The sequence below is a fragment of the Equus caballus genome, chromosome 3, assembly GCF_041296265.1.
Source record: "Equus caballus isolate H_3958 breed thoroughbred chromosome 3, TB-T2T, whole genome shotgun sequence".
NCBI classification, from domain to species: Eukaryota; Metazoa; Chordata; class Mammalia; order Perissodactyla; family Equidae; genus Equus; species Equus caballus.
In genome coordinates this window covers 66,983,016-67,127,194 of record NC_091686.1, presented here as the reverse complement: position 1 = coordinate 67,127,194, position 144,179 = coordinate 66,983,016, and the positions used below count along the sequence as shown (strand labels likewise).

General features: G+C 39.9%; 1 protein-coding gene across 2 annotated transcripts; it reads right to left on the bottom strand.

Annotated features, from left to right (window-relative positions):
• Nucleotides 1-94,309: 94,309 nt before the first annotated feature.
• BTC (betacellulin) lies at nt 94,310-138,528 on the bottom strand. Of its 2 annotated transcripts, none has more exons than XM_005608710.4 (6): nt 138,028-138,528; nt 113,717-113,815; nt 104,837-104,954; nt 99,818-99,964; nt 97,922-98,032; nt 94,310-96,254 (listed from the first exon to the last, which is right to left on the bottom strand). In XM_005608710.4, the coding sequence occupies exons 1-5, from the start codon at nt 138,089-138,091 to the stop codon at nt 97,924-97,926; spliced, it is 537 nt and encodes a 178-aa protein (XP_005608767.2). In that variant the 5' UTR covers nt 138,092-138,528; the 3' UTR covers nt 94,310-96,254; nt 97,922-97,923. The 2 variants fall into 2 exon arrangements, with proteins under 2 accessions (XP_005608767.2, XP_023493733.2); XM_023637965.2 differs by lacking the exon at nt 138,028-138,528 and adding an exon at nt 137,282-137,604.
• Between the last annotated feature and the right edge of the window lie 5,651 nt (nt 138,529-144,179).

Genomic DNA, 144,179 nt, shown 5'->3' with positions numbered 1-144,179 from the left:
TATTGACCCCTTGGTCATTATAAAATGTCCCTCTTTATCTCTGATAATAACTTTGTATTGAAATTTGTTTATCTGTTAACAGTATAGCCATTTCAGGAATCTTATTCTTGCTGTTTTCACAGTGTATCTTTTCCAACCAACTGTTTTGAACCCATTTGTATTATTACATTTAAAATGAGTGTCTTATAGACAGCATGTTGTTGGATGTTGGTATTTTTAAGTCTAATTTAATGTTTTCTACCTTCAAATTGGAGTGGTTAGTCTATTTATGCTTAATATGATTATTGATGTAGTTGAATTTAAACTCACCATTACCCTCTTACTATTTGTGAGTGCGTGTGTGTGTTTGTATTTGTCACTTCTACTTTCTGTTCTTCTATTTCTTATTTCCTACCTTTTTTTGGAGAGAAAATTAACTGAAATGTTTCAAAATTTCATTTTAATTCATACTGTCACCTTCGCTATATCTTCTTGTATTATTTTTCTACCGGGTGCTCTAGGAAGTACCATCTACAGCTTCAAATTTTCAGTCTTCCTATACTTAATATTGTACTATATCACCTAAAATGTAGGACAATTTGCCACCATATAGATTTATTTATCCTCTCCCCATCCTTTATCCTACAGTTGTCATACATATGTTATAAAGTCCACAATACAGCAATACGATTTTTGCTTCAAATCATCACATGTAGTTTCAAGAAATTTAGGGAAAAAAATAGCATTTTATATTTATCCATATGTTTTCATTTTCATTCTTCTTCCTTCTTGAAGTTTCAAGTTTCTATCTATCATTTCCCTTCAGCCTGAAGAGCATGTTCTTAGCATTTCTTTATCACAGGTCTGCTAGTGATAACTTCTCTTAGTTTTCTTTTATCTAAAAATATCCTTATTTTGCCTTCATTCTTGAAAGATTTTTTGGGGGGAGGGGAAGAAGATATACAATTCTGACTTGACAGTTTTATTTTCTTTTTGCACTTTAAAGATATCATTCTGCTCTCTTCTGCCTTCTATTATTGCAATCAGTGGTAATTAAAATCATTGTTCCACTGTATAAAACATGTCATTTTTTCCTATGGCTGCATTCAAGATTTTTCTCTTTATCTTTGGTTTTCACAAGTTTGATGGTGCTGTGCCCACATGTGAGTTTATTTGGATGTTTTCCTGCTGGAGTCTAATGAATTTCTTGAATTTATAAATTTATATATTTTACCAAAAAAGTTAAAAATTTGGATATCACATACTTAAATATTTTCTCTGCCACATTCTCACTCTCTTCTCTTTCTGGAACTCCAATTACATGCACATTAGACTTTTTATATTTATATATTTGTGGGTTCCTGAGCCTCTGTGCATTTCTTAACAATCTTTTTTCTCTCTGACTTTCAGTTTAGATCATTTCTAGCCGATCTTTCTTCAAGGTCTTTAGGACTTCTTCTGTCATTTCCAATTTGCTGATAAGCCCATTTAATGATTTCTATTCTTTTAATATTTTGTTTCTCAGTTCCAGAATTTCCTTTATGTTCTTTTTAAACAGTTTCTATTTCTGTACTAAGATGGCTTATATTTTCATTTCTTATGAGCGTATTTTCCTTTACATTTTAAATATATTTATAACAAGCAAGTTAAATTCTTGCCTGACAGTTCTAACAATCCTAGTCATCTTGGGCTTGGTTTCCACTAATTGCTTTTTCTCTTAAATTTGGGTACATTTTCTTGTTTCTTTGTAAAGCTCATAATTTTGGATTGTAACCAGGACTCTAAAAAATGATTTGCTATAGAGATTCTGGATTCCCTTATTTTCCCTTGAAGAATATCAATGTTTTGTTTAGCAAACACTCAGCTTGACTGAACTCAAGCTCCAGATTCTAGTATCAAGTTTAGCTCTTCCAGTCTTGGGTGGACTGCTCTGTGCATGCACGGTTCAGGGGTAAGCCACAGATTTGGGCAGAGTTTGTGCGTAGAATTTGAGGCTCCCTCTTTGTAGCTATCCACTTTCTGGGATTACCTCTCTCACTTTACAACTGCTGAGGTCTCCCAAAATCTGTCCTCTGGCTCTTTAAGTTAGTGAGACCACATAGCTATTATCCAGGTTTTAGCTGCTCTTCCTTAGTGCAACCTGGGATCTGCTCTCAGATTAAAAGCCACCAAAGACAGGAAACTCAATTTCTTTCTTTTCTTTCAAGTGTCAGCACCCTGCCTCTAGTATCTGCCTGCTTTTATTTATTTCCCAGTACCTTCAGGTAATTGCTTTTTTATATTATGTGTACTTGTTATTTACCTGAAGGTCAGTAGTGGAGAAGCTGTTTGGCTATTGCCAGAAGCAGCACTGTCTGGGACTAGCTTGCTAGAATTTTCTGTACTCTTCTCCAGAATCTTACTGCTTTTCACCACTTTCACACTGGTCCAAGACACTATCGTCTCTCACTTGAATTATTGCAATACTTGAAAGTGGCGCCCAGCTTCTATCATTGCTCTCTTATAGTCTATTCTCATCACTGAAGCCAGAGGGTATCCTTTGAAACTTTGTCAGGTCATGTCATTCATCAGTTCATAGTCTTCTAATGGTTTCCCATCTCCCTAAGGGTGACAGCCAACATGCTTAACCTGGCCTACAAAACCCCACACACTCTGGTTCCCAGTGGGAGCTGTGATCCCTTCTCCTACTGCACTCTCCATGCTCATTTCACTCCAGCCACATTGACCACATCATTCTTCCTCAAACACCCCTGGCACATTGCTCCCTCAGAGTTTTTGCACTTGCTCTTCCCTCTGCATGAAATATTCATTCCCAAGATACTTTCTTGACTCACTCCCACATCTCCTTCAATATTTGATTGACATCACTCCCCCAGTGAGAGCTTCTCTAACCATCCTATTTTAATTCTATCACTTTAGTTTCCTAATCCCCACTCCCTTAGCCTAATTTTATGTTTTCCCTATAGAACTTATCATCATGTGTCCTATTTACGGTTGTGTTTTATCTCTGCCAGCAGAATATAAGCTCCACATAAGCATATATTTTTGTCTTTTTTATTCATTGAATTATTCCCACTGCCTAAAACAGTGTTTGGTGTAGAGAAGGTGCTCATAGACAATTTTGAATACATTACATAAATGGAGAAACTGTATCTTAATTGTCTTGGCAAGGTCTTCAGCATCTAGAACAGTGCCTGGCACACATTACTCAGTTTAAAAATATTCTTGAATTTGTAATAAATGAATGGGTATTCCAACGATTCTTTCTGGGCCATGAAGTCTACAATTTTTCTAATTACTTAATATTCATGAACAACATAAAAACTTTCTTTCTAAACAACCTTAATTCCCTCTTATTTAAACAATCATACCCTTACCACTACACCTGTTATTCTCTGAAGAAAGTGTATGAGTCAGTCAGTAACTGGGCAGCTGCCCCACCATAGTAATAGACTGGACTTCACATATTTTACAATGAACCAACATTGTTTGAGTTTCCATGTTTCTCTGATGATCTTAGTTGTGCCTGATTCGAAATGAAATTACACACACATCAAAATGACTGAAACTCCAGCAGACTCTGCTTGAGTAATGTGCTAACAACCATTGTTCAATAAATCAATGGTCTCTCCTTGTGTGTGTGGTGAAATGATCATGAATTTTGAGTTGTATGGATTTGAGTTGGAATCCTGGCTTTGCCCAACCCAAGGTTAGTTCTTGAGCCGCCCACTGAGCATATTTCTCATCTGTAAAATGTGGGTAATATACTACTTAATTAGTACACTTGTAACAATTGCATAAAATAATGTATATAACATGCCTAATATATAATTAATTTCCATAAATGTTCTTACATTTCTATTTTTCTGCATTTCACTTTTTGTTACCTTTATTCGTTTGTTCATTTCTGCTCTTGGGAATATAAGCTCTTTTAATATTTAGAATTCAAGACTAAATCAAAAGCCTATATAGGTAAAAAAAAAAAAAAAATCATCCTCAGAGAGCTTAAAGAGAGCTTGAGTTGGGGACTTGTTACTGGTGACTTCAGCAGAGTCTCCACTCTCAGAGGTGTTCAACTTTCAGGAGTCTCAGCGGTGCTGAAGGAAACGTTGTCGAGCCATTTGTGTTGCCCCAACAGCCTGCTGAATGGAAAGGGCAGCCTCTACCTTCATATTCCTAAAAGTTCGTCAGCTTTTTTTTTTGAAGAAGCATTACTATTTTTAGATAGCCTTTCCAGGGAAAAAACAGATCCAGCAGCACATCAAGCTTTCTCTAAGAACTGACTTTGCCCCCAGGGAAGGGGTTTCTAAGTAGCTGAATAAATGAATGAATAAATAAATGTATGAATGAATTAATTAATTAATAACGTCTCTGCTGCTGCTGAGTGTCTCTGTGGTTTTGCTCTTTCAACAGCCGCTTAGCTGGGAAAGGAGGAATGGAGAGGCAGCCCTTTGAGCTGCGCAGGGTGTGACTAGTTTCCTAAACTTGGCACTCACGTTGAGAGACTGTCGTTGTTTGCCGCCTGTCGCCATAGTAATCATAGTTATGGCCACAATAGCCAAAGATTAATGTCAACATTTTCTCCCATTTTTGTGGTTTAATATTTTTCCCCTTAAACTCAAAACTATGGAAAAGCCACTCTTCTCTTTTATTCTTTTCATTCTGACATGTCCTTGTTTGTTCAGTTTTGCTGAAAACAGATCTGCTGCAATTAATGAGAGATCCTATTATGAAAAGGAAAAGTCTTTTTTAAAATTCATAACCTTTATGAAAATTGTGTGTTTCATCTCTTTCCTTGAGCTTAGCACAATCCTTCTTGGTTTAAGACTATCGCTTTCAAAAATTAAAACAAGTTGCATGAGAATTCTTCCAGTGAGCTCCAGCTAGTGACAACTTGAATTGAAACTTCATTCCTTTAAGACTTGATGTCTTCCTGCTAAGTGTATTATAATTCATGTGATTTCATAGACTGCCCTTAATAGGACCAATACTAAAGCAAATACAAGAAATCCGCAATACTAGTAAGTATAATTCAACTTCCCCTTTATTTCTTCTGAAGGATTTAGTTACTAAAGATCCAAAAAAGACCCATTAACTTATATGTCTACTGTCAAGACATTTTTCAACACTGACTCCAAGAAAAGAACAATAATGAAACTCTGACTTTTTTTTTCAGTCCCTGGTGCTAATTTCCAGCCTTTATCAAATAGGCCTGTTTCGTCATTTACATATTATGGGCAACAATAGCACCCACCTCATGGGTTGTTACTAGGAAGAGATAAATTAATATCTGTAAAATAATTGAAAATGTTAATTATTATTATTAAGCCAAATGATCTTATTTTAATTTTTAATATATTTCCCTACTCCATGGAGAAAAAAATAGTTCATCATCATTTATACTCATAACCCCCAATCCCAAAGCATGACCACACTACTTTTCCCTGAACCTTGTATTGTTTCATTGAGTTGGAATTAGTGGCTTTTGAAAGGTCCAAACAAACAAGGATAGAGAGGAGGAGAATAACGTAAGTGAAAGGACTGAACCTAGAGCAAGGACCTAAATTACCGATATTATATCATAAGCTCACAGAGGACAGAGACGATATCATCCATATACTTTATTATTCACAGAATCTAGAGCATTGCCTTGTGAAAAAAATCAATAAATGAATGAAAAATATACTAAATAAATAAATGAGAGCTGCCAAATGACCTTGAAGCTTTCTAAAATGTTTGTTCATGGAAGAGTTAGAAATTAGAGTAAATAAGACGATGGTTATCTATAAATTGAATTTATTTAGGTTTTCCTTGTCTTCCAGCAGTTACAATGTCTATGAGAAACTGCTACAGTCATATCTCAGACTCATCAAAATGAAGCCATAGAAGAAGGGAGGCCAGAACACATGAGAATCAAAGACTTCTCTGGTAAATTCTAGGACAGATTATAATTGGAGTCTTAAAAGTAGTCTTATACTTTTAAATTTTAAACTTCAGAACACTTGAAATAAAACAATTTTTCTGCTGAAAAATAAAGTCAGTATTGACCTAGTATATTTTAGTTAGCTTAGAGTAAATCTTTCACAAGAATATGTTTATTTTCCATTTTCTGTCCATTGATGTTTTCATCTTCCAGACTTGTACAATCAGAAGGAAATAGAGGGGCTGGCTCCGTGGCCAAGTGGTTAAGTTCCCGCGCTCCGCTCCAGCGGCCCAGGGTTCGGATCCTGGGCACGGACATGGCACCACTCATCGGTCCGCATTGAGGCGGCGTCTCACATCCCACAACTGGAAGGACCTGCAACTAAGATATACAACTATGTACGGGGGGTTTGGGAAGATAAAGCAGAACAACAACAAAAAAGATTGGCAACAGTTGTTAACTCAGGTGCCAGTCTTTAAAAAAAAACAACAAAAAAAAGAAGGAAATAGATATTTGGAATTACTCAACTTGGAGTGCACATGTTACAGGATTAAACAGCCCACCCAATGGAATCATCTGTTTTAATCAGTGGTATATAATTAGAAACAAACCTGTGGGTTTTGGGCGGATTTTTTTGTGAGGAAGTTTGTTGCTGAGCTAACATTTGTCCTAATCTTCCTCCATTTTACGTGGGATGCCTCCACAGTATGGCTTGACATGCCATGCTAGGTCCTCGTCTGAGATCTGAACCTGCGCACCCTGGGCCACCAAAGCATAGCACACGAAGTTAACCACTATGCCACTCAGCCGGCCCCAAACTCATATTTTTTAAACATCAAATTTGAGAGTATCATAGATGTTTGGTTGGTTTTAGAATAGAATGCAAATTTTGCATGAGTAAAATTAAACTCAGAAAACCAAGATTTTTTTCCCTCTTTCCACTTAGATCTAGGCCCCCAGAACCTCTCAGTGCCAGCCCCCTGCACACACGTTTACTCTTCTCTCTAAGCACTGCTCAAGAGCAGCGTTCCTCAAAGTTTTTTGACCAGGACCTACCTAGCTAAGAGGGAAAAAAAAGAAAATATGACCCACCTACTTCACTGATTCTACCATGGGAAAAAGCTTTGTTATACAAAGAACTGGAGAGGAACAAAAGAAAAACAAAAATAGCAGCATTTCAGCAATTACACAGCAACAAAGCCATCGTGAAAAGCATAATCCAGGCATAATTCTACAAACAAATTAAATAATAAAATAACAGGAGCAATAGAAAACCAAAACTACCTTAAAACAACCGTAATATTATCATGAGATCAGGGAATCTTCCTGAAAATTTGGGAAATTCCAATGACCTGAATGTGCATTCAAAGATCTTGCCAAGCGTTGCTTGACAGTGAGGCTCCTTAGTAGATATTAAATGCAGATCTTTAAATTTTAGGAGCATAACAATTTTAATTTATGAATATCAAATTTTCATAATCCTTAATAACTCACTTAGAAGATCACTCACTACTAGGTAAGATTTCTTTGAACATATTCATCAAAGTCTGTGGAATTCCCAAGCTTTTTTTAATTCCTAAAATAACGAGAAACAGTTATTCTAAACTGTCCTTAGACTTCAGAGTATGCTGTGAGAGCTCCAGCGTGCAGTGGCTTAGTCACTGATAATATGCATTTTGGTGTCACCTGCTGGCATGATGTGACATAGCATGACAGAAGTTGATAGGCCAAAGCACTTTTTAATTCAAGCAACAAGTAGTTATCCAGGGCTGTTCTGTGTCAAATACTGTGCTAGGCACAGGAGCTATGACGGTTAGCAAAACAGACTACTACCTCCCCTATCAGGGGGAGCAAACATTGATCGAACAATCACAAGAGAAGGGCCGAGAGGGAAAGGTCCTTGTCTCAGGGATCAGAGAGTGCTGATGCTCAAGGCAGGGTCAGAGTTCACTATACAAAGGGAGAGAATAGGGAGAGGAAGGGGAGCATGCTGGGAGGGGCAGAACAGGAAGGAGCCTGGCGCGTTTGAGGAAATGAGGGAAAGCCATGGTGGCTGGAACCTAGAAAGCTGGAAGGAAGAGAGGGTGTTAGTGGCAAGATGAAGCTGAAAAGATAATAATAATAATAGCTAATACTTACATAGCACTTATTATGTTTCTAGGAGGCTTTTAAAGTGTTTACAAATACTAACTCTCTCAAATTTCCTAAAAACCTTACGAGGGAGGGACCAATATTAGCCTCATTTTATAGATGAGAAAACTGAGGCATAGAGAAGTTAAGCAATTTCTTCAATTGGCCCAGGTAGTGAGTGTTAGAGGCTGGCATTGAACTTTGGCAGTCTTGGCTCAAGAGTCTATGCTCTTAACTTCTACACTATTTACCTCTCAGGTCAGATTCCGGGGGCTTTTTGGGACATGCCACCTTAACAACAATGGGCATTCATTGAAATTTTCTAAGGAAGACACGACACGATGAGACTTCTGTTTTGAAGAGATCATCCTGGCCACAACGTGGAGACTAGATGGGAGAAGTAGGGGCTGGGTGGGAAATATTAAACTCCAAGTGAGGACAGTACAACAGCTGGTTTGGACAAGATGGTGGCTGTGGGGAAGGAGAGAAGTAGACAGATTCTGAATACATTTAGAAACTATGATGAATGTGACCTGGCGGTGGATTGGTTATTTCGAGGAGGTGGTAAAAGAGAAGAAGCAGTCAAAGATGACTGTTGAGTTTCTAGATGGTCCTTCACAGAAAAAGGAACTAAAAACCAGACCCTATCCTCATTTCCTTCATTGCAAGCCCCAAAATTTAAGAATGTTTAGAAACTGAAAACAATATACTTTTTTCTTGGAAGATAAGATAATACAGTTAATTAACACTCTAAATTTTAATGAAAGGAGAGTGTGCCCATCAAATGTCCTTTGAAAATCAATCTCTTCTCCTATCTGCTAGAGCCACTTGGCACTTCCCACTCATTCTTCCTGCTAAAGTTCCCCATCTTGAATATGCTATCAGTGGCAGTAGAACAGAAAGAAGTTATTCAGGACAAACATGCAGAGTAGGGCCAAACCAGCACCACCATAAAGATTCTTTGGAAGGCACCATATTGCCTTTCTTGTCAGAGCCACTTGAAAGAAGGAGAGGCTCTCAGTCTAGTCAGAGAGCAAATGGTTAATGGGAAGAAGTAGTGGCTATATAATATATTGGATATAATTATTTCCAACAAGATAATGATAAAATGAAATAATCATATATTCACACAGGAGAATACTATGGAGCAATTAAGGATGATGTTTTAGGAAAATATGTAATGAATAGACAAGGTACATCATTAAGCAAAGAAGTAGGTGACAAAACAGTGCATACAATTATAATTCCATTTAAAAGACAGATATATCTGCATGAAAAGAGCCTATAAGACAAGTTCCAGAATGTTAGCATTGGTTATGTCTGGACAGAGGAATTGCTGGTGACTTTTATTTTCTTATTTTTGCTTATACACATTGCGTATAATACCAGGCATTGATTTTAATAAGGGGAAATGTAGAGTTTTTTTAGAAACTGTAAGAAAAAGATGCTCTTTAGTGCATATAACTTTCTAACATGGCTTCACATGGCTCTACTCCATTAATATTTGATTTAATTGTAATGAACAGCTATAATGGACCACATTCTAGAGCTGTAAGGTTCTCATCCTCAAGGTCATTGAAAATACTGTTATCAAAATTAAAAGTAAAGCTAAATAAATTGACAAACTGAAGATTCAAAATTGTTTCCGACAACCAGGAACTGGGGACTGAAACCAACAAGTTGAAAGTTAACAGAAACAAAAATAAAATCCCACATTTAAGACAAAAACAAAATTATACACAAGAGCATAGGAGAAACCCGGCTTATACAAAAGATATGCAGATTTCAGCTGACCTCAGTTTAGTTGACCTCAGTTAGATATATGCCGAAAGTTTGAAAAAACGCAGAATGTTAACTTGCAATTTTTTAAGTATCCTTTCAGGATGAACAAAATAACAGTCAAAAAGAGTCTTTGCAGTCCTCTGCGCTATATTTTAAGGAGTTTGATAACTAGAAAAAGTAACCTCGGTAGTGAAGAGTTTAAATGTCTGACAAATGAGATCCTTAGGCTGGGGAGCAAGAGGCTATGGGAGACATGATAAGTTTTTCAAATATTGGAAAACTTGCGATGTAAAAAGAGTGGATTTCTTTAGTGTGAAAGACAGAATAAAGGCAAATGGATAAATGAGACCGGGGTGGAAACTACAGTGAAAGCTTCCTGAAAACAGCAGGCTTACACAAACAGAAGCTGTTTTGGTGGTGGTGGCGGTGGCGATTTCTGAGGCCGGCGTCCTGCAAGTTGTAAAAGACCAATCCCAGCAGTGGAGAAGCGCAACTCCTACTTCTCTGCTCTACATGATGGCGTTTTGGTATCAACAATGCCGTTACCCGTCAATATGCCCCGGCTTCAAAAGGAGTGTGTATAGAGAATAATGCAGAGAGGAGGAAGAAAACCTGATTGTATAAACCAAAGATAATTAAAGAAAAGGCAAACTTTAACAGAAGACAAAGAAGAGACAAGGGAAGAAGCAAAGAAATCCTTTCTTTTTGCTTTCCCTTATTCAATCTCTCCTGTGTCTTTTTAAACTCACATTCTTGTTTTCATTTTTGAACTATCGCCTTCTCCTACTTCTTAAAGAATGGAGAATTCCAGAGCACTTGGGAATTTAAGGAAGGAAATTTAACCTCGATAACCACAAAGTTCGGGTAGCAATAAATACCCCAAGATATTGCACGAAGTGAGAACAAAGTAGAGTTTAGATATACTGATGGAATATGAATTTATAATGAGTCATTAAAGAGACACATCCTGTTGAGATGACATCACCGAGGCTACAATTCTCTGTCCTATAAAAAGTCCCTTGATTCTTTTCCAACCTTAAAAAACCTAGTTGAATGCCTGGTGGGACAGACTTAATGTTGAGCTTCCAATGTTTCTATTCTCTCCCCTTTCTGAGCAACTACCTTAGAAAAAAGTATTTCTGAGTAGATAAAGCCTGGACTTGTTCATGTGAGCAAGAATTACCTATCCTGGTGAACAGAGATTGTAGCCTTGGTTTGTTAAATTAAATGTAATTAAATATAATGAGTAGATAACCAAGGAGCTGCAATGGAAAATAAAAAGGAATGGGATTGCTGTGTCATAGGTATAGAAGTATCTTAGCCAGTTTTAAAAGATAGAAATAATTGTTGATTCCTGAGAAGAAGTAAATGGTCAGTTGTTGACGACATTGTTACTTTTTGATGGACGTTAGATGGCTTGTCAAATCCCTGGTTAAGTCACAGAGATGGTTTTACCTTGGATCAATCTGATGGTTTTGGAGGAAACTGGGAGAGTCATATCTTACAATTCTCATTTGGAAACATAATTTCTTAAATTATCTTATATTTGGAAAATAGAAGCCTGCAAAGTATTGTCTTCCAAATTATATTTCCCTTGGCCACAAGAATAAACAGGTATCGTTCCTCATGGTCTTGGCCCATATCAGCTGTGACTTGTGTAAAATTGTTAAGCTACTCTATGCTGCTAACCTGTTGAAGTTGTTCTTCTGCCAAAGAGAAAAAAAGCGATTGTCTCATAGGGAAAAAAATGCTTAAAGTAAGTAAGAGATGATTCTGGTCTGATGTACTTTAACGTGGAGAGTGAGAAGAAGTATAAATCTTAACAACTATAAAATGGCTTGCGATGGTGTCATTGTGTGACATACTCTCACATTTGGTGATGTTCTCCATTACTTACTTGTGATTGCTAAATCTGTTACACATGGTGAAACATCTCCCCTGGGCATTATTTATTCTTTCCTGTAGATAGTAAAGGAGGCAGAAATGAGCTGCCCCCCAAAACTTGGAAATAACATTGCTCTCCAAGGGCCAAAAGACAGAATCAACACATCACAGTGTAGAGAAGAGAGGTACACAATTACCCTAAAGAGACAAATGGCTCCCAGGTTTTCGAAACTGACTGTTAGACCACTAGCTACGTTAACATAACAAAAGAAAGACTGTGACTATCAGAGGGAAATGACTGTATCAGCAGGGTTCAGTGCAGGAACCTGAAAGCACAATCATGGAACCCTCTCCCCAGCCATGGGACCCTCTACCCCAAGAACACTACCGAACTGACTCTGCCTCCATGGAGAGGATCAAAAATCGAGAATCTGCCACTGAAACTCTCTAATTCAAGAACAGACCACGATAACTATGATGCAGCGGGTCACAAAGCTGCCACCACCCACGGCAACTAGTTCTCAAAGCAGACGACTGGCTGCTGGAACACTGCTGCTTATTAGCAGAAAACAGCCAAAGCCTCAGGAAATAAAAATGGCCTCAGCCTCTTGTCTTTCCCAAGTATTGCATGGATGTATTTCACTGGGGGAACCTACTTCCCCTCCAGAACTCAAGTTATACGGGAGAAAGGGAATGCTAAGTTCCACCTTTCTAACCTCTGCAGTGCAGGAATGCCCACTAGAAGGAGGTGGGAATAGATATTCAGAGCCAATCCACCACATCTGCCACGGCTGCCCCATTCCCTCTAAGGAATTAGGGCACTTATGTTCTAGTCATAGAGATGGATGCATAAAATTAGCTAAGTCTGATTTCTTTCAACATTTGTATCAAAGAACTCTCTCTGATTGGATTCTGAGTACCCAGGCAACCATCTGATTATAATTTTACTTCTTGTGTACCATGCAGACTGGGAGAAAATGCACTGGCCAGAGGATCCTAGCCTTCTTGGGACTTATATCTCACATTTTAATTGCCATAGTTTCTCAGTGCTAAGATGCTGATTATAGCATATGCCACTTATTTAAAAAGAAAGTTAAAGAAAACTAGAAAGAAAGAAAGAAAACATATTAAACTAGTTTTTCCATCATAAGAAAAATAATTTCAAACATGTTGAAGTGTTAAAAAAAAAGTTGTAATTTAGCATCTAGGAAATACAGTAATAAATTTGCATCTTGATTTTACAACTTATTCTCTAAGATTAAGTAAATCTATTCTGATCCATTTCTGTCGTATTTATATATTCCGGTTTCCAAATGGACATAGCTGAAGACCAGACTCTGAACTGTGGCACTTTGACCAGGACAATGGTATCCTGTGCGGACCCCTCTTGGTGGCCAGCCCATCTTCAGAGGATGACATTTGCGTCTGGCATTTTGCCCACATCATCTGGTCCATTCAAAGCCATAACGCTGGGGCCAGCTGGTGGTGCTGCGGTGCTGTTTGCACCTTCTGCTTCTCGGTGGCCAGGGGTTCACCGGTTCGGATCCCGGGTGCGGACATGGCACTGCTTGACAAAAGCCATGCTGTGGTAGGCATCCCACGTATAAAATAGAGGAAGATGGGTGTGGATGCTAGCTCAGGGCCAGTCTTCCTCAGCAAAAAGAGGAGGATTGGCAGCAGTTAGCTCAGGGCTAATCTTCCTCAAAAAAAAAAAAGCCATATCACTTTTAAGGTGATGCCCATTTATTCAGTGAAGTTAAGTGAGGGCAAAGAGAAGTCAAATTCAAATCCTCCCTACTTTACACAAACAGAAATGCTGCAACCTCAGAGGCAGAAGTTTCTGTGCCCATGATGCAGACTATTTTTATCTTTGTTACTTTACTATTTCACAGGTATGTCAAGTAATGATTACTAGTGGTACATGAGGTGCCATTAAAAAAACAAACAGCTGAGACAAATAAGGTAGATGATCAGAACTTATGACCTAATTACATAGGACAGCTACCACCACCACCACCATCTTTAGCAACTAAGCCAAGAAGCCAGTAATTGCAAGTTGGAGAGGTCATATAAAAACAATATATCAAGTCAATTTACAGGCTTAACAATATATGAAATATAATAGAAGTGATTCCACAACTATTTTATGTGCATATTTACATATCCTGTTATTTAAATAAATGAGGAGCTGTGAGTTCAAATCCCAGGTTTTTTTTTTTTTCTTTCTGCTTTACCGCCCCCCACACATAGTTGTGTATCTTAGTTGCAGGTCCTTCTAGTTGTGGCATGTGGGACGCCACCTCAACGTGGCCTGACAAGTGGCGCCATGTCTGCACACAGGATCCGAACCCTGGGCCACTGCAGTGGAGCACGCACGAACTTAACCACTTGGCCACGGAGCCAGACCCCGAATCCCAGTTTTGCCACTTCCGATTCACATGGCTTTCAGCAAGTTACTAATGTCAGTGAACCTGTTTCTTTACTTTAAAATGGAGATAGTATCTGCCTCAGAGAGTTATTATAAAGAGGAAAATGAATTAATATAGGTAGAATGCTTAGCACAGATCTTGGCAATAAGATACACTTAATATAAAGTAGTTATTGTTATAATTATTAGTAAGCACATAATTGTTTGGGAAGGAAGCTGACACACAGCACAAACAGGAGTAAATGATGAAATATTATTCAGTGGAGGATGACATGTAGTCATGGTGGAAGAACTCTTGAGTGGAGCCTGCTCTGGCCGTGTTTGTGAATTGAATAGAGAATTCCTTTGAGTGGCCTGATACGGCTTTGCACGTGGGCAGGAGAAAGTTTTTCAGGAAAGATGTAGCACTGCAAACGAGCTTTGTGAGGGACCTTGAAGTGAACTATCTCCTACGCCACGAATGATGATAACATCTGCCGTGAATCAGCTATCAGCAGAGCCCGTGTGGCCCTGGTCCTCTCTAAATCTGTCTAGTAGAAGCTTGGGGATTTCCACTGACATCTGCATTTAGTTTCTAGTCTCAAACAGGGATTAGGTGCAAATACCACTTACGATGAAGAATTTATCCCAGTTTTATTTGCATATCTTATGTGTTTTTCCCCCAATTCTGACACTAATTGGAAAACCAGCATTCTCATAGATATCATTTTTTCAAAGACAAATTCATAACAGTTTACAAATCCCTGCAAATGAGGCCGTAAAAAGAAGATAGAGAAAAACACAGACCAGCTGAATAAAACTTGCAGCACAATCAGGGTCAGGAGTTAATAGAGACTTTTATGAGAGAGAGGATCAACTTCTTAAGTTCGTCCCTTCTCCGTCAGTCCTGTGTTGCACGCTGATTGCTTCCGATGCCTTGGCTAGCTCCAGATGGGGGAGAGCACTGGGCTGGCCCTGAGCAGAAGAGAAGTCATCCCTTCTCTGATGAGTCAGATTAGGAAGTCAGCTCTGGCCGGCCAGCCTGTGAGGACATTCCGTATCACCTCTTTCTTGTTTCACGCTTGGCCATAGCTATTGGTGCCATTGGAATGATTCCTAATTCTACGCTCTTAGCTCTGAGTCTCAGCTGAGTTGCAGTTTTATGTGCCCAGCACCTAAAAAGGTTTCTAACTGGCATTTCTGTCAGTATTTCTACCTAACAAGAGTGAAACCAAACCAAGCATCTAACATCATTAGTCTTCCTCTGCCAAGAATAGATTTTCATTCTTTTATTCTCCTGATTTTACCATTTTTGTCCTAAGCCCCACTATTCCTTCAGCCACACAGACTGACACTCTCCCCATTATCTTTGACTTTCCTAGCCCTTGCCACCCACAATGAATCAGTATTCACCAAATCTTCCCCTTTAATGTCAAGAGTCGACTAAATCCACCTTTGTCTATTTCCATTGATGCTACTCTAGCTTAGGCTCTCAAACTTCTTACCTGGACTTCTATTATTGGCTCATAACTGCTTCCCTTTTCTCCTATCTCTCCGTGATCCAACCTATTTCTACTCCATTGTCAGCATGACCTTCAAATTATATAAAACTCTGATTATGCTTAAAAATGTTCACACGCCTCTCACTACTGCCTATCAGTAAACTACACACTTAGCCCAGCAGTCAAAATCCTCTATTATCTGGCCCCTTAGCTTTCTAGACGTTTATCTTCCATGATTCCTGTCTTCTGATCTAAATTCCATCCAAACTGAACTAAATACTCATCATCTCCCTTGCCCCTTGGATGGGATGTCTCTGCAATGGGTGTTTTACACAGGCTCCTGGAATTTTGCTAACGAATTAAGTCTGGCCTCCCACAATGGTAGCTACTTTGGTGGGGCACTCTTTATCAGTTGGTTCCTTTCCTTGTCTCACTACGCTCCCTCCTCTGCTGGCATTTCCTTTACCTCCTATGGTTGACTGATTGTATTAATGGTCCCAAATCTTAACCCTTTCTTAGATCCACACTCTGCTATGTCACCTTGCCATTCCTCTCACCAAACAGGAAGAATATATTTCCCCACCTTCTGAATCTAGGCTGGACTTACGTGGCAGCCATGAGAATGTGCCTCACAGGCCTCCAACTACATGAAACATAATTGACCATGGGCCCCAGCCCACGGCTGCTATGCTCTAAAATTTATTGCTACATTTGTACTGAGCAAATGCTTCCTAGAGACTGCTCCTAGCCAAAGACTGGCCATTCTTGGGAGACATAGGATTCCTTTGAAGGCCAGCCTTGGCTTAAGGACTCTCCTGTGGCCTTGGCAAAGCATTTTTAGATTTCAGGACAGTCTAGGATACTTCCACCCAACTTTTCTTCCCTCTCTCATTCAGCCAGGTCAGACTTGCATCGTGGTCCCACGGCTATCCCAGTGTTTCCAGGCTTCTCCCCACTCCCTTCTCTCTCACAGCTGTTTTACATAACAAAATTCTTATATGTTTAACCTTATCTTGGCAGTGGTGGAATCTGCTTCCAAGACCTGCTTTGTGACTTTGCTGTAGTGATTAGCAAACATGACGAAAGCAGAGGCTCTAAAATATACTCGTGTGTTTCTCCTTGCTCTTTCCCTCTGTCATCTTCATGAGAAGAACACATCCTGTCCCAGGTCTGGGTCCCAGGAAGAGGATGAGAGACTCAGGGAGCCAAGTGAAGTCACTTGTCTTCCCATCTGAGGCCTTCCCAGATCAACTGGCAGCCAATTAACTCCCTAACAGGTGAGCAAGTCCAGCCAAGATCAGCTGAGCCTGGCTCAAATCAGCTCAATGATGTAGATTCCTGAGCTAAATATCTGCTTGTTGTGGGATGCCAACATACAGCAAAAGCTGCTAACACCAAACTTCATGTTGGCTTACCTGGGTCCTCTTAGGTTTAGAAGGGAGGCATAGAATATTCCTGATTAGAAAGTCATCTTGTCAGTCAATCCCTGTGCCCTCTCCCAGGATGCTACTTTCCATTGATGCTACTCTACCTTAGGCTGTCAAACTTCTTACCTGGACTTTCATTTTCGCTCATAACTCCTTCCCTTTCCTCCTGTCTCTCCATGATCCAACCCATCTCTACTCCATTGTCCTCTAGCACCTCTAGCACTCCTTTAACTCTAGCACCATCATGCTAGAGGAAAAGAGCAGATGTTCTCTTCTTCCTTACAAGGTGCACAAGGAAGCTCTGGATCTACTAACACATCCTTAAAAGAACTGTTCTTCTGGGTCAAACTATCATCCATGTCCAACTGGACAGATGTCTGCTGATTGGCGTGAAAGAACATCTGGCCAAAATGGTTCTGTTAACAGAAAACAAGGAAGCGGAATCTTTCCGCAGAGACTTTCTGCTTTCCTACAAGTGTAGGAACAAGCAAAGCAGCCCAGGGGGGACTGTCAGTAGAGCAACAGAAAAGGACGGGAGGATATTGCCGTTCAAGCCTTTCTCCAGAGTCACCACAGAGTAACAGCTGTTTTAAGGATGTGCAAATAGAGTTAGAGTATTCATCACTGCACAGCTTTAAATGAAGACAGATACCTCTGCCAACTTGATAGCTCTAGTCCCCAGCGCAGTGCCTGGCACAAAGAGGACACCTTACACCTATTTGAATATGTGAATAAATGTTGTATGACTACTTCCAAGATCCAGAAGAGTTATCCAAAAAAATATTCCTCTTTTTAAAAAAAACTGCTAATTTTGCTATCATTGGAAGTCCATGTTATTGTAATAATCCTGGCTCCGCCACTTACAAAAAAAATTGCTTAATCTCTCTGTGATTCAATTTCTTCTTCTAAAAATTGGAGATAATGACACTAACTCAGAGAGTTGCTTTTGGACAAATTGCAGTTAATATACGTCAAATGCTTAGAACAGTGTCTGGCATCTGTTAAATGTTTTATTCATGTTATGTAGTTGAAGCAGTAATAATAGTGGTCATGGTAGTAGTGGTGACGGTAAGTAGTATGAAAATCAGTCTACACCATCCAAAGATATAGCATCAAACGCAATCAAAATGTGAAGATTCAAGGACAACAGTAATAGCTTAACTGAAATTTTCCCACATCTAAGTAAAAGACAGGTTTTAATTATCAATCTATAACCCGCACTATAAAGTATTTTACTGGAACTTGTTTATGACAATATAGCCAGTAAATACATACAACTATTAAGAGATTTGGGTCCCTTGACAAATAGTAAAATATTAAAATTATTTTAAATGTCTAACTTGCAATATAGTTTACGTCTCCACTTTTTTCTAAAGTGTTTTTGGATACACTGACTCTTTCCCCCACTCCTAAGTTCAGAGGCACTAGGCAGACTCACGCCCTGAGGAGCACTGATTGTCAGTCATTGGGCATGTTGGCCTTCTGCTCAGGAGCACCTAACCTCTCTAGGCTTGGGTGGGTGGTTTCCTGTCTGTGTTTGGTTTGAACCTGTTCCAGGCCTTGTGGTTTCTGGCTAGGCTCATACTTCGTGTTATCACCCTACCGCATATTTAGCGATAGTGTTGATTTTGCAATTGGGCCTATGACTCCTGCATTTCTCAGAGACTTCTGGGAATCTGTCATGTTCTGGTTTGCACATGCACATGGTTTTCACTCTTATACCCTGCAAGCTTCATCAAGCCTAATCTTCAAGCTTAAAATTTTCTTTCATTTCAAGATGAGAAACACATTTTGAATACTGGAATCATAGAATATAAGGGAAGAAATTCAATTAAGTTAAAGCAACTAGGAAAAGATTTCTCTATTAGAATATAAAAATTATTTGGCCTTATCAAGAGAGAGAGCAAGGTAATAATCAGAGAATGTGAATTTGTCATGTGACTTGAGCAGAGCAGAACAGGAAGTCATGAATGCAAAATTATTAGAGAGGCGCAGAGGAAACCCCTTTTGTCCTGCTGCCTCCTTTCCTATTAAAAAGGATGTCATGCTCACCAATTTCTTTCTTTTGCCAGAAATTCTATATGGACATATTTCTCAAGTTTCTTATTCTATTCTCTATTAAAACACCTCTGGAAAGAGATAACCTGTTAGGCTATTGTACATCATTTACACCTTACCATCAATGTTTCTCTTGTAAATGGATCTCTCTGTCTCTCTGTCTCTTCATCTTGATAGCTAGATCAAAGTACCATTTGATGAGGAAATGGGTGGAAATCTGAAATCTCCAAAAGCCATTTCATTGACTCAACAAGAATATGTTGCAAACTCATTTCCTATAAGATACTGTACTAGACACTAGAAGTGCAGATTCTACTGAGACAGACATGCCGGGAACCTCTGACAAGTTGTTTAAGAAGAGGGCCAGACGGGTAATGAAATCATTTTAACCTTTAGCCCTCAAAATTCCTATGAGCTAAATTTTTCTACCACTGAAAATGTCAGCTGGGTTTTCCTTCAAAGCCCTGAGACCACTGGGTGAAGCGACATTATTCTACCTTCACTCATAGTCTCCACCATGGTAGCATCACCGTGTATGGACTCGGACTGACTTCATGCACCTTTTTCAAGAACGTCACACAATGGCCAACTTCTATTCTCCTCACCTTCTTGCATTTGTCAGAGGAAACCCCAGGTTCTTAGGACCACCTCAACCTACATAGCAAGGAATCAGGCACTGATGCTATTGACAGGGCTGTGTAGGTGAGAGAGGAGGTGGGTGATCCAGAGTGAGGCATTCTAAGCAGGAACACCACAGCTCTCACTAGAAGTTTTCCAGTTCAATGTCTTATCTATTTAGTGACTTCTCTATGCCTTATCTATTTGGTATTCACTTCTCTATTATATGCAAAATCATGACTATTACCACCAAGATTTTAAACTCTCTTAAGAAGTAGTAAAAGAGTGTCATGAGATTCTAGTTGAGCATCTATAGTTGGTCCAGCTGGTTACCTATAGATATTATTTATCTGACCACCCTACATGGGAAGCTTCCTCACTGAGCCAAACATAGATAGTATTGCCTACAAAAGGACTTGGCCACTTAAATGCCTTAAATTGCCACGGTTATTATAGGCTCAGAGAATGCCTACTGAGTTGATTTTACAAAGATAATCTCTGTGATAGTAAAGGTTTAGAATCATCACCTTACCTCCAGTTTGACAGGGCTTAGGTAAGTAGGGTTGACAAGTACACACACACACACAAACACGAAATGACAGTTTGGGTAAGAATCCCATGTCTCGTATAGCACATCACTGTTTACATAGCCCTTGAACTTTCACTAGCCGTTTCATATAACCGTTACCACAAACTTTTGATTTTGGGAATATTACTTCCATTTTTCTCATAAGAAGACTGAAGCTCAGGGTAATAATATAATGTAGAGATTTGTTTTAGGTTAAAGTGATTATGGACTATGAATAGCTGAGCAACAAAAGTCTCAAGTGAAAAAATGGCATAAATTCTTTATATCAGGGTAAATACAGAGATTCATGTTTAGGAAAATCTAAAATATAAAAACCTGAACTCAAGGTAAATAAATTAGTGGGACGATTGTTCACCTTGTATTAAAAAAAGAATTTTTGTTTTGCATAAAGAATTGTACAGAATTTCTTTAAATAAGAACTACCTGGCATGTTAAGTATGGTTTTACTACTCCAAACTTGATTTACCCCCAATAACATTGAACAAATGCCTATTGGGTGACGTGGGTCATGACTGTTCTCAAAAGAGGCAGCTCATGAATGAGATTCACTACTTGAAGGGTCACTTAGTGACATACAGTTCATAGGTTTAAAATCGTCAGTCCTAACATTTAAAAAATAAAACCTGGAGACGAAAAGCTATCATGAGATAGCTGAGATAAACAAAATACTCCACAGGGATAGAAATATTAAAGACAAGATATTATCATTGCTTCTTGGCCTTTTAGCTAAGATCAAGTGTAAAGACAAGATATTATTAATCTAGAACTTGATATTTTAAAAAAGTTGATTTTAAAGGGACAAGATAAATTAAAGTAGCATAATTTACAAGGTAAGTGACTGTTCTTAATATGGTAAGGGAGGGTTGAGGTGGCAGTGACCTCCCAACCTTGCATGCTAAAGCCTCTGACTCATGTATGGCCAATGTACTCAGCTGTGGGCTTTGGGCACCGTGGCGGAACCTCAAGGAGAGGGTGAAGCCAGAGTGTGGATTTGTTAGCTCACCCTCCCATTTTTCTGAGAAGGCCTCAGCTCATGTCAGGTCACTAATTCTTGCGAGCTTTGGCAAATGACCAAGACTAAATATGTGGTTTGGTCAGGCAGACCTCTTACCTCAGCACCAAACCACTGTCTGGGTGATAAGGACTGCCACTGATGTTGACACAGGGCCTTCATCTGTGTATTCTGCCCTCCTCTCCATCAACACATTCCAGGGGCAACTGTAAGATGAGCCAGATGCCCTCCCCCGCTTTAATGCTACTAGCTCCATGAGAGACCTTTCTTCCGATTTCACAGTCTCAAGTAACTATACTCTCCCTTTTATAATCAGGTTCCGTGAAAAAGTAGTGGTGCTAAATTGTATAATTTCTACCTCTTCAGAATAAGGCTATGAGAAATCCAAGCCCACCTCCAAAAAGGCATGTATCCTCACAGGTGACAGTAATACAGGTAGGCCTCCAGATCTACCATCTTAAAGCAGAAGAAGACTAGAGTTAGAAAAAATTTAAACTAGAGGTGGCAAGTTTGTTTTAACTCAATATCAATTCTGCCCATGGGGAAGTGATGCTTAGAATGTTGTATTAAGGATTCTGAGGTTGCATCTAGACTTCCAGAAAAAGTAGCTCTCTATACCTACAATAAACAAGGGGGAAGAAATGGCGGCATCTTGCCTCCATTTCTCTTCTCAGAGCCAAGCATTTAGCTGTTGTTTCTGCAATCACCTGGAAAACTAAACAGCTTTTTCTCCAGATTGTGTCTTACAAGATAAATGAAAGGTAAGAAAAACAAGTAATCTATACATTTCACTCTCCTTATCACTTAGAAATAACTTGAAGTGAACCACATCTTAGATCACAATTTCCCCCAAAATAAGCCCTGGTATTCTCCTTCCATAAAGTGTGGTAGAAGTAAAAAAAAAAAAACTTAGCAGTTATTAAATTCTGCATTTCAGACAGGACAATGAGAAGTTTATAATTATACTCTAGAAGAGTCATATGAAAGCCCAAGGGAAAGCAAAAATTCTTTCCACCTCCACTGCTACACCAGGAATCTGGGAGTTTCTTTTTGATTATGATTTTCCTAAATATAAACCTCCATAGTAAAGACAGCTAACAGTTGTTGACTACTTACTATGTGCCAGGCGCTATTCTAATTATTTTTGCAGGTATTTAACTAATTTAATCCCCAAAAGAATCCCCATTTTACAGATGAGAAAACTGAGGTACAGAGGCTTCAAGCAACTTGTGCTTGACCACAAAGTGGCAAAGCTGGAGTTTGGATGCAGGCAGTCTGGGTTCCAGTCCTACTAAGCTACAGCATTTCTCAGGATGACCCCACTTCTGAGGAGTGACAGCGCAACAGCGGTCTCAAATTGGAAGGCAGGATACATTTACGCCTTCTGAAGGATTCAGCTGTTTTGTTTGGTTTTAAATAAAGAAGGATAATTCAGTATCATTTTTCTTGCTGGATTTCTTTTGTTTTCCATTTCTTTATTGTCAGATACATTTTTGAATATCTACCATGTACAAGCCATGGTTCGGGCATTGAAGGACCTGAGAAAAAAGAGATGTGTAAGTACAAACTTTACATTTACTGGTGATTGATAAATATGCTCTTCCCCCTTCTGCATGGACCTTAAATACCAAGGAAAAGAGTTGGCAGAAAAATATATTTGTTGTCATAAATGCTTGGAAAGAATGGCAATATTACTATCTATCTTGACGTGGAACTGAGCACAGAGAGGTCAAAAGTAAAAATATGTGGAGATGGAAGTTGACTCCTATATTTTTGAAGAGAGGTTTCATGTGACAACAGTATTTGTTAATTGTTTGGATAATTTTTAGCCTTTTTCTTAACCTTAGCATTTTTTTCTAACAATGTATATGCTATATCAATGTAATATTGTAGATGGAATTTAATTTTAACAGATTATTTCTTCTTTAAACCATATCTTTAATATATTCCATTCATAAGGTTTTGCCTTTTTTTCAATGAAAGAAAATAATGAAAAGATGCTTGACTTTGTCAGCTTCGACATTTTGTGTCTCCAAAAATAAAAGTTAAAAGTATATAAAAGTAAATTCGATAAGCAAATTAATTATCTGATAAGCTGCACCTTTAAATTTATTACGGTAAACCCCTTAACACAATAAAAGGTAAGTCATCTATATTTGGCAGCAATGGAAAATTTTTCTCATAGGAAGGAAAAATTGAATATTATGGCTCTGACTCTTAAACCAATGTGCAGCTGCTCTAGAATTCCTGCCTTAATTATTACCTCCACCATCATCCTGGCTGCAGGAGGTATTCATCTGATAATATCATCTGGCATAGGCATGGGTATCTGCTTTCACTTAATTCGTCTGCTTATATTATCTGGAATAAGCTGGACATCTACCTTTCACTTTCACAAATTGAATAGATAATTAATAGCTGAGAATGTTCAAGTAGTAGCAAAAACATAAATCCATAGATTCAAGAAGCTTCATGTCATGTATTACCAAATAGGACAAACAAAAATCTACACTTAGGCATATTGTGGTAAAACTAATGAGCACTGAAGACAGAGATGATCTTAAAAATAGAGGGAAAACTATATATTCCTCTTAAAATTGATTCCGAAGAAATAGATTGAAAAATCCTAAAATTATAAAAATCCTTGCACAGAGAATAGCAATCCCGGGTAGTTTTATAGGTGTGTTTTTTCAAATTTTATATGACAGGACATTTCAGTCCTTTTACTTTTCTAACAAACAGAAAAAGAGGGACCACTCTCCACCTCATTTAAAAAAGCAGCATAACCATGATACTAAGACAAAAAAGGGACAAAGGAACAACAACAAAAAAAACTACCAGCTAATTTGACCCATGAACAAAATGCAAAACTCGTTAACAAAATAGCATAAAACCAAATCCAACAGTTCACAAAAAGAATAGTACACCATCAACTGATATAGTTCATCCCTGGAAAGCAAGGATGGTTTAACATAAGAAATCAATAAATGTAACTTATGCCATTAATAGATTAAAGAAGGAAAACTCTATGATCGTTTCAGTAGAAGCAGGAAGAATGTTCGATAACAATAAATACAAACTTATGATAAAAATATTTTAAGGCCTTTCTACCAAAATAAGAATAGAAAGAAACTGTCTTCACCTGTTAAAGTGTATCTACTACAAACTTTCAGCAAATATCATTGTTAAGGTATAACATAAAAAAATCTTATTAAAATCTTTATTAAGACAGAAATGTTCACTGTCACCACGTCTATTTAACATTGTAATGGAGGTCCTAGCTAATTGAGTAAGCCCACAAAAAACTTATAAAATTTGTAAATAAAAAGACAAAACTATAATTATTTGCAGATGATATCATTGTCTATATAGAAAACTAAAAGAATTTACAAGCAGATTTTAAAATTATTGAGTTTACAAGGATGCTGGAAGCAATACCAATGTGTAAAAATTACAGGAGTTCTATACACTAGTGATTATTAATTGGAAATATTTAATTTAAAAATCCCATTCAAAAACAAGCAAGGAAGGGGCCACCCCTGTGGCCTGGTGTTTAAGTTCAGTGTGCTCCGCTTCAGAGGCACAGGTTCATGGGTTTGGATCCCAGGTGTGGACCTACACCATTCGTCAGCCATGCTGTGGTGGCGACCAACATATAAAGTGGAGGAGGATTGGCACAGATGACTCAGGGTGAATCTTCCTCAAGCAAAAAGGAAGATCAGCAACAGATGTTAGCTCAGGGCTAAACTTCCTCAGCAAAATAAAAGCAAGGAAAATATAAGACATAATAATTTATCTAATAACATACATATATTGCAAAAGATTTAAAACTTTTATTGAAGGATGTGAAAAAAGGAAGAGCTATGATATGTCCACAAATGAAACATCTCAATGTAGCAAAGATGCCATTTATCCTTAATTTAATCTATAAACTCAACGAATTCCAATCAAAATACCAACAAGATTATTTTGGGGGATTAGATAAACTCATATTAAATATTTGTATATAAAAAAATCCATGAGGCTGAAGAGAGCCAACAAAATTTCAAAGAAGAACAAGTTGAGAGACTTGCTCTACTAGAAGTTAGAGGACTAGTAATTAAGATAGTATAGTGTTGGCTCAGAGATAAATCAGTTAAGCAATGGAAAAGAAGAGAGAACCTAGAAATAGCCCTGGTATATACATGGAAATTTGGTATATGATAAAGGTGACATTTCAGTCATGGGGTGAGGGACAGGTGTTTCAACCATCAGTAGGACAATTTGTTATCCAGATGGAAAAAAATAATATCAAATTCCTACAATGCATCACTATCAGAAGTTAGATTTATAGAGATTAAAGACTTCCATGTGAAAGGCAAAATTTTTAAATATTTTTATGACCTCATAGTAGAAACAGATTTCTCTTCTATCCCCCCACCTTTGTTTTTTGAGGAAGATTAGCCCTGAGCTAACATCTACTGCCAATCCTCCTCTTTTTTGCTGAGGAAGACTGGCCCTGAGCTCACATCCATGTGCATCTTCCTCTACTTTATATGTGGGACACCTGCCACAGCATGGCTTGCCAAGCTCTGCCATGTCTGCACCTGGGATCTGAACCGGTGAACGCTGGGCCACTGAAGAGGAACATGCGAATTTAACTGCTGCACCACCAGCCCAGCCCCCAGGAAAGGATTTCTTATACAAAGAAATATTAAGAATTAGGTTGATAAGTTAACTACATGGAAAGTATTTTTAAAAATCTGTTCATCAAAAGACACCATTAAGAAAGTGAAGAGATACATTACAAACTGGTAGAAAAATATTTACAATATACTTAACTAATAAAATCTTTTAATCAAGAATAAATGTTTTTGAAAAACTACAAACAAAAGAGAAAAATAAACAGCGAATAGAAAAATAAGCAAGAGACATTAGCGTGCATTTAAAGAAGAGGAGAAACTGTGGGCGGCCCCGTGGCCGAGTAGTTAAGTTCACTCGCTCTGCTTTGGTGGCCCAGGGTTTCGCCAGTTCATAATCCTGGGTGCGGACGTGGCATGTGCTCATCAAGCCATGCTGAGGCGGCATCTCACATGTCACAACTGGAGGGACCCACAACTATAAATACACAGCTATGTACCGGGGGAGCTTTGGGAGAAAAAAGAAAAATAAAATCTTTTAAAAAAGAAGAGGAAACAAATGATCAATAAATAGATGGAAAGACAACCTCAAAATGATCTAATTTTGAATTTTCCTCATTATAAATTGCCAAAAGTCAAGAAATATAACATTGCCAGGTGTCAGTGAAAACACGAAGCCACAGAAACCCTTACAAGTTACTAGGGGGAGTGTAACCCTTTGAAAAATAACTTGACATTATATGTTAAAGTTTAATACAATGCATACTTTTGAACCAGCAACCATCTTAAAAGAAAAAGCCAAAAAAAAAGTTAATTATCAAGAAGCTAACTCAGGAGACCTATGACTGCAGCCTCTCTTTTTTTTTTTAGGAAGATTGGCCCTGACTTAACGTCTGCCTCTAATCGTCCTCTTTTTGCTGAGGACAATTGGCCCTGAGCTAACATCTGTGCCCATCATCCCCTATCTTATATGTGGGATGCTGCCACAGCACGGCTTGATGAAGCGTGTGTAGGTCCGTGCCTGGGATCTGGGCCTGCAAACCAGGGGCCACTGAAGTGGAGTGTGAGAACTTAACCACTATGCCACCAGGTCAGCCCCATAACTTCAGCCTCTTTTGTAGGGAATTGTATTACCTGTAGTTAACAGTACCCTAACAGGCACAGTCTCTCACCTAAATACAGAGGAAAAAGCAAAAGTTTTCTGTATTTTCATTATTTAAAATGGCTTTGAAAGCTCTGTCAAAATAAGATCCTAAATGGCATGTTAAAATACTAGAAGGAGAAGGCATATTGTCACTTTTAAGCATGATCATTTACAGGGAAAGATTTTTAAAATTGGTGGAAAATTTATTTGAAATTATAAACCCATTCAACATGGTGGCACTTTTCCAAACAAGCACACAAAAGCAGATAGCTTTGCTATAGATCTTTGATAGCCAGTAAGACAATTCAATGGATATTTAAAAATAAATATAATAAAAGTCCTCCAGAAATGTGTAAATCATAGGAAAATAAAACAGGAACTAGATAGAGACACACATGGTATGTTTTTGAGAGGAAAGAATTAGTACTGTAGTACATGCTACCACATGTAAAGTAATTCAAATCAGGATCTCCATGTCTTAAGCTTATTAAATATCTCCTGGAGGAAAACAATGACTGAGAATCACCAAGCAAAAATTTGAAAAATATAGTAATAGAGAAGGACTTGCACTCCATATTGTGAAATATACCACAAATCCATCAGATAATAACAATCTGGAACTGGCACAGCAACAGATCAATAGTACAGAAATAAAGGATCCAGACATAGACCCTACTTACACATGGGAACTTTCCTCCAGTGCTCTGTAAATATTAATCATGAGCTCATCTTCACTGGAGGCTGTTTTCCCATAGGGTCCTGAGAGTTTCTGAACTGTAAATGGTGGAGCTAAGATTTACACTAAGGTCATCTAACTCTTAAAGCCCAAGTAAAAAAACACCACACAACACAGCTCCCCAACAAATATGTGAGACTAGCTAGGAATACTTTAGAAAAGAAAAGTAATTAAGAAAGATCGACGTACCAGATATTAAAATACACTACATAGCTACAAAAGTAAAATAATGTGATTCATGTGTCAGAATTCCTAGAAGAGAACCTGGCACGTTTTAAGTACCCAATAAATATTTGTTGAATGAATGAATTTACCAGCCTCCCCATCTAGAATTCATTTAGCCTCAAGGACCTAGACCAGTATTTGTCAAACATTTTAGCATGCTCGGAATTCACTTGGGGTGCTTGTTAAAAATGCAGATCTCTATAACTTCCCTCTCTTTCCCACTCCTAGAAGGCTCATTCTAAAGGACTAAGGTGAGAAGTTTAATTTTCAACAAGCTCCTGGTGATTTCTGATATTGATGGTCCCAGAAACACACCCTAAAAAATATCACTGTAAAGGTAGAGAGTGGGAAGTCCAGAGACAGTGACTATCTGGCGGCCTGAGGAGTTTCATTTCCCATTGTAAATATATGTGTTGGCATTCTGGTTTATGGGAAAATCTCTTACGTGTTTGGTTAGTGTGAGTATCCTCAAGCAATTGATTAACTTTAGGGGCCCAAGAAAATTAAATTTGCAGGTGTAGAACTACACCTGAGCCTTCTCTGTGAATGGCCAGCTTGGCTCCTTCCAGTGACTCCTCACCTTGCTACAGACTCCTTCCAATCTTCCATAGCTAGCAGTGCCCCATCCGTTTTACTTCCCTTTCCCCTTCTCACTTATAGTCTTGGTAACAAAATCCGTTAATCACTTTCTCCCACTGTCTTCATTGGTTTAAATTTTGCGGTGTATTTCCACTCCGTCAGCTGCTGCTTTTCATTTGTAAATAACTAGTTTCAGAGAAAGCAATAAACCATCTTTTTCCTCCACTCTCTGCTCTTCGAACTTTCCTCTTGTAGATTAGAAACTGTAAAGATAGAGAAATGATTACATCATTCTTCTTACCCATCTACGTACCAAAGACCCATATGTCTCATCTTACAAAAAATGACAAGATTATCTGAAAGACATAGTGTAACTCTTACTCAATACCATTTTTGCTAATTCATTCTCACACTCCTTATTTCCAAGTGAAAAATTTATTTCCCTCTATTTATAACTGGATTTTGACCCTTTAATGGATCATGACTAATTTAGTGGATCTTGATCAACACTTTTTTTTAAATGAAATAAAATAGGTTAGGATAGAAAACATATTGCACTGCAAGTAGCTAGGATGAATTTTTGTTTCAATTATATATGTATGAACGTATACAAGGTTGGAATAGGAAATGTATTTCTTATTTTGAGTCTCTGTTAGAAAATGTGTGAAAACTTCTGATTTGATAATGTTAGATGAATTTTATGAGCTGCAACAGTCTTAATTTTCCTCTAGCAGAATTCGTGTTAAATTACTAGGCCTATTTCTATTGGTGGCTGACAACTTTCTTTCTAGTTTGGGTAACTTGATCATCTCCATTTAAAGCCCAGGTCTTCTTTATGTAGCTCCCCAGTCACACTCTAGGATCTCTTATTCCCCTTGAGGTTTCCCTCCTTTCCTCTTTTCCAAAGGGATTTAAGCTTAAGGGGCCTTAGATATTGTCCTGGCGTTCTGAGAAGGATGCCTTTTCTGCCTGACTTTCTCTGTCCTTGCTGACAACTTCTGGGGTTCTGTTGATCTTGACTAGCCCCACTCCTTGTGGGCTGACATCTTCTCTTGAAAGTTGTGACACCCACCATGACCCATCTCATAGTCTGCACACTCTGACCTATCCAGGACTCTAAGCTCCTGGCTCACTCTTAGATACTTTAACAGTCTCTGTAGGGGTAGGGGAAGGGAATACACTTTCTCTTTCAACAAAGCTTGACTGTTTAAAAAAAATTGAGTTCGTAATAGTTTACATCATTGTGAAATTTCAGTTGTACATTACTTCTTGTCTGTCACCACATAAGTGCTCCCCTTCACCCCCTGCGCCCACCCCCTACCCCCTTCCCCTGGTAGCCACTGAACTATTTTCTTTGTCCATGTGTTTGTTTGTGTTCCACATGTGAGTGAAATCACATGGTGTTTGTCTTTCTCAGTCTGGCTTATTTTGCTTAGCATGATTCCCTGCAGGTCCTTCCATGTTGTTGCAAATGGGATGAGTTTGTCTTTTTTATGGCTGAGAAGTATTCCATTGTGTGTGTGTGTGTGTGTGTGTGTGTGTGTGTGTGTGTGTGTGTGTATATACCACATCTTCTTTATCCAATCATCCATCAACGGGCACTTGGATTGTTTCCATGTCTTGGCTATTGTGAATAGTGCTACAATGAACATAGGGGTACATATGTTACTTTGGATTGTTGATTTCAAGCTGTTTGGGTAGATACCCAGTAGTGGGATAGCTGGGAACAAAGCTTCACTTTTGTAAATCAAAAGGATTTCAGATTCCTGCATTTGGTGTTTGCTTATAAAATTTATTCAGAAATGTGTTCTTCTAGGCCAGCACTGTCCAGTTTCTGTGACAACGGAAATGAGCTATGTATAACTGTACTGTCCCATATAGTAGCCACTGGTCGCATGTGGCTATTCAGCTCTTGAAATGTAGCTGGTGTGACTGAGGAACTGAATTTTAAATTTTATTTGCTTTTCATTAATTGAAATTCAAATAGCCACATGTGGTTCCCATATTAGCACAATCTGGGCTGAGTCTGTGCCTTCCCTGATGGCAGCTTATAAAAAAGCTATTACTGGGGCTGGCCCCGTGGCCGAGTGGTTAAGTTCGCGCGCTCCGCTGCAGGTGGCCCAGTGTTTCGTTGGTTCGAATCCTGGGCGCAGACATGGCACTGCTCATCAGACCACACTGAGGCAGCGTCCCACATGCCATAACTAGAAGAACCCACAATGAAGAATATACAACTATGTACTGGGGGGCTTCAGGGAGAAAAAGGAAAAAAATAAAATCTTTAAAAAAAAAAAAGCTATTACTACTGCCAAAATCATGCAATGCACACAAGAAAAGGGGAAGGGAAGCAACTTTTTAACATCTCTTCATATAATCCTGCCATATTAACTTAGATTTTTTTCATCAGTTTTATTGAGGCATAATTTATATATAATAAAAATGTACCCCTTGTAAGTGTAGATTCAAAGAGTTTTGACAAATGTACCTAGTCATGTGACCATCATCACAATTAAGATAGAGAAGATTTCATTACCCCAAATTCTCCTCCACCTACTCCCAGCCTTTGCCAAATACTGAAGTGCTTTCTGTCACTACTGTTTTGCCTTTTCCAGAATCTCCTATCAATACAATCATACACAGTCTTCTGTGCCTAGTTTCTTTCAACCAGCATAATGATTTGAGATTTGTTCATGTTGTTGCTTGTGTAGGAGTCTGTTCCTTTTTTTCTGTAAGTTAAATTGCATTGTATGGATAAAATACAATTTATTTATCCATTCACGAGTTAATTTTGGTTTTTGTGGTTTGGGGCTATTATTTAAAAAGCTGCTATTATGAATAAAGTATATGTCTTTTTGTGGATATATATTTTCATCTCCCTTTGGAAAATACGTTAGCTTGGCAATGCTGGGTCATATGTTCAGTGTATATATATATATATATATGTGTGTATATATATATATATACTGAAATATATAACAAGAAATTATATATATATATATATAAGAAATTGCCAAGCTGTTTTCTAAAATGGTTATATCATTTTGCATTCCCACACCAATCGATGAGAGTTATAATTGCTCCACACTCTTACCATCGTTTGGCATTGTCACCCTTTTGGGTTTTAGCCATTCTTGTGGGTGTGTAGTGGTATCCTGTTACAGTTTTAACTTGTATTTCCTGATGACTAATTATGTTAAGCATCTTTTTTGTACTTTTATGCTGTTCATACATCTTCTTTAGGGAGGTGTCTGTTCAAATAATTTTTAAATCACTTTTTTACTCAGTTCTTAGAGTTATTTATCAGATAACTTTGCAAAAATTTTCCCCCAATCTGTAGTTTACTTTTTTGGTTTCTTGACATATTTCAAAAACATTGACTTTTCTTTTTTTTTTTTTTTTTGATCTATCTAAGGAATATTTGCTAACCCAAGGTTTCAAAGATTTTCTTTTGTGATTTCTTCTAGGTTTATAGTTTTAGTTCTTAGCTTAATGTTGAATTTTGAGTTAATGTTTTTTGAGTAAAGCATAACTCTAAGTTACTTTTATATTTATTCCAAATCTCTAGATATATAAATCTATAAATTATTGAGACCAATATAGAACTCGTGTCAAGGAGTTATTGTGAGCCTGGCACATAGTAACTATTGATAAGTATTGACCATGGACATTTATGTGTATCCCTCTAACAAATCCTCTCACTGTATGGAAAGGAATCCCGAATATTGTCAACTAAAGTAAGATGCCAAGAGTTAGAAGATGTTAGCAGGAGAAATATTTAAAGACCACAAAAAAATAAAACCTAGAAGTAAAGCTCATTCACTAGTAGGGGATATTTTAAATTTTTGGATGAAACCAACCATTCTCAATTTCTTCTCTTCCATGACACTGAACTGTCTATTTTAGGACTAAATACTCCTGGCAGACTAAAGAGGCTCTGATGCCTGTTTGGTTGCTGGAATCATATTCTGTGTATGCATCTAGAAATCAATACAGAACAATGAGAGGAAAGTCACAGACGAAGATAAGAATATTTTTCCTACTGCCTTGCAGATGAACCTACATGATCTCTTATATCTTTAAAAGCTATTAGATTTCAGGGATGGAGAAGGTTAGCTACTTCTTAATAACTCAGTGGGAGAGTAGAGCATCAAGTCCAGCCAAGTGTCCAGAAAGACGGTTGTAGTGCTTTTTCTAGGATTACCTGTTGGCTTATCGGTTTGTATTTTTGCAAAGACTTGGAACTACAAGTGGAAGAGGGGCTAATCTCTGTAGGAAATTAATGTTTAAGTTTAATGTTGATGTGATTTTTCCCTCTGCTCTCCTCAGGTGAGAGTGGGGTTTTCCAGAGTCTAGTCAAAGGTGATCTGACCAAAGGATCCTCTGATAGGAACACAGTGGAATGCTGCCCAGGGAGAATTGACCCCAGCTCCCCCGCCACTAACTTATGATATCCCTGCAATACTTGAAATGCAGCAAAATTCCTGGAGTGTGTCCCCTTGTTCTCTGCACTCACCTACCCATTGCGTGCAAGGAAAAGCTGGACTCCTTCTCTGCTTAGTAAATGATTTTCTTAAATGATCCAACAGGTAGAAGGCTTATCTAGTGAGTTATCTGTTCATCTGGTCTATTGGACCTGTCGACCAGCTCACAAGTCTTTGCAGGGATAGATGGTCACGCTCTCTGTTGCTCAAAGTGCTATGCATTTGTAAGTGAAAAATGATGCGTATCACGTGGATTTGAGCTCATAAGAATGGGTTTTTCTCTCTTGATCTGCTCTGAGACCTGATGCAGGAGAATTTCTTGATCAGGGCCAAATTAACTCTCAGACTCTGACAAACATGACAGAATGTAAGGTCTTCACCAATGCATTGATTCAATTTTTGAATAATATTCATTGATCTTTTACCAGGTACTTTTCTATATGACAGTGAATAAGCCAAAACCCCTGTCCTTATTGAGTGGGCTTGTAACAACCGTATATACTAAGGATAATAACGAAATTTTTGTGCTTTTGTTCGTGCTATGAGATATAACACAGAGGTCAATAGCTTTATCTTAATTTTTTTCCATGAACTCTACTTTTTTACCCTCCAATCCTTGGCAGAGAGGGTAGAATCTCAAGTTGAGGCAGGTTTATAGGACATAGATCCTCAGCCATGAGCCTCTGTACAGAGGAATTTAGTAAGGGATTGATCCTGAGATGAGCAAAGAGATCAGGTCCTAAGGCAGCCTCCTCTCCAATGGAAATTGAACTTATTGGATCATATTCGCTGCCTTCAACTCAAGGGGAGGCACTATTCAGGCACCTTCCTTGAGTAATCCTTTGAGTTTAAAGTTTGTTTTAGCTTGTCCCCTTTTGACCCAGACATACCAAATTTGCTTCGCTATTCCATACTGGCACCCACAGCTGGAGGTATTTGGGCTGGGGCCAAAATGAACCTTTGGTATACCTCACATTTGACACTTTTTTGTCCATCTTCCTGGAACAGAGTGATCATGGGAAAATGAGAGGTAAGAGTAAACAAGGGCCGCATTGTGAAAGCCTTCTGGGTCTCATGGGCATCATAAAGAGCTTGCATTATAGTCTAAGGGCAGTGGGAAGCCACGGAATCGATTTAAACAAGGAGGGACATTATGAGATTCACTATGTAACCACTTATGGAAAACCAATCATTTGGAAGGGAAAGAAATAGCTTCTTGCCCCGAAATCCCAACCTCCTATAACAAAACAAATAAACTAGCCCTTCTATTATTATCATTCCTTTTAAAGCATCTCCAACATAAAGCATCCTCCAGCTTTGTGCACACATTTAGACATATGATGTGCCCATGAATAACCAGTCATTATATTCATCAAGGGAGAACAGTTCTTTCCAAAGAAGAGTTGTTTCCAAAGGAACAGTATTTCCTTCCTATGAAAGGAGTTCAAATGATATAACTATGACTCTCTCAACATCTTTACTTACACCATATTTAGGAAGATGGTTGACATATCTGATTGGTAAATGTGGAGGAATAACTGGGTATGCCTGGCTCAGCTCCCGGATAGTCCTCACGAGAATGAATCTTCCCAGAAATTCTGCTTTGCACCTCCACAGAGAAAGTATTACTTAGACAGGCTCCATCCTTGTGGCCCACCTCTACCATCATTACTGTGACTGGGTCAGTGAATCTTCCTAGATCTGAGTTCAACATTAGCAAGTCCACTTCGCTAACAAACATAAAGCCCAATTCTCCAATCTAGTCTCTATTAGGAATAAAACTGATATTTTGGCCTCCATGTCTATTATTTCCCAGTTAGTTTAGAAGCAAGATGGGAAAAATGAAATATCATTTTAAGGGCAGGGAGGGGTGTTTGGAGACCCCAACTTCAGATACTTACTGTACATAACATTGTCTTAGGTTCTATCGAAGAAATAAAGGAAAAAGTAAATGCACCATCTGTGTTGAGGAAATTTACGATCCTCTGGTTAAGATGTTGTCTTGCTGACAAGAGAAGCAGCTTCTCAGACAGAATATAAAACCCCAGATTTAAAAAGAAAAATTGATCAGTTTAGACTCCCCCGAGACTTTGCCACATGTTCTGTTTACACAGAACTGGACAACCACACGACATAGAAATAGAGGAAAGGACTAATGGAAAGAATGTTCATCTTTTGTACTCAGCAGTGAACTCTCATCTGTTCATTGACTTTCACTGTCTTCCAAGTATTGAGCTGTAAACTTTGGCTCTGAATACTGCTTTCATCTCAGTTATTTTCAACTCTGTGTTCTTCAATCTCTTTCTCTCCCACATTAGACAGTGGGAGAAGGATGCTATTCTTGGCTCTTTTTCTCAAATTTCTCACATTGTCCATTTGAACATAACACACTGCTGGAGGCTTATTGCTTAACATACGAAGGATGGTCAATGCAAGGAGTAGAAGCGTCTTAAGTAACCTCCTGCCTAACTCTCATGTGGTAAAGGTGAGAGATAAATAGATAAATTTAAACTCATGTCTGAGAAAAGGACCCTGGACATAATGGAGACTTATGTGGTAGCGAGAGACTATTTTATCAGCCTTACAAGGAAACCAAATGCAGATCTATTCATCTTCACTTCAGGAAATAAAGCTCTGAATCACTTACTGGGTGTGATACCTAAATGAACCAAAGAGCAAACTATGCTTGATCTGCCTTCACATATTTTCTACTTTTTTCAAATGAAATAAAGAACCACCTTATTGAATTTTAAAAGTAGAATAAGGCAAATATGTGCATTAAAGTAGTATACAGGAGCTCTGTGTAACAGCTTTTATGTATTTGTTTGTTTTGTTTTTCATTTCTTAGGTACTTCAAGTTTCATAATGGAGCCCAAATTATGAGGCAATTATAATATTTAATAATACACACCTGGGGGCACTTGACCCACATTATTTTGGGCCTACTCTAGAATCTTTACCCAAGGAATTTGGTTATCCTATTTGGCTATTCCAAGAAAAATGAAATCGAAGTTATCCTAAGTGTAAGTTGCTGACCATTTTTTTCTATTCTAAAACTTGTCCAAAAAGTCTTAGAAAGGATGGTCATAGCCTTTTTACCTGATATGCACCCATACCCAACAGGTTAAGACAGGAGTAGTGTAGGTGTATGAAGAGAAAAATGAGGTGAATTTCCTGTGGTGTCACAGGTAGTAAGTGAGTTTGCATAAACCACCGTATAAGCCATTATCCCCACAACTGAAGTTGCAACCTTTAATTCTCTAATTATCCTCTTCCAATTTCTGGGGAGTGATTCAGCTGTTTGGTATCCTGCCTCACTTCTGACCCACTCAGAAGTACTCACATAGCAGCTGCTGCACACTTTTTTTTTTTTTTTTGAAAAGAAAGGGTGAAATTGCAGCTGTGAGTCATGAGAGAATGAGAAGGACAGAGGTAAGGTGAAAGGTGAGGTGGATATCCCAAATGCATTTCACAAGAAATAGTCAAAGGAGAAAAAAGATCGAGTCAAATTTTCCCTAGAAACTTTTGAAAAAATTAGTAATTAAATAAATTTTTCATGACTACTCTTTAGTTCTGAACGTCATCCTTTCTCAGCCTTCCCACAAACAGGCACCCACAATCGCTCACACACAGCTGAGAGAGAGAGAAACTTAGTTCTCATTTCAAATCCCGCTATTGGAAATATACTTTTCCTATGATTTTCTTCACAATTATTCTATCATACAGCTAAACTGAACATTCTGAATCATTGATTATAGATTAATTGAGTGAAATCAAGCTTTTCAACCCTATGCTTGGCCATCAAACAATGCATGGTCTTAAGAATTAATTTAAACACCAAGAGGACAGTTTGGTTACTAATAAGAAAAAGATTTTTTTGATTGTTTGCTTTATTGAGGTAACATTGGTTTACAGCATTACATAAATTTCAGGTGTACATGATTATATTTCGACGTCTGTATAGACTACATCGTGCGCACTATCAAAAGTCTAGTTGCCATCTAGAGAAAAACATTTTTTAACCAGAACTCAATTTTCAGCAGAGTGAATGCAAATTGATTCTTTTAAATTAATTTACAATTGGTAATTTAAGAGTCCCAAAATAACATAATAGCATAGTGGTTTAACCCAGCAGATCTGATGAGAATACAGAAATCACTGATTGGAGTCATTAAGGCTCCAAGAACACTAACACGGGCCAAAGCAACAGGCTTAGAATTTAGCCAGTAAGTCTCCTCAATATTTTGGAAGATTTTTATGAGCCTGTTGGGGACCCATCTCAAATTAAAATTTTGTTTATAAGTGAGTAATCTTTTTAAAAATTTTAGCTCCCAAGAAAAGCCTTAGAAAGGACATTCTTACACTTAGTTATTTTTGTAGTAGATATATCTAAGTTTCTACTGATTCAGGGCCTGATTAGACACTAAGCCTAAGGGAAAGAAGTGAATGGGCTCTTGACAAGGGAGTTCTTCCATTGTGTTTATGGAAAGGGGAGTGGTGGGCACAGTAGCATTGCACAGCGGTCAGGAGCAACGACTATCATGCCACCTTGGGTCGGAGTCGTGCTTCTGCCTCCCCCTTGCTCAACCCCCTTAGGTAACTTTCTACCTCTTCCTTGAAATGAAGATAGAGACATTACTTACCTGACAGCATTGTAGAAATGAAGTATAAAGCGCTTAGAACAGTGCCGGGCACATAAAAAGCTCTTCAAACATGTACACTAAAGAAACATGGGGGTCTAGATGGCTTAGTGACCTTTTCCAGGTTACACAGCAGCAGAGCTAAGATTTGAACCCAGGTCTCTGAACCCTCAATCATAAGCTCAGACTTGGTTTGCTCATTGCCGTTCCCCCAGAACTCTGTGAATAATTGTCGTGCTGAGGAACTGGTGAAAAATTAATTTAGCACCTCTGCCAAATGCCAAATCAAAAGGTTTTACTTAAACTTTGTGAGCTTTTTTTAAAAAAAATACGGGGATTGATAGGGTAAGTGAACTCTTCTGAGATGTTTAAACTTGTTAAAATAGGAAAAGCTGCAAATGAGTAGAAGCTAGAGTACTGACTTTAATACTGTGACTGCTGAATTGTCCTCTCAGGGACCCGTTTTACCTCCAGGCCTCTAAGCCTTGGAAGGGCTCTCGGGAAGGCACAGTACTACTCACAACATAAGTGTACTTTCTGTCTCAGCAATTGAAGGGGCCAGAAGGCAATAAAACAATGTCATTATCTCTAGTTTCCTGTCAAAATCCTTTGGGTCTCAACAAAACACTCGCTGACATGTGACTCTGGAAGACCCCATTTGTCTCTTCATGGAGTCATCACAACCATTGCAAATTCCTACAATCTTTTTCCTCAAAGAAATGCATTTTTGACCCAAAAGGAAGAAGTTGGCTGCAACACAAACTCCTAGCCAAATAAGGCTACCTTTTCACCTGCTACAGGATAAGACAAGTAAGCAATGGATCTGATGAAACACAAGCCCTGGAGGTAACAGCACGGTGGAAAGTGTCAGACACTGAAGATTCCCTCTTCACGTGACTCACTCAGGCGAGATCAAGCCATTAGTTTTCACATACTGGTGGTCTAGGGGCACAACCCTTCCTAAAACCTTGCTGGAAATTCTCTGAACAGTTCCATAAATTATCCACTGACCCTGGAGAATGTCCAGGAGTGCCACTTTGGGGTCTAGTCTGAATGTGACTCATTCTCCCACCTGTAGTTTCTGCATAAAAAGAATAAAGTTATCTATAACAAATGAGTTTGATTTCCACTCACCCCACCCCATCCTAATGTCCCAGAAATTCCAGCCCAAACTTGAGTTCTCGTGATGTGGTTCTCCAGGTGTGATGACTGTTATGACAAAATCTGAGTAAGAGTTTGTATCACTGTCCCTCCACCCTGAAGGGAATATACTTGATGTGGAAAACTGAAATACCTGATTACTCCATTTGTTCCGGAACACAACTTCACTCTAGACAAATGATGAGTTGAGCTGGAAAGCAATTTTAAAAAGAAGTCTTCCCTTCAGTAAGGGTAATCCAATTTAACAGTAATTATCCTTATCAAAGACCCCATGACCAGATTCTACATATTTGCCCTGTCTCTCGAGTCACCTGTGTAATTGTTTACTAAGGGTTCTGCCAGGCACAATCACAAGATGTGAAGTTCATAATTGCTGCTGTTTACAGAATCCAAATACAAAGAAATAAACCTATCTCTTTGGAAATATAAGTACAGGAGAAAATACAAGTAGCCTTAAAAGACTGTAAATATTGAGTGCTTAAGTTATTTAAAAACGAATCAAAGATTTTTTTAACGAGATTGTGTTAATATAAAGACAAATGTATGTAGTCAGATTAAATAAAACAACACAAAATAGTATTGATACAATCATGTAGAATGCATGAATAATGACAAGAGATGGGAATGCATTGAGCATTACAGAGAAACATAATAAAAATCCATAGTTTATGGAATTTCCTATAATATAAATGATTGAAAAATAACATATATGATTGAATATATATCATTGAAAAATCATATATTATAGGAAACTTCTATAAAGTGTGGAATTTAATTATGGAAAACAACTGATGTGAGAGATCATTTAACGAGCCAATTCTCTTAAGTTACAAAAGATTTATTGCTAAATAGTTCACATTCATTCCATACCCTAGAGATGGAGATATAATGCTCAAAAAGACAGGCTTACGCCCTCCCCTCCTAGAGTTTACAGTCTAATGGAGATTTAGTGAAGTTGACAGGCAATAACATCATCCCCCAGTAAGTTCTATGATGCAGGGCACGTACAGAGGACTCAAGGAACAGAGAGGATGCACGCTTTGTGGGTTCCAGGTGGCTCACTGGAAGAAGAGAAGGGAACTTTGATGATGGTGTAGCAGTAATCTAGAAAAGAGACAGCAGTTAAGAAAAGGAAAGGAGATATTCAGGGCAGATGAAAAAATAAACACCTAGAAGGAGGAAAGCATTAGCTTTGAAAACAGTCAAGGATGCCTATAACAAGAGTCTCAATTCAAGCTCCAGAATATTCTGACATGACTTACAAGATCGCAGTCACAGGAGGTGCAGTTGGCAGTTAACTTTATCTACAGGTGGCACTCTTGATCCAAAAGATTCTCAGCAAACACACCAAGAGTACAAGCAGAAGCATACAAAATTAACAGTTAAACATCTCATTTGAATACCCTTTAAAATGACACTCAAAAATGGTCGAGCCCAAAATCATCCCAATGTGTTTCAATCTCTTGATCAGATGGAAATGACAAAGTTCTTCAGAAGGGAGTTACATGTGTTCTCTTTGTTGGGCTAAATCTTCCCTCTTCCACAGTCACTCAAGCAAAAGGTATTATTCTGCACATATGGTTGACAATAGGAAATATGAGAGAATTAAATGGCATAGTTTTTGGTCCCACAAAAGGGATTACATTTTTCTCGGTAAAGAAGGTCAGTTGACACAAAAAAGTAAAAGAGAGTGACTAGTTAATCTGTAATGTAACTAATGTATTAGAAACCACAGTATTTGTTATATCAGTGTCTGATTGCTGATGACTAAGTTAGATATGTTTTCCTTGAAAAGGAAAATTTTGTAAAATGGAAGGGATTTGGGTTGGTGGGAGAAGGGAGGCAGGAAGTGGAGAGGACACTCTAGACAAAGAAAACAGTCAGAGCAAGCTTCAGAGACAGGCAGAGTCATGGTGTACACTTGGGTCAGTGAGCCTGTCTAAAGTCCAGGAAGCATCTGAGATGTTAGAAACCAATTGCTTTGAATTGATAGGTTGGGATGAGATAGTGGAGAAATATGAAAAAAGGGGACATAAAATTTTATACTTGAAGGAAAAAGGCATTGAGAAGCGTTGAGTCAGAGAACGTAGAAATAGTCTTTACTAATTATTCTAGCAATGCTATGAAGGAAAACTATAGAGGAAAAAATTCCACAGCCACTGGGGTCAACAGAGAGACATTTTTAGCCATATATGGCTGAATGATGAGATCTTGGATGTAAAATAAAAACCAGGAGTCAATATCAAAGGCATTTCAAAAGAAAAAAATTTGCACAAATGTATTTGAGACTACTCTCTGGATAAAGGTAGGAACATGAAAGGCAGGGGTGAGTGGAGAATGACTTAGCAGCTATGTAACAGTGACTTCAATTAGTGGAAGTAGAAAAAAAGATGGAGTGAGAAAATTGGTAAGTTTGGTTTTGTTGTTGTTGAGCTTAATAATGAGATATTCAAGTAGAAATGTTTACTTAGATGGTAGGAAAAACAAGGCCTTATAGGTCAAGTGAGAGAACAGGTTTGGAGTCATAAGAGATAATTTTACAAAGGTTTTCTAAGGAAAAGAATAACATAGTGATTATTTTAAGTTTTTTGTTTACAGCAGAATTCTTTCTTACTTCAGCAAAACCTAAACCAAACGCCAAGTCTTTTCTGTTTTTATAAACAAAAGAGAGAGGTACTTTGCAGGAGTGAATGTTTTGGAGCATCTTTCTTCATCAAAATTCTTCAGTCCATAGTGTCCTAGGGACTAGGAAATACAAGTAGGGGGACATTCACCGAAGAAGTTGAGCTAGTCCAGGAGAATTTCTATATTGGAAGAAAGCATGGCTGGTAATAATGGAAACAAGGTGGGAACCACTCTGAAAGAGCCAAGCCAGAGCTGAGCGAGCTGTGTAGACAATTGGCACAGGAGGATAGTGGGCTATCTTAATGGCGCTGGCAGTCAAGAGCCCAGTGAACAGTCATCTGAGTCACAATGCACAGGCAGGTCAGGCAAGGCAGTGGGTCAGAACCAAGTGGGCAGTTCAGGAACCAGAAACTCAACCCTGGCCAAAGGTCAGAGAAGCAGTGTGGAATCAGGAAACCCAGGCTGAGCCAGCTGGATATTGTGGGCTTTGAGAATGAGCCTCCAGGTCACCAGGGCACTCATTTATTCATTCACATAAAAAATATGTCCCGTATGGGCCAGGCACTCTCCTAGGCACAGGGATACCAGGGGAAGAAAGGAAAAGGGCGCAGTACCTGTCTTCATGCACTATGTGCAAGGAAATTGCCAGGGTTCCAGAAAATTCTGCTCTCTAATCTCCCCTACTTCAAAGATACTTCTCGTGACCAATGTCTATTCAACTTCACCCTGTGAATTATACACTTTAAAAGAGTGAATTTTATGATATGCGAATTATATCTCAATAAATCTTTTAAAAAAAACACAGAAAACTGTAGCCCTGCCACTTTCTAGCTGTGTGACTTGGGACAAGTTATTTAATCTCTGCGTGCCTCAGTTTCCTCACCTGTAAAGGAGGGATGGTAGTAGCACTTGCCTCACCAGGTGGTTGTAAGAATTAAATAAATGAATGCCTGTAAAGGGCTTAGAAGAGTGCCTGACACACAGCAGGTGCTAGATACATTTTGCCTTTTATTAGAAATATTTGGAGGAGAAGGAGGGCTTTTTACTTAGTTAATAGCATGAAGTAAATAAAATCACATCATTAACCTTCCCCATAACAAAAAATCTTTGTAAGTGTCATTTTAAGTGGTGCATCATATTTTCTCGATTATTCCTCTACTGCTGGATCTCTAGGTTGTTTCAAGTTAGCAGCTATTTGTTATGCTGCAGTAAGCATGTTTGTGCATAAAGGTTTGTTTAAATCATTCCCTTAAAATAGATTCTCGGAAGTGGAATTACTGTTTCCAGGGCTATGACTCTTTAGAGATTCTGTATAAGAACTGCCAAAGCTTTGTCGAAAAAGCTCATCCTAATTTGCTCTGTCTCACGGCCCCTGTGTATGAGGCCGTCCACATCTCTGTACTGCCACCCCCGAGGAGTGATCTTCCTTTTCATAATCTATGCTAATTGTATTTCACTGTCTTTTTTAATTGAACTCAGTTCATTGTTGTTGAAGTTGAATATTTTTCGAACATTCATTTTTTTTTTTTTTTTTGGTGGGGAAGTTTGGCTCTGAGCTAACATCCATTACCAATCTCTCTCTTTTTCTTGAGGAAGATTGTTGCTGAGCTAACATCTGTGCCAATCTTCCTCTATTTTGTATGTGAGATGCCACCACAGCATAGCTCGATGAGCAGCGTGTAGATTTGTGCCTGGGGTTTGAACCCATGAACCCCATGCTGCAGTCACGCATGTGAACTGAACCACTACGCCACTGGGCCGGCCCCCAGTATTATTTTTTTTGACCATTTATCCATCTATTTCTTAGACAAACTAAGAAAACTTAAGGTTTTGTCTCAAACCTCTAGAAATCTTTACACACTGAATATAAAATATATCTTGCTATTTCACAAAATACAATTTGAACAGGAAAAAAACCACTTGGCATAAAACTGAGTACAGAGCAGCTAGTTTTCATTTACGACCCATGAAGTTTGAGGTTCTTAGACAACTGTGAGTAACTTTTTTCTTCTTAAAAATCGACTTCTACTTTCTACTTTTCTGTGACTGTTTTTCATTAGAAAGTGGTTCTTGAAAGATTAGACAATTCTTTGTTGGTGAGAAATTCTAACCAATGAGAAGTAAATTTGGATGTTGTATATGATCTCTTATTTTGACGAAAAGTCTTCCTCAGGAAGGGAAAGCGTTGTTTTTAATGTACCTTTTTGACTATGGAGGCCTTTAAAACCCTTCTATCAGAGGCTTTCTGCCTTCACCCCAAGATGTCCAGGGCAGGATTCAAGAAATGCCCTTCTCGAAGCCCATGGCCCATGACTCTGGTCTCCCTCTTTTCTTTTTATAGCTATGTTCCCAGCTGTTGTCCTGGAATGTGAGGTGAATACCCTCACATTTAATCACTCTTCAGATAAACCCCATCTGGCCTGGCAGCTGTAATTTTAAAGAGCTTGCATGTTTTAATGACTGTTTTTTCACCACAAAACCGCGATGTGTGAACGGCAAACCCTCCCTCACATAGCTGCACCCTTTTTGTTGAAACCCTAGCCGTGTTTTATTAAGCAAGGAATGTTTGTTTAGCAAATCACAGACTTTTATGAGCTACGATATATGGTTCAGGATCATGTAACATTTCCTTGGACTTCTAAACATAAAACCATCTTCAAAGAAGAAGAGCTCCCTTGCTTTGTTTGGAAAGAAGAGTAATTCATTCTCAGCACAAGGCAGCATTTCACAGGGGACAGGCTTTGGGAGCAGGGTGTGCTTTTTGTAAAAGGTGGTCCCTTCTATAAAAGCAAAAACACTTTCCTGTTGGAGATGAAGTTCTGCTCATGGATTTTCCACCAAAGTTGCCTTTTGGTTTTGTTTTGCTTTGTTTTGTTTCATACTAGTCCGTCCTCATTGAGGAGATAGGGTAGAAGTGGGTGGGGATGATGGGGGGGCCTGGCTGGGGGTACATTATACTAATGACAAAAGTAGGATTGTTAGAGTAGTTGTATAGACTAAATAAAAGTTCAATATACAACTGTGTCACTGTGGGAGAGGGTGGTTGAACTGAATTTGAAATTACTTAGATGTTCTTAAAGCCCTTGAGGTGGAAGAATAGACGTCACTCCTTTTCAAAAAGCGTAGCATCTAGAAACAAAGAAGTCATCCTCCATCTATTCATGTGACCTACATATTGTGACTACTATGAGCACGGCACTGTGCTACGTAAGGAGAATTCAGAGATGACGTCCAAGTGCCTGCCTTTATACATTCACAGCTATTGTTTATCCCCTCCCTCCTTCCTTCCCATGGCTCCTTCCTCCCTCCTTTTCTTCCTTCCTTCCCTCCTTCCTTCCTTCTTCCATCCTTCCTTCCTTCCTTCGCTTCCTTCACTTTCCATACTAAAAAGCAGTTATAAGAGAATGGACAAAGAGTTCTGGGAAGATAGTGGAGGATAAAACTTTAAACTCCCTGGGCCTCAGTATCCTTTATGGTGGAATACCTAATGTATCAGGAGGATCTGAAAAATAGACCAAATGTATTCAAAGTGGTCCACTCCAACTAAGCACTCAATAAATATAGGGTAAAAACTTGGTCTTTCATTAGACAGAAAAGGGGAGAAGGGTTTCCAGGATGAAGGAATGTGCTGTGTAAAAGGTAGTAAGACAGGAGATTCTGTTCAGAAGCATTAATATTTCATGATAGTCCTTGCTCAACAGGGAGATGGTACAAGATAGAGATGAAGAAGTTGGCAACTCTTGAGGGCTTTGTTTTCCCTACTAAGGAGCTCGGATGTGAGCCTGGAGTAGAAGGAATGTAAATAGGGAAGCAGTGTGACTGTCCGTACTGGAGGGAGCGACATTGAAGCCAGGATGATCAGTTAGGAGACTGTTAGAACAGTGAGAGCCAATGAAAGGCTAAGCTGTGAGAGTATCAGAAAACACAGAGATTTATGGATATTTGGGAGAAAAAGATAAATAGGCCTTGCATAAAGTAGATGCTCAATAAGTGTTATTTCAAAAATTGCGCGGGCCACCAATATAGTATTGAGTGTCAGAGTCCCCTCTAACCCCCTCAGTTTCAGTGTCACATCATTCTCAGGAGGAGCTGAGAATTGTGAAAGGTTGTTCATATTTTGGTTGTTTCACCAGCTCAGTTGAGAAAAGATGATTTCTAAGATTCCACTTTTATTGCAAGTCTAGTGTACAATGAATCACCTATGCTTTCCATAGGAAAGTGTTCTATTCTTTATTGAGCACATCAACCCTGTAAGGTAGATGTTATTGGTGCCACTTCACAGATGAAGAATCTGAGGCTAAGAGAGGTTTGGTAACTTGGCCAAGGTCACACAGTATATGAGAGAACCAGAAATCAAAGTCAAATTTGTGTGACTCCAAGTGTTAAAACTTTTTCATCACAAGAAGCTACTTGAGTATAGTCAAAGACTGCTTCTCAACACTGGCCCAAAATCTTTAGGGGATTTTTTTAAGCAGAGATGTGTAGGTACCATCATAGACTTACCAAATCAGAAGTTCCTGGGGAAAAGTAGAGGCATCTATGAATTTTTAGACATCCTTGAGAAATTCTGATGTGTAAGCTGAGTTGAGAAGTTATTTCGTGGAAGTAAGAACAAAGTCTTGCCCACATTGGGAAGTTAAATGAAATGAAGGTATTCATGTCCTTGTTTATTGGTTGGGAGGAATATGGATTATAGCGTCTTTCCTTATGTTCCTCCTTACAAACACACCATACCATATCAGAAACAGTGAACTACAGTAGGGTGGAAAGAATTAACTCTCATAACTTCTCATCCCTGATTAACAGATAAGTAAACGTAGTGCATATTTCTCCAATAATTTTCAACTCAGATATGAATTGATAGATGGGAAAGGAAGTCAACATTTTAGAGAGAAATATGGAAAAGAATATATTTTTCTTGGTCTCTTTTGGTAGATGCTACAGAATTACAGTATTCTTGTAATTCTTTGATTAATTTCCTTTTGCGAATCTAAACTAAAAGCTCTAAGTTTGGAGTCATGATCTTTCCCTTCTCTCTCCCCAGCTTCCCATGGCTAACTCCTGCTGAACCTTGACACTTTACCTGACCTCTATGCTGTTTTAGAAGTCTCACTTCCGTGCTCTGTTCTCCCATAGTGTCCTGTGTCTACTGCTATCAAAGCCTTAAACACACTGTAGTACAGTCGTTGCTTGGATTGACTCCCTCTGTCTAAACTGTAAGGTCCCTAAGGGCAAAGGCTATTTCTTATTCCACCTTATATCTTCAGACCTTAACACAGAGCCTAGCAGAGAATAAGCCCTCAGTAAATATTTGTGGGATGAATGAATAAAACAAGGAAGGGAGGGAGAGCGAGAAGGATGGAGAGAGAGAGGCAAGGAGGGAGTGAAAAAGGGAAGGGGATGGGAAGAAGAAAGGAAGGAAAATGAAAAGGAAGGAAACTAGAAATTTCCCTGGGAGTGTATTGTCAACACAACTTCTCTCCAACCTCAATGGCTGAAAGAAAGTATGATGCAAAATAGCTATTCTAATAGTTAAAAATAAAGAAGCAATGGGACAATATATTACCTCAGGTCCTTAGGAACGTAATAAAGTCAAGACTTCTTACTAGGGTTCTTTTATTATTGCATATGAATTACCTTTTATTCCAGTTAAATAACTTACTGATAGACACGACTGGATAAGAAAGGGCAACAATGCTCCCCAGAGGCCAAAGGAAACAGCTTGGGAAGCAGTCAAGATTTCTCTCCTATTGGTAGAGTGCTGGGGAGAGTCACTGGGGAGTGACTAATGTAAATGGCAGGCGCGTGCACAGACTGGTCATTCGAAGGCTGGGGCAGAGGGCAGGGAATAAAGCAGTATACAACATGCTATTCTCTTCACATTACTTGTTCGCTTCTAGGGCGCTAACTGCAGTCTCGTAACTCATAAAATACAGCCTCAGTGATTGCAATAGAGCGGCAGCACCAAAGATAGTACAAAAACCTAAATACAATAAAACAGAAATATGCTACAAGGATTCCATGATACCATTGTAAGATTTAATTTTCATATTGCAAATTCAGTAGATGTGTTGGATAAATCTCTGGGGCCACATCCACAAAAGTATGAGGACTGGCTTTTCTATTGCTGAATCCTCATCGACTGCCAGAGTACCTGGCAGAGGGTAGTTGATAAACAAATGTTTACTGAATGAATGATGAATACACATGCCTAAATGTTTCTTTAAGATGAAACTAAGAAATACAGGTAAGTGCCCCTGCTTACCTGTTGGGTAAATGCTTCAGCTGACTAATGTGCACCCATGACCTCTCGATTGGGAGACTTTGTGCTGAGCCTCTGGTTCTCAGCATCATTGTTTATTATGCTTTCTTCTTCAGAAGTTAGAACAGCAAAATAGTATTAACAATAATTAGCCTTGGAAAGAAGAGTAAGCCCAAGCACAATTTAGTGCTTATTAACAGCCCATGATGAAGACAGGAATCATCAAAAATAAGGAACCCATTAGGTTGAGAGTATAATTGTCAACGGAAACACTATCTCCTCATCTGCCAGGCATGAGTCAGCCAATGGACTTCAGCTACACCATTCATGTCTAGAGGATATTCCAATGTGTCACTGCTTCAAACCTCCCACCAGCCTTTGCTCCCTTCAGCCCAGCACATGACCTTAACCATCTTTCTCTCTTCCCCTTTGTCCCGGAAGAAGAAGAGCCCAATCCTTTGACTAAGCTGCACTCTGGATCTCGTTCCCCTGCAACCTCCTTATGAAGAAGGCAAAGCTGTTGCCCAGCTTCATGGCCATACTCAGTTTCAGCTCCTTGGGCTCTGTTTGCTCATTCCTCAACAACGCCCAGGCTTTTCTCATCCTTGAAGGAGTCTCTTCTTGAACACATTTCCTTACCTACTTCTCTCCTCTCCTTCTCAAACTTTCGAAAACAGAAGTTAATACAACAGATCTCCTCTTCCAGCCCTTCCAATCATGCCTCCATTCACAGCATCCTGGTTTTGTCCCCATGAGTCCACCAATGGTACGATGGTAAACATGGTCAAGGACTTCCTAGTCAATAGGCCAGTGGGGTGATTGTTCCACCTTTATCTTTCTTGACCTCACCCTCCACGTCTACCACTGTTACCTTCCCTCCACTAGTGCAGCATTTAGAAAAGGTACAGCACACAATCTCCCTCTCACTCCGCTCCAAGCTCCCAGATAGTGACTCACCCTTGTGTGTTGAACAAACTTCTGCTTGTGCACTTTCAAACTATGTCCAAGTTCATTTGATTCTATTTCTGTCATCCTTTTCAGATTATAAACTTCTTGCAAGCAGAGAAAACATTTGATTTATCTTTCTCTTACAAGTGCCTGGAATAGCCCTTGCCACAAAACTTTAATAAAAGGAGAAAGAGAGGGAGATAGAGAAAGTCTGACAGATATCTAAATATATCCAGAGGTGGCATGTAAATTTATTGATTTATAATGTTTACACACATTATGCAAAGAAATAGAAAGACTATCCTATATCAGAGATAACTCTGTGTTTTAGACATCATGCAATTTCAGAGTATTAGGTTACCTTAAAGACTATCGTAAGCAAAGAAAGAGAGGGACAGAAAATTAAAGTTATTTGTCAAAACCCACACAACTAATTAGTGGAAAAACTACCTCAGGATTCCATAACTCCAAATCCAGTGCTCTGTTTGTTATACTACATATTTATTTCCTTAAAGATTAATTAATCAACTAATTATTAATATTAAAAATATATATTGGCTGAATGCTTACTAAGTGTCAGGATTGTTCCAGGTGCTCAAGGAATAAAAGAATCATGGTCCCAGTTCTCATGGGGTAGGCAGACACTATACCAACACAAGTAATAAAATGTCGGGTAATAACTGTTAAGAAGAAAAATAAAGCAATATAAAAGGTTAGCTAGTGACTGGGGAAGGTAGTGCATTTTTTTAGATGAGCTGGTAATAAAAACCTTCTCTGAGGAGATGATACTTGGACAGAAAATTGAATTATGTTTTAAATGATGTAAGAAGCACACCATGCAAAGATGTAGGGGGAAAGCAAGAATAAAGGCCCCGAGATGCAAACGATCTGGGTGTGATTACATGAGAGTCGTGAAATGTAGACGTAAAACACGATGTCAGTGACTGTGCAGGGGTCAGACCATGGGAAGACTTGGAGCCCACAGTAAAGACTGGATGTTAGGATGGTATTACAGGCTTGGGGCTAGGGACTCATGCAACCTGAGTTCTGTTTTAAGATCAGCCCAGCTGTTGAGGGAATAGATTGTAAGGGGGCAAGAGAAGAAGTACAGAGATCAGCCAGGAGGTTGTTGCAAGAGTCACTATGAGATCAGGGGACGGGTCAGGATGCAGAGCTGAACGGGCTGGAGAGTGGTCAGATGCCGATGCATTTGAAGGCAGAGCTGAATGACTATTCTTAGTTTGGTTGGATGGAGAATGTAGGAAAAAGGGGGATCAAGAAGGAGTTCTGGGTTTACTCAGAGAAAACAAATCAATGGTTGTGCCATTCGCTAAGATGAGGAAGACTAGAGGAGCAACAGATTTGACAGACATGGGAGGAGTTTAGAACATGTAAAGGTTGAGGTGCTTTTGGGACATTTAATCAATCTGTTGCTTCTGTGAGTGGTTGAGTTTTGCAGATGTTTTTAAAATTTCACTCCATATTATCAACCCACCAATGAGTGTTCAGATAATAAAAAACTGGCTTTCCAGAAGCACTCTCTCAAACAGCCAGGAAAACAAGATGCGGTCAAAGGAAAGCGCAAATCAACGTTTATGAATTAGTTTACACCTCGCATTATGTCAATGTAACGCCACAGTACAAAACACATCTTCCGTTTTGCCTCCTCCTGCCCCTTAAACTTTACTCATGGGGGTCATCTTCCCCTGGTCCTGGAGGAAGAATTGAGAGAGTCACGACATTTCTAGTTACTCTTAGATAAGATTTCAGATCAATTTGCTCACAAAAACAGTCTCTGTTCGGAATATAAAATGTCCATACAATAGTAAAAATTCTCAACTTAGCTTTAAATTTTCTCCCATTCCCCAGCTCAGACACGGTCCGGCTGCTCTTCTTCTCAGCCCTAGCGACCAAGCAGGGAAAGGAGGGGAATGTAAGGAGACAGGAGACGGATAGGCTCTCACTTGGCTGAGAGACTTCAGACTCTAGGCGGCAGGAAGCTAAAGCTGTCTCTCTCAGGGAGCCATCTTCAAAATGCTTCCTGCACTTCCCTTGACCAAGGCAAATGTTTCTTCAGGTGGCTGGTCACTTGTACATCCTTCCTCAGCCCTTGGGCACCCAGCAGCCAGCCTCTTCCTCCCTTTGGGTTTCCTGGTGGCAGGGAGAGAAGCTCCGTCCAGAGTTCCTCTCAGCTTTCCAGGAACAGGTTAGGCACTCCCAGCTGCACCTCCCAACTGGGGAGCCATCTCATGGGTCTCTGAGTGGCCCCCTGAGGTCCATTTCTAGACAAGCGTTTGGATGATAGAGACTCCAATATCCTGCTACTAAAGAGAGAGAGGATGCGGACTCACAGCAGGACCGTATATTTTAAAAAGAATTCTCTTTACCAATCTCATAGCCACAATCTCTGGCTGACGCCTCTCTCATTCCTGACCCCTTTTTATAACCCTGGCTTAATTAAGTGGCTAAAGGTTTTGGATAAGCTCTCTTTGAGACCATTTTCTTTGTAAATATGCGTACAAAGCACGGGAAGTCAGCCTCACACCCAGTTGGATTTCTGATACCTGTTTATATCAATGCTTTCAAGTACCTGTGTATGTGTGAGCTTCTGTGGGAGGAGCATCTCCACAGGAAGTAAGGGAGAGAGCTTCTGACTGATCCTTCAGAGACTGTGTCCCAATCAGAATGATCTCTTGTACACCTTTTATGACCTGCTTCTCCTTCCTTGATTTGCCCAGTAACTATCAATTTTATTAACTGATTTACAGTAGTTAAAAAATTAATCACAAATATATCTCCTAGAGTAAGCATTCAATTTAAAAGGTGATTTATATAACATCATTTATATGGCATTATTTCCATTTCTCTCTCTCTTTTTCTTTTTTTGTTTCAAGGTCCTCTCTGTACCTGTTCCCCCGGCGCATGTCATAGCTGGAATGCTTACGCCCTCTTGCGGTGAGGTTCAAGTCCTGCAGAGTAGGAGGCCTGCTGCCCAAATTCTGGACCATTTCCCATCTACGTTTTACTCCCTAGAGAGTGTTTGGGTCTACCGTATGCATAGTAGGTCTAAACTTGAGTGATATGAGCGTTATCAGTGACTTTTAAATCTTTGTGCTTCTCGTAATCACTTTCATTTGAAACAAACATTTCAACTGAAATAGATGTTAACATCCTATCTCAATTCTAAAGCCACTGGACACATTTGCAGTTTATCTCCTGCTGGCACCTTAAGACATTAAAAAGTAAGCCATTGTGTATTTTCTCTAACTGCTTTACTTTTTTAATTAAACTTTTTATTTTGAGATAATTATAAATTAATGCTTGTTTGGAAGAGAGAATACAGAGAGACCCTGTGTACCCTTTACTCGGTTTCTGCCAGTGGTAACGTCTTCCAAAACTGTGGAATAATATCACAACCGGATTACTGAGATTGCTGCAGTAAAGACACAGAAAAGGTCATCACCAAACGGAGCCCCCATTTTTCCTGTTTATAGTCACACCCATGGCCCTCTTGCCTTCACCCACTCACTGGAAGCCACTAATTTTTTCTGTATTTCTGTAATTTTGTCATTTCAAGAATGTGATTATATAAATGGACTCATCCATGTGTACCTTTTGGAACCAGCTTTTTTTCACTCAGCACAATCATCGGAAGACTCATCCAGGTTGCCGTTTAAACCAGTTTGTTCCTTTCAGGGCTGAGCAGCATCCCATGATACGGCTGTCCCGCCATTGCTTTCACCATTCACCCAATGGAGGACACCTGGGCTGTTTCCAGTTTGGGGTTATTAAAATAAAGCTGCTGTAAACATCTGTGTGCAGATTCTTGTGTGAACATGTTTTTATTTCTCTAGGATAAATACCCAAGAATGCAATTGCTGGGTTGTATGGCAGGTGCATGTTTAGCTTGTTAAGAAACGACCAAACTGTTTCCAAAGTGGCTGTACCATCTTACCTTCCCACTAGCAACCTAAGAGTGATCCAGTTTCTCTGCATCCTTGCCGGCATTTAGCACTGTCACTGTTTTTTAGTTTAGCCATTCTGATAGGAAGGTAGTAATAGCATATTGTGGTTTAAATTTGCAATTAACTGATGGCTAATCGTATTGAACATCTTTTCACATGATCATTTGCTATTATCTCCTTCAGTAAAATATCTCTTCATGTCATCAGCATTTCCTAATTGAACCGTTTGTTTGTTTTTAAATATTGAGTTTTGAGTTGTTTATATATACTAGATACTAGTCCTTTGTCAGTTATGTGGTTTGCAAATATTTTCTCTCAGTCTATAGCTTGTCCTTAATTCTCTTAACAGGGTTTTTACAGAGAAAAAGTTTTAAATTTTGATAAAGTCAAATTTATCAGTCTTACCTTTAATGGACCGTGCTTTTGGAGTCAAGTCTAAGAACGCTTCACCTAGCCTTAGACCCTGAAGATTTTATCCTGTTTTTACTAAAAACAGTTTTACAGTTTTCTGTTTCACTTTTAAGCCTGTGACCCATGTTGAGTTAATTTTCATGTAAGATCTGAGACACAGGTTGAGGTTCACTTTTCTGCCCATCAACGTTGAATGGCTCCAGCACCATTTGTTGAAAAGGCTGTCCTTCTTCCACTGAGAGCCGGTTGGGTAAAGACACAGTCAACAGAGTGAAAAGACAACCATGGAATGGGAGAACATATCTGAAAGTCATAAACCTGATAAGGCGTTAATATCCAGAATATACAAAGAAACCCTACAACCCAAAAATAGAAAAACGGTATGATTAGAAAATGCACAAAGGACTTTACAGACATTTCTCCAAAGAAAATATACAAATGATTAACAAGAAGAACACAAAAAGATGATAAACATCACTAATCAATAGGGAAATACAAAGTAAAACCACAATGAGATACCACTTCACGTCCATTAGTATGGTTATTATTAATTTTTTGTTGTTGTTTGGTGAGGAAGATTGGCCATGAGCTAACATGTGTTGCCAATCTTCCTCTTTTTTTTTTTCCTCCCCAAAGACCCAGCACATAGTTGTATAACTGAGTTGTAGGTCCTGGTTCTTCTATGTGGGATGCCGCCACAGCATGAACTGGTGAGCACTGTATAGGTCCACACCCAGGATCCAAGCTGATGAACCCCGGGCTGCCAAAGCAGAGTGTGTGAACTTAACCACTCAGCCATGGGGCTGCCCCCCCCCCCAAATTTTTTTTAAGTGTTGGCAAGGATGTAAAAAAATTGGAAGCCTTGTGCACTGTTGGCACAAGGTGAGAATGTAAAATGGTTCAGCCACTATGGAGAACAATATGAAAGTTCCTCAAAAAGAGTAAAAATACAATTACCATGTGATCTAGAAATTCCACTTCTGGATGTATACCCAAAAAGGATTGAAAGCAGGAACTGGAACAGATATTTGTGCACCTATATTCGTGGCAGCAGTATCGGCAACGGCCAAAAGGTAGAAGCAATCCGAATGCCCCTACATGGCGTACTCATCTCAGATCTTTGAGAAAGTCCTCCAATATCTCTTCTCCCAGCAATTTGTATTTCCATTTGTTATTATCCTTTGTTTTTAGCCTTCCAGGCAAATTCAGTCCCCATCACTGCTAATTAGTAACTTTAAAAACCAAAAAAACCCAATTAGCAAATAATTTCCTGAAATCTATTTGTAGTTAAGAAAAAAATAGAGAAGGACATATATCTTAATTTTCTTTTTAAATTTCTACAGTCTATATACACAGAGCTTTGGGCTGGACAGGGCAATGGCTAAGACATCAGGCTCCCAAGTCAAGCTGTCTGTGTCTAAACCCCAGCTCCACTGCAAGCTATTACGTGGTCTTAAGAGGGTTATATAACCTCTCCATCCTCCACTCCTTCCTTTTTAAAGTGGACGGCACTCCTGCAGGCAGCGTATCTACATGATTTATTTGAAATTCTTCTCCACGGACTTTTATCTCCTCTCTCCCATTTATTTATTTATCATTCTATTGTTTAGTTAGTACCTACCTCGTAAAGCTGTTGAGAGAACTAAGTGCCACATACCAATCACAGACCCTTCCCTTCCTTCACAAGCTACCACTATCCTGAATTTCGCAGTAATCTTCTGTTTTTCAAAATAGTTGTATCACCAAATGTGCATACATACACGCTGCAGTTTGCTTTTATCTATTTAAAAATTGTTTTTCATTTGTCTCTTTTTAAATAAATCTTTTACTTTGGAATAGCTCTAGATTTGCAGAAAAGTTGCAAAGACAGTAGCGAGAGTTCCTGTATACTTTGCATCCACTTTCCCCTATTGTGGACATCTTACATTTGTATGTCACGTTTATCACAGCAGGAGCCAACGCTGGTGCGTTACCATTAACCAGAGCCTATAGTTTATTTGGATTTCCTTCGTTGTTACCTAATGGCCTTTTTCTGTTCTAAGGTCCCATCTAGAAACCACCTTTTGTCATCATGTGTCCTTAGGCACGTCTTGATGGTGACAGTTTCTCAGACTTTTCCTTGCTTTTGGTGACCTGGACAGTTTTAAAGAGTCCTAGTCGGATGTTTTGTAGAACATCCTTCCACTGAGGTTTATCTTATGTTTTTCTCATGATCAGCCTGGAGTTAGGGGTTTTAGGTAGGGAGATCACAAAGATAAAATGCCATTCCCACCACATCACATGGAGGGTAGATACTCTCCACGTTGCATATCACTGATGATGCTAACCGTGGATACCTGGCGGAGGTCCTGTCTGTCAGCTCTCTCCATGGTGCAGATACTTTTGCCCACCATGCAGGCTCTACTCTTTGAAAGGAAGTCACCACCGCAGTCCATGCTTCAAGAGTGAGCTGCACCTCCTGCAGGCAGCGTATCTATGTGATTTATTTGAAATTCTTCTCCACGGAGTTTTATCTCCTCTCTCCCATTTATTTATTTATCATTCCATTGTTTATTTAGATCAGTTTGGACTAGTGGATATGTACGTCATACTTTGAATTATAATCCAATACTGCTTTATTTTCTTGATCAAATTATTCCAGATTTGACAATTGGGAGCCCTTTCAGTAGACTCTTGCTTCCCTTTGACATACCCCCATTGCTGTGGGGTTTGTATTGTTGTTTTAGCACTTTCTTACTTTCTGACACTGTAACATGCAATAGGCTCATCTTAGATATTTTCTGCCCCAGTCCTAGAATCAGCCATTCCTCCAGGACTCCCTGGATCCTGTTATTGGAGAATGCTATTAGAAATCAACATCTAGCTGCTGAGTATGTTCATTGCTAGTGTGGTGTTATTGCTTCAAGGCCCTCTCAGCTCACAGAGCAGGGAAATGTATGCATGTATATCAATCCTCGTATATCAGTTTATCTGTAAATATTTCTATAAGTGTCCATTTGCATTAATATTAACGCAAAGTGGAATTCATACTGATGGCTCCAACTCTAATTCTCTACTACATGGATCATTCTAGCTTTCTCCTTGCTTGTCTGTAATCTTCCACTTCAACAGCGAGAAACCTTACTCTTCTGGGGATTTCTTTACTTATTAATTCCATAAATAATTTCGATTGCCTGCTATTGCCTATTATTGCCTACTCTGCTCTAGGTAAAAAGCAGACAAAATGTCAGCCCTTGTGAAGTTTATGTTCTAGCAGCCAATTGAAGTGAATGTAAATCCTCTTCAGAGGAAACATCTTCAAGTGAGCCCTCAGGTTCTACGTTCTTACTTACTTGCCAACTTGGTGATAGATTTTAAAAGATTATTTTTTTATATTTATCCAGTATTGTTTTCAGCAAGAGCGTTGTTCAGAGTATCTAATCTGCCATATTGCCAGAAATTAGCAATTTTTTAAAAAATTAATTTCAGGAGCCAGCCCCATAGCCTAGTGGTTAAAGTTCCACGTGCTCCACTTTGGCAGCCTGGGTTCACGGGATTGGATCTTGGGGGCAGACCTATACCACTCATCAGCCCTGCTGTGGCAGAATCCCACACACAAAACAGAGGGAGATTGGCACAGATGTTAGTTCAGGGCTAATCTTTCTTAAGCAAAAAAAAAAAAAAAATGAGGAAAATTTGCAACTGATGTTAGCTCAGGGCTAATCTTCCTCACCAAAAAACAAACTAACAAACAAAAAGTTCATTTCGTTTGAAGCTCATTTTATGAAATAATCCCTGAATTTTAAGATCAATACTCAAACACGTATTTTAAAGTATTTACTACCTAGTATGATATGTTAATTCTTGTGCTTTTCCTTTTCTCATTTCCACGTATGTGGCCTTTCCATTGCTCTCTTAGAGGCATTCACGACACTAAAATAGAAGTAACATTATTGGAGCAAAAGTAAAAAGAAGAAGAAAGAGTCTGTGTTGTTAGGGGCAGGGAGTATATGCTTTTATTCCAAATCAGTCTTTGGTAATCAAAAGAGAAGGTCTTTAGGAAACTCAGAGATTGCATCATAAGAAAAGAACGGGAAAAAGAACAGGGGAAAAACCCAACCCCCTTGCCCTCTCTGTGTCCCTGACCCTGGAGCCCCACCCACTGGGAGAGGACAGAGGGCTACCTGGGTGGCTGGGAAAAGGACAATCACTTGGGGAAAAGCAGAGGCAGCACCAGGACTTGCTCTGCTGGCTGCTTGGGCCAATGAGTCCAGAGGAGACAAACCGCCTGTAGATCTCCGGTCCTTTGGAGGTGAGTCACATCGGCTGTTGTCTCCCTGCCCTGGGGTGTGGGCCTCCTCTGGTCAGTTGCCTGCATAATGCCTGTGAACCATCCAGTGAAACATGCACCCACACCCCCAAGACTTCACTGAAGCCTGTCCAAATCACCCTGTGTGGATATCACCACCCTCTTTTCAATGATACATGACAAAGGAAGCAAAACAAAGGGTGGGGCCCTTGATACCTAAATGAGCAGTGGGAATGCAGAATGAAAGCCCAGCATAAGTGTCTGGCTGGCACTGAAGATACACATATCTATGCTACACATATATGCTGTGTGTGTGTACATATACACACAAGAGTGCACACATTCACGGACACGTATATACCTTTCTCTTCGTTTAGACTCAGAGTAGAGATGTATACCATCTAAGCAGCCATTTTAACTTTATTTTAAGTAAGGAAACTTTAAATCCATTTTACAGCCATAATATTTGGGTCAGAGTGGGGATGGGTTTGAAAGTTGAAAACTAGCCTTCTTTCTCCACTACGCTCTGAACCTACCAGTGAACAGCCACAGCTAAGAAGTCCTCCAGGGGGCACTTCCTAAGATGGACAAAAATCCACATCCTTTAGAAACACGTTTAACTAAACTATTTATAATTATAGTCTTTAAAGCTGATGCTTATGACAGACTACACACCAAACCTTTTAAGGAGCAGGGAGGTCCTGGCAACTGCGAGGCCCAGGATTCAGGCAGCAATCCCGGCAGCAGGGACGGCCAGTTAAAAGGGATTCTCCAGCAGAAAGGGACTTTCGCAGGAGAGATGTGACGTTTCATATTCAATAAAGGCCAGCCTGCTGCTGTCTGTGCTTTTGTAACCCTGGACTAAAAATACCAAGTGAGCATCAACAAATCCGCACATCTCATCCATCTCTGTCGTCAGAAGCATGCCAGCAAACCTGCAGCCTCCAAGGAAACGTCCAACCAGGGAGCCAAGAGGATGGGAAGAATGCTTGGAAATCAGCCCAGATCCTACAGAGAAAAGATTTCAGCAACAATTGAAAACCATTCAAGATCTGCAAATGCTCGTGAAATATGAGTATTTTAAAAAGAATCTCTATAGCACCTCTTTGTCGAAAATAGAAGAAAACGTGCGAGCAATTTCAGAAGCGTTTTACCTCCAGAGCTCTCAGCTTGCCAGGTGAAACCATTGCTTTTCTAGGCTCTCCCTTACCTACAGAGGGGAACGTTACAAGGAGCTTCACAGACATGGAGGATCTAGGAGCTCCAAAGTCCCACAATGGACAAAGCTTTAGTCATCCATCCTTTCAATATCTTTCAATATCAAATGCTTGCCACATGCAATGCCCTCTTCCAGTATCTGTCTCTACTCTTCTTTCCCTCTCTACAACAGAGGACTTACATATAAATGATTTGCAATAATAGACAATTGTACCCAATATCATCAAAGGGCAGAAGGCATAAGTAATTCTTCAGGGACAGACTTGGAGAAGGGGTGTTTTGGACTCTTGATTTCCTGCCTGAATTGTCCTCATCTTTCAGATCCAGCTTATCTTCTGTTAATTCCCATCTACTGAGCTAGTTACCTCTTCAGTCTAAGAGACTAACACCGCGAATGTCCTCAATCCATTGTGGCTCAGCCGATCCAACCATATCCTTTCTCTCAGGACTCCTCCTCTGATTAAACCAAATGTGGATCCTAATCATCACTCCTACATCGTACTTGAGGCTATATCCCAAGTATCAGGCATGCAGATGGCTGCAAAGTACTCCACTCTGCAAGAGGCATCTTCTTCTTTAAGGAAGCAAGAATCCTCATATCACACACGGTGGAAAATCCAGTGTCTCCAAAGATTTAAGGGAGAAGGGGACTTCAATTTTTCCCAGCAACCTTTTGTGCCCATCTGCTGCTGAATTTTTGACCCCTCAGCATCCCATCTCCTGTTCACACTGACCCTTTCCCTCACTGTTTCTACTCACAAGTAGACATTTCCCAGCTTCTTGAACTTCCTAAAGTGCCACCAAAATTGCGAGGACAGAGGAATCTACATCTCGGGGCAGCACGGCAATCAGCCCCAAATCCACATTAACCCTCCGGTTCTTAAAATTTTCTGCTGCATTCCTGCCACTAGGAACAACAATTCCTCCTCCTCCTCCTCCTCCTCCTCCTCCTCTCTCTCTTCCTCCTTCTCCTCCTCATTTATGTCTCACTGTTTCTTGGGAAAGAACTAAGTCATAGGGGGCCTGAAGCCTATGCTATTTAGATGGCCCTTTATAGGACAAGCACTACAAAATTATAAACAAGAAATTAGATACACGGCAAATGAGGTGCAAGCTTAGGCAAACCTAAGCTTCGTTAGCTTCTTGTCCATTTCCATGTTGCTCTGACACTGTCTCCCTCTCTTAGCTGCCAGCCCCTCCACTTCAATTCCTGCTGTTTTTCTTGTGAAGAACAAAGAGAGATCAACTTTCATAACTTGAAAATGTTAAAACACTTTGCTAAATAATGTAATTTTCTCTCCAAATATTTCAAAGCCGAGAGCTTTTAAATGAACATGTTTGACTTCACTGAAATTAGCTAGCACACAAATTCTCAGTTCTGGATTCCCTCTCCCTCTACCTACTTAGAAGTCACCCTTCCCCTCCACCCGTATCCACCACTCTAACCAAGACATATCAATGTAGATTTCACCCAGAACACAGCTCCCCTAGACTGAAGGAGCTGGGATGTATTACTAGCTGTTACTACAGTTTGACAGTTCTTGCTCATGGGTGTGAGTACGCAGAGTAACAATTGATGTGTGCTCCAGTCTTTGGTCAAATAGGGAGGAACGTTTATGGAAAAAAGGCCCAACCTTTGTTTGTGAAATATGAAATAGAAAGGACGTCAGGTTGCGGCGAGATATCATGACATAATCAGTCTATTCTAAAGCTGTTTTTCAGTATCCTGTATTTCAGGTAGAAGCTGAGCTTCAAATGGTAGGGAGAGGTGGAATCTGTCTATGAGGGTATGTGCTAAGGAGACTCCGAGGGGAATCTGTGTACACAAAGGCAGGTAAATTGTCCCCTGCAAGGCCAGGCCTCATAAAATCTCATGAGGAGGGTTCTCTGATCTGTATCTTATTAATTATTATTAATAATAGTAAGAGCAATAACAAAAATAGTTATTAAGAACTTATTTCCAATGAAACTGTACCAATGCTTTGTAAAATTGTGTAATTCTCATAGCGATTCTGAAAGGGAGATATTACTATCCTCCATTTGACAGCAAGGAGATATAGAGATTTGGGAGAGTTAAATAAATCTTCCATAGTCATATATCTGTTAAGCGAAGGATGCAAAATTCAAACTCCAAGTCTATTTCACCTACAAACTATATAATATTTTGGTTAAAACATATGGAATTGCCATGTTTGCAGGTCAAAAGTAGTCAGAATTGGCAATTTCATATGGTTCAATAATACTCAACTCTCAGCTTATAACTCTGCTAAAAGTCTGAGAATCATTGCTCAAGTCAAATGAGGAATTTTTTTATTTTTTTTAATTTTTTTTAATTTTTTTATTAATGTTATGATAGATTACAACCTTGTGAGATTTCAGTTGTACATTTTTGTTAGTCATGTTATGGGTACACCACTTCCTCCTCTGTGCCCTCCCCCCACCCCCCCTTTTCCCTGGTAACCACCGATCAGATCTCCTTATCAATATACTAACTTCCATCTATGAGTGGAGTCATATAGAGTTCGTCTTTCTCTGACTGGCTTATTTCACTTAACATAATACCCTCGAGGTCCATCCACGTTGTTGTGAATGGGCCAATTTTGTCTTTTTTTATGGCTGAGTAGTATTCCATTGTGTATATATACCACATCTTCTTTATCCAATCATCAGTTTCTGGGCATGTAGGCTGGTTCCACGTCTTGGCTATTGTAAATAATGCTGCGATGAACATAGGGGTGCAACAGACTCTTGAGATTTCTGATATCAGGTTCTTAGGATAGATACCCAGTAATGGGATGGGTGGGTCATAGGGTATTTCTATTTTTAACTTTTTGAGAAATCTCCATACTGTTTTCCATAGTGGCTGTACCAGTTTGCATTCCCACCAACAGTGTATGAGGGTTCCTTTTTCTCCACAACCTCTCCAACATTTGTCACTCTTGGTTTTGGATGTTTTTGCCAATCTAACGGGTGTAAGGTGATATCTTAGTGTAGTTTTGATTTGCATTTCCCTGATGATTAGCGATGATGAACATCTTTTCATGTGTCTATTGGCCATATTCATATCTTCTTTTGAGAAATGTCTGTTCATGTCCTCAGCCCATTTTTTGATCGGGTTGTTTGTTTTTTTGTTGTTAATTAGTGTGAGTTCTTTGTATATTAGGGAGATTAACCCTTTGTCGGATAAGTGGCTTGTAAATATTTTTTCCCAATTAGTGAGCTGTTTTTTTGTTTCAATCCTGTTTTCCCTTGCCTTGAAGACGCTCTTTAGTCTGATAAAGTCCCATTTGTTTATTCTTTCTATTGTTTCCCTCAACTGAGGAGTTATAGTGTCCGAAAAGATTCTTTTGAAACTGATGTCAAAGAGTGTACTGCCTATATTCTCTTCCAAAAGACTTATTGTCTCAGGCCTAATCTTTAGGTCTTTGATCCATTTTGAGTTGATTTTGGTGTGTGGTGAAAAAGAATGGTCAATTTTCAATCTTTTGCATGTGGCTGTCCAGTTTTCCCAGCACCATTTGTTGAAGAGACTTTCTTTTCTCCATTGTAGGCCCTCTGCTCCTTTGTCGAAGATTAGCTGTCCATAGATGTGTGGTTGGAATTTTTAGGTTCACACAACTAATATCCACTGTGACCCCGGGAGTATCAAAGACTTGGGATAGCTAAGAGGCCCACCCCCTGACGTGATGCAACAGAGGGTGTAACTTGCAGAGTTAGAGTCAGCTTCCTGAATCATTGAGAGCAGGGGTCAGTAAGCTTTTCCTCTGAGAGCCAGATAGGCAACATTCTTGGCTTTGCAGGCCATATTGCCTCTGTTGCCTACCCAGCCCTGCAGCTATACTGTGAAAGCAGCCATAGTGGACGTGTCTGTGTTCCAATCAAATTTTCTTTACAAAAACAAGCTGCCAACCCCTGATCTACAAGAATGATTGCCCCAGGTTTTCTCAAAGAGATGAGAGCACCACTTGACCTCATAGGGAACCTCCAATGGATGCAGGGGGCTTAAATAGACAAGGAGATGGGATAGTATAGTGCATAGTAGCTAATGGTCTTCGCTCTGGGGTCAGAGTGCTGAGCGTTGAATTTCAGCTCCAACACTTGTTAGCCATGTGACTTTGGGTGAGAACTTCAACTAAGCTTCAATTTTCTCATGTGTACAATGGAATAGTAATAGTACCTACTTCATAAAGTTGTGAGAAATAAATGAAAGAATCCGTGTAATACCTTAGTGCAATCAACGCCTGGCTTATTGTAAGCACTCAATAAATGTTAATGAGTTGGGTATTCAAGGGCTTTCCCAGGTATCTTGGCATTTTTTAGCTAAATCCTTTCAGCTAAGGACACTAGTGATGAGTTCCTACATTCTCTGAAGAGATCTGCTCTTTATGACTTCCATGCAGGCTATTCGAAGAGAGCAAACCCAGTGCTGAACCATCACTCCACCTTAGCTCTATTAGAGCAAACACAGCCTTCAAAAGGAGGGCTGCAAAGAAGGAAATTCACTAAGGGAAAGTGGGGAGACGTGAGGGGTCCTCTTCCCTCTGCCTAAACCGTATAGGGGAAGACTTCTAGAAACACCATTAGAGGTAGAAGAGGAGATGGGCACCTCACCTCCCATTCACCAAACTATAGAAATGCAAGTCTGGGTGCTTTCATGAGACAGGAGAAAACCACGCAGAGAGTTAATAAGGGAAAAATGACATCGATCCCCTTGAATTTAGGGACTACAAGAACATAGAGACTAATGGCTGTTTTCCACCTGGAGAATGCTGAATGGCAGAAAAAATGCTGGTGTGTTAGAGAGAGGAGAGCAAAATTAGAAGGGTCAGCAGTTGGGCAAATTACATTCCCTCCATTTAGTGATGCCAGATGCATGAATTTCCCATGAGTCAAGTGATGGCACAGAAAAATAGTCAAGCATGAACTGCTGCATGTGTACCCCATTCAGAAGTGCCAGCACTAGAATGGGTGAGGTATACCAGAGGGTCAGAGGGTAAATCTAGGGAGTCACATTACGTGCATCAGAGAGTGACAATCCTATCGCTACAGCTCCAGGCCGATGCAACTCTGTGCCTCTTCCTTTAATCCCTCCTTCCTCTGTTCTAACCCTGGAGAGGACAGAAGCAGGAAAGCATATGGAACAAAGAGCAGAGAAACAGACCAAGTCCCCCTTCCCACAGAAATCTCCAAACCAAAGGTCAGTACTTAATTAGCGGGGAGGGCAAAAGTGTTGAATTGGATGTGAGATTGAAATTTTGATTTTACTGCTGTTTTTAAGGCCTGAAACTCAGAGTCACCAAAAATGGCCATTTTTAAAAAGCTGAAACCAACTGGAAATAAGTAGGAGCTGCCTAAAATATCATCTAAGGTATGGAAAGGAGATCAGAAACAGAATGTTTGAAGGAAGTCGTGGGAGAAAACTAAAAGCATTTTCTGTTTGTGAGCCCACTGATTCTTTGGTCAACTCAATAAACTGGTTGAATTTGCCATTATTAGTAAGACTGGACGTGTGCATGTACATGAAAGCAGAGAATAAACGTTGTGGGAAAAGTAAGGAGATATTTTAGTCAAGGTATGTCCAGGACGTGGGATAAAGGAGAAGAGTGTGAGCTTGAGCAAGAGAAATTTTACTCATTTAAGAATTAAGGATGGGGCTGGCCCCGTGGCCGAGTGGTTAAGTTCGCGCGCTCCGCTGCAGGCGGCCCAGTGTTTCGTTAGTTCGAATCCTGGGCGCGGACATGGCACTGCTCATCAGACCACGCTGAGGCAGCGTCCCACATGCCACAACTAGAAGAACCCACAACGAAGAATACACAACTATGTACCGGGGGGCTTTGGGGAGAAAAAGGAAAAAATAAAAAAATCTTTAAAAAAAAAAAAAAAGAATTAAGGAGACAGGGAGCAGATCTGCACGGACACATGGACAGTATAAGGTGTGCCAGTAGAGTATTTTCTCCATTGTCTAAAGGCAAAATCTGTATTATCTAAGGGAGAGGACAGTGGACAGACACAGAGGTCTACCACTAGGAGCAAGTTCTTTGGCTGTGATTTTTCACGTGTCAAGAAGCCTACTAAATGTGTAAGAACCTGTAGCAGCAGAGGACCCCAGGCCCGGCTGACAAGCCTTGTGAGTATTTAACCTATAAAGTAAGATCAGGCTCCCTAAACTTGTACCACTGGGAGAGGAGTGAAAAAGATGTGCAGACTCCAAGAAGGGCATCTTTCCTGTGTTCATGAAGAGCAGTAAATAATGAGAATCCTCGCTGGGACAGAACTAGGCACTGCCAGTTGGTTAAGCAAAAAGTGTAGTCCCTTCCAGGTCAGGCAGTCTTTGCAATTCTTCGCCAGCAGGATTTGTATTTTCTGTGGGCCAGAGATGGCTCTTTGTTTGCCGTGATCCTATTTTTCTATATGACAGTTCTTTCTCCATCACTGTATATTGTATACGTTGAAGACAGATCATTTATCTTTTGGTTTATGAGTCGCTAGAGCATGAGCTACATTCAGACTTGATGGAGAGACAGCATATCACACAAGGGTCTTGAACTTCAAGTTGGATGCGCTGATTAGATGAAACCCTGGGGTGGTCTCCAATGGGAAAGAGGAGAATGTGTTTAATGAGGAGAAAGAGGGACCTCTGTGGATGTCGGGCAGCCAAAGGATTGAGTAGAGGCGAATACTGTGGATTATCCAGCCATATGCTATTCACCATGTCCTTACCTTTGACCTTCTCTATCACGGAGGCTGAAAAGCTAAAATACTCATCTTCCCGGACATGTTTCCAGCTTGGGGTGACTGAGTGACCCAGAGCTGGCCCGTGAGGCACAAGTGGATGTTATTCATGAGACTTCTAGGAAATTTGATTGGTTTGTAAGGAAAACACTTGGCTGCCATTCTCTTTAGCCCTTCCTTCTTTTTCGCTGACTCCTTTTCTTTTCTTTTCTTGTCTAGACTAGGTGCACACTACCTGGAGGTGTGGCAGCCATTTTACAACAGTGAAGATGACATTTAAGAATGGTAGAATAGGAAGACAGAAGGAGTCCCTGTGACACCACCGAGCAGCTGCTCCAGATCCACACTTCTTGTTACATGAGAAAAATAAACTCATCTGGTGGAACCACTGTGATTGAATTTTCTGCCATTTGGATCTGAATTAATTCCCAACTGAAATAATGTGATGAAATGCTCTATCCATAAAGCACATTTGTAGAAAGAAGAGTATTTATCAAAGTAAACTAATAGATTTTAATTTTAAAAAGTCCTGTGATCAAATGGTTTGGAAAACACCAGGTTAAACCAGATTAAATAGCTTACTTTATTTAAGGAGATATACTGTTTTTAGCTAACTTAAACACAGGACTCTATTTCATTGTCCATCTCAATGCACCAGTTTTACTAGAATAAACTTTGGGAAATTCTGTTGTATAAAATATCAATAATATAGGAAATAGTTAATGACATCATTTTCTGATGTTATGTGAAACATATTGGATGTTATGTGATGTTGTGTGATGATGATAAGTGAAAAAAACTAAGTTACAAACAAAATGTATTTCTATTCATTACGGTTATGTGTAGTGAATAATTTCTTTATCTATCTATTTATCTTCCTTTTCCAAACTCTCTAGATAAATTACAACTAATATACATTATTTATATAATCAGGAAAAGTACAATCCTTTTTTCCCCGGTAGAATTCTGTTTACTAGTGTGGAATGAGTGGAAACATGTTAAGCTTTGGGGCGTAGTATCAAGTAACAGAGCTGCATTCCTGCTATTTACCCACCTGGAGAGCAGGACCAGTCTAAGTCCGCCTCACGGTTCAGTGAAATACTCTGTTTGCTTCAAAACCTGGTGGCTGAGCACATGACCCGCTGGGGAGATGGACACGTGCGGGAGTAAGGGGCAGGGCCTAGGGAGTGCTCAGGTTTCCCCTGAGAAGTAAGAAACCCCAGCTCAGACCGTTCTATGGCATCAGTGGAAGGGTTCTGAGGAGAGGAGAGAAACTCTGCAGTCTAAGGAGAATCTAAAGAAAGTCCTCACATGAGTTCCAACCGGACAAGCGCTCAGTAAGTGTGGGCTCTTTCAGTTCTGTAAAAATGGTAAAACTATGTTAAGGAATAAATTAAGGAATATTAAAACCACTAGAATGTTATTCCTTCTGCATGTGATTTAAGTGACTGTATAAAGTTGCAATGATGTCAAAACTAATTTGCCACAAAAAATAGCAATTATTTGTAATTTATTTGGACAACGATTACTTTTCCAGTTTTTTTGGCAAATGTAGAAAGAAATAAAAATGTCAATTATCAAATCATTTTGCTATGGAGGACATTAGAAACTTGAATGGGATCTGAGAATTAGATGAAAATAACGCATAAATGTCAATTTCATCATTTCAGTTGGAGTCACGTGGGGAATGTCCTCGTTTGTGAGAACTACACACTAACATATATGGGGACGACGGACATCAGTGTGGAAACTTCCTCTCAAATGGTTCAGGGAAAAAAATGTTCTCTTTTTTCTCCGCAAGTATTTTCCTTGTGACTTTTCTGTAAATTTGTGACGATTTCAAAACATAAAATACGTATTTTTTAAATGATAATAAAGGAAACAAATATATTAATTTTCACTCCTCACTCTTTCCTCTAAGCTACATTGCTGTGGAAAGTCATGCTCTCAATATAGTTCTTTCTAACGAGCCCCCTGACCTCATCTGCAATTCTACTTGGAGACTGAAAACACTTTATTTAAATAGCCATTTTCCCCAATGAAAATATTGTATACTCAAAAAAAAGAGTAAAGATTACTATCACATAATCCTTATGTTTTCCAAGGCATTTCACATACCTTAGATCACTGGGTTCTCATCAGACTGGTGGACAAATTTGGAGGAAATGGGAGAGAAGATGTCCTAGACGGGGCATGATGTGGACTGTGATTCCAGCTGCATAAATTTCAGCTCTGTGAGCTTGGGAACATTAACTAAACTCTCTGAGCCTCTGCTTCATTATCTGAACCTCCTAAATAGCAACTTGACTATTTACAAAAATTACACTTCCTCTTTGAAGACTTAATGAGGTATAAATCACCAAGTCAATGTATAAGTCCTAATCAAGGATCGTTCATTTCTTCAACTGACAGTTATGGTGTACCCGGTAAGCGCCAGGAACTGTTCTGGACACAGGGGACCTGACTGTGACCTATAGATACAACCCCTGCTGTCATGGAGCTCACAGTTTAGTGGGAGCAGAGAGACAGAAGACAATCAGGTGGGGATGTCACAGAGTCATTGGGGGTAAGGTAAAGAGTGGCTTTAGGTAAAGGGAGTCAGAGGAGGCTCCTCCAGGGAGAGCTGAAATGTCAGTAATGTGAAGCGTCTGTGCTAAGAGCTGGACAAGTAGCTCCTCCAGTTGCCCATCAGAGACCGCCCTCAGAGGGAAGGGCTGCCTGGGGGAAATACAGCAGTGCTTACCAAGCGGGCCAGCTGCCTGTGGGTGCCCTGTAATCCCGATGACAGGCTTCAGACTTTGTGAAAGCCCCACAATCCCCTTGCATTAGTCAGGGGTCTCCACAGAAACAGAACCAATGCACATAAAAGATTTGCTATGAGAAATTAGCTCGCACAATGACGGAGGTGAAGAAGTCCCACAATCGGCCATCTGTGAGCCGAAGACTCAGGAAGTCTGAAGGCCTGAGACCCAAGGAAGCCCATGATGTAAATCCCAGTCCAAGGACAGGAGGAGATGAGGTGAGATGTCCCAGCTCCAGCAATGAGGAAGCAAAAAGGAGAACATTTCTCCTTCCTCCACATTTTGTTCTACTCATGCCCTTGACAGATTGGACAATGCCCACCTACACTGGGGAGGGTGCTCCACTTTACTGAGTCCACCAATTCAAACGCTAATCTCATCTGGAAACACCCTCACACACACACCCAGGAGCAATGTTTAATCTGGGCACCATGTTGCCCACTCATGTTGACACATAACATTAACCATCACACTCCCTTAATGCCTGTGCTCGTGGAACATTCATGGAGACACCAGATCAGGGTGAACAGAAGTACTCCAGTTCATGTACCCCACCCTCTAACCCATATAGAAGCAATTCAACTAAAGCATACCCCTGGGCTTCTGAGGGGTTATTTTTTAAAGCTGGTTTAGTGCTCTGTGTGTGTGTGTGTGTGTGTGTAATATTGCTGGATTTTTTTCATATTATAACATTTTATGAGAATATTATTCTGAAACTAGTTCTTTCCTGGTTTTCCTAGCTCAAAAATTACACTCCCATTTAAAGACTATATTAGGGCAATTATTCCAATGTGTGATTAAGGACCTAAGAAAAGAGCAAATGACGTCCTTGTGGCAACACATAGGCAGTCTGTATTACACCTGACTTGCCATGACCCATGTAAGAAGGAAGAAGGAGAAGAAAAGAGAAGCTATTCCAACTCTGAAATTCCCAACTGCCTGTCCGAACAGTCATGCATTGTCCGCAGACGTGGACTCCTGGTTCCATTGCCATTTATTTTGACATTCACGTCAGGAAAAGTTTTATCACTTGATTTATGCTTCCAAATGGTTTAATTCAGATGTTTTCATGACTCAAAAATGGAAAACTCCTGACTTAGAAAGCCTCGTTTGCATTTGTGTGTCTGTCTACCGGTGCTGTAAATGATTTCTCAAGTCGACATTTACATTCCAAGCTAGGGTTGCTCTCAGAGAATTCTGAAATGCTTTCTATATTTGGGAGAACTGCATCAGAAACCAAAGCACGCACATTTAATTTTAAAAGAACATACCATGCATTACATGTAATTCGAGCTCCCTGTTCTCTTTACATTTTTCTTCCACAGAAAAAATGCCTTCAAGCTGTAGTTGACACTGGCCATTTGGCCTCAAACCAAAAATCTCCCAAAGACCTGTGGCTTCCTAGGAAACTGAGGGGTCGGTCACAGACAGAGGGCCTGGTTCAGAGGGCACACAAAGCGTCCCCATGACAGCAGAGGGCTGGAGCCAAGATTCCATCCTCTCCCTGCCACCTAGTCTCCATTCTTAGGAAGCACTCAGGAACACACAGCAGATATTGAGGAAATGTTCTAGAATTAACAAAATGTGCAAACGCTGGGAATTGTCTCCCATTTCTTCTCTTTTATTCCTGAGTACTAGCTGAGCAAATGGCTGCCCGTCTATAGACTGCGTCTCCCATCTAGGTGCAGTCACGTAACTAACAGTTGACACGTGGGGTGTGAGTGGAAGTCATTCCTCAGAGGAAGCCGCACGCCCTCCACTGCCCTGTCCTCTTCCTTTGAACTGATCAACTTTGACCACGCAGATGAAGACAAATTCCTAGGGGCCAGTAAAGCCACAGATAAGGGATCTTGGCTTCTTGAATGACATCATGGAGCAAAACCACCTACTTCAGGGGTGTTATAAGAGAAAAAAATAAACTATTTTGTTTGAGCCACTGTATTTTTGAGTTTCTTTATGACGGCAGCTCAATTTGTGCTCTTACTAGCACCCAAAGTAATTAATTCAATATATATTCAATCACATCCATTCTTTGTGCCACTGTGCTACACTCAGTAGGGAATAAAAAAAGGTGAAAAGGCATAGTTTGTGCCCTCAAGGAGCTTAGAAATCAACAGAAATAGATATATTCAGAAGGAACCAGAGCAAGGGAAGACACAAGAGTGCTCCGGGAAAGGAAGGGAACACAAGGTCCTGTCAACCTCTCACACTGCCAAGCAACAGTGCTTCCTGAGCACCCAACGTGTGGAATGACAAGCCACCCTCCTCAAAAACAGGAACACTGAAGGGGCCACACTGGTGCTGCAGCACTTCAGCAGCCTGGCATTCACCAGCTTGAATCCTGGCTGCCAACCTACACACAGCTTATCAAGCCATGCTGTGGCAGCGTCCCACATATAAAGTAGAGGGAGATGGGCACAGATGTCAGCTCAGGGCCAGTCTTCCTCAGCAAAAAAAGAGGAGAATTAGCAGCAGATGTTAGCTCAGGGTCAATCTTCCTCAAAAAAAAAAAAAGAGAGAGATGGAGCAGTGAAGCTTATTTCCACTCTTCTTTCCTGCCTTGTTTGTATTTCTTCTTCCCTCACTGGGGACCCAGAGCATCCATGCTGCTACAAGCCTCCCCTAAGACCCACATCAGCTTTGGATGGTATCCATGTCCACATTCCCATCAAAATATGTGTCTTCAGTGTCCTTGTTCCTCAGCTTCTTACTACTTGGATCAAGTTTAAAAAGTCAATACGAGTCCAGGTCTTAAAGGTGTAGTGGATTCTTCTTCTCTAATAATAGTAGCTCGCATTTACTAAACACTTACTGCGTACCAGGTACTATTCTAAATTCTTTGTATGTAAAGTTTCACCCCAGTCCCATGGAGAAGGTACTGTTAGTGAGGAAACTGAGGCTCAGGGAGGTTCAGGAACGTACCTAAACTCACACAGCAAATAAGTGGTTAGCAACCGAAGCCAGGCAGTCTGAGTCCTGAGCTTCTAGATCCTGTGCTCTTAACCACCACATTGCACAACTTTTACCATTTTAACTGAAGCCTACTATTGAGGGATAAGCAGGCCCTGTGCCTGGTCACTGTGATGAGGAGGGTTGTTTGGCCAGGGGACTTTATCCACAGAGTAGAGTGGGAGAGGGGAGCTTGTGGTCAGGCCACTCAAGGCCCTCCCTCTTTCAGATGTCAAAGCAGCACATAGCAGGACATCTCAATGCCAGGCCTTAGACCACAAGAAGGGAGGAGAGTCATGGAGGGTCGGAAGATGTGTTCAGGTGGTTCACATACACACCCAGGATCACACTGAATCAGCTGCTGAGAAACGTGCTGCCACTTGCTAATCTCCTTCCTAACAATAACAGAGCAAGCCCGAGACTGTCCCTTGGGCAGCTAACACTGTCTAGTCAGAATTTAGAAATATTCTTTCCTTTTCATTGCATTAGCATTTATTGTTTACCTTCCACTTCTAGTAGGTGATACCAATTTTCCAATTATGTGACAAAGTTGCCTTATAAAATAGACGTAAATGAAAAATGCGAACAGTGAAAGAATATTGAATAAACGATGCTACAGACAATAGAACAGACAGAAGTAGAATTATTGAACGAAGCACCAACATCGGGAAATACTTCTGCAAGAGTTCCCTGGTCCATCCACTCTGGGCACAGGCTAAGGAAGCTCCATGTTAATTGACTCTATCAAATTTTGGTATTAACACTATCTGAGGAAGTTCTTTTTAATTCAAGACACTCAGACTCAAGATCACAAAAGAGGTTTAGTTGCATGGATTAGAAGCCATACTATGAAATCAATTATATACAGTTTACCAAACAGCAATACACACACACACACACACACAGACACACACACACGCACATAGTTCAAGTAATGGTGTTAACTGTTGTTCCCATCCTCCCAGGATAGATGTGAAGACTGATTTGGAGTGACAGAGGTCAAGTCTCTGTCCCGGGTTCTAATTCTGTTGTCCTTTAGGCTACACTTTTTACTTCTTTGTCATATGTTTTATGTACTTTTTTCCTTGTTTCTGAAATGATACAGCACAGAATATAGAAGAAAAACTGGAACTTTGTGGCTAGACAGACTAGGGTTCAAATTCTGACTCTGCTACCCACTTACTGAGTGACTTTGGGCCAATGACTTAGCCTCTCTGAACCTGATTTCCTCATCTGTAAAGTGAAGATTATACCTCACTTGAAGAGATGTTGTGAATGTTAGAACGAATTCTTAAAAAGGACCAAGCACGGTGCCTAGTGGCGCTGTTAAGTCCCTGAGAGCTGGCAAATGCCGGCCTTGCTCAATGTTTGGGGTTTAATGTGTAGTGGTTCTCTGCCTGGACTTCGGTTAACATCAAGTGCTTCACTCTCTGTAATTCTCTTATTTGCTGCTGCAGAAACATGACGTCCAAGGACCCTGTAGAAAGGAATCTCCTCCTTTGCCAATGCTTTCTAGCAAAATGCCCTTTAGAAAAATGCCTGCTCCCGTTTCAGTTACAATGAGAGGAGTTCTGTCAACTAACCCGGCTATAGATAGGGAGAAAATCTCTCTCCTGGGCTTTTACCCAGTATGAGCAGGTGCCCAGAGAGCTACAGGCTTCTGAAGGCCCACAAGAAGGTTTGAAATTGGAAAAAATATATTGACACCAACACACAAAAATAAAAATCGTGCGGCTGGCCCAGTGGCATAGCGGTTAAGTTGGCACGCTCTACTTCAGCAGCCCAGGGTTCACTGGTTCGGATCCCGGGTGTGGACCTACCCACTGCTTATCCAGCCATGCTGTGGCAGGCATCCCACATATAAAATAGAGGAAGATGGGCACAGATGTTAGCTCAGGGCCAATCTTCCTCAGCAAAAAGAGGAGGATCGGCAGTAGATGTTAGTTCAGGGCTGATCTTCCTCACCAAAAACTAAAACAAACAAAAAATATGAATAAATAAATAAATAAAAGTCTTACTAAATCAAAATTCTTTAAAAAAAGTTTGGTTAAATAACTGCAAAATGCAATATCATATGTAGTGGGCTGAATGGTGTCCCCAAAGATATCAGATCCTAATCTCTATAAGTCTATACATGTTACCTCATTCAGAAAAAGGATCTTTGCAGATAAGAGTAAGCGAAAGCTTCTGTGGTATGAAGATAATCCCGGCCTATCTGGTTGGACCTTAAATGCCGTCACAAATGTCCTTGTAAGAGAGAGACAGAAGGAGATTATGCACCCAGAGAAGAAAGCAATGTGACAATGGAGGCATAGGTTGGAGTAATGTGGCCACAAGCCAAGCAATGCTGGCAGCCTCCAGAAGCTGGAAGAAGCAAAGAACAAATTCTCCTGTAGAGCCTCCAAAGGGAGCCTGACCCTGCCAACATATTGTTTTTGAACCAATGAAATAGGTCTTGGACTCTGGTCTCCACAAGTGGGAGAGGTTACATTTCTATTGTTTTAAGCACCCAGTTTCTTACAGCAGCTATAGGAAACTAACACATATGCCAACGTGTCATCTGCACTTCAACTCTCGAATAAACAATTTGAAATTTATATCGTAAGTGCACAACTTTCTAAAAGTCCTTTCATAAGTTTTACAGCCCCAAGTAATATGTAATACGCAAAGTGGGTGTGTTTTAATATATTTGATATGGTGAAGAATGGAGCCTCCAAAATAAGAGTTCCTAGAATTGTGAGCATCTAAAATGTTCCTGGGTTTGTGTGTCCTGAGACGCTCCCTGCCAGTTAGGAATGCTCCGGTGGCATCACCCAGGATAGGGATTAAAGGCTAATTTACGGTTTAACTCCCTCCCTCTCTCTCGAATACCGAAATAGGGAGATAAAGCACGTGGCTAGAGAAAAAAATAAATGTACTTTTGATGAGAATAACTTTTTTGGCCCAGCTTTACTATTAATTAGTATTTTCCTGAAGACTCTGTCCAAGTTCTAAAATGCGTTTAGGTAATCACAGTTGGAACAGTTGGGGCTTTGTCTGGAACTCGCAACGTGGGTTTGCTTTCTGCAAGCTGTTGTTCTCGGAGAAATCTTCAGGATTGGAAGATCTAATGATTTCCCTGAAATGATTGAAAGACAAAATAATTGAACACGAGAGGCAGATCATGCTGGGTAGACGGCCCGGATGAGCCGTCTGTGAACTTGGGTGCCGCTGGCTGTGTGGGCTCAGCACAGACTCACCCCGCCTGAGCACGGTTCTCGTCTGTAAACCAAGAGGCCAGCGACCTGACCTTTAAAGATAACTTTCCCTTCTGAAAGCCCGACTCTAATGCATCAGAAAAATGTCAAAATCAGTTTCACATCACCTCTGGCTGGTGATAATGGATGATTTTTCCTTGTCTTATGCTTTTCGGTACATCTTGACATTTTTGACAAGTGATAGTCCCCTTCAAAATCAGGAAACAATAGCAATAAAGGGAGCACTTTAAATTGCAGTCAATTTGTATTTATCTTCTAAAATGGAAGCGTGGGCCCCAGTTTATTTGCTTCAGTGCTCACTTACTGTCAAAGTCACCTCCTTTGCATAGACGGAGTCACAGACCTGGTCCAAGATTCTCTAGCTAAGAGCCTGGCTGCACAAAGTGAGTTTCCCTCTTTCCTCCAATGACTCCTCTAGAGAGTCATTAGGGGCACCTTATCACATGGCTTATTAAGGTCTCTTTCACAGTGAAACCGAGTGAGCCAGCACTGAAAGACAGTCTCTAATAAAACCTGCCATTTATACAGAAATATCTTTTTTTTTTGGTGAGGAAGACTGGCCCTAAGCTAACATCTGTGCCAATCTTCCTCTATTTTGTACATGGGATGCTGCCACAGCATGGCTTGATGAGCAGTATGTTACCCCGGATCCAAACCCTTTAACTACAGGCTGCCAAAGCAGAGTGCGTGAACTTAACCACTATGCCACCCGGCTAGCCCCACAGCAACATCTTTTTAACGGAGACTAATTTAATTCTTAGTCTCCCTTTGACTTGCGAGGTGGCCTAAGGAAACTTGTTTTGACTCAAGATGAATTCTAAATAACTATAAATCTTTATTATTCTTATCAAGCCCTTGCATGTGGTTTCCTATTCAAGTAGAGAGTAATCCACAAGGTTTGGCAGCTTACATATGGAGAAATGGAATTTACCTTTCTGAGGGATTTCAGCTTTATCATCACAGGCACCATTAGGTTCACCTCTGAATACAATTAAGGGAAGGCTGGCCCAGCTGATAATTCAAAATCCACGTGCTCAGCCCTGTGTCCTTTCTATTTCTTCCCTCTCACCTCCCTAGGTAGTTGTGAAACTGAAACACCCTCAAAAACTGTCACAGATCATTGTCGTAGCTTAAACTACTCCCAAAAGTTCTGTTGCCAGGGAGATAAATTCCTATCATATCTTCCTTTTCAAGTAAAGCCTGACTGGAATATTTTTAGCAGTGGACGGTATAGTCTGTTTATTAAAAGTTGTTATTAATTTGCGCAAACAAGTTTCTGTGGGCTTAAAGCAACTGTGAATCACACATATCCATGTTGGCTGGAACTTTTTTTTAAATCTGAGTTTCTAGATCATTTTCACCATGTGAGTTATTTCCTTCCAAAGCTAATTATTAAAGGAAGCAAGGCAGGGTGAGAGGAGAAACAGCTAAGTGAAGTGAGAAAAAAGAAAACAGAAAAGGTTAAGCATTTTTCTTGGGATCAGAGAACTCTCAATCACGTAACAATGTTTTTTTACCCTGCTCTGAGAAAAAACAATTTCACTGGCTTACGAGAGATGCTTCAAAAGAGAACTAGGCAGGACCAGGCCAGTTGCGCAGCAGTTAAGTTCACACCTTTGGCTTTGGTGGCCTGGGGTTTGCCAGTTCGAATCCCAGGAGCGGACATGGCACTGTTTATCAAGCCATGCTGTGGCAAGCATCCCACATATAAAATAGAGGAAGATGACACAGATCTTAGTTCAGGGCCAGTCTTCCTCAGGAAAAACAGGAGGATTAGCAGCAGATGTTAGCTCAGGGCCAATATTCCTCAAAAAATAAAGAGAACTAGGTTTCTCAGTCAGTAAATCATGGCTGCATCTGGCAGTTGGTTCTCACAGCGGTAAATTAGGTGGTGGACCAGCTCAGGCGTTTCCATGCTTCTCTGAGGAGTTTGGAGGGCTCCAAGCACAAGCCCTAGGGGCAGTCTAGGGTCCCCACTCTTTAGCTCTTATCTGTTACATACATTAACTCAATAAGATTTTGTTAGAAAGATGTAGGATTCGGGGGGGGCAGTGCATTGTTTGTTTAAGAAGAATTGAAAAATGAGAATGGTTAATGGTAGCTGTCATAATGAAATGTATTACTTTTACATTTCACAGTGCCTGGCTCTATCAATTCTTTCCATCGACATCTGCCACTTCTAGTTTTCACAACACTGCAAGAGAGACAGTATTATTTCCTTTTTACAGATGAGTTCAATGACCACCCAGCTCGCCCCCCTCAAAGTCCCTTCCTCGTCTCGTACTCTCTTCAGCATGTCACAAGCTACAGATGGGTAAATTGCAAGAAAGCCACCTCCACAACCAGCACCTCTGTTTTCCCACATAGTTTTGTAGGGGAGGAAGACATTTCCTCTCCCCAAATGGGGGTTCATCTGGCCGGAGAACGAATTAAATTCACATGAGACAGAATAGCAAGAGAAAATTAAACAAAGCTTTATGAGGAACCATGGCCCGGGGCCTTTCTTCCCGAAGGAAGAAAGGGCACCAAAGAAGTGGGGTGCACATAGTGGTTATACACCTCCAAACAGGGTGTTTCACATGTGATTGAATTGTCCCTCCCACAATAGTCACAAGATTGCCCTGTCAGCCCAGTGCTTGATGGACACAGCAGGTAGTGGTCGGCTATCTCAGAGGGCGTAGCAGGCGGCAAGTCGATTGTCTGGAGCTGGGCGTCACAGGTGAGCGCAGCAATCAGTTCCTAGCCTAAGGAAAGATGCTTAATCCTTAAAGAAATGCCAACGTTGGGAGGGGGAGGGAAGTCAGTTGCAGGAGGTTACCAGACTAGTACAATAAAATGCAGATTTAAGTCCTTGCCTTTGGTATTGACTAAGAGTTTCTAGAGAGAAGGTCATCTCCTTTCTTCTTCCTGGTACAGAGAGGGAGGCACCTTTTACAGATAGAGATTTACCTTACAAATGTAAACGTGTCCTAAGGAAGGGCAAGTTCCATTCCTCAGAGCCTCCTTCCCTGTCCCAGTTTATCAGAAGCAATCACCCTCAAATAATCCTGATGCCAAAGAGACATATCTTGGGGTGGCCAATTCCAGGTCCCCACAGTTTCAATATTTTTCTCAACTCCTTATGTACCTTACTGCTTCTCCCTCTCAAGAAATTTAGGATACATTTGGCCAGGACTGATCCAGAGAAGCATGCTCTAAAATAACCCCTCTCACTAAGTATAAATCAGTGACCTAAAACAGACCCTGCATGTACAGACTCTCCTGTTTATTCAATACTTATTCATTCCAAAGAGATGTCTACTGAGCCTTCTACACAGTAGGCACAGAAATAGGCCGGGTCCTTGTGGCGTTTCTGATCTGTGCCCCTGGAGTACGACCCCCTGTCTTTTAAACATCATATCAAGAGCCTTAATGCTGCCTTCAAGGAGCAAAATGACCCAGTCCAAAGTTCTCCTTAACACTTTCCCGGGCAGGCTCTCTGTTTCTCCTCGCAGACTGGAAACTATCGTGATACTTACTGAGCCATTAATCATGTGGTTCAGTCACCAAGCAGCGTTGCCACTCAAAACAGAGTCCAGAAACAAAAAGGGGTTTTGAAGTAACTGGATTTCTCCAACCATGGGAAGGGAATCCAGGAACCAACCGTGACGGTGTTTCTCAGTGCTCCCCTTTTCCCCCAGCCTCTTCTCTCACAGCGTGTCTGATGCGCTTCTTTTACCCAAGCTCCCTGGAAAACCCCTTCCCCGGCTCAGTGCTGTCTCGTCCTCCTTCTCCTGCTCCATGTCCTCTGGATCTCTCATCACAAAAGCCCGAACAGCCAGCCCAGCAGGGCTGGAAGCTCGTCAGAGAGCAGGAGAGGCAGGCAGGAGCAAAGGAAAAGTCAGGCATGTTTATGAGTTAATCACGTCTCTACAACACAAAGGTAGAAAAGATTCCTGCCCACCTGCCCTAGGGTGACACGTCCTGGAGAGGGGCATGTCCATCATTCTGATCTATGCTTTTCTCCTCCTGCGATATAGACAGACAGATAGACAGATGGAAGGGATGGACACATCTATCCTAAGAGGAGAAATTAATGCTTATATTTAATATATATACTAGCAAATATATTAATAATAATGGCCTATAATATATATTTATGTTTAAATATATACATTCCTATATCTATCTATATCTATATGTCTCTCCAGAGACATAGATCTGTCTACATAGATATAGATACATAGAAATATATAGGATAATAGAAATTGATATAGATATATATATAAAGCGAGAGAGAGAAATAGATATAGATCTATAGATATAGATATATAAAAGATCTGCTTCCAAATCCTATTCAAAGATTCCTCCTCACACACATGTGCACACACACAAGCACACACACGTGCACACATACACACACACACACAGCCCACTGGTACACAGTCATGACATGAGATACCATCTCTTGAGATGCCAGCTCTTTTCCAGCTTAAAGATGCCAGCTCTGTAGGCCCGAGCACTTCACTCATGAAACGGCCTCCAGTAGATCGTAAAATAACAGTTAGAATGTGAATGGCCTGAAATTCTACCCCAGTTCTAATAACTACGTATTCCAAAAGCCAAGTTGAAGTTCCAGAATGGAAACAAACCAAAAAAGAGGATAAATGAATTAGCTTTTGGTGATATTTTTTAGTGATGGTCCAGAAATGACAATCCGTAATCATGGCACCTTTAAATCTGGAAGAGTTGTTAATGATATTGAAACCAGTCTGCTCAATTTACAGATAACGAAACCATGGACAAAAGAAGTAAAGTGCCTTGCTCAAGGTCACACCAGCAGTAAGGGGCAAAGCCAAGACTCAAATCTAGTCCAGAGATCTTTAAACGACCAGAAAAATGGTACCTCCCAGCTGGAGTCTCATCCAGAATTAGTGCACCTTTAGCTCTGTGAAACATTCAACCCAAGTGCTCTGTCTTCTGCCAGCTAGTTGCATTTTAGGAAGCATCCTAAAAAGGATATGAATCGTGTCTCATTATGTATCATCACAATATTGCCTACGATTAGTTAAGCAAGGTTTTCCCCAGGAACACCCCTGTCATGAGGCCTTGCCCTCCCACTTCACTGTCTCAGTTTGCATCCTTCTACGCCTAGTTGTCTATATCATAGAAGAAGCTGACTTTACTGAATATACTCAGATTAAGCTTGGCCAAGCCGAGAGCTAAATGCCACTTTTAATCTTTTTTTTTGTGAGGACGATTCCCCCTGAGCTAACATCTGTTGCCAATCCTCCTCTCTTTTTTAGCTTGAGGAAGATTAGCCCTGAGCTAACGTCTGTGTCAATCTTTCTCTACTTTCTATGTGGGATACTGCCACACTGTGGCTGATGAGGAGAGTAGGTCCACACCCGGGATCCGAACCTGCAAACCCCTGGCCACTGAAGCAAATTGTGCAGAACTTTAACCACTCAACCACAGGGCTAGCCCCCCACTTTTAATATTTTTAATAGTCAACTTAAAAATAGCTTAAACACAGACCTTCAAATGAGAAACATTAATATTTTATACCATCTACTTTTATAACTAAAAAAAAGCTATAATCCTAAAAACCCAGGTGCAATTGTACCTTAACGTAAAAATATGAAAATAGAAAGAATAATCCAAAATTGTCTATTTCACAATAATCTACTTAAGCCAATTATGTTAAATTGTGTCTGTGTTGATGGAACAATTCCCAGTTAGAAAATTCTTTTTCAGATCTAGCTCCAGCACCGATAAGCATGTGAATTTGGACAATCCAATCCTCTATGGACCCCTAGTTTCTTTTCTGTACAGTAAGGAAAAAGAAGTCTAGAGCTGATGATCTCTCAGTTCCCTTCCAGCCCCAAAATGCTGTGTCCTAAACACTCCATACTGTGTAGGAAAACAAGTGGGATCTTGTATCTACTCAAATGCTAAAATGCAAAACCTAACTCTGAGCATAAATCTCAAATATACTAGAAAATATATTTTTTTTCTTATGGTAAAGTAGTTTTTGTGTTGGAAATTTCTGATCTCTATACCCCTTTTATCAAAAACAGTGGGTATAAATGTCCGAATAGTATAATAAGCCACTGGCGGGGGGGGGGGTGGGGGGGGGGGGGGGGGGGTGGGGGGGGTGGGGGGGGGTGGAATACCTCTATCAGAACAGCTACCTGCCCTCAGGAAACAATATGACAAATGCTCTTCCTCCTCACTTAGGGTCACTGCTTTTCAAAGGAAAGCCCTCAAAGAACTCCATTAGTATCTCTGGAGGCGTTTGTTAACATGCAGAATCCTAACACGCCCCTTCGTTTACCTAAAAAATCAAAATGTTGGCTGGGAGGAGGGGGTGGTGGTTCACAGAGAATGTCCTAGCTCAGGCTGCCATGACAACATCCCACAAACTGGGTGGCTTCAACAAGAGAAATTTATTTCCTCATAGTTCTGGAGGCTGGCAAGTCTACGATCAAGGTGCTGGCCAGCTCAGCTTCTGGTGAGAGCTCTCTTCCTGCCTGGCAGACGGCTGCCCTCTCCCCAGGTCCTCACAATACCCTTCCTAGACGCTTGCCTGTAGAGCGCGATCTCTCTCTCTTCCTTTTCTTATAAAACCATCAGTCTTATTGAATGAGGATCCCACCCTTATGATCTCATTTACCCTTAATGACTTCCTAAAAGCTCTATCTTCAAATTCAGTCCCGCTGGGGGTTCGGGCTTCAACATAAGAATTTTGTGGGACACAATTCAGTCCACAGTAGAGGAGGAATTTGTCATTTTAACAGGCTCTCTGGGTTGTTCTTTTGCACGCTAACATTTGAGAAACACTGGCTAGGCTCCAGGGAGAATTAATTTGCCTTCAAACAGCAAAATTTGACATCATATGTCCTTTCCTATCTTTAGATCATAATAAATTTAAAAAATGGAAACAGAAAGAGAGAGAAGAGAGAGAAGCGAAGACAGGGACAGGGACAGAGAGAGAGCACGTGCCAAGTTAAAATGAGGTTTATAGAAGTGATTTATACATGATAATATAAATAAATAAGAATATGAATAGTACAAATATATAGTTAAATAAATAAAATATATAAATCTATATATTTCTATATTATAATATATATGTATTATATAATATATTAGTTATATATATTTTATATTATATATTATAATATTTAATATTTATTATATTATTATTATATATTATATATATTTATATATATATATATGGCCCAATGAGCGGTGTGTAGGTCCACCCCCAGGATCCAAACCCCCGAACCCCGTGCTGCCAAAGCAAACACAACCCCTATGCCACTGGCCTGGCCCCTAAAGTTTATTTTAAAAAGTGATTTAAATGAATCAGACTCTACATGTGAAGAAATTTTAAGACTAGTGTAATTAATTTTGCCTAATGCTTAGAGTTCTTTCAATGGGAATAAAGAAAGAAATCTACATCAGAAAGAAAAAAAGTTATGAACAACTATAATGCCTCCTCAACCTCAAAAACAGAAAAGGACAATAAATTGCAAAAATCAGATAAAAGCATTTCCTTCATATTGAACACCATATTGCAAGTGCACTTAAGATTAGCAAGGCATAACATTTATTTCCCTGATGTCTGTCTTCCAAAGAGTTCACAGAGTTTGAGGGTCACCTAAAAAATTATTCATGTGAAATTTTTATTAAGACAAGTCAATTTAATTGAATTCTTTCCTAATTATTGAGCCTTTTAGTTAAAGCTTCCAAGTACGCAAATGCCTTAGAAAGCAAACTTTGAAGTTGCAATGACAACACCCTAAGGGAATCACATAGTGTTTTCCTTTGCCCAGATAAGGCATGCAGTAAACACCTAAGTAAATGTTGAATGAATGAATGAAATTGCTCCTTATTGCTTCATTCAGCACACTGTCTAACTTTGTCTCTTGACTATTTCATGGGGGTGATCATCAGTCGGTTTGGTATCTTAGCTTTTTTCTAAACGATCGTCTCACAGCATAATCCTCACTGGAAGCCCTGATTATTGCTCTTAGAAACCTCTGTACCTTCTGGACTTGTGTGGCTGTTTGTAATGTGTGTTAGTTAAATCCAGAAGGTGGAGAGAGAAGCTGCTGGAGCGCATAGATTTCCTGTATTATCTTAATATGTGCTACTCCCTTCATGCTCTATTATTGGAAGATAAAAATGGACCTCCCTTCTTTCTACCTGCTGTCTGTGCAAATCCAACCCATATCAGTGAGATTTGTTGCAACAAATCACCTCAAAACTTAATCGTTTAAGACAACAACCATTTCATTTAGCTCATGATTCTCTGGGTTATCAGAGCTTGATGGGGACTTTCTTCGCCTCAAATTTTATCCTATAGGAAGTTCGTCCAGGCTTTCTCACATGGAAGATTTCTAGACCAAGAAAGAGCAAATCCCAATGCACAAGAATTTTTTGTCTCTGCTTGTATCATGTTTTCTAGTGCCCATCGGCCAAAGCAAATCACATAGGTAAGTCTACTTTTAAGGGTGGAGAAACAGATTCCACCTCTTAATAGGAGGAACTGCTAAATATTGTGGGCATTTTGTTCCAATCTACCATGGTCCGCCCTCTGGACACAGCTATTTCTATTCCTCGCAAAGCAACATACACTGATTTCCCCAAGACTGTTTCCAAAGTCTGATCCAATATGGTATCAGTCTCAAGATTTCATATCTTGCAATTTATATCTTGTTCAAATATGGATGGAATCCTGGAGCGTGGCATCTTGGGTGTACCGCCTCTTCATCTGGAGACCTCCAAACTTATGAGAAGACATCTGCTCTTCACACACCTAACATGCAATGAAGAAACCAGGACAAAATAACCGTAACAGAGACTCTTGTTCAAAAAGGGAAGAAACAGAACAAGACAGCATTCACTTTTCTAGGAATTCTGTAATCCAACTGAGTAAATATCGTTAGATTTCCCTCCTGTGGCTAAAAGGAAAGCTCTCAGATCAGAATGCAGTTCTGCTCCCAAGGAGTGGTTACCTTGTCCATTGTTTATTACATCTTTTGGTTCCACTCCCTATACTCTTGCATCCACCATCTGAGATGTCCTTCATTTTTTGTGTGAATTTGCACCTAAGTAGCCTTCTTGGACTGCTTCCTTCCTGCTTATAAAAATTGGGTACCCAGAGAATTTTTTAATTTTGAACTATCTCAGTCCATTGTTGTCCAAATTTGCCTAGTATCGGGGAAGACTACTAGAAGAAACAACGTTTAAATTGAGACTTGAAGAATGGTGAGAATTTAGGCAGGTGTGGGAGAGGGTGAGCAGTGGAAGGAGAATAGTGTCAGCAAAAGGAACGTTTCCTGCCTGTGAATTAGAGGACCTCGGGCAAGTTCCTTGAGCCCAGATTCTGAACCCGTTTTCTTCTCTGCACAAAGGGACAGTAATAGTACCTATGCCACAGAGTTCTTATGACGGACAAAGAAGGTCTTATTTGTAAAGTGCTTAATACGGTATCTAGGACATTAGTAAGTACTTAATAAATATTTTCTAGTGATAGTAATAGCCTGGAGCCAGACTTCCCGCGTTTGGATCCTGGATTTGCCACTTAACGAGCTGTGTGATCTCAGGCAAGATGTTCACCTCGCGTCCTTCAGCTCCTCTTCAAGATAACACTAAGGACCTGTGCACAGGGCTGTTGGGAGGATTCCATGAGTTCCTACGTGAAGCGTTAGACAACTGTTGCCACATAATAAGTGCTCCGTGAATATTAGCTTCTATTGGGAAAAAAGAAATCTCACAGCAGTCCAATGAGGAATCTAGAAATTATTCTATGGCTTTTAAGGAAATTGAGACTCAAAAAGCATGAGTACCTGTCCAAGTTCACTTAGCTAACGAATTCCATAAACTGAAACTCAAACACACAATTTCTGATTCCAGCCTCGCTCCGTGGGGTCTCCCTGAGCTCCAGTAAAAACTGCCTTCTGGGAACCTCAGGGAACAATCCTTGGCTAATTGGCATAATAATATTACCACTGGTAATAATGTCCCTTGGTCATTTCCAAATCAGTGAGGATGAATTTCCTGAGAATTTTCTGAGTTGTGTAGAAATAGATGGGAATTTTTGTCACTCTGAATTACTTGTGTCAGAATATTTTAACTATAGCACCAAGCAAATCATACTTACTAACAGGAAAGAAGTCTCAGATTTGAACACGAGCAACAGATGTGCAGAGAAAACTGCACTGGTCCTTGAAGCACTCTTCATCTTGTAAAGACAAAATGAGAGCTTTTCGACTTACAAAATAAATTGTCGAGAGACCTTTATGTAATAAGAGTCTCCAGTGTCAAACACCAATGAGAAAATGTCACCAGCGAGCTGAGATGCACATCTAATTCTGTCAGGCTCCCAATCCCTTACCCACCCACCACGCCGCTCGCAGCAACGCATGCTGCCACCAGGGGTCATTTGCAATTGCTCTTTTATGAGCTCCTGGAAGAGAGAAAAAGAAACAGAAGAGGGGCTGGTGAAAAATTACTAAAATGCACAAAAACTTAAGGTTAGGGATGGCTTTAGGAGTCCCCTGGTATATCTCTGTAAGGAAACTGTGGTTCACATTTTCCTAGACCAAAGAATTTCAGATCTGAAAAAACAGTCACTAAGACCAAACAAATCCTTAATATTCAGCCTTATCTTTTTATTCTCTTTTGGTTTGGTTTCCATGGCAATCTGTATTTATTGGGCAATTCTGTGTGTATTTGCTGAAGACAAGTGATTGCTTATGCTCAGCCTAGGGGGGAAAAAGCAGTCTGGAGAGAGGTCATTTAGAAACAGGAATCTTGTTTTATTTTGTGGGAACTCTTAGGCTAAAGTCATTAAAAATAACTGAGGTAATTTCTTAAACTTTGTGGTGGACATTATCTGACAGATGAATTAAATTAAAATCAATTATAAGAAAAAGAAGAGGAGGAGAGAGAGAAAGAGAGAAGATGAGAGGGAGGGTGGGAGGGAAAGAGGAAGGGAATAAACACGTGTGGTGTGTGGATTTTCCCTGGTGACCCCAGCTAAATTCTAGCCATTCTCATTGCTTGCCTTCATCCCCGAGGGCATTTTGTCTACATCCACTTCTGTCTCCACCTCTCTCATCCCTCTGCACTCTGACTTCTGCTTCTGTCGCTGCAGTGAAGCAGAAGAAAGGTTGGCAGACTTGAAGGGAAGCCGTGTGCCAATGCCACCACCACAACCTGGATGTCAGTTCCACAGATCTAGAAACTCTACCTTCCTACCTCACACGCCTCCAATTCTCTGCTTCTCTGCTTGAGGTCTTTCTCCTTTTGCCTCACTGAGTACGTAACCCTGCCTTAGTCTTCCCTGGCCATGATAGTCAGCTACTGCCAACCAGGAAGCTTAGTTTCCCTGCATGCATCAGTTTCTTTGTGGTCTGGATGCTGAGTTGAAAGTAGACACCCTACCCATGGCCTGCCCCAGCAGAGTGAGCTAACACCATGGAGGCTATGATGGACCGTTGAGTCAGAGGCCAGATGAGGTGATTGAAGCCAATAAGATATGAGGAGAAGTCAAGTCAGCAAGGACAGGATGGTCACTGCTCCCCGGGATCATGCCTGGGCCAACAGATAGGACCATGAGGTCACTTGCCTCAGAATTCAGCATCCAAGGCCAGCAGAATACAGTAGTCAGGCCAGGCGATATGCCCCCAGATAATAGTGGATGCCAGCCAGAACAATCCAAGGACCCACGTGAGACGGAAGCCCCTTTCGTCATCCCCTGCAGACCACTTTAGTGAGAGAAATAGGAAGAGATGGAGACTCTGTGAGAACCTGAGCTTTGTATTCCAAGGAATTCAGGAGATTTCTGGAAGGGACTTTTTACGTTACTCATTTGGGCTAAGTCCAAACCAGATTGAATGTTTAATTAGTTTATTTCCCCACTTACCAGCATATGAGCATTCAGGAGAGAAAAGCTAATTAGTAATGGACTAAATTAATTTATTAGATTTTTTTCTGCACAACCAATTTGGAGTGTGAGTCGCATTTTTTTTACTGAAATACACCCACACAAGTTTGCATTTTTCAAGGAGTTCACAGCAGCTCTGAATGTTAAGGCTCCTAGCCTATATTCACACCTTCAGAAATACCATTCACTTTTGTCGTTCCACCTCTTTGCAAAATCTGTATTTTTAACCCTTGAGTACAATTTATAGATTGCAAGTATCAGCAAGACATCTTAACTTAGATGCTCGATAGGCAACCTGAAACTCAATGAAGGTGCAGTGGAAGCTTTTCTGTCCCTAAAGTCAGCTCCCAGCTCACCTTGCTCTTGCTGTCATGAACACGGCATTTCTAGTCTCCCTTCTGACAGAATCAAAGGCACCTCTGTCTCCTCCTTTTCTCATTTATTCCCAACTGTATCTAATGTCAAATCCTGCTAGATTTTTTCTTTTGAAGTGGATCCAGGTTTTACCCCTTATCTCTCCGTTTCTACTTTTCCCTTATTATTGCACATCAAGATACTGCAAATCAAGATACAGGTTTCTCCTCAGGACCTCAGCATCTGTGCCTCTTAGTCCATCTCCAGTACTCTTGGACGATTCTTCTCAAAGCTGTTGTTTCATTATTTCTTTCCCCTGCTCAACACTCATCTTTCTCTTGACCTGGACTTTTTTCGATCTCCAAGTCTACATTCCCAATTGCTTGCTAGATCCTCTACAAAAATCTTCCCAGAGGGGCCGGCCCCGTGGCTGAGTGGTTAAGTTCACGCGCTCTGCTTTGGCAGCCCAGGGTTTTGCCAGTTCATATCCTGGGCGCAGACACGGCACCACTCATCAGGCCATGCTGAGGTCGCGTCCCACATAGCACAACCAAAGGCACTCACAACTAGAATATACAACTATGTACTGGGGGACTTTGGGGAGAAAGAAGAAGAAGAAAAAAAAGAAGATTGGCAACAGATGTTAGCTCAGGTGCCATTCTTTAAAATAAAAATGTTCCCAGAGTCCTCAAATCTCATTTTTTTAAGCCAAAATCATTATCTCTACTATCTCATCCTAGCTTCCACCGCCAGCATGCTCCTCCTCCTCCAATCCATATCTCAGTTCATCACACCAAGAACTGCCTGGTCATGAGTCTGGAGCTATCAGTCTTCTCCAATCCTTCCTTCTCTCACATCCTCAAATTCAACAGATCACAAAATCATGTTGATTCTTGCACCAAAATGCCCAGAGTACATCATAGCCTTATATTTATACCTCCCAATTCCAGCTCCTGTCATTTCTCCTGCCTTTGATCTCTCAGCTTTCCAATTTACCATTCTCAATGCCTGCAGAATTATATTCCTAAAAGATGTGTCTTATCATGTCACTTGCCTGCTCAAAAAGCTTTGTCTTTCCTGTCCAGTAAAGTCCAAGAATTTGTAGCATGACATATCAGATGCCATGACCTTGTCCTGTCCCTACCTGACAGCCTCATCTTCAAGCATATTCCCCAAACACCCCATGCTGGGCTCTTCCATACTGGGGTTGTTAGATTTAGCAAATAAAAATACAGAATGTCCAGTTAAACAGCAATGTTTAGAACATATTTATACGAAAATGTTATTTTTTGTTCATCTGAAATTCAAATTTGACTGGGTGTCTTTCTCTTATCTCTCAACATTCTTCCATACAGCCTTCTCCAAATGTGTCCCATATTTACAAACCCACATAATCTTACTTGTAATGGTTGCTGTCTCCAAGTGAAATTCTTCTCCCTACTTTCTTATTGATCTCTCATCCAGCCTATAGATCTCTTACCAATAGAAAAGATCCAGCTCCTCTTCCCTCCCAGGACTTAGACCTTATCTAAAGTTCTGTAGTGGGATGAACTCACCTCCTCCCATTTCCTAAGGTGCTCTTTATTAAAGAGAGAAAGCTTTGTGATGTAATTCAGGGGTTGGGAGTGGGAGGCAGAAATGCTTGCCAAGCATAATAATGCCGAGATATTAGTTTCCAAGAAATAGTGTAAAAAATTCTCTAATAATGGGGACACAGATTACTTTGGGATGGGTATGTGGAGAATGGTTTGCTTGATTGCATACTTAACAGAAGAATCATGGAAGCCCTCTATATTTCTCCACCTTACCTAGAAAGGGGGAAGGAAAGAAGCTAGCAGACCTCAAGATAAAGCCCATCCCTTCTTGTGAAAAGACACAGGCATTCGATGACTAAAGCTGCTAAACTCGTGAGACACCAGAAGAACCTGAGGAGACTGAGACAGGATTAGGAAAGAGGAACTAGATTGCATGGAACAGGGAGGAGAGAGGGTATCTGAAGGGAGAATACTGTGAGGAGGAAGTAGAGAGATAGGCCCTGGGAGTCCCTCTGAAGGCCTGGGATGACCCTGATTGGGTCCAAATTCTTCCCTACCTGTTCTTATCTTGAACACTGAAATGGGGATGCTACAGAGGTGTCCAGTACATATTCACTTTAAGGAAAAGTAAGTGAGGCAGCATCTGGAACAGGAAGAGAATGAATATCCCTTACCTCCTGGTCATAGGCTGACCAGCCATTGCTTCAAAGTGGGCTACTGAGGTAACTCAGAGCCTCTCCACACAGACGACGACCCAGCAGGAAAGGATTAGTTTGATCTCAGCTTGAACCTCCCTAGAGGAACGCCTTCTTATCTCTACTTCCCTATCACATCCCACTCATTCTTCCAGGCCTAGATGGCTGCCACCGCTTCTGAGCAGTCTTCCCTAATCCCTTCAATACCTAGCCCATACTAGCAAGGGATTATTTGCACATGTAAAACTCTCATTTTCTCTGTTAGAGAACAAAATTCTTGGGGCCACAGACCAAGGCTAGTTCATCCTGTTATCCTGAGCCCTTGGCCCTATGCTATGCATATAGTAAATGCTGAATATTCATTGGATGAATGAATGCACTTACGTGGCTTTTTATTATAACTATTTGTGTATATGTCTTTTCTCCTACTAGAAAAACTACTCTGTCTCTTGTTCTCCTCTCCACTCTCCCTGCACTTAGAACACGTGTGTGCATGTTCACTGTCAGCTTTCAGTGACATGTAACCAAGTGAATTAGGATCTGAAGGTGATTTACAAAAATGAAAAGTTTGATTTTAAACAAGTGACTGATGTCGCATGAGGTGACGTTATTACCATGAAAAAAGATGTTAAAGTGTAATTTTCAATGTATTGGAAAGGTCTACAACATTAACATCTCCCCTATGATTTTTTAAAAATACTACTTCTTAATTATCATGAAGGTAAACATCTGCCTAGTCCAGCTTGAACGGTGACAAATTCTAGATTGGTGGGGTTTAAATTAATGAAGTTTCATTGAATTCAAGAGACTCGAGCAATGTGGAGTTAATTTTGGTTATTGGAAAAATATTTTTTAAATTACACCAATTTGTGTAAAGCTTTACTATTTGTAAAAGCTTCAGGAACAGCTAAATACTTTACAGGCTGTTTACCTCTTCGTATCCTTTGTGGTTCGAAAAATTACTTGGTCTCATCAAATTAAATACTCTCTAATAAGAGCACAATATGCATTCCTTACATTAGTGAGCATGCCATCTTGCTCAATCTATATGTTTTATTCATATACTCAATGTCCTTCTCTCCTATTTTCAGATATTTTAACTTAAGAAAAAATAGCTAAGCCTGTTAAACCTGGCTGAAAGTTTGCATTTTAAAAACAAACAAAAAACTAATCAGCTGGTTGCTACAGAATCCTCTTATTTTATTCCTGTTCACTATTTCACTTTTCAAAATGTCTCAAAGTTTTGTCAACCACATAGTCTTGGTAATCAGTTATTTAACCAACTGGCAGTCCAGAACAACACATTTCTGTTTCTTTTCATTTGGCAGGCAGATAATTTCAGTGCACGTTTATATCAAAGTCTGAGATACCAAAATTAAGAGGCAGTTGACAATGATTTACTAGTAATAAGATTTGCAAGGGTACTTAAGCTTCCTGAGCCTTAGGTTCATTATCAGGGAAATGGGTATAATAATTCTTACCGTGCAGGCACATTGTGAATAGCAAACACGAGAGGTTATTCCCGTCCCTGGCCCAAGCTATTTCTGACACCTCCAGTGATGTTGTGTGTACAAGCAGTAAAGTCCAACTCTACTTCCAAAAATAGCTAAATTATCTCAGCATAATTTAAAAATTATTAGGCCTCTAATTATTTTCAATAGCATTCTAATAATTCTTCCTTAATTTTTCTCCTTGAGTACTTTCGAGGGGGGAGTAGGGAAGGGAGAGAGGAGGAACATAGGGAGAGAAATGAGGCAATTTCATAGGACCAGTCACTGAGCTGGAATTCTTCACCTAAACATGGCTTGTCCCGACAAGAGTAGAAAGACATTCCTTCCCATAGGGATCATGAAAACTTAAAAATACAGAGTACTTTCACTGTCAATGCAGTGACTCAGCTTCCAAAAAGAATTTCTTGTTTTCCTTAAGAGTGATTAAAGAACATCATCATCATCACTGTTATTGATCTTACTAATAATAACTAACATTAATTGAACCCTTACTTAGAGAGTGCTTAAAATATCCCAAGTGCTGGGCTAAGCATTTTGCAGGCATTATCTCATCTAGTCCTCTCAACCCACCCTATTTATTATTTATTTTCCCCTTGGTGGTGAGAGCAAGAGTAGGTTGAAGTAACTTGTCCAGGGCCTCCCAGTCAGTGACAGACCTGGGGTTGTAGCCTAGATCTGTCTGTATAAAGATCCTACGCTTGTAGCCTTGGCATTGCAATAGTTCAGAAGCCAGTGTCCCCCTATCCCTTCACCTTTCATAGAATGATGGAGAACACTGGTTTGCTCAAGAGTTCAGATATTATGAAGCGCAGTGGAGTGAGGAGGCACAGTGGGACAGTACCCAAGAGCAGAGTACCTTTACTTTAGGAGTAAAACAAACGAAACCTACCAACCAAACAAAAAACATTGTGTAAATTATTATTTTTAGAATTTCTAGTTCCGGTTCATTGAGTAAACAAATGTTCCCAGGGTGTTAAAAAAGAATACGCCAGAAACAGGTTTATTAAAATTAGTATTTTAATTAGTATTTAATTATTAAAATTAATATTTAGAAGTGTTCAGAAATACTTCTAGAGAGTAAGTCAGATAAAGGTTCTCTCTGACTTTTTACTAAAACCCAACATACAGAAAATAGTTATCTAGCTTGGATCACAGAGTTTCAAAATCTTTTATTATTCTGCTTACATCTTATAAGAATAATTACACTTGCCACAGCAAGTGACATTAAGGAGTTCTGTGTTGGTGAAGAATTTTGTTTGTTCGACTTATTTTAAATAAACTGAAGGAGAATAAAAAAGAAAACCCCTCTTGAAGTACCTCTGTCACACATTTATTTTTATTTTTGTAGCTTAAACTTGAGTAAGAAGAACAAAATGTGGAGGAAAAAGTCTTTAAAAACATTTTTGGTTAAACATTTCTTTTAGAATACAAGTACTGACTGTAATTGTTGACTAAACATACCTAGAGATCCACATTTTGAAATTTGCAATAGCAGAAACATTCCTAATAATTTCTCTCCTGAAAAGAATCGCTGATATAGTTTTTGGAGGTTTATAGCTTATTTAGTTTCCTAATATAGAATTTCAGACTACTTCAAACACCAATAGCTGACAGGTCCCAGGGAAGAATGAGTCTACAGAAGTGCCAACTAGATGTTATTATAAGATACGCATTCCCAGGATCCAGTAACATTAGCAAACAGGCAAGAATAGATTATTTGCACTTTATGTTCCAGTATTAACGCTCAGCTGCCAAAGATGATCACGTGGAAACAGGTTACTTTGCAGAAAAATATTCTGAACTATAGAGAATTCTTTGAAGAAGAGCAGATGCCCAAATGCAGCACCCACATTCATCAACCATAGCAAAAAAAAAAAAAAAATGTATAAACCAAGATTTTTATACCAAAGGAACATAGTTAAACTTTTTTTGCTCTTGACAGTCATTATTAAAATATGTACATTATTTGGCAATCAAGAGAAATCTACTCATTCTACCATATACTGAGTCATTCTGTAAATGCTATCTTCAGTTTCATGCTCCAAAACAGCGGGATAGGTTAAAAGTCAGTGACAATGTCCTCTGGATAACATAACTTCTTGGCTGAGCCTTGTTTTAAATTCCATGCTATGAAAGTGTGTATCCACTATAATACAAGCTCCATGAGGTCACAGATATTTTTAACTGTTTTCTTCACTAATGAGGCCCCAGCACCTAAGGTACTTGGCACTAGGTTGGTACTTAATTAAATACTTTTGAATGAATGAATGATAGAATGCACCAATATATTTAGGCTTTCATAAAATCTCTGCAGGATATACTCAAATGAAGGTCTCATTAAGGCAATAGCTTGGTCTTAAAGCCAAGGGAACTGAAATACGTCCTGGATTTCATTCACAAAATTTTGCGCAAACCAGGACCTTATCCAAATAGAAAGCTATTTGACCCAGAACATTTTCCCCCACTCTCTATGTAACTTGCCTACACCATGAGCAAAGATATGGAGTACGAAATGCGAAAGGCCCAAATAATCCACTTCAGGAAAGAAATCAAAAACTCTCCCCTTATCTCAGCCCATCATTTAATAATATAACATCATTGGAAGCAGGAACCTCTCACCTCCCAGCTCATATGCCCATATACTCTACTCTGTCATGCCTGAGCATTCTGGAACAAAGCATGAAGCCTTGCTTCCTTCTCTTCTCTTATTCTCTTGTAGCAACACCCACCTGTCCCTCCACTGCTAGAGCTTTCCAAGAAATTCCGTAGAATTTGACAAGAATCCTAGAAATATCTGGACTTACTGAAATTCGGGGCAGAGACCTTTATTTCTCAGAGCCAGTCATCAGCTCAGATGTAATTGCCTTCAGGAGCCTTCCCTTGTTCTTTCCAAAGTGGCTGTCACCCTCCTCCTTGATCCCATGATAACCTGAGCCTCTCTCAGAGCACCAAATGGTACTGAAATGATCAGTAAGTAGCTATTTCTTCCTCTAAACTGTAAACTTCCTACAGGACCTTGTCTATTCCTCCTTAGCATTTGTTCTAGTGGGTGGCATAGCACCCAGAGTACAGAAGGTTCCCAATCGACGCTTGCTGAACTCCCTGCTCCCTCTCCATGTTCCCCTCCAACCACTGTCCTGAATGGCCATATGGTGAAAATTGAATATTGTTACTAGAAATGATCCTCTAATATAATTAAAGGCACGATTTGAACACCATAATGTGATATTCTGTTTCATAAATTTGATATCTGTTTCATAGATGACATAGAATGTCATTTCTGCTTTAAGAAACTGTTGTCCACAATCTCATGATGCACTGGAGTTGATCAGGATATTGGTTCCAAGTTACAGAAACCCAAATAGAACTAGTTTAAGCCAAATGAGGAATTTATTATAAAGATACTAACATGCATCATGGCGCCCACAGACAGGAATGGCGTAAGGCTAAACTTTGAGAACACATGTAATGGGGACTCAGACTGTCAGGGACCTTGAGTGTCATCTCTGTTCTGCTCTGACTAGCTTCTTTTGCTTTTCTGGTCCACTTGGAGCAAAACATGACTGCCAATAGCTTCAAAATGGACATTTTTATACCCCAAAATCCCGAAGAAGACTAACTTCGGTTCAAGTTCCCAATGCCCCTAGAATGACTCCAATTAAGTGCGCACCTTAAACCAACCAAATGTAGCTGAAGGTGGGGTTCAAAATATGGCCAGGCTGTTGGGCAGACAATCTCAATTGTGTCCACCACAATTCCACATTCTTTAGTTTCCAAGAAAACATGTGGTCAGAAGAGACTATTTCCAACATATTAGAGGTAGTCTCTATAAAATATAAGGTTTTTTACAGCAATAATGTTCAAATTTATTTCTATTAATAATTCATTTAACAGAAAATTCCGAAGTAAATATATGTATGCTTTGTTTTAAAAATAAATTTATTTGTTACATGATAATATTGACAGTGTACATAAACAAGGTCATTTAGTATAAGCAAAACAATTATAAAACACATTTTGAAAAGATATGAAAATCTTTGAGGTTCTTTCTTGACATTAGACCTACCAAATTTCAAGAGACATCATTAACATTTTAGGATCAAAACAAACTTTCCAAGCCTGAATCGGCTTGAGAGATTCCATTGGTCAATCAACCTCGGTTCAGGAAAGAAGAAACACCAAGAGCATTGTTTTTTGTTTTTAAATGCTCTAACAAGCATGTTTCAAATGCTCTTAGTGTCAAAGAAAATTGAGAAAGAGAAGAAATGAATGAGCCCAGAAGGGGGCTTTTGAAAATAAAGCATACATAACATGGATCAGTTGGATATAATCCTATTTCAACAAGGGCCATTAAGTTAGGAGAAAAAATAGATTTAGAAAATTAGCAGTTGTTTGACTTTGCTCTTATTGATACTTGAGCTATTTCTGTGTTATACAGAAGCACAGCCTCAGCCTCACTCAAAACACGACGAGTGATAGAGGTGAGAAACGACTTCACCTCATGTCGGAATTCTCTGCCTTCACTTTGTGTATGCAGCCTATGCTGCAAAGTAAAACTTGGAAAGATTCTGGAGAAGAAGATGCTTGGCTGACAGGCACAACAGCCAAAATGCAGCAATTTGGGGACACCTTCCATCACTTTTTGTGAATGACCCACCCAGTCAATGTAGAAAGTTCTGTATTCTATGGAATATCGGCTAAATGTAGATTTTGCTTTTTCAAGTTTAAAAGAGTCTTTATCAAATGTACCGTGGAGTTGAAGAAGCATTTGGCAAGAGAGTCCTAAGTAATAGATGATTATGGTCATGATTTCATTGCACCAAAATTCACCTGAGAGCAACCCCAGGAAGTGTTTTTTCAGAAGAACAAAAATGAGGATATGGTCACAACCAGTCTCGCTTGGGCTCTGCGGTGCTGTCACTGACCATTACCCTGGGATAACCAGCTTCTTCCAGTACGATTCTTTATACTTTAGTGAGCATAAACACTTACCTGGGGTTTAAAGACTGTCAGGTATGTATCTTCCATCCCTATTCACTACCCTAGCTATGGGGCAAATCTATTTGCTTTACTAATGTAGAATTTATTCATGTCACTGAGAATTTAGAAAGGAGCAAAGGAACGTAATAAAACACAATGCTATGGAAAGCGTGGTGATAACAGTAACATATATCCAGGATCCTGCATTCTGAGTTTCTGCAGGAAAATGACCCCAGACCTCAGAGTCATGGCAAAACGCAGTTCAGTATAAAGTCCTGGGTTCTACTAGTGAGTCAGGCTGCACTGACTTGGATGAACAAAAATGATGGTTAGGAGCACAAACTTTGAACCTGGGTAAATCTTGGTTCCAATTCCAGATCCACCAGTTCCTAACCCTGTAATTCTGCGTTAGTTTACTTACCTTCTTTGGGCCTGTTTCCACATATGGGAAATGAGGATCATAGTAGATATCTCCTAGGCTCTTCAAAGGATTAATGGAGATAATATATTTCAAACTCTTAGCACATAGTAAATGTTGGATAAGTGGTGGCTTTTTTACTAATTCAGTTCCTAAGGTCTAAACTCCTTCCTGCTTTTTTTTTGTTTGTTTGACTAGTAATCCTGGTGACTAGTAAAACTTAATTGGAAGTTTATTAAAATTTCCCTTCTTAACTGGGTGCTTTTTCCCAATTACTAAGCAATAATAAAATTACTTATTATTATTATTATAAAAACAATAGTAAACACAAACTAACATTACAAACAAAAAGTAAATACACTATTTAAAATTCATTTTTCTAGCTGTTTTCCTGAGACACATTCTGTCCATTTTCAAACGAGCAAGGCATTTTGCAGCTGGCCACCAGTCTGGAGGTACTTTCATAGCCTGTAGGAATAAGGAAAAAAACAGCAAGCCATTTAAAAGAAATGTACTATGCAATTAAAAAAAATCTAGAGCCAGCATTTTTGTTTTCAGTTCATTACTGTCCCCCTGGTAATAAGTTAGGAGAACATTATAATTTCTCAATAAGCATTTACTATTCCCTCTTATGCTGGTGGGAGTTTCTGGGAAAGGAGAGTCTTTGTACTGCTGAGAGCTATGGAAAAGTCACCGCTCTCTCTTGCTGGATGTGAACAGGGAAGCATGTGGCCCCAACTGCTACTGGCCTCTGCTAAGAGGAACGAGCCAAGCACCAAGCCAGCTCTTCCCACAGTGAACAGAAAGAAAGAACGTGGGAGCCGCGGGTTCACCCAAGTGTGAAGACCACCTTCCCTCTGGACTGCCAGTTCATGCGAGCCAATCATTTCCTTTGTTTTAAACCATTCTGATTGGGTTTGAAGCCATTACAGCTCAAACTACCCCAGCTAGTTGTGCTAGTTATGCTCCACGCTCCCTGGGACAGAGCGGTTCTCCGCCCTGCGCTGCGCTCCAGGGGGCTGACCTCCAGCTTGCATCACAAGGGCTCCCTTGCTCTCCCATTCTGATTGGGTTTGGCTAGTGGGAGGCATCTGCTGAAAATCTGAAGGCAGAAGGAAAGAGGGTGTGAGGTTTTTTTTCTCTGTTTCCTGCCTCCTTCCTTGTTTAGGCTCCTGCAGTGCCTATTTCTCTCCGCAGCTACGGCTCCTGACTGGTGGAACCTGCAGGGGCCAACCTCGGTGCCAAGGTAACACTCCCAGGTCCTTCCAGACACGGGACGGGGAAAGCCTCCTGCCATTGCTAGAAGCCAGGAGCCTCAACCTTCCTGTGGGTTCCCTCAACCCTGCTCTCCCAGTCCATTCATCAAAATCTCTTTATTAGAGGAGCCGGCCTGGTGGCGCTGCGGTTAAGTTTGCACCTTCAGCTTCAGCGGCCTGGGGTTCACGGGCGGGATCCCCGGTGTGGACATGGCACCGCTTGGCAAGCCATGCTCTGGCAGGCATCCCACATATAAACTAGAAGAAGATGGGCACGAGGTTAGCTCAGGGCCAGTCTTCCTCAGCAAAAAAAGGAGGATTGGCAGCAGATGTTAGCTTAGCGCTAATCTTCCTCAAAAAAAAAAAAAAAAAAAAAAAAAACCTCTTTGTTAGATCATCCAAGAGGATTTGTGACTCCTGCTGGGATCCTAACGGATACAACATTTAAAGTGCTCAGAACAGTGGTTGGCATATGGTATGCTGAATAAATAAAGTTATTACAAAAACATTGCTATTGTTATTTTCTTTCAACATGAGATGTCTAAACTAAAATACCTCTTCTTTTGCCCAAAAATGAGAAGGAAAAAATATAAAATAAGTACCACAACGATGCAGAATTAGAAAGATTGATCTTGGTACATTAGAAAAAGTATATAAAAGGCTTCTCCCTCCTGCCTGTCTCTGTGATAAAACGCAAAAGAAAGACAGGAGAAAGTCTTGTATTGGGCTTCAGATTTTATGAAAAAATGTTAATTTATTTTTAGATGTTTTTAACATAATCGAATTCCAATCAAGGATTTCCTGGACGGAGTCCAGCCCCTTTTCACCAGGTCAATGTCACCTGACTAGTTTCCCACCTACCAAGTTTATCGCACTCACCATTAAGCAATACTAGTCTCTTGAATATCTTCATTGATTGGAGTTATGTCTTTACCCAGAGTTTCCATTTCTTCCTCTTTCTTCCTTCTTTTACGACGTTTCCGAAGAGGACTTGGAAAATAAAGTGTTGGAAATGAGTATAGGCCTATTAGTTCATCTCAGTGAACATTTTAGTCAAAACAAAACTAATTTAGTGAACACAAAATTAATCATCAAGAGAGCCTGTGTGATCTTATTTCTAGAATGTTAAAAACGCATAGGTTTCCTTTTTTTGGTAAATATTTTAGGTTCTCTCTTAACCCATCTCTTTTTCCAGGCTCACGTGATAGCCACAATGGGCAGCAGTGTGGATGGAGTAGAGTTAACAAAATACAAAGAAGATGGTGCCTGATTGGTGATGAGCTTGGCTGGCACAAGAAAATTTTTCAGGCCAAGTCATTTTACAAAATAGACTGATAAGAATTATTTAATGTGCAAATAAATAGTACAAATTGGAAACAGACATAAGAAAACCAAGAAAGTGAAAGCAGCCTCTGGATTTGTTAATAAAGCTTCTAGACACATTCATTAAGAAATGTACTCGATATTCTGGATGGCAGTCCAGTTTTCTTAAAGTATAATTCAAAATTAATGTAACAAAATAGGCCATTTCTCAGTTCCACCCCAAATCTGGCATATCAAAATTCCTTTTTGCCATAAAGTAGGTAAAATTTTAAAAATATGTTTCAATTTTATAGCTAGAAGGAATCCTACAGATTATCTGGTTTAATTTTCTCATTTTACAGAAAACAAAATTAAAGTTTAAAGATGCTAGGAAATTTGTCCAAGATCTCAAAGATATTTAATGGTAGGACTGAGACAAAAATCAAAGACTCTAGTCTCCCGGGAACTATGCTAATGTTTTTCTACCGAGAACATTGTAAAGAAAAGGGTCATGAGGCACCCTCTTCTGGTGTGTTCCATGGCCCAAAAGTAATGTAACAGTTCAGGAAGCTAGGCTAGCTTCTCAAAACAAGAAGATAGCGCGTTAAAAAAACGCCTTTTTAGCATACTACGGGAGTCCTGATAAAAATTTGATGGGTTTCCAAAAGAAACTACTTTAAGAATTGTACCAAGCCACTCTGTCTCAGAGAAAAAGAAAGGTGTTTCTTGATTCCCAAAGTTGTGGTACAAAATGAAAATACAAGAAGAACAGTGTACTCATCTTCTGTAAATAAAATTCGTTATTTTAATGTAGCCAGGAAAAAAAATGTTTGTTTCTATCTTTCAAAGTTATTGTGTTTAAGAAACCAGAGTCTTCTTTAGCTTACTAACAAACCCACATAAAATATGACTGACTTTAGGACTAAATAATTGGCTTTTTTAATGAAGCTATAATTGACATAAAACAATGTATTAGTTTAAGGTGTATAACATGGTTTGATATTTGTATATGTTGCAAAATGATCACCACAATAAGTTTAACTAACATCCATCACCTCACATAGTTACAGAATTTTTCTTTCTCGGGATGAGAACTTTTAAGATGTGCTCTCCAGGCAACTTTCAACTCTAGTCACCATGCTCACATCCCCAGGACTTGTTGTCTTAGAACTGGAAGTATGTACCCTTTGACCACCTTCATCCATTTTGCTCCTCCCTCTTTTTTTAATTAAGAGATTTATACAAATTTTATTTTAAATTATATTAATTATGCTCAGTAAAATGACAGAAATCATATATCACTTGGTTTATTATAAATACTTCAATATAAATGATGGCAAACCTCAAAAAGTGATTTATTTAAATTAAAGCAAAAAGGAAAGAGAAAAGGTAGGAAGGAAAGAAGAAAGGAAAGAAAAGAGAGCAAGATGCAATCTCTCAGACTGACTTAAAATTAAACGTACAAATACTTACTGACAGCATGTGCAGATGCTGACCACCAAAATGATGAAAATGACCATAATTGCTATCAAACAAATCACTAAAATCTGCCCTCTGTCTCCTCTCAGGTAAAACAAGTCAACGCGCTCACATCGTGCCCCGGCGTAGCCTTCGTCACAGCTGGAAAAGCAAAACAAGAGGAGGGCCACAGGGTGAAAACGCAAGACTTGCAGGAATCTCTACTATTTTTTTCTTAAGAAACTACCACCGTTTTCATTTCTTCGAATTAATAAAGGACACAGTTCCTTTAAAAAATTTTTTTTAAACTGTACAACCACTGTGTTCATGAGTAATTTCACTTTCTTTGCTGAAAACCTGTCATCACTTGATCATTATGAACAATATGTCTAGTACAAATAAACAGAGATGAGGACAATTTATTAAAATTCATTCTGAAGTTTTCGATTCTAAGGTAAAGGGAGAGCATGATAAAATTTCCTCCAGAGCACTCCCAAGGACTTAAATACCTCCAGGACAAGGAATCCAAAAATCCTCAGGACTTCCCATTTCATTGGAGGGCAATACGAACAGCTTCAGTGTGCCCAAACTCTCTTATTATGAATCATTAAGAAACTGTGCTGTTTTATACGATCAAACATGCAATACGTAGAGAGGTCCACAAATGTTTTTCAACAAGATTCCCCCAGCCCACCCCCCGGCCTCTCTCTTGGTAACTTCCGTCCGTCAGTGGTCAGTGCTAGTTCGACTGTGAGGAGGGCTCACAGATTAGGGAATGCTCGGCTGTTCACCACCTCCCCAACTACATCCCCCCAAATGCAATGGGTCTTAGCTTCTCCAGTTCCTTTATCTGATCCTCGAAGGCCACATTTGCAGACCTGTACACCATTCCTTCCCTTCTCCTCTAAACGGCCCCCTTCTCCACGCCCGTCATAAAACAGAATGACCAAAATCAACAAGCTCTCCCAAGTGGGACTGTCACTTCCCTCATCCTCTCAACTCTCTATCAATACAGTCTTAGGATTCACCTCAACTCACCAGATGCCCCAAGTCTGAGGTGACAGTTACAGATCCGTTTGACCAAGCCAAGACTTGTTTGAGTAACGCTCAATGAGCTAAAGGCTCAGTGATTTGGGGACTGTCCATGGTATTCTCTGAATTGTGTCAGATACTTAAAAAATACAAAAGGTGTTTGTCTGAGGACATTGTAAAACCAAAATTATATGTTGTAACAGCAGGACCTTTGCATTAACAAATATTTTTCCTTTTTTCTCCTCAGACTCACTCAAAACACAAAGAGATACTGGTCATATACACAATCATTTAAATCTCAAAAAGATGAAATTCTGCTTCTTGAAAAGATTTCTGTGCAACCTTGTTTATTTTTTTGCTTTTTGTTTTTAAGAAAGGATCTATAGCCAGGCCATTCTACAGTTTATATTTTATTTATATTCTATATATATATATATATGAAAATACATTATATATATTTTATTTGTATTCATTTTAAGAGCCAAAGCAGTTACTTCCCACAAAGCCTGTATTTCTCAAGTAAGGAGATCCCTTAGTACCAATATTGTAGCTGGATAATGTTTCAAAAAACAAAAAAAACTAGCTCAGTCACAACCATCAATGGAAAGGTGAGATTCAATGCAAGCAAAGGAGAAAAGACACCTAACGCCATCTATTACAAAGGACCCAGGATGTTGAGGGAAAATTGCTTCCTGCAAGAGGGCCAGATATTTTTCTTGCAAGGTCAAAATAACAGGAAGAGAGCTTAGAAATATTAGGAAATTTCAAAAATCTCTTGCACATAGCCCTGGAACTGGGGGAAAAACATCACTTTTAATTGTATGTGTGGGAGGGAGATTTAAACAGTTTTTTTAAGAGCATAATTAAAATCTTACAAATATAGTCTCTTCCAATTAGCTTAAATGTTTCTCTAACAAATTTACTAAATATGACACTTTTAAACAATAACTTTGTCCATAAAATACACAACAATGACTTGCTGTTCTTTTAGAACGTTTTTTCTAATTGTAAGCTTTGGGTTTAGTGGCTTAACCATGTTTTAATTGAATTTCCCAGTAAGCAGTACTTCTTGTAAGTTATAACCCAATGAAGCCATGCGGAAAGGTCAAAACTTTACATAGGCAGTTATAGTGGCTCTCATGTTATTTCACTTCTTATCCAACTAATAATGTATCGGCTGATGGCCATTTCAATGGAGCAGAGGAGGCAACGAGTGCAAGATCCTAGTACGTGTTTATTAAATGATTAGTAAGTGAATACATGAGTTTTTATTAGTAAATATTTTACAAAATAAAATAAAAAATAAATTTTAAAGGGGCCAGCCGGTGGCGTAGTAGTTAAGTTTGTGCTTTCTGCTTTGGCAGCCGGGGGTTTTCAGGTTCAGATCTGAGATGCGGACCTGGCATGGCTCCTCAAGCCACACTGTGGCAGCATCCCACATAAAACAGAGAAAGATTGGCACGGATGTTAGTTCAGCCACAATCTTCCTCAAGCAAAAAGAGGAAAATTGGCACAGATGTTGTTAGCTGAGGGCCAATCTTCCTCACATACACACACAAAAAAGAGTAAAAAAAGAATAACAATAATTTTTAAAGATGGTCATAACCCTTGAGAACACCGCAAAATCAGGATTTGGAATCGCTGTTCTGAAATAATCACTAGACACTGCTCTAAGAGATTCATAAGCAATGTCTCAGTTGATCCTTATAACAACCTTTGAGGTTGGTGCTATTATTAACACCATTTTACAGATGGAGAAACTGAGGTATAGAGAAGTTAAGAGAGCATGGCTAGTATTCAAAAGCAGGAAGTTTGGTTCCCAAGTTCATGGCCCAACCACCTTGTAATACTGCTTAAATGAACTGTGCTGCATGAACAAATAAAAATTATCTATCTGGAAACAAATCATCCTCATTCCAAGAAAATACTGAAAAAACTAATAGGGAATTTGAAACACACTGTTTTTTAATGTAAAAAGAGTAGTCCACGAACTCATGTGATCCCAAGCAAAAGGAGATATTTCTGGCTTCCAAAAACAGCATAGTCATCAATGGCCAGACAGTTTTGCCTGAATCCGTGCTACAGCAAGTCATCTGAAAGGACCAGGCTAGGCTGAGTATCTCCCACGCACCCCAATGGTACGAGTTATGGAATATTTACTCCATGCTGGGTGCCATGCACAGGTTAGGGTTAGGTATTCTTGCTTACTGTAGTATTTTGTTTAATGTTTCACACTTAAGACGAAGATACTATTACTCCCTTTTATAGATGAAAAAAACTGAGGCTCAGGAAAGGTAATTGACCCATTGTTAACACAGTTTATAATCGATAGAAACAGGGCCGGCCTGGTGGCACAGCGGTTAAGTTCTCACATTTCGCTTTGGCAGCCTGGGGTTTGCTGGTTCAGATCCTGGGTGTGGACCTACACACTGCTTGTCAAGCCATGCTGTGGCAGGCATCCCACATATAAAGTAGAGGAAGACGGGCACAGATGTTAGCTCAGGGCTAATCTTCCTCAAAATAAACAAATAAATAAAAATAATTGATAGAAACAAAATCTTAACTTAGGACTATTTGACTATCTTTTGTTCTGACACCTATGCTCTTCCACTCCCATTGACTCTGTATCATTCCACCACTAAGAAGGTGTTCAGATTAAGGCCTTGTTTTGGGGGTTTGGGTTTGGGTTTTTTGGCAAGGAAAATTGGCCCTGAGCTAACATCTGTTGCCAATCCTCCTCTATTTTTTGCCCCCCAAAGCCCCAGTACATAGTTGTATATCCTAGTTGTAAGTCCTTCTAGTTCTTCTGTGTGGGATGCCGCCACAGCATGGCTTGATGAGCAGTGTGTGGGTCTGCACCCAGGATCTGAACCAGTGGGTTACACTGTGGTTTTCATTTCAGAAGGCAGCAGGGTTAAAGACAAATAAATATATAGACACAGGGGCCAGTTAGAAAAATGTGCTGGGTTAAAGGTCATTAATATTTTTAAAACTCAATATATGCTCCCCAGCCAGTGAGCAACTAAATGAAATTAAAAAACAAAACAAAACAAAACAAAACAGCTCTCTTTCCCAACACACACAGGCACATTTTCAAAAATTACTTCCTTACAGTAGCAATTCTTATTCTACTCTAAGCATTATCTATGTATGTTTATCTTTTTAAATTAAATTTAATTATAATTAAATTTTGAAGAAGTCCATGACTCTTAAACATTGCACCAAATTAGGGTTTGGAATCACGGTTCTGAGATACTTATGAAAAACAAAAAATGTATACTGGGGGAAATGACAAAGAAGAACATAAAATTTCTATGAACTTTAGGTCAAATCTATACTTTAAAAAATCACCTCATTCCTCTATGAGGAAACGTCTCATACAGCACAGCAGAAGGACATCTCTTTAGAGTAAAATGAATATTTAAAATATGCAAAAAAGTTGTTTGTCCTTGAGTAAAATTAAACTTGGACTCAATTTACTAAGTGTTGGAAAGAGTGTTTTTCTCCCAATTCTCTGCTGTACTAAACAGGCTTTGCGAATCGCTATTTATAAATAGGACTGATTTCATTGCACTTAATTGACACTTGCAAAAGTAGCTTTTAATTTGGCAGAAATTCCTTCATATTTACATTAGCTCTGAGCCACCTAACACATGCCCGAAGAATTTGTTTCCATTCGCACTACCTGGGAGTTTAGTTGAGCTGAAAAGCATTCTTAACACTGGACAGAAACAGTTTTGCTTGCACCAGGCAGCACAAAACCCAGCCCCACCTGGAGCGGATCTGGACTCTCGCACATTCATGTTTCAGGAGGAAAGTGTGCGTCAGTTTCTCCAGAAGTAGCCCCTGAATGGGCCCCTAAAGAAGCGGCCCGGGGGCGGGACCAAGCGGCACCGTGTCCCTACAGATGGCTTGGTTAGCTCAGACTTTCCAGTCCTGTCAAGACCCAGGCTGGCACCATTCTGCACCCCTTCGCTCGCTGGCTCAGGGCGCTCCACTTACACGCAGGAGGGCGTCTGCTCGGCCACCACGAAGCGACATCTCCCTTTGATGCAGTAATGTTTATATTGCTTGGGGCACCGAGAGAAGTGGCCCCTTCGCTTTGATTGCATAGTAGTAGCTGAAAAATGAGAAAAAGTTCAATAAATCAACTCACTTTAAATACACATTTCTAAGTAGAATCGTATTCCTATCTTTGCCGCCAGTTTTCCTGTAGAAGATACTCCAGGCTCTCACACATCCTTCTCTCTGCACTGGGACATGAATCAGACTTTGGTGGCCCCAAAATAGCCCTCGAGATTATTGGGTAATGGGGATTGTGGTGGGAATGTTTTATATTTTAGTTAAGATTTGCATCCACACTGGTGTCGTTTAAAGGGTAAAGCACAATTGTGATAAGAGAGAAGACTATTTCTTCCGCGAAGGTTATCAGAGCCGTGGGGCTGACAGCACTGAAAAGAGAGAAGGGCGTTTTTCCTTTCCTTTTTTTTTTAACTTAAACACTTACGTAGCACTTACTGAGTGCCAGATGATGGTCTATATACTTTATGTATATATATATTAACTAATTTGATGCTCATAACAGCCTTGTGAGGTAAGCACCATTCTAACTCCTATTTATGGATGAGCAAAGCACAGCACATACAAAGTCCCCTTCCCAGATCACACAGCTAGAAACAGCAGAACTGGGACTCAAACCCAGGCGGTCGGGCCCCAGAGTTCATGCTCTCAACTGCTCCACTCTGGCTCTCTGTCAAGCCAGCTGTTCAGCAGGGAGCTGTCATCCGCTCTCTGCCTGAGGCACCCAGAAGTCACGCCTGCCTGAATGGGAGATTCTCCCTCTCATTTGAACCCTGGAGAGTTTCTCTTGCCCTGAAAAAGGAGGAAAATCCTGGAGGCTTCATATCCGGATTTTAATCCTGCACTGACTTCCCTTTCTTGTCCTTAGAGAGTCTTGACTGCCTAATTTTTCAACTGGAGACAGCAAGATGTAGCAATTTCTCCATCGCTTACATATAGAAAGTTTCAACCAATAAGGATTGTCAAGTAAAACAGTACAGAAATACTAACTAGCTGTTCCGTATATTGATTCACAACAGACATGGGCCCACACCCAGAGAAAACAGCTAACTAGTCAGCTCCAGCCCCGGGTTGGACTTTCCAAATTTATGGTATGACGAACAGCTTACAGGACTCAGACACCTGTGGAGCCAGGAAGACCATGGTGTGCACTTCAGAAGGGCATTTCACACTAGGTTTCTATGGCACCTGGTACCGCAAAGACATTAAACAATCCTTTTATTAATGCCAATAACTATTAAACTTCCTGATTAATATAATGAAACGAGTACATATAATTGTCCAGGGGCCACCAGAGAGGAATCACAAAGAGCTCTGGACCATCTATACACAGCAAATTCCTGGGACGCCAGGTCACAGAGTTTCAGGGGTGGCAGAACGCTGCTGAGGAACTGGCTGACCTGGTTTTGGTTGGTGGCTTGATTACCAGTCATGCTGACTGCTTGTATGCACCAGATATTTGCTCCCATGCGTGCCAATCAATGGGACTCTCATTGAAATTTCTCCCAGAAATAACTGCAGAGTGTCTCAAAGGCAAAGATCTGTGTATTTTGGCAAATAAATGGATCAGTCAACTTCCACTCATCGAGTACTTTCAGTTTCCAGAGTCCTGTAATAGGCATTGGGGGGGGGGGGCGGAAAAAGAGGATATCCTATCTATCTATCTAAATTGGTATGATAGAACAAACTAAAAAACAATAATAAGCAACCAAGCAGTAAAACAGCCATAGTAATCATACAAACAGTTGTGGTGCACTGGAAGCAGTGGGAAAAACACTGGATCAGGAGGAAGAAAATTAGTCTTTCATTTTCAGCTCGGCCTTTCATTAGCCACATGGGCCCAGGCAAGCTAATTAAGCTGTCTGAGGCTCAGTTTTCTCATCTATAAACGGTTATATAAAACACTGATGAGGTAGATGTTATCATCTCCCTTAAAGAGCTGTTGAGAGGCTCAAAGAAAAAAATACATGTGGAAATGCCTAGCAGAGTGCCCAGGACAATACAATCCTCAGTAAAAAATGAGTTGCTTCTAGAATCTTGAGAATCTTGGCAATTCTAAGAGAAATCTTATTTCATTATGAAGCCTGCTTACCTAATTAAAGAAAAATTTCAGGAAAACGTAGATTTTTAGGAGGAATTGAACAAGCAATTGAGTTACAGAGAGTATCAAGAGCAAAAGTTCAGGATCAGGAATCCGCAGGCCTGATGCAGGGGCAGGAGTCAGATTTAATGGGAATGGAAGAGGCATGAAGGGGAGCAGCCAAGGACGGCTGTGAATGGAAATTGGAGACCTCAAATGTCGAAGGCCGAAGTGTTAGCGCTTGAAATATAAGGAAGGAGAAAGCTGAAGAAGGATTTTACAGATTGAATTAAATGGTATATGTAAAAAATACTTTAAATTGTGAAGCATTTTATCAATGTATTAGATAGGAGAGTGCATACTGGATTGCAGTAGGAAGATGTCAGGGGCAAGAGAACACCAGGCCATAGCTGAGCCATGCAGACATACATGATGCAGGCCTGGGCCAGGGGGATGGAGGGCAAGGCGATGAATTTAAGAGGCGGCAAGACTTAGTGACAGATTTGCTGTGCTCCAGAGGGGCCTTCCTACTTTGCAAAGCATGCTTGACTTATATATAAGCCATCTGGCTCTGTATCTGAACTTTACTAATTCCTCTAGTTATTATGCCCCTTTAAATGTAGCTGGCCTTTTAATAAACACCATGCAGAGATGATACCAAAAAGCCTTAAGCAGCAGCTGCTGGATGCAGTGATTTGATCAGCCTCGGTTCATCTAAGCGGCACAAATCCATGCCAGGGAAATTGTTGCCAGACCCTGTTTTGATCACTCACAGAGCTCTCTCCTTTGCCAAATAAGCATGCTCTTAAATATTCCCAGCATTATGTGGATTTAAAAACTCTTCCATGCCACCAAGCAGAAAATGTCCAGTGATTTCTCTACGGAACTTTAAAAGCTGGAAGAAAAATAAATGACACATACCACCCCCTAAAAGCCAGATGGGACCCTCTCTTCTTCTCTAATGGAAACGAAAGGCTTGTCAGCATTCCCCCTTTCGAAATGCACCTTAAATTCCAGTTGCTTTCATCTAATATTCCTCAAGGTCACATTATCTGAAATTGAACAACTGTGAAATCTAACATTTTCTGCTTATCATGAGACCTGATGACACAGGACAGGGGATGGCAAAATCTACCCTTCTATTCCAGGGATGTTTATCAAGAAGAAGGAAAAGTAATCCTACGACAAAAGAATGATTAGTCCCCCATATTGTGTTTCTCTGTTGAGAAGTGAAGGACATGGTCTTGAAAATGTAACAGCCGTGAAGATTCGCCTGATACTGGGTGTGGAGGACCTTAATTGATCTTTTTTCTCCACCTTACTCTTTTCCAAACCACATTCCCCAAACCAAAACATTCCTCTGGGAGTGAGTCTGTCCCACAAAATTGCACTGGAAAACTACACCCTCTAGTGGGCCAGATTTCAACCCAATCTCCTAAGTGGATGTGCACCACAGGTAATATATCTCAACCTCTTCATGAGGCACTATAGCCCAAAGATTCTAAAGCCAATTAAATAAGAAACCACAAGCGTTACTGCAGGTCACTGTGTGCTAAAATCTGATTCTAAGAGTTAGCAAAAGGGATCAGAAGTAAGAACACTTTTCTTTGATTGTATGGACAGATAGATAAGAAGTAGTCATCTTCCTTGGGTCAGATGGATAGTTAGATGACATGTGATGGATTCTCTTGGGGCAAACTAAAGTGGAGGAACACAGCAGACATCCAAATGACTGAGTTTAAATATGGAATTTTCCTCGATTTGATTATATAGAGTGGTTCCTTAATCTTTCTCTACATGACTTTTATTCAAGCCAAAACAGGCTTTGTGATGCCTTTGTGATTAAAACTCTTCAGAATGGATACATTAGGTTTCTTTATAAAACCTTCACTTACTTATTCCAGTAGAGCTCATTGCAAATCTATTTAATGATTTTGTAAATGATGTTACTATCGGCAACACTTCTGAAATCAACTCTAAGGGAAATAGACAATTATGATTACAATGTGTTTTTGTAATTCTCCTTACCATGTCATAACCTCACAGTATCTCTAACCCTTTAGTTAGATACAAAGTTAAATCTCTGTGTAACGGATTTAAATGCGGGTGCCAAATTTTGAGGTAGAAGTCCCACAAGTGTTAACAAGGAAAGACAGGGAGGAAAACAAATCCCTATAAATTCACCATCCCACACAAGTATCTGACCTAAAAAAGGGAACAACTAGTGTACAGAAGAGTTTATGTGGGCACAGCAGAGTTTGGAGACAAGTTTCTTCCTGATCTATTAGGCAGAACAAGGCTTCAATATTCTCATCCTTGGCTTCCAGGCACTTTCCCAATAGGGGTTTCCTCATTTTACAAACTTTTTAAGCCAAGAAGAGAAGAAGAAAGTTTTATACATATGTACATTTTTTTTTTGCTGAGGAAGATTCACCCTGAGCTAACATATGTTGCCAATCTTCCTCTTTTCGTATGTGAGCCACTGTCACAGCATGGCCACTGACAGATGAGCGGTGTAGGTGCACACCTGGGAACTGAGCCTGGGCTGCCAAAGTGGAGCTCACTGAACTTAACCACTAGGCCACCGGGGCTGGCCCAAAAGTTTTACATTTTTTAAGCTAATTTTCCTTCTTATCTTGTCAACTATCTCCCTGAGACAGGGAATGCAAATTCACATTGTCCTTGAAAAAGTACAAAATTTGAATATTCATTGTAATTGAGGATTCCCATTTGTCTCACATTCAATGCCATTTCCTATAGCTATGTGAAAGGGTCTGTAGCTCCAGGAAAAGAAAAATAAATTTCACAGGTGCAATTGTGAACTCTCCTCTGCTCCTAGGATGTGCTGATACAGGAGGTCAGCCAGGTCTGATCAGCACGTCTTCTATCCAGGAGGGCTGTGCCAACCATTTCTGAGCTTACAGGAGTGGGCCTGCACTTAGAGCTGCCGTTTTTCATTCTATCCCTTTAAAGGAAGAAAAAAAAATCCAGTGCTGAGGTGTGAGAGTATCTGTACCTATTTAAAATTAATCATGGCTGTGGGGCAAAGAAAAATGGACAGACAGAAAGAAAACCTGTACTTCCTTTTGTTTTTCAAGAGTGTGTGCTATGGAATTCTTATGCATATGATGCCTCCTTTACTCATTCTCCTTTGCTGGTTCATCCTCATCTCCTTCATCCTCTTAAGTTTGCAGTGCATTGGGACTCAATGCTTTCTCATCCTTTCTCCTCTCTCCACTCCCTCCTTGGGTGTTTCTTGACTTTAAACACCTTTATGGTAACAACTTCCAAATTTATGCTTCCATCCCAGATCTCTTCCTTCAATGCCACTGTCCCACTAACATCTCCACTTTGAGGTCTAACTGGAATTTCAATTTAACACTTCCAAAATGGAACACCAATTTTCCCTCTCAAATCAGTCTTTCCTCATCAGAATAAATGGTATCTACATTTCTTGCTGTTATTCAAGCCAAAAATCTTGGAGTCATCTTGACTTCTTTCTCTTGTACTCTACATCCAATTCATCAGAAAATCCTATTGGTTGCATTCAAAATATATGCAGAGGGGCCAGTGCCATGGCTTAGTGGTTAAGTTTAGTGCACTCCACTTCGGTAGCACAGGTTCACAGGTTCAGATCTCAGGCATGGACCTATACTACTCATCAGCCATGCTGTGGGGGTGACCCACATATAAAATAGAGGAGGAATGACACAGATGTTAGCTCAGGGCTAATCTTCCTCAGCAAAAAAAGACAAAACACATGCAGAGTAATCCCTTCAACTCTACTACCTTAGTCTAAGCCCAACATCATCTCTAGGCTGGAGGTAGTCTCCATGGCAACAACATCTAATTAGTCTCCCTGCTTCTGCCCTGACTATCTAGTCTGCACACAGACGCCAGAGTGATTAAAACTCACTCAGAGTAAAAGTTGAAAGGCCTTGTAATCCTGGCAAGACTCCACATGACATCACCCATTCCCTCTCTGACCTCATCTTTGACCATTTTGTTCATGGCCACATCCTTGGCCCATGGAACAGGGCCTGCTGCATAGTAGGTGCTCATAAACATTAGTGGAATGAATAAATGCCTCACTTAAGATAGAAAATAACAAACTAAAAGTGGAATGCTTAGAGACTGGGGCTATTTGAAAATAAAATCATAAAATCATTTAGAAATAGGAAAGACCCCTAAAGATCATTTGATTAACTTCTCCATTTTACAGGTTACAATCTGAGTCTTTGAAAGCTTAAGTGACTTGCTCAAGGTCAGCCAGGCAGTTAACAGAGACAATCTGCTCCTGCTCCACAGTAATTCCTCTTTCAAGAACCTATTGTCCTTATTTGGCTTTCAAGCAATTATTTTTCAGAATTTCCCTCATTTATTCAGCATTCTGATCTTCTTACATGATTCTAGCAGTTTAACATTAACTACACACATTCTAGAGCCAGTCTCTCCAAATTCATGACAGGCTACTCTGCTTACTGTGTGACCTTAAACAAACTAAAAATCTTCCGCACAGGAAAGAAACAATTAACAGCCTGAAAAGTCAACCTACAGCCTCTATGAAAAATAATATGGATTTTCCTTAAAAAGTTAAAAATAGCACTACCATATGATCCAGCCATCCCACTTCTGGGTATTTATCCAAAAGAATTGAAATCAGGATCTCAAGGAGATAGTTGCACTCCCATGTTTATTGTGGCATCACTTTCAATAGCCAAGATGTGGAAACAACGTAAGTGTCCATCAACAGATGAATGGATAAAGAAAATGTCATATATACAGTTAACGAAATACTACTCAGCCTTAAAAAAGAAGGAAATCCTGCAATATGCAACAATGTCGGGATGAACATGGAGGACATTATGCTAAGTGAAATAAGCCATTCACAGAAGGACCAATACTACATGATTCCACTTATATGAGGTAGCTAAATAGCAGAGAATAGGGGCTGGCCCCGTGGTCGAGTGGTTGGGTTCGCGCGCTCCGCTGCAGGCGGCCCAGTGTTTCGTTGGTTCGAATCCTGGGCGCGGACATGGCACTGCTCATCAGACCACGCTGAGGTGGCGTCCCACATGCCACAACTAGAAGGACCCACAACGAAGAAGATACAACTATGTACCGGGGGGCTTTGGGGAGAAAAAGGAAAAAATAAAATCTTTTAAAAAAAAAAAAATAAATAAATAAATAAATAAATAGCAGAGAATAGGATGGTGGTTGCCAGGGGCTGGGGGGAGGGGGAATAAAGAGTTGTTGTTGAGTGGCTATAAAGTTCCACTTACCTAAGTTATGAAAGGTGAATAATTTCTAGAGATCTGCTGTACAATATTGTGCTTATAGTTAGTACTGTATAGCACACTTAAAAATTTGTTGAAAGGGTAGATCTCATGTTAAGTTTTCTTACTACAATAAAAAAATTAGAAAACATATTTACGATGATGAGGAAGATTTTTTAACACTGTCAATCATCAAATTATGGAGTAATCTCCAAAAGGAAATGTGAAAATGCTGTCTGTCATTTAAGGCATTTGAAACAAGACTGAAGAAAAGCACACAAACATATAAAGTTGGCCTTGTACTTCTCCCTACTTGAGTGACAGGACCCACACAAGCATGACCTAAGACACCAGTGGATTCCACAGCTATGGGTGCTCTCCAGACCACCCATTAGTGCGAAGGAAGAAAGAGGACAATTGGGCTGGAACGGATGACTCACAGCAGGACAACTTGCTCAGCATGCTCCTGGCTCAGTTACAGCTTCCCGGGTGCTAGGAAAAGAGCATTCAACACCAAGTCATCACACTCCCAGTTGGAGAAGTTTCCAGGCAGTACTGGAGGGTCTTCTCCACTCCACTCTACTTTTGGAATTGGCCTGTGTTTTGTTTTGTTTTGAAATCAGAAATAACCCGTGTAGAAGACTACACCATACAATCTATAAAGGACAGACAGAACCTTAGACCAGGGGTCAGCAAACTACGGCCCAAGGGCCAAATCTGTCCCACAGACTATTTCTCTAAATAAAGTTTTATCGGAACACATCCAAAGCCATTCATTTGCATAGTGTCTATGGCTGCTTTCATAGCACAATGGCCGAGTTGAACAGTTGCAACAAAGACTACATGGCCCACAAAGCCTAAAATACTTATTATCGGATCCCTTACTACGGCTCACCCCTGCCTTAGACTAATAACTTTCAGAATACTAAGTCAAGCATCTCCCAGGTAAAACACATAAAATTCATTTCCTTCTTCCCTTCTTTTAAGTTACAGAATAGAAAAAATAATTTTAATTTGAATAGAATACATCAACTTTCTATGAGTCTAGTCCAAAATATCCCATGCTAGACTCTGGAGCACACATCTGCGACACGCAAAATAGTATAACGATTAAGAATGGAAGCACTAGAATGAGAAATACCTGAGTGTGAATCCCAGATTTGCCATATTCCAGCTGTGTGACCTTTAGCAAGTTACATATTCTTTATAGGCTTCACTTTGAAATAAAGTAAAGAATACTGTCCAACTCATAGGGTTCTTGTAAAGAGTGAATGAATTACTGTATATAAAGCACTTAGCACACTGCCTGGTATGGTAATATGTGCTCAAAGAACTGCCTAGTTTTATGATTACTATATTAACAGAAAATTAAAACTAGAAAGATCAACTTTTCGTGATTGAATATAAAGCTTATAAAATACAAACGCATCGCTTGTTAACCATTACCTGCACAGTTTTCTCTGGGATCTCCACAGAGAAGGCCATCATTTTCGGGACTTCTGGTTGAATTCCCATCTGCCACAACACAGTGGAGGATCACTAGACCTTCAAGTTCAAAACAAAACCAAAATAAATATGAAAACTTGAAAATTTGCTCCACGCAAAATACTCTATCGGAGTCATGTCCCATTCATGAAAATAACAAGCCTGTGGCGTCCATTTCCAGGTCATTCTCCCACAGCGAGTGAGAGGTACACAGGCCAGCATGTCTCACTTTTCAAGCTCAGAGCTCAAGACAGACTTTTCAAGCCAACATCACTTACACCTAACTATGCACCTTAAGTGAGGAGATTTGGTCATAGCTGGTAATGGAGCTTTATCATGCAAGCAGAAAAATAGAGGGAGTTCTCAGCCACCGGATGAACACACTGATGGATTTCCAGGGAGAATGGATGATGAGCTGATGAATAAATGAAAAGAAATTGGATATTTTGGAGTATATAAGGAAGCCATTTGGTTTCAAACTAATTTGGCCTGACCTTGTTTTTCCAAAAGGTCCTGATATGGCCTGTTGAGCATGCATTGTACGTCTGCTTTAAACATTTACAATGTCCCAAGGACGAGCATGATGCCCTTAAAGATAGGGATACATCTTCCTCCCATATCAGTATTTCCTTAAGGACAAAAGTCTCTTCCTAGAAACTAAGGATTAATCATTGACCTGCTGTGCTCACTTTGTGACCACTCACCTGCTGACCACCCATCTGCTACACTCATCTTGTGACCACTGACCTGCTGTGCTAGCTAAGAATCTTGTGACAGTAGTGAAAGAGATATTCCTGTCATACGTGATATATGCTCTTTGTTCCAAGACAGTATATAACCACTCTGTACACACCACTTATTGGGTGTGCTTCCTTTCTTGGGGGAAGGAAGCTCCCAGGCTATAGTCCTCAGATCTGGTTTATAATAAACTCACTCCAAATTTTGATTTATAGATTGATTATAGATTATTTGCATCAACAGAACCCATGTGGCAATGTCCTTTCTCCATTTCACAGAGACCCAATGTTTCTCAGGTATTAACTATTGAGTGTGCTTCCTTCTGAGGAGGTGAGAACAAGATATTCAATTCGTGAGAATTATTTAAAAATTTCAGGTTCCTCCAGCTAAGTATCTGTCTCTGAGAAGGACAGGCCTCAGGTAAATGCATGGGGAAGAGAGGAACACTGTGTTGTGATTAAAACAGTTTAAAATACAGTGTGTAGCCCTTGCATGGGTCCTGATTCAGGACCAAGAAACCAACTGTAAAAAACATTTAGGAGATAATCAGGGAAATCTGACACTGACCGGACATTAGATAATATTAAGGAAATGGTATAGGTAGTTTAAAGTGTGATAATGATATTGTAGTTTAGGGTAACAAACAGAGTCCCATTTCTCTTAGAAATATATATTTAAATACTTATTAATGAAATTAATGTTTCTGAGACTTGCTTTAAAATAATCCAAAATGCAAGAAGGGTACAAAGTAGTGAGGGAAAGGTATAGATGAAACAAGATTGGCCTCATGTTAACAATTGTTGAAGCTGGGTGGTGGGTATACCAACATTTACTATGCTGTTCTCTCTACTTTTATATATGTTTGAAAGTGTCTATAATAAATTGGAGAGGAGATGGGAGGGGAGGGGAGGGCAGAGGAGGAGAGATAATGTGGCTTAGGAGTTAGCTAGTCCTGAATTCACGATCAGCGCTGGTCCTGATTCATGACCTATTTTGCCATGTTACAGCCACATGCCTTAGGCAAGTTTCATAACCTCTCAGCGTCTTCAGTGGCAAAGTGGAGATAATTATTCTCTCTTCTTCAGAGCATTGTTGTGAGGATTCAACCAGGTAAGCATGCAAAGCACTTAACACAGGGCTGGCATGTAAACAATGCTCAATCAAATTACTCAGTATTATGTAAATAGTAGGAATAAGATAACTCGCCCACATTTATACATCTCGTCAATGGTTTCTAAACTATGCATGTTCTCCAGTTCAATTCAGTTCAACAAGCATCCGTGAGCATCCAGAAACACACTAGCCTCAAATCCCTGCAAAGCTACTAAGGCAGGTAATCAGCCAACCGATTAACCATAACAGAAAGCGATAGTATTGTACCAGAGAACAATAGTATCTAGCAAGTTCAAAGGCCAAAAGAGTTTTCAAAAAGTCTTTCAAAACAGAGATTCTTTTCTATCTATTATATTGGAAACATTTTTATTTTCTTTTAAAAAAAAGAGGTGGCAACTGGCATTGGAAACAGTGAAAAGAAATGAAAACTCAAATCCAGTAGTGTTGGGTAAATTGGTTCTACTTTTCTAGAAGACAATTTAGCACTGTATGTGCTAAAAGCAAAAAACTCAAAAAATATACAAATGCTTAAACTCAGTAATTTCATCTTTAGTAATTTTCTAGTAGTGAGGAAATACTTCAAGATACATGAAAAAAATTAGCTACAAAAATTCTCTATATGACATAGGCTATAAAAATTAGAAATTACCTAAATATCTAACAATAGAGAATTGATTAAATATATGGAACTATTTTTATGGAACAAAATGCTATCCAACCCTAAAAACACATTTCCAAGCATTTCGATATATTCCTAAGTAAGAGAAGCAGGCTATAGAAAAGTAATGTAGTGTAATCTTGTGTTTGTCCACATGTGTATGTGATAAAAGTGTGAAAAATATCCATATAGATAAACAGTCAAAAACGCGGGTAAGTAGATAGAGAGTTGTTCACACTGTTAGAGACTTTTTCTGTAATTTTCCTTATTTGTACTTTCTAATTTTTCTACTAGCATATTTTGTTTGTTGCAACAAGACAAAAAGGAGTGACAGATTTTTTTTTAAATGCAATTTAACCACCAAATTTCTAGATTTTTCAAATCTTTTATCCAACACCTGGCCTCCTCATTTCACACTTAGAACAAACCAGAAACAAGCAATCATTTAGGGCTTGTCAAGCACAGAAACTGTGTATTACTCATCCTTGTAATTCTGGTATCCAACACACAACACAATGGATAGTCAACAAATGCTGAAAGAACGAATAAATCAATCGATAAACAAACAAACAAAACAAGCTTCAAATTAAAAAATTCCAATATCCATTTCTACTGGAAAATTTCAATCAATTTCTTCATTATTATAAAACAAATTTAACTCATTTTTAAAACCCTACACATGGGCTTTCTTCATGAGCAGAATCAGGAGGACTTACTTCTGGAGTTAACCTGTTCTAACGACGGGAATTTTACAAAATCTTTAAATCTCATGGAGATTCAACACCTGCAAACTGGGGATGACAATATCCCCTTCTCGAGGTTATTGTAAAATTTAAACTACATAACATAAGAAAAGGCCTAGGGCTTGGCACGTAGCATGAAAATTTCAGCCTACTTGCCTTCCTTCTTACTATCACACATAATTTAACCCATCATGCTCCACTTGTGCCTAACAGAGGGAGTCTTGATTCCATTGAAACCCTGCCTGGGCCCTCTGAACCTTCTGGCAGCCTGGGGCCATTGCTCAGGCTCTCTTCTGCTAAGCCTCACTCCACATGCTCGCATCCCCTGGCAAAAGGATGCCACTGGGGAGAGCCCCTGGAGAGGACCCCTGGGGAAGAGGCATTCTTGGGCAAACCAAACAGCAAGCACAGGGGCTGGGGTAGTGTGCACTGTTCTTTCTACTCCCACCCAACTATCTTCAGGTCATAAGCTGGTGGCCATGAACTAAATCCAGCCTGAAGGACCATTTTCTTGATCTGCATAGTTTTAAAAAACTGGGTCAAGATAGTTCATATGAAATCTAGATTTTTCTGCTTCCACTGAAAAAGCAGAAGGTCTGGCAACATAGGTCTGAAACACCTTCATGGCAACAGCTGGCTGGAGCTAAGCAGCGGGATGACACCGTTAAATGCCACAGACCCCATCAGGGTGCTGCACTCATTTATTTTAACTGCCTAGACCCTGACAGACATTTGAGTTTGTGATCTGTAATGAAGTCACTCAGAAATCAGAGAAATGCTCACTAAACCATCTACTCAATACTGAAGGCTGCTTCAGAGAGAAAGGACACTCTTGTTCCATCCACAATTCAACAAATTTTTATTAAGCACTATATATTTAGCACTAGTGCAAGACACCAAAGGTTCAAAGATAACAGATACTATCATTAAGCTCAAGGAGCTCATGTCCTGGTAAGGAAGATAGATGCACAAATCTTTAAGGTATATTGTAATAAGCACAACAACTGAACACAGGACTATCACAGGATGGAGAATCAGCTCTGCCTAGCAGCAAAGACTCAGAGAGAGGGTGGAGATTATGAGCTTTTAATGAGGAATAAATGATTTTTTAAAGCATCAATTAATAACTTCTGGAAAATAAAAATTGTGCAAGCAAGACAACATAATCACAGTATATCATTTGTTTCAGCAGTGGATAATATTTTTATGGTAATAATAACATAAACATTAATAATTTAACAAAAATTTGTCATAAAATCAGGACCAGCAGTTAGCCCACACACACCTTATGGGGAAACCAGTTGTGATTACTCAGTATCTGTGCTGTGTCAGATCTTAAACGGTTTGAGCATCCCTCCTATAGTAACTATACTGGAATCAGAAGAGAAGGAAAACTCAATAGGTAAAGTCCAAACTTGACAAGGCAGGAAAGAGCATTACCAGCAAATTATTTAGCAAGACAGAGGTGAATACAGAAGAAAGAGTCAAATGTCGCTTCTACAGAGGTGGAAAGGCAGGAAGGCATGGTGTAAAGATCTGCCGTTTGTTGTTTTGAGCCTTTTGGTACTATTTGATTTTTTAAAATCTATGTATGTTGACTAGCTGATTAGAAGAGAAGAGAAACTCAATAGGTCAAGTCCATCTTTAAAGATGTTGAACTGAGAAAGGAAGGGGTAAGATTAGTCAATATGTAGAAAAAAAGAGAGAGTTGTTTTGTTTTTGGTTTTGTTTTTAATGTGAAAGATAATTGACAGGAAGAAGCCAAAGGTACAGGAGAGAGGCAAATGATGGATTACCAACAGGGACAGAAGAAGTTGGAATGTTTAGCCCAAAATGCAGGGGCCTCTTAAGCAATTGCAATGTACAGCCCTTTGCAGTCAAAGTTAGCAATTCTGGCAAATATAATTTTATTTTGAGTGAATGAAAACCCTTTGGAAACTAAGAGCTTAAAGGTATTTTATATTCTATACATCTCATTTCACTATTTTATATCGTATACATCTCACCTCATTGTTTAAGGAAATCCAAGTTCTGGTCTAAAATAAACGGAAAACATCTAACGGGTTTCTCAGCTTTCACACTGTCGACATTTGGGCTGGATAATTCTGTGTTGTGGGAGGCTGTGCATTGTAGGATGACTGACAGAATCCCTGGCTTTTACCCACGAAATGCCAGTGACATCCCACCTCCCTTCCTCCCCCTATTCCTCAGTTGTCACAATCAAAGATGTCTCCAGACATTGCCAAATGTTTCCTTAGGGAGAAATTACCCTGGTTGAGAACCATCGCAATTCTCTCCAACCTGCTTTAACATTTTTTATCCAAAATATTGCTTTCATTTTTAGCATATTCCTTTAATCTAAATCAATTGCACAGCCTCAAAGGCTCGAATTTTGACTTCTTAAAATATTTCTTAGGGAAAGTATCATTATCTTATGGAAAGATCACCAGACTCAGTCATTAACTCTCCATGTGACCTTGAGCTAATTAACAAACTATCCTGAACTTTCTCCTCAAGAAAAATTAGGATCATAGGTTCGCTGCCTATCTCATAATCTAGTCAAGTGAAATTACATAGTAAAAGAATTTGTAAAGGAACATACATTATTAAAATAATCACTATCTTTATCAGAGAAAGTATGGATGGACTGTATTTTAGAGAAAACGAAAGAAAATATGGTACTTAGACATGGAAAACATAAAATTTTCATTTAAAGGTGTCACAAATTATATTAAATTTCAAAATTAGTAAGAACCTTAGAGGTATTAAAATCTCCTACCAACCAACTCTCAACGCCCCTAAAATCATCCACTGGGAGAGTGTGCGAACCCCAAGTTTAAAATCTCAGTTTAAAGTTTAAATCTCTAAGGCGTCCCATTTCAGTGAGACCATTCATCCATTCTTTCCATCACAGTTATTCATTCATTAAGAAAAACCACTAAGCACCTATTTCTAAAGTTCTATGAATGCTTCCTTATGTTGAACTGGTTTTTGCCTTCCTGTAATTCTACTCTGCTCATTAGGATCTCCTAGAATAAGTCGAATCCCTCTTTTCCATGACAGATTCTCATATATTTGAAGCCAACTATTGTGTCTTCCTGAAAGGATTTCTCTTCTTCAGCCTGAGCATGCTGGTTCCTTCAACCGTATTTGACCTAACCTCGTCAAGACCCCGCATAAGATTTGTCATCTTCCTCTAAACGCAAGGTGACAATAAAATGCCATTTCACATGGTCTGGCAAAGACAGACTAGAGTAAGGCTCTCAACTCCCGCATTGCGGGCACCACATTTCCGGTAGCGCAGTGCCATAGCACATCAGCCCTTTCTGGCTGTCCCATTACATGGCGAGGTTTTACTCTGCTTAAACTAAAATGACGCTAGTAAATCTCTTATACTGCAGTGCATTGACGAGTTTGTTCTGTGTTGTTGGTGTTCTGTTTTGTTTCATTTTTATTTTTCACATAAAAAAAATGATTTTCTACTTGTCCCTCTTAAATGTTACTGTGCTTTCACCTATCATTCAAATATTTCACAATCTTTTTGTTTTCTTATTTTCTTCATTCAACCTATTATCCATACCTCCCTGCTTCATCTGGTCTGCAGAATTTCTCAGATGCGTTAAAGCAATAAAAGCAAAATAAAACAGAATAATATTAGATTAGCTGCATTTGCTAAGTGACTGGAAATTGAGTCCCTATTTCTGGGGCCAGTTTTTAAATACCAACTCCTCTCATAAAATTAAAGACAAAAAAGGAAAAGAAACCCAATTCTACTTCAGTGAGTCAAAGCTCCATATACTTGCAGGCATTTTGAGAGTCTCAAATGAAAATTGCAGGACGTATTAGAAGTGTTATTCCTGTCAGCCAGCACAGGGAGTGAAGCCACTGGGAACAATGCAAGTATTCAAAGAGACACAGCCTGGCAAGGAGCGTGACCGCTGTCTCAAAGTGACTGTTAATGCTGAGGTAAGTCTTACACCAGCTGGGTCAACTATTTAAAAAGATCAAATGTGACCAACCTAAACAGTCATGGATGCTGTATTTGCCTCATCTCTAAGATGAATTTTCCACTTTTAGAGCCAAGTGCATTTTGTATTTGAAAAAGAAATATATTATTGCAAAATGTCCACTCCTCTATAGTCTGATGATTTCGGACATTTTCTTAGGTATCTTAACTTCCACTTGTGTCTACTAAATTCAATGATTTCCTATGATATCACATCAACCTCATTTTCAGATTTGAATCACATTCCAAGTCTCATTAGCAAATCCAATTGTAAATCAAAGGGGAATTTATCAACTGATGAACATAAGCAGAAACTAGAAGAATATTTCACACTCAAATCCTGAAATTGCATTTACATTAGAGGAAAGCAATATAGATTAATGGAAAAAGGATAGGTTTGGAGTCAAATGGAACTGGATTTGAATCCCAGGTGTACCTTTTAATCACAGGTTTTGTGATTATGCTTAATTTACTCAAGCATTGAATTTCAGGGTCCCTGTCTGTAAACTGAGACCCATAATATGTAACTTGTGTGGTAAAGATTTAGCTATGTGCTTAAAGAAAGGGAAAAAATAGATTATGAATTATTAACCTTGGTAATGCCTGGCACAGGATAGGCACGCAATAAAATAGCAGCTATAAGAGGCCTAAAGTTAAAAGGAATTCTAATTAATCCAGGGGAGGGTAAAAGAAATAAAAGGGCACATGTGTATGGTGACGATCATAGTTACTCTTTGGGTGGTGAACATGATGTAATCCACACAGAAACTGAAATATAATGATGTACACCTGAAACTTATTTAACGTTCTAAACCAATGTTACCTCAATAAAAAACAATTTTTTAAATTAGATTCTCAATCTCATAAATGGCTATTGACAAATTGCTACATTTATGGTATAATTTGACTTTTGTATAAAATATGTTTACAAAATAAACTACAAAGGATAAATACCCATACATCCACATGCTACATTTCACAGTGTGCTTATATGTATGTATTTTGTGAGGCAAAACTGTATGTTGGTCTTTCTACATGCTGTTTCTTTCTAGAGGTTTTTTTTACTGGTGAGGAAGATTGTCCCTGAGCTAACATCTGTGCCAATCTTCCTCTATTTTGTATGTGGGTCACTGCCACAGCGTGGCTTGATGAGTGGTGTATAGGTCTGTACCTAGTATCCAAACCTGAGAACCCCGGGCTGCCGAAGCAGAGCACAGGCACTTTACACCACCAGGCTGGCCCCTCCAGTGTTTTTCAAAGAAATTTGAAATGAATGCGCCTCAACTGACTAACAGAAATATGACATCTTCTACATGGATGGTTCTTCACATTCTCAGTAAAATTCTACCAGTCACTCAGTGTCCTGTTTATGTCAGACGGGATTACCGATTCAGTGGGTTGGTTAAGCAATACAAATACAGCAGGTAAAGTCAGATCTTAGCTGGTACTACCAAATGGATTATAAATCATATCCCTCATTAAAGAAAAATAAAGTGTTTAAGGTTTAAACCAACATTCAAAGTGAAAACTCTAAGCACCTGGGGAATTTTCCCATTGCATCTACCTTGCCAGGAAGAAAAACAGAATCTTGAGTATGCATACTATACACAGAGCATTTTCCAAGCCCAAAAGGAGACCACGTCTAACAAGGAGTTGAAAAAAAATATTAGAGGGTGGAAATGGTGTTTAACATGATTGTGGGTTGTGGTTGACTGAGACAAAAACTGTGAAATAGGTGAAGTTTGACATTGGTGTTCTCCTCCATCTTTTCTTGTTAACTCCTTTTCTATCTTTTGTTGTTTTTGTCTTTTGCCCTCCTATAGACTAGTATCCTCATCCTGCTTTAACATTGCCCTAAACAGAGCATCACTCTTTAATGTATTTCCCTTTTTAAATGTATTTGCTTTCAAAGCATACCTGCAAAAAGAAAAATTGCTTAACTCAAAAGAAATATTCTACAATCAAGTGCTTCAACCTGGATCTTCTCAAAAGCAGAGCCTGAGATACAGATTAAGGGGTTAGCCCTTTATTTGGGAGGTACAAGCCCTGGGCCATGAGAATGAGAAAAAAGGAAAGGGAGCACAGAAAGAGACAGGGTAATGTAATGTGTGTACCCATCATGCTGGTGCAGCTCCAAGATGAGTCACATTGGGGCACAGAAATGTGCTCAGATGACATATTCACTCATACATGGGCTACAGAAAGGGTTCAAAAAGGAACTTTGCCTTGAAGTAGTCCATGGAAGAAAGAATGAAGGAGGAACTTGCCTGCCCCAATCACTTTCATCACCCATTTGTAATTGGAAAAAATCCCCCCTCCAGGGTGCTAACTTCCCCCATCTCTGGATTCTTGGTGAGTGAGAGGCCAGAAGGCATGCCCTGGAAACATGCTGTTCTAGCCAAGTCCAAAAAGAGGGGCAATTTGCTGTAGGTGGGGAGCCGAGCAAGAGACAAAGGAAGTAGCTGAAGGGCTCTAAAGGGGTGCACAATGCTTGCGTCCCAATACAGTGAAGATTTGGGGCATCAGGACATTTCATGGAGAGCCATGTTCCAGGAAAATGAGAAGTTTTTCCAAGATCTCTCAAGCCACACCACCTAGAGAATTGCCTATTCTATAAAACTGAAAGACAGGCTTCTGGATTTTCAGGGCCTGGAGGGGAAGCAGAGATAAGGGTAGAGAAAAAATAAGAGGATTTCACAAATAGTTTATGTTCATTCAAAATTAGGAAAGTAAAATATGAACTCCTTCCTCCTTCAATGTAAAATTCTATTCCAAAAGGTAGAAACAATATCTTCCTGTTTAAGAAAGGCTAAGAATAATGGATAACACTTCTTTTAAATCATAAAAGTAATCCACAATCTTATATTTTTAAAGCCCAGTGAGAGAAGTAGTTTAACAACCTGCCATACACAAACTAACTCATATATCTGAAAACTGTCAACACCATAATAATGGTGTTGCCAGTATATCAACCTCTTTTTTTCCCCACCATGATCATTATTAAATCTGTAACAACAATGACTAAATTGAATGGGAGCCCCATAATAACCTAGACCTAGTTTCTTAGAAATCGTCAGTTGTCAAAGCTTGACTTTTTGATTCCCATTACTTTATGATAAGGTCAGACCAGACAGTCAGACATTGTAATACTTTAAATGAAAAGCTCTGGGTTCACTGAATTTCCATAATAGTTTAAAGAGAAGAGGCAAAAGGAACCAGGGAAAAAGAAAAATTTGTTATCAGGGAGGATTATCCAAGTGCAAAGTAAGAGAAATAGTGGAGCTGGCCTCTGAATCCAGCGATAACACAGCCTCTGACCCACGAGGAAATAGTCAACAAAGTTTAATAATGGTAAAGAAAAGAATCCAGGATTTCAGAGTGATGCTTACCCAACCTGAAAAAGCACCAAAATTTAGGCCCTTAAAATGAGTTAGGGTAAGCCAACCTGATTTAACATTAATCCATTATTATATTTTTTGATAAAACCATTTGCAGAGACCAGAAATATAAATAAATAAATAGGCAGCATAGTTTAAGTGCCAGGTATATAGAAAATAAATTCTATTGGCATTCCTAAGAAAGGCAATATGTTAAGCTGGAGAAATTGTAGGGAAAATTTTCACAAAAAGTGTTGGGAACTAAACTGGATCAAAGGCAATGACACAGAAATGAGCTTAGCATGTTTGGGAGACAATGACTAAAGCTGTCCAGCTGGAGTGAAGAATTATACAAAGAAGTATTAAGAAACAAGGGACTTCTTGATGTGTGTGGTGTGACTGTGAAATAACTCAATTGATTTTCTTGTGTGACCTATGAAAATAAGACACATTAAGAAAGAGTCATACCACATAATTCCAGTTGAAGCTTTGCAATGTCTGTTCGCCACATCCTGAAAGACAGATTCCCAATAAAGAATCTGACCTGTCTACAAAACCACTCAATAAGTATTTAATAGTGATAAGTGCCGCTGGGCAGAAATCAGTAAGAAAGAATGGGGTGCATTTCCTTTGTTATGCTTCTGGAAAGGCAAATGGAAATACAGCTTATCATTCTTGTGTGTAGTTTCATCTTGCATCTAAATCACCCTTCCAATCATTCTTCTTACCCTCCATTACAGGATAGTTGTCATTTACCTAAAAATGATGAAAGAATTTTCTCACAGAAGTTTTCTATCATAGGATGGCAATGTTAGAAATGTGTCTCCTGAAATAACAATATTTGAAATTTTTGTCAATATAATTTATCAGTTAGAGTTATGCTGGGGGTTTTTTCCCTTCACAGTAGGGTCCCAGTTGATAACTATTACCCTAATAGATAGTAAAATATAAAGAATGCAGTCTTTAAGGCAAAAACTGAGCCTGGGGCATAGGATTAGTACTATATCCCAAGGTGAGGTTCATGAGAAGGCATAGCCTCTGAATCCAGTTTTGAGGGGAAAAATTCAAGTAGTTTTCTTTTTCAAAATCCTTTGCCATTGGTTTCCCAGGTCTACAAGTGGCCTGCCTTTACTTTTCTTCCAAGAGAAATCCACTGACAATTTCTTAGTTTGAAACTCTATCTACCAACCTCCAAAGCATTCCCAAAGTGCAGTAACATATCCTGTGCTCTTAGAGACATGAGAACCCTTGCTGGTCACTTGATCCACTTCCTGCCTCACCTGGGAATTACCTCTACACAACTCCCTGTAAGAGCCAGCCAGACAACAAACACATCCAGGTATGGGAAGCTCACCACATCCCAAGCCAGCTCTACTTGGAAGAAAACTCTTCCTAAATTAAGATGAGAGCTGTCTTCCTGGAATTTTAGCTCATTAATCCAAGTTAATGCCCTCTCAACTAAACAGAAGAGATCTTTGAGATAACGTTTCAACTGCAGTATTTGAAGTTGGACCTCAATAAACCAAAACTTTCTCTATTCTACCCACTATTCCAACTTCTATCCTCTCAGTCATGTGTGTGTGTATGTGTGTGTGTGTGTCCTTGGCTTCTTCAGTTACCACTAACCTCCTGTCTCTGGTCTTTCAAAAGCACCAGTGATTTCCTCATAGCTCACTCACCGGTGGCCTGTTCTCGAGCCTCTGCCTCCTCCGTCTCCGCCATATTTGATATGGTTGCCCTTCCCAAATCTCCCATGCAGAATCCACTCCCGATCTTGGCTTCCTAACTTATCCTTCCCTTTTCACTCAACTCTGCCAGCACTTTTTCTGACTCCCACACCCCTAACACTCTACTCTCAGTTCTCTTTTTTCAATTTTTTTTTCTTGTGGTAAAATATACGCAACGTAAAATTTACTATGCTAACCATTTTTAAATGTACAGTTCAGTGGTATTAAGTACATTCATATTGTACAACCATAACCACCATCCATCTCCAGAACTCTTTTCATCGTGCAAAACTGAAATTCTATACCCACTAACCAGCAACTCCCCATTCCCGCCTCTCCCAGCCTCTAGAAACCACCATTCTACTTTCTATCTCTATAATCTCACCCCGGGCTCCTTTTTTATAAAGCCATTCACTCTCACAAAATACCCATGCACTCAGTATTTGAACAAATATTTACTGAGAAGTTATTGTGTGCTAAGCACTGTGCTAGATCCTGACATTATAATCAGCTAAGTGATTCATTTATATTTTCAGCCCTATCTCCTAGCCAAGTGATTGTCCAAACTGGCTAGTCATTAGACTCTCCTGTAGAATCTTTTGTTGTAATAAACTTTTGTAATAATTTTAGATTTACAGAAAAGTTGCAAAGTACGGAGTATTCTCGTACACCCCTTACCCACTTCCTTTCCCTCTAATGTTATTATCATTGCCATGGGTTCATTTATCAAAACTAAGAATCAACATTGATACATTACTATTGACTAAACTTAAGACTTTATTCTGATTTCACCAATTTTCCATTAACATCCTTTTTCTGTGTCAAGATTCTTAGTCTCATTTCACCTGTAACAGGTTCTCCATCTTTCCTTGTTTTTTATGACTCCATTGACAAATTTAATGAGTACTGGTAGGCATTTTAAAGAATGTCCTTCAATTTGGGATTTGCCTTATGTTTTTATAATGATTGGACCAGGGTTACAGGTTTTGAACACTATATTATGTACTATATTATACATACTACATTATAACATTATATTATAATATAACACTATATTATAACATTATGGGTTAATGAACTCCCTGAAGGAGAAGAGTTCCTCTATCACATCATATGAGGGGTACATGATATCATGGGTGATATTAACCCTAGCCACTTGGTTAAGGTAGTGTTTGCCAGGTTTTTGCTCTGTAAAGTTACTATTTTTTTCCTTTTCATACTCTATTCTTTGGAAGCAAGTCACCAAGTCCAGCTTATATTCAAAGGGAGCAAGGAATTAAGCTCCACCTTTAGCAGGGGGAGAGTATCTAAATACATTATTTGCAATTATGCTGTAAGAAAAATTTGTCTCTTCTCCTGGAAAATCTTTAAAAATTTAGCTTCCTGGGGACATAGCAACCAGACTTTAGTGGGTCTGGGAAGAGGCCTGATGACCTGTTCTTTTTGCATTCCTTGGGAGAACAATCAGATTTGGGTTCCACAGCTCTAATTCGAAGTCAACTTCCATATTTCAAATGCTTCATATTCAGGTGCTCATGGGACATTTGAATATCTCCAAAACAGTTCACATCCCCCCCAAAAAAGCAGTTTTCATTCACATTTGGTACCATAAACTCTTTCTCTCTCAGGTTAGCAGTCTTGGAGATGGCTTTCATTCTTCTCTCCCCTTCCTGACCCTCACATGATGTCATTATAGCCTATAAATTACTGCTTAGAAACATTTATTGAATTTATTCCTTTCTCTCCATTGCTTGGTCCAGACTTTCTGGGCTAGTTAACAACTTCCTCTACTTTCGCCTTATTACATTAGTCTCTCTTCTTCTGATCCATTCTGCACACTAAAACCAATATTTAAGCTACTGCATTCCTGTATTACTCCCCTACTGAAAAATACCACAATAGCTACCTGTATCCATTATTACTACACTCCTAAGAAAGAAGCCCTTTGACATGAGTCAGGGACAAAATGACGTTCTTAACGTTAGAGAATAAAGCTGCAATAGAAAAAGGTGGAGTTTTCAGGGAGAAGAATAAAGTTCATTCCTTTTTGGTTTTCTCTCTCAAAGTGTTGTGTGGTCGTGAGTCAATTCTCTTCAGTTGGTCCTCTTGGATTAGTCTCTTTCTCCAGGTGCTATTGCTACTCAAGATGGGCCAGGGGCTACCTCTGGATTCTGAGCCACCCCCTAGCCTAGCAGCACATGGTTAGGGACCAGGAAGATAGAACCATGAAGTAAACAACTCCGTTCAGCCTCCAATCTGGAATTAAGCAAGGGTGAGGCCAACTCTTCACCCAGCTATAGGGCGCACGGTAAAATGGAGTCTGGATACCTCCAAGTATTCAAACAAGTTCCTCAGGTAGGAGACCATCTAATATTTTAAAGTAAAGTCTTAACATGTAATTAAAAGCATGAATTTATATTAATTACAAAATCTCCTGGCTCCAATTCCTACAAAATCCTGCAAAGATGGCACTGTGTCAAGAATTCAGGATCCTGACTAATGTCCTCATTCTGGAAACCAGGTCCTTATTCAGCCAATATTTTCCTCATACTACATAAAATTAATTCTTTCTTCAAGGCATTTGGGTATCCTCACTCTCTGCTGCACAAAAAATTGTAATCATTAATTCGTTCACCTTCTAATTTTTCTCCCACATTTTCCTCCACCACCGTCATAGCAAAACTAACTCAAGTTCCTATTTCCTTGGTGAATTTTCCCCAGTCACTCCAACTCATAATAAATTCTCCTTCTCTGCTCTCATATTTAGTCTGTACTATGTAATGCAAACTTTGTTAAATATTGAACTATTATACAATGTTCATTTGTGATGAACATTTTTACCCAATATAGTACAAACTCTTTTTGGAAAGACAATGACTTATACTTAGACAATTCTCCTTAATGTTAGATACACTTCGCAATACTATTAGAAATTTTGAGATATGTCTTCCTCACTAAGGGTTCTAGAAATAAAGACAGTGCTTTCCAACAACACACCCAACACCACGCCATGGGCAAGAGAGTTGTGCTTTTGGATAAGTTCATGTTTTGCCCATAGTGGTAGTCAATACCTAAATTTCATGAACAAATCTCATTCTATCAGGTCAGCCTACTCAGCAAAACCAGGCACAACTGCCATCTCAGTGAGACACTGTCTGAAACAAGTCATTGTTAGAAAATCCAAGACATTAAAGATGGAATATGAAGAGTTACTAGAAAACATGAAGCATTGTTGGTTTTTTATTATAGAAGCTAAGAAAGTGTGCGCACGCCTGCACACATGTGTGTGTGAGTGTATACATGTGCGTACTTGTGCTGAAACTGTAAAGTTTACATCGAGATCTTTGTGATGCACAATGAGAAGCTCTTGGTCTAGCGAGACTTCCTGGGCTATCTGCACTCTGATTCATTCATTTAACAAATATTTATTCAGCACCTACCATGCACAGGCACTGTTTTGGGCATTGAGAACATAGCTGTGAATAAAACAGACAAAAATCTCTGCTACTGTGGAACTCACACTTTAAGGTTCTAGTGTGCAGAGCACTGTTGAAAGCATGGCTGTGTTGGGGCAGATTCCTGCTTTTTTTCCTTCACCTGCTCCTAGTGGTGAATATTACAGCAATTTCCTTTGATCAAAGTACAAACACTTACAGTCTAATTGGCTTAATGAACACAATGATTCTATTTCTCCTTTTTAGGTAATACTTATGAAATAATTTAAAAGTTACCTTCACATCTACAAAGTTGAGAATTTTAATAATATATTGGACATTTATTTGCCAATTATTCTGCAAAATCTTTTCCTCTTTATTTTATCTCATTTTATCCTCAAAATGATCCTGTGTCCCTAGATGATAGGTACTACTACTATGACTATCATTCTGTAGAAGAGAGAATGAGGTACAGAGAGGTTAAGTAACTTTTTCAATGTTATAATGCAACTATTATGGAACAGCTTAATATTTATGTGTGGCCGTCTGCTATTAAAACTCGTAAAAGATTATTTTGTCAAAAGAAAACTTTTCTGAAATAATTTCTGTTTATCTTTCCATTTTTTTGAATATTTAGAAACAAATTTTGAGACTGTGTCAACATTCATTCTTCCAAAATGACAGTTTTATTTCTTGTTAATTAAGGTAATTATTTGTATAATTCAAATAAACGAGATAACCCCAATTTGATGACATCACCTAAAATATTAAAATTATCTTTTAATATTTCATGTTTTATCTGCTAGTGCAGGCTGACTTTTGAGTCTGATTCACCTTAAGATGCTGGGTTTTGGTATCAATGCCAGGCATGTGCTGCAAAGCTTTTCATCGCATAAAACTAAGATCAGAATTAGCAGATGAAGAAGAATACACAGAGACATTTTTAGAAAGTAGATATGCATTTTGCTTTTGCAGGATTATTTTTAACATTTGTCCCTTTCTAACAAAGCCAATCAAAATAGAATTGTTTGGGGAATTTTTATCTATTGCCTATTTCATAACCAGTGGGAGCAGGAATTTGAGAAATAAAAGCAAGAGAAAGTTTTTCCCTTGATTGGTAGACCCTGATTATAGTCAGGAAGTACCCAGAATCAAAATATCCATGATTTTTAAAAGATACTGATCACAATTAGTGATTTTTCTGTACTTTCATGTTATCTATTATAATAGCTCATGTTTATCCAGAACTCACTATGTTTCAGGCACATTTTATGTGCTTTATGCAGTAACTCATTTAATCCAGATAATAGCCTTGGTTCTATTACTAGTGGATTTTATAGATGAGGAAACTGAGGCCAACAGGGTCTAAGAGACTTGCCCAAGATTAAGGAGTTGGTGATCACAGTACCAGGAAGGTCATGCCTAGAGGGTCTGGCTTAAGGTCTACACTCTTGACCACAACTCACGCTTCCTTGGGATATGCTCTTTTTACCTGTTCTCAGGAATAGGCTTGTAGGCCCAATCAAGGGGAATATAAAGCAAGGTCACCCCCCTCCACTGCCCTGAGTGTCCCCTAAGTGTCATAGTGCTGCAAGCAGTCCAGGGAAGTACAGGAGTCACCCCACAGGTTCAGGTTTAAGGACACAGTCAGAGAAGGATGGCCAAAGTGACGCTGGGCATAGACCAAAGTACAACAATTGGTTGACCAACACCAACTGTCCACTATCAGCTGGAACTGCATGGGCCTGGGATGTGAGCAGGCAGGGTTTCCTGGCTAGGAGAAAGAGCCAGGAGTCCAAGAATCTGAGGTGTAGCCAGAGCATGATATATGAGTAGGCAGCAGAGAAAGCAAAGAGGTTAGGAGAAAGATAGAATGAACTTAAATGCTTCTTAAATAAGTCGTAAGAACTAGGTCCCAGTGCTGATTTTTCCTCTTAAATGCAATGAAGTGTCATTGCACTGCACCTTAGTGTCCTGTCTCCCCCATATAACTCATTGAACAACAAATATTTACCTGCTCTGATCCAGACACTGTCACCTCACCCTCATAGTTCATGCTCATAAAGCCAGAACCTCAGACAAGTGACTTAACGCCTTTGTGTTCCATCTTGTCCTCCATAAATGACAATAATAATGATGTCTAGCTTATGTGTTAAGTAGATAGTGTTATGTGGATGAAGTGAGTTATTATGCTCTTAGCACAGTGCCTGGCATGCATGCTACATAAGCACCCTGCTATTATTTTTGGTGTGAAAATTTAATGAGATAATGGTATGAAAATGCCTTTTCAATTGTAAAGTTCCCCAAAATGTAAAGAATTATTACTCTAGAATTCCATACCTAAGGTCAAGCAGACATCTGAGTACACAGTAACCTAGGAGGTTGGACCGGTTGAGAATCAGAAACTTAGAATGTCATTTCAATGGGAAGGTGGTCATGAATAAGACAAGTGTGGATCTCATAAAAGTGCCTCCTTCAGCTCGGATGACAGTTTTCCGGCCTTGCTACTGGGCTTTCTGCACCAGGAGGCAGGGGAAGCTGACCTCTCCCATGTTGGAAAGGCCTGGACCACATGGCTCATCCCAAAGCATGAAGGACAGAGGTCTGTGTATCATGTGCTTAAATCTAACCATCAAGAAATCCACACAATGCACGGCTATGACGTATTTATATACAATGTTAGATTAGTTAGGAATTCCTCAAGTTAACCAGCCAAGCTAACCAGCCAGACTACAGTCAGCCTCCACAGCAAATCTATCTCACCGTGTGAGGGTTCACCAAAGGTTTTTATTCTATTTAATACTAAACAGAAACCCATAAATATAACAACTTTGTTACTTCCAGCTAATGAAACACACGTATGTTAGAAAAAGTTCTATCAAACAAGAAAGCAAATCAACTCACACCTCACAGACTTCAAAGGGCATCCTTTCATGAACCATTGGAGCATGTTCTGAGTCCAATGCCCTTCCCTCCCCTGTTTACACACTCATTTTAACTGTTTAAAGGCTATATTTTGACTAATTAGGTCTGCCCTTGAACAAAGTATGTGAGAGACATGCAGCAGTTCTGAATCCCCAAAGCAGGACACAGAAACAGAAGAAGACTTGCTACTTGCAAAACAAAGGTCCTTTTGTGAACCTCTAGCACTGCTGACAGCAAGCCCCATGTTAAAAAAGATGAAGAGATATGTCCTGCTACAACTTCTCCGAATTGTGACTGTGTTTTGCCAACAAAAAATAGAAGTGTTTTCTTTACTGAATCTGCTGTCTTTTTAATGACTGGGCATTGTCACCAACAGCCACTTGCATTCATTCACTCAATTAACTAATATGTTTGAGCTCCCACTATGTGCTAGGCACTCTTTATGCGTCCCCTCAAAAGTCAGGGAGACTAAATGAACGAATACTTCCATGATTTTGCAAAGAGGAAAATGTTACATGAGTAACTCATCCTGTTACACAACTAGCTAGGGTACTTTGAAAGAAGGCTGAACATAAACATCGTTAGACTTTTTGTCACTGCTTTGGAATCAATGCCTCAGGTCTACAGGTGAAGTAAATAACATACTACATATCCTCCCAAAAATGTAAGGAATGAATAAAAGTACTTCACGGCCATTTGACTTGGCCTTGCTGATGATCAAAGGAGGTTATTGCCTAATCGATGTGAATTGAGATTGACTCCCCCGTCTCTCTCCAATCATCTAAAGAAGTTTCTCTAAATTCCAGCAATTAGAAATTCTTCTGAGCTACCAAGATTCCTTTGTTAAGATACAGATATGCCTGGGAAAGCCAGCAGTCATTAGCAGTACAAAGCATATCCCTTTTAATCAAATTACTTTCCTCTTTAATTTTACTTTGGAGCAGTTCTGACCAGCTTATCTACGGATTCTTTGTGGATCCAGGGGTTTATCATAGCAGTTTGGGAAGTGTATCAGGATCACAGCTTAAGCCTGAACGGCATGCAGCCTGGATTCTGGCTTGTCTGGAAACTCCTAGGAAGAACTAATCCAAATGGAGAAGCTGACGAGCATGGTTCATGGATCAGAGGGGTGACTCAGGGTCCAGCTTGGTGCCTGTCCCTCTGACTGTGCCCTGACCCAACCTCCTAGTGACATTCACATCACATAAAAGGGTGAGAAAAAACAAGATGAGGTTTCCCCCTTGGGCTCTCTGTAGACTTTAGGAGCACAGGCATACTGGGGTGAGCAGTCTCAGCAGGGACGGGCCACTGCTGGAAGCTTGGGTCCCCGGAACAGACTTAAGTACTCTGAGCCTCTGCACCTCCATCTTTAGCACAGACCTTGACAGGCCAAGCTTCAGCAGGGGCACCTTCACAGGCACAGCAAGGTATGCCTGCACTACTAGGGGCTTCCAGAATGATTTGGGAATTTCCACACAACAACTGAGAATGGAGCAATAGCAAAAACTGATTTGTAACAGTTGTTAATGGGCAAGCGCTGCCTGCAAAACGTGGAATTTTTGAAGAGGAAAAAAAAAAAAAACCTCCAAATGCTCTTCTAAGCCAAAAGTACAACTCAAGAGGCAAATCCTCAAATCTTTCCACATTTGGGGCTTCAGTTACTTCCTATGTACAATGGGAATTTTACTTACTGCCACCTACCTGCTTTGTAACTTGAAAGCTAGATATGACATCATGAATACATTCACATTCTCAAGCAGGACTTAAAATCAGTTTACCAGTATTAATGTTTTAGATTATAAGAAGGAGGGGAACACATTTTTTTACCTTAAAACTCACTCGTTTTTTAAAAAAGAAATGTTTTTTCCTTTTTCAACCAGTTATGATTTTAGCTTTAGTTTTATATAGCAACTCAAAGAGAGAGAGAAATTTAAAAACAAAATTAAAGGGAACAATCCAATTTCTTTTAGATAAAAAAAAAGACACTTTCAACAAAGTTATTGTCCCTTTATCATATTTATCAAAGAAACAAGCATCCACGATTCTCTCTGTTATGATAAAGTTTGCATGAACAAAAATCCCATTACAAAGTAATTGGAAATCAAATACTAATGTAAAGAGATTTTCTCTTAAATCTCCCAGTAGAAATGTTGGTTAAAGATCAGTAGAATGTCAGGTTGGTAAGCACCTTAGTTTCATCTAAAGCAACCCCTTCATTTTACAAATGAGAAAAACAATGCCCAGAAAGTTGTAACTTACAGACATCGAGTCACAGAATAGCAGAGCTGGAACCAGTCTCGTGGCTGCTCAGTGCCAGTTCTCAAGGCACTTTCCACTGTGACACACACACACAAACACACATGCTAGTGCATCACAGCTCATTGCAACACATTCTTTTCAAAAAGTAAATAAAATAACATGATAAATTAGGAATGTGACTTAAAAGTAAAGTGCGTATGAGAAAAACAGGACAACTTTATGAAAACATTGATGCCAGCAAATTACATCCTTTGGCATTTTGCAAGGAGTGGAGCTTTAAGGGCATCTAGAGACTGAGTTCAGTTCCCCAGGCCAAACATCCCACAGGGCAGTTGTACATTTCAGTTACCCTGGGTGTGCAATAGCCTTGGATTAGAGTTTTGTTTTTTTCATTTCTGCCTTTTGACAAGTTTTGAGAAAAAAAATAAAGCACTGTGTGATAGTAAAGAGGGAAGACTGTCCATTGACCTGGAATAATCATTTCCACCATAACATCTCTGCTGGCACTTCACCCTCATCTAGGCCGGAATTAGCTCTGCCTGGATCACACCTATGAGACAGTCAGGTCCTCTGGCCCACAGCCCCCCTCACCTCCTCCCAAATAGCACCCCACTGCCAGATTTACCTCCTTAAATCATCGTTTGCATTATATCCATCTCCATATTCAAGACCTATGATGGGCTGTAACTGTTCATTGATTCACGTCCAAATATTTTAATCTGGCTTTTTTGGCTCTTCATAATGTATCTGCCTGTCATAGATTCTACTTTTGGGCAGGCTGACTGCTTGTCTCTCTAGTAAAGCAATCTTATTCCCATCACCAACCCTTTACTAAATGTTTTTTCCCTTGTCTATCATCAGCTTCTCTTCCCCACTACTTCGAATCCTCCCCCAGCTTCAAGGCACCCACTCATGCCCTCAGGCGGCTTTGTCCACTACTCCCTCCCTCACTGTGGAGCTCTCCCTTGTCTGGTTTCATGAATTTTTCTTTTATTGTTTTATGTCTTGCATTTCCAAATTCAACATAACATCTTTTAAGGGCAGGAATCACATCTTAGGCATTTCTTGAGCCTTCTTCCCACCACCTTTCCCATATACTCCACCATCCTGTGGCCTGTAGTAGAATTTCAATAAATACTGTGATGCTTGGACCGTCCAGAGAAGGTGGAGGAAAAGAATCCCACCATCATCCACTACAGTAGCCCCCCTTATCTGCAGGGTGCTCCAAAACCCCCAGTGGATGCCTGAAACCTCACACAGTACTGAACCCTAGTACTGAACCCTACATATACTAAGCTTTTTCCTATTTATACATACCTATGATAAAGTTTAATTTATAAATTAGGCACACTAAGAGATTAACAATAATAAAATAAACTAGAATTGTCACAATATATTGTAGTAAAGTTACTGTAGATCTTAGCAACCTCACTACACGATTTTATTTATTATGTTGAGAACTTTCACCTTTTCAGTTAAAGGAAGCACTTTACGGCTTGTCGTTGGTATATCTGAATTGCCAGCATCACTACTCTTGGGCTTTGGAGCCATTACTAAGTAAAACAAGGGTTACTTGAACACAAGTGCTGCCATACCACGATGGTCGATCTGATAACCAAGATGGCTACTAAGTGACTAACCGGGGGGTAGCATGTACAGTGGATATGATGGACAAAGGGATGATTCATGTCCCCAGTGGGACAGAGCGAGACAGCACAAGATGTCATCATGCTACTCAGAACACGGTGCAATTTAAAACTTATGAATTGTTTATTTCTGGAATTTCCCAGTTAAAATGGCAGTTGACTGTAGAAAGTGAACTTGCAGATAAGGGGGGACTACTGGCAAAAGCATCAGTTCTGTTTGGGGGCCTAACTCTCAGACCCATTGCTCTTCGCCAGGCTCCACATCACTCCACCACTAAACTGTCCCTGACTTCTCCTTCTGCATGATTGGTTAAGTCAGTCCCTTCTTTCTACCCATGCTCTTCAGTCTAATCCACTGCCAACCAAGGTCACAACACCTTTTTAGCCACCTGTCTTACTCCAAGAGCACAGCCAAATGAGAGTTTCCATTTAGATTCCAGCTCTTTTCTGCTCCGTAAGAGAAATCCTAGCCCTTCCCAGACTTGAAGCTGTAGACACTTCAGCTGTGGAGACTCTCCTCCTCCCACATTAATGTCCCAAGCCCCGGTGTCCCCACCCACCACTCCAGCTGAGACGACAAAATCTTGTTGGTCTCACTTCCCTTCACCCCTTCACAATGACCATGATGCAGACGGAACGCCTTGAAGTAGACGGATTTTCCCACCTAGCTGTCTTCCTGCTCCCTTCCTGCCCTGGAGGGCAGGGGCAGCCTTGCTTCCAGCTGCATTAACTGTCCCCAGCACCTGAAGTTCCAGCACTCTCTCCGACCGAACTGACCCCCCAGGTGGTGAGGACAGCCTCTAATGGATTCCAGGCATCCTGCGCTCCTTCCTCTGGCCACTTTCCCTCACACCAGGTGACTCCGCCCAGTGGTCCCTAACCTAACAACCCAGATTTTACCTTCGAAGAGAAGAAAAGTTCCCACTGCTCTGCAATTTCTCCTTAAACCAGGAAATGATATATTCCAAGTAAAGCATCTATGTATTTCATCCATAGTGCCCTAAGGAAAATACGTCGTTTTCCTTTCCTTTCCTATCAGCCACAGGAGATTCAGGTCTCAGAAGTTGTCTTTTTTTCTCCTCCAGCTCCTCCCACCTGCCTCAGCAAGAAATCGGTGTAATAATGCACTCCCAGGCCACAGCCCCCTCCCGTCTCTCCGGGGGTCGGCCCCCTCTTGGCTCTGGCTGAGACGCGGGGCACGCACTCCCGGCACTCCACCTCTCTGGGCGCTCGCGGCCTGCGTCTTACGCCGGGGAGCTGCCGTTCCTCCTCCTCCCCCGGGACAGCCTTCCCGTCCAGCCTCCCAGGCTCTTCCTCTGGTGGGTTTCCCTCCCACCGCTCCTCACCCGCCGGCTCTGCTCCCGCGTCGGCAGCCCCAGCAGCGGGGCCCGCGGGGCCCTTCCGCCCTGCAGCCGTCCCACGCGCCCGGGGACAGTCAGGTGCAGCCCCGACAGGTGCAGCCCCAGGTGCCCAATTGCCGGATCCTTAACCTGGCGCTCTCCCGGTCGTCCAAGTTCTCCGACCCGCCCTTGCCAGCCCCCGTGCGCCCTCGGGTCCAACTGCCAGCGCGGATCAAGGTTCGCCCTCCCTGCGACTCCACCCCAGACTTTCCTCCTGGGGCTCCCGTGCCCGGAGCGGCCACTTACCCAGGGCGAGGGCCAGGAGCAGCGGCAGGGAGCTGGCGCTGCTGCCCGGGGCGGCCCGGTCCATCAACCCCACGCTGCGGGGCCGGGCAGCCCCTCGACGAGTCTCCCACCTCCTCCTGCGCCCCCTTCCCCGGCCACGGGCGCCCGAGGGGGTGCCTGGAAACTAATCCCGGAGCCAGCAGGAAACGAAACTACTCAGGCTGGCACCCTGGCTCCAGGGCAGCCAAACACCCAGGGCCAGCGGGCGGCTGGTCCGAGAGTGTCGCTGGGCGGAGGGAGCCTCCTATTTATCCCTGCTCTTTCTGCACACACCCCACCAACGAGGCGCGGGACTTCGTCGTGGGAGCCTCCACGATGTTCCCACCCAAATTACCCCACACCCACACCCACACTCTGGGACCAATTCGGGCTGCCCTCGGGCCAGCTCACCCGCTCCCCCTGCTGGGTTGCACCTGACTGTTCCTTTCCCTCCCCCTTTGGGAGTAAGCAAGGCAGGTAGGAGCCGACAGCGTGCACGTGGAGGGGTGTCAGGTGTGCCCGGGGGCGGGACAGAGAAGCCTGCTCTGAACTCCTGGAACCCACTGAGAGAGAATCAGAGACCAAACGTGCTCTGGAATTCCAGCTCCCCTTATTTCAGCCAATTGTGGGTTTCTTGGAGGGACCAGAGCCAGCATTCACTGTGGTTCACCTCAGGCATTTGAAGATTCATAAGCCTTTCTTCTACACATATAATTTGTTGAATATCTGGGAGTTTTGGCTCACTAAGAGCTACTTGAGAAATTTCGTTTATATTTTACTGTATTTTCATTTATCTAATTCATTTACTCCGTTGGATCTATAAAAATGGGAATGCTTGTTGCCTGTGGCTTGCCAAGCGCTATCTCTCCGCCAACACACCTCCACTTTATGGAGAGGTGGCATCTGACGATCTGCATCCAGCATTTTCTGGAACACAAAGACATCCTCACAGCTGTCAAAGACGGAAAGCAGCCTCCCATGTTACTTTATGTGATCAATATATTTGCCTCCAAAATAGCTAAAGGGTTCACCTGTTTTCATGCTGATCTGTATTCCTCTTGCAAGATCAATATGTGTCATCATGCCCCCTTAGTACAGCAGTGTATTTCCATTGCAGCCATAAGTTCAATAAACATTCATTTACATAGGAAATGCAGTTCAGATGTCTGCCCCTTCCTCCTCATTGTTTAAATTAAAATAGTGTGCACTTTTCTTCTACTAGTGATATTTCCTTTCAAAACCAATTCACATTATTTTAGTGCCCCAGGCAACCAATATATCCAGAGGGATAAAAATCAGCTGTTAATTTTCAGAATCCCATTCTAGCCTCCACATGACATCTCATAAAGCATTGGTGGAGGGGCAGGCATGGGGTTAGAGAAACCCAAGACTGTGGGCTAGAAGGTTCCTGCCCCCAGATGAAAAGGGTGGGGGCACAGGATGCCAAGGGATTTGGCATCATCTCCCTCCCTTCATTTCCCTTTCTGATATTCCCTCCCTCAGGGATCTATGTTAAGGCATCTTTCACTCTGAGATGGCACCCTAGCCGGCCGCTGCCCTGCTATGCCCAACAGAATGTTACTATTTTATTTTCCTTTCCCATAGATGCTAATAAAAAATAAAGCACACCTAAGCAAAAAATACCAAATGTTTGTCAAGCATTGGAAAGTGCCAGGACGTGGTGTAAGAGTTCATCATTCATGTCGTTCAAATGGTAAATTAAATTTTCAGGCCACTAGAGTATGAAATAGTGTAATTTAATACACTAAAGAGGCCAGATAAGTTAATAACCTTCCCTAAGGGCTCTACTTACTGCCAGAAATAAAATAAGTTCTCCAGATAATATGCCTTCCAAATTTCGTGGCACCAGAGGTCTCATCTCTTTAAAGTCAAGGAGTTTCCCTTTCCTCTTTTCCTTCTTTCTTCCTCTCTCTCTTTCTCTCCTTCCTTTTTCCTTCACCTCTTCTTTCTCCTTTTTTCCTCCTTCCCATCCCCCTCTTCCTCCTCCTTCTTCTTTCTCTTTCCCTCTTCCTCTCTCTCAATTCATTCACTCCTGCGGGAAGGTACAGCTGGGATCCAACCACTGACTTTGGAAGAGTAGAATGTAAGAACTGACCTTCCTGGGGCCTCATTCATGTAACTGGGGTGTGTCTCAATGCTTTAGATTGCAAGCTGAGCTGTTACTAAGACAAGAATAAGTTAAAGCTACACCAGAGTCACAAGGTGGAACTTGTGTCCCCACTATCCTCAAGCTAGGGATTGCTCGAATGGTGTCTTTCCTGTGCCAGCTTTGGGCTGGTCTAACGAGCCCTCCCAAATCTGGCATGAGGCTTAAGTGGATTCCTTCGGAGGGCCTTTAAGCATCAATCTTTTCTCTTCCCACACAGAGCAGCCTCTAGCAGGAACATTCCTCCCGCTCCTCTGGACAGGACAAAATAAGCTTGTGGTTATTTGTGGGGCACAACACATAAACAGACACGCATGTGGCGGTAGAAAGGAAAATTTGGGAATGTAGTCGTTCTAGGTCAGCATGCAATTCTCCACATGATCACTTTAAGGCACTGAGTAGCATAGGAAGATTTCCCAATGGTCATTAACATTATTTAATTCAATAAGAGTGGATGAATGTAAAGAAATTTGAATGTGAAAGGCTTTTTGAAAACACAATGTTTTTGTAGTAATGATAAACTTTATGCATGGTAGATTATTAAAAATTATTAGTTCAATATGTGTAGAAAGCTTTCAAATATTCTGTTGAAACTATTGATTTAGTGTTTAAGGAAACCGGTGAGACATTACTGCTCAACAGCTGCAGTCAGGTGATTTTGTTTTACAATCTAGTTTTTCTAAAGGGAGGAGATTATGATCGCTTTTTTTCTTACCTTTTATTGTACCTTCCTTTCGGTCTCTCAGGGATGCATTCTTTTATATGTTAGCCTCAATCTGTTTAACTTCCTGTCTTTTTAAAATGGCAGCTTAATAGAAGTTTAATAAATCTCAGATAGAATCCTCTCTGTGATATTATGGCTACTGGTTTCAGCTCACCATTATGATCTTTTCCTTTGACCATATTCATAAATACTCCGAAATATACTTCTGGTTAAAAAAAAAATCTGGGCTTTTGTGCTGGCCCTAGTTGTAGACTAAGTAGGCAGGCACCTAAGTGACACGATTTTAATGCTGTTGTGTGGCAAGGCCCTAGACATCCCTCCCAATACACCTGCAACTGCAGCTTCTTGCCCTCCTACATGGTCCCAGACTCCCATCAGTGTAGACCCTCCTCTGGGTGGGACGACAAAGGTGGAGTATCAGGCACAATCTGTTCAAATTGGAGCTGTGTCACCGAATGGCTGGATCACAAATTACTCGTCTTTCTGAGCCTTAGTTTCCTCATCTATAAAATGTGATGGCAATAATTTGCACAGTTTTTATAATTCACAATGATATATATCTCTAGGCAAAAATCTGCCATATTCAGGAAACTACAGTTGCTGTATTAGTGTTAAAATCTATTTACAGGGTACATAGAGAGAACCAGTGGTAACTGGCTTCCTTCACGGACCCTCTGTTACTAATAGTTGGCCTGAAGGGAAGGAAACAGCACAGAGCAAAGGTCTGATGGGCAAGTAACACTGAGCCTAAAAGTCCGTGCATCTGGGCACTATTTGTGCCTCTTCCTACTCCTCTAGATCCTTCTGATTTTCTTCTCCCTCCTCTCATTCCTCTCCGTCCTTCAACTCTCTTTGCAGACCAAGACAGCATAACCCAGGATACAATCGTTTATTAAACAGTAAACAGAAAGTACTAAGTTTTGAAGGCCTAAATAAAAGCTATCTAGTTTCCCAAAGTCCAAAGAAATGAATTAATCTTTTAAGTCAAAGAAATTAATGTTTAATGGGCTCGCAATAAATGAAGCAGAATTTGAATCCCCGAGGCTTTACATGGTCATCCTCACTCTTTCCTCCAGCTTCTTGGGAAAGGAAAATGGTGAACGGAGAGAGTGAGAAGTAGGAAGCAGCAAAGTAGTGGAGGAGAGGGGGCTTGAGCTTGAAATACTTTGTTCAAAAGCTCTTTCACAGAAGCAGAATGGTATTTCAAAGGACTGGAGTGTAAGGAAGAGGCTATCTATCTTTGTACCATGATCATTTCTCACCCTTCATTTTAAGGTGAAAATATCAGTACCTTTGTTATTAATCTTAACATAATTTAGCAGCTCTCATGATTCCCCCAAAACATTGTTATGTCCCAACCTAACAATCCTTGGAATTTAAGGTTTTTTCAGAGATAACCATGCGTGTTCTTTTAACGATACCTTTCAATTGCCTTTGTATTTCTCATGGCATAATTTTTTCTGAAAGGTTTCTTTAACCCTGTAACATATACCTGCCATCTGTCTCTAGATATAGTACGTTAAAAGTGTTAAAACCAATGTAAAATATTCGAAGATGACTTAGCAGAAAATATGAAATGCCTGCAGAATATTCTGCTATTATTGTCTTCTGTCTTCCCAGTATATTGAAAGTTTTTATTGTCCCTGTTAATGACAATGTCTTTAATAACTTTGTCTTCAGCATTAGCATCTAATAATAATCCACATAAATATTTTTGAGATTCAAAGAATTGTAACCTACAAAATGCAAAGAACTCCAAATCATAAAAAAATGAAGCCAATATCTCTCTTTAAATTTGTTATGCTTTAGACTTTGTGTGCAGAGAAAATGGCAGAATGGATTTTGGTGGACAGATAGTCTGCCACACCTAGCAAATGAAATGAAAAAGAATACACCTGTGAATACATATTTGCAGGATAGTAATGTTGATTTATTGTATTTTTTTTTTTTTTTGAGGAAGAGTAGCCCTGAGCTAACTGCTGCCAATCCTCCTCTTTTTTTTTTTTTCGCTGCAGAAGACTGGCCCTGAGGTAGCATCCGTGCCCATCTTCCTCTACTGTATATGTGGGATGCCTACCACAGCATGGCTTGCCAAGTGGTGTCATGTCTGCACCCAGGATCCAAACCCATGAACCCCGGGCCGCCAAAGCAGAACATGTGCACTTAACTGCTATGCCACTGGGCTGGCCCCTGGTTTATTGTGTTTTAAAATATCATCTACTACCAAAGAAAATGATACTCTTGCTAATCTTGGTTCTATGCTGATATGTTAATCAGATAACGTGTATGAAAATGCACTGACAACTATAAAATTATACACAGTCTGAAGTATTATGATTATTTCTCATTTTAGCTTCATACATTGAAATAATATATATTTTGTGAATGTGACTATTTACCATTAACAATCATAGCAAATTTAGAATGTATCTATTCCAAGATGTATGCTTTGTTGATCCTTCAACATCTTTGACACCAGGATGTACCTCTCAATGCTGTCAGGTGGCAGTTATCCTGAAGCTGTCGTTGCTTGTGCATAGTCTCAAAGGCTTGGAAAAAAATCCTGTAGACCAAAGTGGAACACCCTTTTAAGCAAGGCTATGTCACCAACACTTTTAAAGGCATAAAGGAAAATATTGTATGGAAAAACAAAAATATCAATGATTCAAAGTGAAAAGTGGTTGGGAAAAGTAGGACTTGGAATTGAAAAAGTTTTAGAAATACGTTAACTGAATTATTTTGCTTATTATTTGTTCCCTTTTTTGCATATATAATAGTGGCATATACATACAATAAGAATCTTATGTTTAAATACGTCTGAAATATTTCTTTCAACTATAGTAAAATTAAATTTCTCAATGATAAGAAAGCATTGGTCATAGTTTAACTTTTTTTAATTAAAAAAAATTCTTCCTTGTCATAAAATATTAGTGCATCTTATCAATGCCATTTTATATGACATAAAATATGGCATTTTGGACTCAAAATTATAAACTCCTCAATAGCCTCTACCCTGGGGTCAGCAGTGCTTCAACAGAGCTGGCTAGTAACCCAGCTGTGTGATTTCAGGGCCCCAACATTAACACTCTAATGCTCTTCTATGATTTGCTAAAATTCTCATTGACTAAAATTCTTTTCTCCCTTGAATAAAGCTCCTAGAGATGCTTATAAAAAATTCAAACTTGTTATCTGGGAGAGCTAACACATTAAGACATTAATACCTTTAATATCTTAGTGTAGATT

Bases quoted from the DNA above. Each gene is read 5' to 3' on its own strand.
- BTC (XM_023637965.2), bottom strand. From the start codon at position 137,375: ATGGATGAAATACATAGATGCTTTACTTGGAATATATCATTTCCTGGT. The intron at 99,965-104,836 runs GTAAGTGGAGCG...TTGCTTTTCCAG, and splicing joins GAGCAGACGCCCTCCTGCGT to CTGTGACGAAGGCTACGCCG. The intron at 98,033-99,817 runs GTAAGTATTTGT...TTATTTTCCAAG, and splicing joins AGCATCTGCACATGCTGTCA to TCCTCTTCGGAAACGTCGTA.